The sequence below is a fragment of the Cavia porcellus genome, unplaced genomic scaffold, assembly GCF_034190915.1.
Source record: "Cavia porcellus strain 051 isolate PalLab524CR breed Dunkin Hartley unplaced genomic scaffold, mCavPor4.1 scaffold_25, whole genome shotgun sequence".
Lineage (NCBI taxonomy): Eukaryota > Metazoa > Chordata > Mammalia > Rodentia > Caviidae > Cavia > Cavia porcellus.
In genome coordinates this window covers 24,984,254-25,122,353 of record NW_026947508.1, presented here as the reverse complement: position 1 = coordinate 25,122,353, position 138,100 = coordinate 24,984,254, and the positions used below count along the sequence as shown (strand labels likewise).

The window sequence follows — 138,100 nt, the reverse complement described above, 5'->3', positions numbered from 1 at the left end:
AGATATAGATTCTCAGCAAGCTATAAACGAGAGAGAGAGAGAGAGAGAGAGAGAGAGAGAGAGAGAGAGAGAGAGAGAGAGAGATCCACAGATCAGAGGGCTGGGGATTTAGCTCAGCGGCATAAGCGCCTGCCTTGCAAGCAGGCAGTCGTGAGTTCAATCCCTGGTACCGATAAAAATGAAAAAAAAAAAAGTGAAAAAAAAAAAAAAAGAGATCCACAGATCTGTTACATAAACACAGAGAGACAGTCATAAGTAAAAACACAGATCCAGGCAATGGAATGAAAAGGGAAGTAATACTTGATGAGGGCCAATACTGCAACGGGCAACATGACAGAAGTTTATCTTTTGGATCTCTTAAAAATATTTCCAACAATCTATGGGGTCCCAGCTTTGTACAAAAATAATTATGTAAAATATGCATGCTTGGGCTGGGGTTGTAGCTCTGAAGCTGGGGTGTAGCTCAGTAATAATACACTTGCCTACCATGCACAAAGCCCTTGGTTCGATTCCCAGTACCCCCCACATGTTTATAAAAGGCTCAAATAATGCAGAAATAAACCAGATAAAATGTAAAATTTCCTTTCCACACATACCTTCCTCATGCCGCTCTGGGCAACATCAATGTTAGTGTGTAGGGTCGCCCTGCTGGCCTTTCTCTGTGAGTTTTCAGACCAGCATGTAAAGATACAGCCAGTTTGGCTGAACACAGTGGCACATACTTTTGATCGCAGCACTTGGGAGGCTGAGGTAGGAGGATCGCTGTGAATTTGAGGCCAGCCTGGGCTACAAAGTGAGTTAAACGCCAACCTGAACTGCATTGTCTCAAAAAGACTAAAAAAGGGGGCTGGGGATTTAGCTCAGTGGCATAAGTGCCTGCCTTGCAAGCAGGCAGCTGTGAGTTCAATCCTCTGTACCAGTTAGAAAAAAAAAAAGAAGAAGCCAGGTGTGGTGCCTCATACCTGTAATCCCAGCACTCGGGAGGCTGAAGTGGGAGGATCGTTTCGATTTCAAGAACAGCCTGGGCTACAAAGTGAGCTCAAGGCCAGCCTGAACTGCATAGCGAGAGCCCATCTCAAAAAAGACAAAAAAAAGACCAAAAAAAAAAATTGGTAAAAAGAGGTGGCATGGAAATGTGACCTAGTGGCTGGTCCAATGGCAGTGGGTTATCAGAACTTATTAACATTAGTGTCACTAAAGTTGGTATACCACCCCCCCCCACTGCTAAATTTGACTGGCTTTAAAAAAATTAAAAAAAAAAAAAAAGAAATGTGACCTAGTGTAAAGGCCATAAGTTGAATATCCAATAACAACAGGGGGAAAACCTGCCAGTTTGAACATTTGTCTTAAAACTGACTCGGAGGATGAGCTTTTTGAGCAAAGTCAAACAGCCCGTTTGTAGTAGAACCAGGATTTGGATTTAGCTGTGGCTCACTTCAGCGTGCTTTTTCTGCTGCCTCAGCCTGCAGACAACCACAAAGACACAAATGCACAAAGGGGAGACTGGGGCCTCTGGGCTAGAAAGGAACGGAAGCACCGCAGCCTCTCTGCCTGCCGATCCCTCTGCGCCCCAAGGTCTAACCCTAACCCTAGTCCCTTGGGTGCCTCTGCTGGCCAAAGGTGCCTCTAACCACTGTTGATAAGGGGCAGACATCTTCCTGGGACTGGACTCTTTGAATCACTGACTTGCAGGTGAACGTCAAGGAGGTGACTAAGTGATGACACATGCACAGCCACAGTCCCAACCCATCAGCCAGGGCACCAACTTCCTAGCTCTGCTAATCCTTCTCTCCGCCTCCTTTCATTTTCCACTGACCCCAAAAGGACCTTTTCTGAGGCTAAATCTGGATCTTGTTTCTCCCCTGCTTAAATCCTTTCAATTGTCTGAAGAATAAATCCCAGCCCCACCCCCATTGCTTCTTTGACACAGGGTCAAATGATGTAGTCCAGGCTGTCCTGGAATTTACCATATAATCTAGGCTGGCCTCAAACTCATGGTGATCCTCTTGCCTCAGCCTTTTAAGTGCTGGGATTATAGGCCTGTGCTACCATGCCCAGCAAAGCCCAGTCTCTTAGGTATGCACAATCCTCCCTCTCCAGCCCAACTTTCACTTCTCCATTTCTTTATTGGGATGGCATTTCTATTCCTAGTAGTCCCAGTTCACACCTTTTCATCTTGTTGAATCTTCCAATTGCAGTCAAGGTCCTATCCCAGATGTATGACATAACCATTTCCTCTATGAGACAGGGTCTCACTATGCAGTTATGGGTTGGCCTTGAGGTCACAGCAATCCTCCTGCCTCAGCCTCTCAAGTGCTAGGATTACAGGCATGCACAATTGTGTCTGAATCCTTCCCCTAATCCTACAACAACCCCAAGGTGGGGGTTACAACTATTTATTGTTCCCATTTTACAGAAGGTTAAGTGAAGACCTTTCCTCAAGGTCTACTAGATTACAGGCCCTGCAAATCAAGTACTGGGCTTCTTCAGCTCTGAGTCTATGGCATCAGCACACCATGAGTGGGGGCCTCAGTGAATGGTTGTTGAGTGGGGTACCTATTTAACAACCTAAGAGGCAGAATGAAAAAAGATGGGGGGCTGGGGTGCTCTGGGAGGGTCCATGTTAGCTGGGGCTACCCCAGCAAGTTCCGAAGCCAAGTCCCTTAGGACCTGCCGTGGCTGTCCCTGGGTTAGGGATGGCTGTGCAGACTCTGCTTAAGAAGCAGGCATTCTCTGGTCCTCCACATCTTCCTCCAGTTAGGATCCTCAGCCAATCTGTCATTAAATATTTAGTTTCCCACTCTGCTCAGCTGTGTGCTACACACTGATGGAGGGGACTGGAGAGGAGGGCACCGGGAACTGTCTATGGTTAATGATCCCCTACCGGGTACAACAGAATCCTCCCAGAGGCCCTGCAAGTTGAGTTCTCAGCTCTTTTTTTGTGGTTGGGAAAATGAAGTTCAGAGAGGAAAGATATTGTTCCTGGGTCACACAGGCAGTGAGGCAGGATCTGGAGTCAGGTATGTGTGCACCCTTCCCCCAGGTCCTACACCCCATCCCCCCCATTCCCTGATGCTGAGGGCCTGGCGTGGAGGAGGCGCAGAGAGGCCATCTTTGAGGTGGGGTTGCCGCTGGAACACAGCCCGACACTGTGGATTCTCTACAATAACAACAGCTTGCGTTTATCCAGCACTTTCCCTTCCATTAGCTCATTCAGCCCTCCGCAGCATCCCCACGGGTGCCTATTATTATCTGCATTTGACAGATGAGAGATGGAAGCTCAGTGAGGTTAACTGACCTTCCCAAGGTTGCACAGCCCATGGCTGACAGAGCAGGAGTAAACTTGCAGACCCTGAGGTTCCCCTGAAGGACTGGTCATATAACTCAGGTGTAGGGTGCTTGCCTAACATGCGTGAGCCCTAGCTTCAATTTTCAGAACAAACAAACTAAAAAAAGAAGAAAGAGCTTTCCTTTGTCTCCGCTGCCTCTAGTTCCATCCTCTCCAGCATCCATGACGCTCCCCTAGGGAGCTCTGTAAAACACAAAGCCAGGGTTCCAGTCCCTGCCTGCTTGTACCTCACACCACCACTCCATTGCCTGTGGCCTGTTCGTTGGACCTCCCTCATTTGTCCATCTTCCAAACCCCTACTCAGTCTATAGGTGCCAAGGCACCTGTGACCTTGTCCAGGACGACTCCCTGGGGTGACCCAGGCAGACGGACTTGCACTCTCTCTAAGCACACAGTGTCCTGCACACAAACCTTAAACAGAGCAATTATCTTATTATGTTTAATTATTTGTCTGTCACTCTCACCAGTTCCTTAAGGGCAAGGACAATGACCTTTCAAGTCTGTCTTCCCTTCCTGTAGCTGTGGATCCTCAGTAAGTGCTGTGAATGAATGCACATTTCTGAGGGCTGGGTCTGGCAGAAAATGATGGTGCATTAACAGAACTAGGGGCATCCAGAGAGGCTGATAAGCCAGGTGTGGAGGGACACACCTATAATCACAGCTTTTGGGAGGCTTTAGACAGGAGAACTGATGCAAGTTCGAGGCCAGCCTGGGCCAGTGTGAGGTTCAAAGCCAGCCTGCACCATATAGCAAGACCCTGTCTCAAAAAAAGAAAATTCAGTACTAAAACAAGTGGGTGGGGGTTGTCCTAGAGATGGAAGAGAGAAGAAAAACCAGCAGGGTGACAGCTGAGGACAGAAAAGAGCTCAAGGGAAGGGCCAGGTCAGAAGTGCCTACTGTCCTGAAGGTACAAGCTAGGCAGGGTGAGGGATCTGGCAGTGAGGAGGTGGCAAAGAGCAGGAGGACCAGAGCCGGTGGAGCAGGAGGGAAGAAGTCCAGGCAGGGCCTGGGAAGGCAAGGGAGGGGAGGGAGGGCAGAGGAAGCGCTGGTGAGTGCACGGCCCAGGAGGGCAGCCGGCCTGGGCTGGTCTGGAAGTATTGGGGCTGGATGTGAGCAGGTGGGAGCTGGAAGGGGTGGGCATTGGAGCCTTTTAGACTGAGTATGGTAGATGCATAAGGACCTGAATTTCCTTGGAGAGCATCCATGCTGCCTCTGTCCACCAGGCCAAGCCACAGTGTCCTTATTCTTCTTGCCTTGCCCTCCGTTACCCCAGCACGTGGCTCCTCGAGGCTGCTCAAGACCAGCCACCCACACCCCAATCTGCTGTCTCACCCTCCCTGGCCCGCCTGGTGAGACAGGCAGGGAGGAGCTGCCAGGCAGGAAGGTGCTGAGTCACTCAGGGGCACATCTGGTCTCAGATCTCGATGCCCAGCTGGAAGGGGCAGGAAGGAAGAGGGTGCCTCCCCACACCCCACTCTCCTGGCCAGGCCGGGTGCCACCAGCTGTGGGGGGGTGTGCTGGGAGGGAAGCCTCAGTTGAGCCACTGTACCCAGCCCAGCTGGGGTCCCTCTTGTGATTGCCATCCATGCTTGGATAGGCCTGGGACACAAGGCTGAAGGCCTCCACACCACAGCTCAGCTAACTCACAACACAAAGTGACTTGCACGAGGTCACCAGATTTGGTGAGCTGCCTCATTGGTGTCCTTTTCCTGGTCTGGGCACATAGGAGGAAACAGTCTTTGCAGACACTGGGCAAATGTGCTGGGGGTCTTAGGGACACTGCAGAGCTGGGTGGGCGGAGGCCCAGGCCCAGGCCCAGGCTTCTGCCCGAATGGCCCTTCCCACAGTCCCAGCAGAGAGAGGCTGTCCGGTCACCCCAGCCCTCTTTGCTGGCTCTGCTTTGAGGCCCCCGCCCTATTCCTCAGCTTCTTTCCTCCTCTCCCCACCCTTGCATGCTGAGAGGGGCCTTGGCATGCGGTGTTTTGCCCTTGTGCACCCTGCAGCACACAGTGTCCCATTGTCCCGAGTGGAGAAAGCTGTCCAGGTCCTGGGGAAGGTGCATGCCAAGGCCTCTGATTTCTCTCCGGGCTGCTCAGCTGCCTTCTCTGAGGGACAGGCTGTTTTTCACACAATGTCCTATGTGCAACTGAGTGAGTCGCCACCTTCCCTGCAGTATAGGACACCCCACTTATCTTGTACCAAAGAGCGTGCAAGCCTATGTATCTTCATTTTTTCATAGACCAGCCCTGAAATGTTAACTTTTAATTGATTTAATTGTATGTAGTATGACTACAGGCACACCTGTGCTACTTGCTACATTGGAGGAGAGGGGAGGGGAGGGGAGGGGAGGAGACGGGAGGGGAGGGGAGCGGAGGGGAGGGGAGGGGGAGAGAGAAGAAAAGAGGAAAGAAAAGATCATGCTCAAAAAGAATTTTGGGAAATGTAGAAAAGTACACGGTTGTAAATACCACATATAATTCTATCAGAATTACTTTTCTGTAACTATTTCTTATTCAGAGAGGAATTAATCCTTTGTCACCAGAGGACTGATCCATGATTGATCCATGAGGTGGAGAAAGGGCTGAGCCTCTCTGGGCCTCAGTTTCCCTGTCTGGAAAGGAAAGAATTGAGTCAGGTGTGACAGCGTGTGCCTATAATCCCAGAACTCTGGGAAGCTGAGGCAGTAGGGTCACAAGTTTGAACCAAGTCTGGGTAATTTAGCAAGACTGTCAAGATGAATATGCTGGCATATCCCCATAATCCCAGCACTTGAGAGGCTGAGGCAGGAGGGTTGCCACAAGTTTGAAGCTACCTTGGGCTTCATAGTGAGTTCGAGATCAGCCTGAAAACACAGCAAGGCCTTTTCTCAGGGAAAAAAAAAAAAAAGGACTAAAATAAGAAAATTTCAAAAAGGTTTGGGGATATATCTCAGTGTGATGGGCCTAGGTTCAATCTCCAATATCAAAAGAAAGAATAGAGAGAAGGAAGGAGGGATGGGAAGGGGAGGGGAGAGGAAGAGAGGGAAGAGAGAAAGAGAGAGCTAGGGAAGAGAAATAGATTTAATCTAATCTCACATGCTACGACTGGGCCTGTGGCTTGGTGGTAGCATGTATGATACCCTGGATTCCACTCCCAGCACCAGGAAACAACCCCCTCCCTCATTCTTAGATATAATCTCACATGCCAACTGCCATCTCCAAATAAACTGGGTCTGGGCTTGGAAGCAAAGAATGCTGAGATCAATTAGTCACGTCTGCCATGGCTGCAGAAAGGCACCAATGATGATACGTACACACTGGGATGTATAAAGCCTGAGAAACTCTGAACTTCTCCAGTTCCAACATTCCAAGAACCTTTCCTTCCTTTTATTCTACTCCCTGTTCCAGACTCTGGATTTCTCCAGGGAATGGGAAGCAAATCCTGGCTTCTTTTTCCCCCCTGGTGCTGTCCTCAGCCTTCTTCCTGGCTCTGAGAACCAAACTTGCTCCTGGGCCACATTCTACAAGGTTGAACCTTTACAACGGAGCCCACCCAAAGTGCTCAACAAGTCAGATGCCAAACAGGTGGGTGATGTTGGTAGCCAAGGAGGGAATAGAGCTTGGTTTTTTTATTTCCTCACTAAAAGGAAAATATACAAATAGCATGCTTGAAGCTGTTCCTCAGCAGCCCAGGCTTGATTTGATTATGAAATGATCCCTTGCAAATGAGCCAGTTCTTTGGGGAGCAGAACCCCAAGCCAACCAGAATGGATGGAGCCAGTGTCCAGGCCCTCCCCACAGGTGAAACAGGTGGCACCTGAACGTTGCAATTGAAGGGTACCCCAGCTTTGGTGTCCAGCTCTGCAGTGGGGGAGAACCAGTAACCGAGATGAGGTCTTAGTGATAAGGAAGGAGCTAAAAGGAGGTCCCAGGAGCAGACCCTGTGGAGAGGGGAGAAGTCACAAGGTCAAGTCTTGTATTCGTCCACTGGCTCTCACCCTGTCCCAGGTATTGGAGGTACAGGACCCACCCTTTTCCTCCAGCCAGGCTGAAGGCTGAGCTGAGGGTGAGTGGGGCCATCACAAGGTCCTGGAGAGGGACCCCTTGGTTTCCAGAGTTCTAAATACTTTCCTGGAGGTTGTTTCTAGCCCATAGCTCCCCAGAGATAAGAAAAGCCTCTTGGGAAATGAGAAAACCTGGGCAGACTGGGATGTGGCTCCGTGATAGAGCGCTTGCCTAGCATGTGTGAGGCCCTCGGTGCAACTCCCATACCAAGAAAATAACAACAACAACAACTGTGGAAAGGCCCAGGCCAGACCCCACCCCACCCCACCCCAGGTTCCAGGCCCTAGGACCACACAGTTCTTTTGTTTTGTATTTTTTTTGGCCCTGAGAATCAAACTCAGGACCTTGCGCTTGCCAGGCAGGCACTGTGCCGCTGAGCTACATCCCAAACCCGACCACACGGTTTGATCCTGTAGACTGGCTGGCTGGCCTGTCAGTCACAGATCTGCTACTCCTCAGCTGTGTGCCTGGCCAAGCACCTCGGAGTCAAGCTGAAGGGAGACAGTGACAAAGGCTCTGGCCCTGAGCCGGGGTAGGGAGGGATCACCTTGCTCCACAGCCGTCTTTGTTCATTTGTCTTACTTCCAGCCCTCACTGAACCCCATCCTCTAACCAAATTGTATCTTCTCCACTGAGCTCCAGGCCTTCACAGAGTCCCATCCTCCTCCGTTTCCTTATCTCTCTAATCAACTGTAACCCCAGCACTCGGGAGGCTGAGACAGGAGGATAGACAACCTGATGTTAGTGACCTCCGTTTCCCACATAGCATTCAGCAGTCAGTCCTGCGGCAGCTACACTGGCCACATCCTCCCCTTCCCTCCCCTCCATCATGGGCTGGGGCATAGGCCCTGAGATAGAGGAGCTCGAGGGAAAGGGACCAATGAGGGCCTGGGAGTCCCTAGCTGAAGGCTGGTGCCTTGGTGGCTCCTGAGATGATGCTGATGCCAGAGACAGCTCCCTCCACCTGCCAGGACTGGAGCCAGGGGCCGGAGTCCAGCAGAGGCCTGGCCCCACCCGGTCCCTTTAACAAGAGCTGCACTGTGTACACCCTCCACCCCCACCCCATCCTCAGGCCAGGCCAGGGCCAGGCAAGGCCACCCATGGAGCCGGAAACAGGACACCCAGGCAATGAGGGCACAGAAGAGAGAGGCTGTGAGACCCAGGGTTGGGAACATTGCAGTGGGCTGCAGACAGAGAAGCTGTGTGCTTGTGTTCCTGCATCTGGGGTGGCCAGAGAGCTCCATGTGCCCCTAGACACACAGATGCACACCCATGTGACAGACCCAAGCCAGGCGGGGACAGGGACATTCAGGCTGACACTGAACCTGGCCCCTCAAATCAAGATTCAGAAATCATAGGCCCTCCTGCACAGCTGTAGCCTTCAGCAGAGTCCCCGGGGCTCCTTGGCTGACTGCATTCATGTGTCCATCAACAGCCTCTGCAAGTTTAGAGAGCCCTGCGTCAGGTACCAGGGTAAAGAGAAGAAATGGTATTGATCCCTTCAGTAGGCAGCTGAAATCAAGGGCCCTAGTGGTTTATGGTCTGGGTGTCTGCCTTGGCCTCATCCTTTCTGAGGGTTACTTAGGTCACCATATCCTGAACCCAGTAATCCAGTTACCCTACTTCTAACTGCACTCACTGTAGGTGGTCTTCCCCCAGCCTGACCCTCTCTCAGCTGGATCCGCTCTGGGAATCAGGTTCCCTGAGCCCAGAGGATCCTCTCCTGGCAAGAGAGCAGGGGCCTTGTGATCATAAGGCAGTGAGCATCTGGGCAGAAGCCCCTAGGCAGGCAGGACCTGGAGGAAGGAAGAATAGAGGCAAAGAAAGACTTAGAACAGTGCTAGGGATTTTTTTTTTTTTTTTTGGTCTTTTTCATTTTTATCGGTCCGGGGATCGAACTCACGATTACCTGCTTGCAAGGCAGGTGCAGGGATTTAGCTCAGCCGCATAAATGCCTGCCTTGCAAGCAGGCAGTTGTGAGTTTGATCCCTGGTTCGGATAAAAAGGAAAAAGACCCAAAAAAAAAAAAACTTAAAAAAAAAAAAGACTTAGAACCACAGGGTTCTAGACTTGAAGTCAAAGATGAGATCCAAGCCTAAGTTTTATAGCTGGGTATAATGCATCTAATTCAGGAGATTAAGGCAGGAGGATTACATTTTATTTATTTATTTATTTATTTAGTACCGGAGATCAAACTCATGACCTTGTACTTGCTAGGCAGGTGCTTATGTCACTGAGCTAAATCCCTGGCAAGGGTCTTGCTATGGAGTTCAGACTGGGCTTGAGCTCCCTATGTAGCCCAGGCTAGCCTTAAACTCATGGTGATCCTCCTGTCTCAGCCTCCCAAGAGCTGAGATTATAGGTGTGCTCCATCATACCTGGCTTTATTATTTTTTAATTATTTATTTATTTTTACGTTTTTGAGAGGGTTTCACTATGTAATTCAGGCTGGCCTCAAACTCACTTTGTAGCCCAGGCAGCCTTAAACTCACAGCGATTCTCCTGTGAGAGAGACAATCTTCTCTCAGCCTTCTAAGTGATGATATTATAAGTGTGCACCACCATGCCCATTTTGGCTTTAATTTTTTGCATACATACTTATTGTAGATGATGATCATATTCCTCCTAGGGTGATGGTACATGTACATAACACATCTCAATTCTGTTTTCATCCCAGTCACCTCTCCCCTCCCTCTATCTCTTGGTCCTATTTTCTTTTGCAAAAGATCTATCTCTGGGACTGGGGATTTAGCTCAGCGGCATAAGCACCTGCCTTGCAAGCAGGTGGTTTTGAGTTCGATCCCCAGTACTGATAAAAAGTTAAAAAAAAAAAAAACAGAAAAGATCTATCTTCTTGTTTCCTGTTATCTATACTTTACTTTGCCCTTCAATTTATTTATACTTTATGTTTCTCATGCAAGAGAAACCAGGAGACACAACTCAGGGCATGCCAATAATCCTAGCCAAATATTTAACCCAGCTCCATAAGGCTGAGCCCAACAGGCCTATCCCTTACTTTCTACTGTAAGTTTGTACTCTAGCATAATAGTGATTGGCTGTGCATCACAGTTCCTTTCCCTGAATAATATGGAAAACAAATCTATGTATTTATCTACTGGTATGATGAAAGGCAAGGTGTGTGCATATGTGCAAAAGTGGGGAGATGGGATTTTTGCCTATCTTATGTTCCATGTAACAGTGTTTTGTGTTTATTTAACCAAGCATCACAGAGGATACAATAGACCCACACCACTCCAGGAATTTTTTTTTTTTAAGATTTGATTTCTTTAGTAGAAGTAGCCCAATTCAGTACCATAGCACGTGAAAAATGAGATTTGCAAGTTTTGGAGGAAGTCAAAAGTGAATCATCAGATTACTCATGCGTGGATGATGAAGATGATCCATTGTGGTAAAATACATGTTTTCATAACAGAAGAGTGGTGTGGGTGGATGATGATGAGGATGGTGATGATGATGATCATGATGATAGTGACTTTGACCCTGGCTGTGTGAGCCAAAGTTTCTGTGACAATGACATAGAACAAGAATTGACTGATACAGCACAGGGAATACAGACCTCCTTGATTCAAATGATGAAGAAAACAGCAATGTGAGTACGTATTTGACTAGTCAAAATGTTGCAAAATGGCCACTCAACCAAGTGAAACAATTCAATATTAGAACTAGGTCCATGGGGCTGGGGGTTTAGCTCAGTGGCATAAGCACCTGCCTTGCAAGTGTGTGGTTGTGAGTTCAATCCCTGGTACAGATAAAAAGGAAAAAAAAAAAAAAGAACTAGGTCCAAAAATACAGGGACGGTCTTGGTAGGAGTGAAATGTATTAGACAGAATGCATTCAGTGTTGGCAATTATAGGAGATGAAATATTGTAAGATGCTATGAAATACACAAAGACTGAAATGCTAGTAAAATGTTCTGTATACACCAATAGCCATATTGAAAATGCATTTATTGGGGCTGGAGATTTAGCTCAGTGGCATAAGCGCCTGCCTTGCAAGCAGGCAGTCATGAGTTTGATCCCTGGTACCGATAAAAAGGAAAAAGACAAAAAAAAAAAAAAAAAAGCATTTATTATGTTTTTAGTTTTGGGGATTTTTTGAGATGGGGTCTCCCTATATAACACAGGGTCTTGTTATATAGCACAGGCTGGACTTGAACTCACTTATGTAGGCCAGGCTAGCCTCAAACTCACAGCAATCCTCTTGCCTCAGCTTCCTGAGTGCAAAATATATTTATTATGATACCTCACTAGCTGAACTGAAAGTATTCATAGGTCTGCTATACTTGATAGGGATTTCTCATGATGACTTCAAGAATGCAAAAGACTTATGGAAAGCCGTGGGTCAAAATAAAGCATAAAAATATATGCCCCCTAGCCAGGTATGGTGGCTCATGCCTGTAATCCCAGCACTCGGGAGGCTGAGGCAGGAGGATCCTTTTTTTTTTTTTTTTTTTTTTTGGTCTTTTTTGTTTTTATCGGTACCAGGGATCAAACTCACAACTGCCTGCTTGCAAGGCAGGCGCTTATGCCGCTGAGCTAAATTCCCAGCCCTCAGGAGGATCCTTTTGAGTTCGAGACCAGCCTCGGCTACAAAGTGAGCTCAAGGCCAGCCTGAACTGCATAGTGAGACTGTCTCAAAAAGACAAAAAAAAAAAAAAATTTCATTGTTCATGGGGCTGGGGATTTAGGTCAGCGGCAAAAGCACCTGCCTTGCAAGCATGCCGTTGTGAGTTCAATCCCAGATACTGATAGAAAAAAAAAAAAAAAAAAGAATTCATTGTTCACTGCACATGGTGGCTCACGCCTGTAATCCCAGCATTCAGAAGGCTGAGTCAGGAGGACTGTTGCAAGTTCAAGACCAGTCTGAGCTACAAAGTGAGTTCAAGGCCAACCTGAACTGCATAGTGAGACTCTCAAAAAGGACCAAAAAGGGGAGGGGGGAGAGAAAGGAAAGAAATAGGGGGAGCTGTGGGAAGAATGAGGTAAGAAGAGGAGGCTCCAGCCTGCCCTTGTGGCTCTGCTGACTCTCTCCCTGGTCATTTCTTCAATCCCTGCTCCACAGGGCAGCAGACGTTCCGCTCTGAAAGAGGAGCCTGCAGGGGACAGAGGTCAGTGGAATTTCAGACTCTTGTGACCAGCGGTGGGGTGGTTGCTCAAGCCCACTTAGTCATGTTTTTCCCCAACCCGGCCCTCCTGTGCAGGGACCTGAGGGCAAGGGCAGGGAGTGGACTCTGGTTAGAACAGGAAGCACTGCCGGAGTATCTCTGGGACTCACGTGCGACTGTGTCGCCTGGGAGACACACAGACACATTCACACACTTGGGTATTCTTAGGGCATTCACAGCCAGGCACAGACACACAGATTCGCTGAGAAAGCACTCACCGGCCATCTCCACACCTTTCACTCAGCTGTGTCCACGCAAAAGCACACACTGTGGTGCTCTTAGTCACAACACTCCAGTACACGATATCCACGTGGACAAGAGGGGAAACAAAGACTCACACACTTGAACACTCAAGGCTATTCAGACAGATATGTTCTCTTACACGCTCAGGGACACCTGTAAGACATAAAGAAGTCTCAGAGACAGTCACACATTCTTGCACAAGTCAAACTTGTACAGTTAAGACATGTGCCTATTTTGTACACACTCCTGTCCACTCTGAAACACTCTCAGGCTCCTTTCCAGACACACAGGGCTAGTTGAATCAGACACGCACACACACACCCCTCACCAGCCTACTAGATGGGCTCTTTCTCCCCACCCTCTTCCCACAGTCCTCTGGGGCTTTTTCTGCTTGCTTCCAGCACCAGGGGAGGGAATGGGGCGGGGCTCACCCTGCTGATGTGGCAACTGGCTCACCTGCAGCATGGGCCACACCCTCTCCTGGGAAAGGCTTAAAGGAGCAGGATTTCCAGTGCTGATGTCACCTGGTCTGTCTGTGCTCTTGTTTCTCAGATACGGAATGCAAGGCCTAGACAGGGGTCAGATAGAGAATGAACCTAGGACTCCAGTGCCCGAGGTAGGTGTGGTGGTGCTCATGCAGGACTCCTGGAAGCTGAGGCCCATGCACATCTCCTCCTGCCCTAGCTGGCTGCCCCATACCTACTCCTCTGCTAGCTGCCTAGTGTCCCACACAGGTGTCCCCACTGTCTGCAGTCCTAGCTCCAGAACCAGCACCATCCTGGCTCCACACCAGAAACCTGGGCATCCCCTGCCCCACCTCTCTCCCTGTTGAATTTGTCTTCTAATTTTTCTCAAAGCAGGATGGGAGGTGGCCCATGCAGTGGGCAGCCCTGCTAGGCTCCTCCTTGGCCATACGACTTAGGAAAGTTCCTCCTCTCCAACCCTAATTGCCTCATCTATAAAAGGGATGAGGAACACACCTACCTCACAGGATTGGTGAATTAAGTGACATGCTAGAGGCAGGTGAAGGAATCTAATTGTTGCTGGAGCAGACTGAGATGGGCCAAGTCATCTTGCTGGACCCCCCTCCCATCCTGCTGCCTCCTTAGGGTCCTGCAGGAGCAGCCTCTTGCAGTGAGTGTAGTTTCAGGCCTTGGCAGCTCGGCCCAGTCATGATCCTGCATCATGGTGGAAGCAGGCTCTGGGTAACGGGCAAGTGGGAGGGATGGAGACAGTCAAGGAGACACAACCATCGCCATGGAAGCTGCCAGTCTCCTGTGGAGATTCACCTCAGCTCTGCTCTTGGAGAACCTGACTTGATTAACTTAATTATGGTATATGGCAATTCTAGAAATCAAACCTGGGCCCTTGCCCATGTGAGGCAAGCAAGTACCCTATCCATGAGCTGCAGCCTAGCTTGAGAACTGGCTCATTCAGGGGCCAGTTTAATTCATGGGCACCAGGGCTAGAGAGATACAGCTGCCCTTCTGATACAGGAGACAGCCCCATCCAAAGGCTCCTGAGATCTTAGGAAGATGGGCCCAGGCCCAGGCCCAGGCCCAAAAACTAGTATGTAATAATCAGTACAACCCTTCTCCTGGGTTTCCCATCCGACGGGCAATTTGCCTTCTCCCAGGGCTACCAGGCTGGATAAAGAGACACATAGCTTATTCTCCAGGATCCTGAGTCACAGAGTGAACACACACAGGCCCAGGACCCAGAGGCACCCAGACACACAGAGAAAGGAGCACAGATGAGGTCAGCTTTGTGCCTGTTGTTGTGACCATCTGTGACTTTGCTGTATGTGTGTCAGTGTGCCTGACTGCAGTGACTGTGTGGGGCTCCATCTGTGTGACTGTGTGTGGCTCTGAGCTGAAGCTGATGGAAGTCGTAGGGAGTGGTCCAGATGAGTAGTATCTTCATCTTACTTTCAGTTGCTGCAACAAGACCATGGGCTGGGTAATTTATAAAAAGAATAGAAGCTCTGGCCAGGCGTGGTGGTACATGCCTGTGATCTCAGCACTCAAGAGGGTGAAGTGGGAGAATTGTTGGGAGTGCAAGGTCTGCCTGGGCCACATAGTGAGTTCAAAGACACGGCAAGACCCTGTCTCAGAAAGAGGAGGAGAGGGTTCTGGAGGCTGGGAAGCTAAAGTGCATAGTGTCTGGCGAGGGCCTTCTTGCTGCATGCATATTAGGATGGTGGAAGGCATCGTGTCAGGAGACAGAGCTAGCCTGCCATCCTTGCAGCGTACGGGCTTTTGATGAATTTTTTCTCAAACCGAGGATTGAACCCAGGGTGCTATACCAATGAACTACAATCCTTTCTTCTTTTTATTATTTATTTATTTAGGATTTTTGAGGCAGATTCTCTTATACACTTGAGGTTGGCCTTGAATGCACATGTAGCCCCAGGTGGACCTCAAACTCATGGTGATCCTCCTGCCTCAGCTTCCCAAGTGCTGGGATTATAAGCATGTGCCACCATTCCTGGCTTATTTTTATTTTGAGACAAGGTAGTGCTAAATTGCCCTAGTGAGACTCAAATTTGCAATCCGCTTGCCTGTGCCTCCCTCACTGCTGAGATTGCAGGCATGTGGCACAACATGTAGATTTTTGTTTTGTGTTGAGACAAGGCCTGGTTAAGTTTCTGAGGCTGGCCTTAAACTTGTGATCGTGGCTCAGCTTCCTGAGTAGCTGGGATTACAGGTGTATCCTACCATGTCCAGTTCCCACATGTGAGCTTTTGGGGAACACACTCAAATCCTAGCAGGTATAATCACTTGGACATGAGATACGCCATTAGTGTGAGTATGTGTATGGTACTTGGGGTTGAACCAGGGCCTTCACTCTGAGCTACATCCTCAGCCTACTTATTTATTTATTATTTAGAGATAGGGCTTCACTATATAGTGCAGGATAGCCTCAAACTTGAAGGGATGCTCCTGCCTCTGCCTCCCCAGTGGTAGAATTATAGGCCCTCATCACCATGCCCACCGGATATGCATTTTTTTTTTATCGGTACTGGGGATTGAACTCACGACCGCCTGCTTGCAAGGCAGGTGCTTATGCCGCTGAGCTAAATCCCCAGCCCACGGATACGCATTTTTTGAAGGTTTACTCTGCTCAAGTCATTGCATACCATAGAGCACTCAATAGATGAGCCACCTGTTCTGCAGATCATCACCATATTGGGGAAGGTCTACACTAAACACATCCTCTATGCTGCTATCTGTTTACAGGAAGCACGGAGACTTCAGGAACAAAGAGGAGGGGCTTCCTGGGAGAATCAATGTTTAAGCTGTATCTTCAGTGACAGCTTTCAGGGCTGGGGGGAAGCTGATCCAGGCAGAGAGAAGGGCCTGTGCAAAGCCTGTGGACCTGGGGAGAGAGCACCCAAGATAGGACTTCTGGTGAAGGTTTAGAGCTCCAGTCTAGGAGGGTGATGGCCAGGGACATTTTGAGACCTCAACCTGCCCCTGAATGGGGGATTAGAGGCTGAGCTCCTGGACTGGCCTGTGATTGGAGAGAGCACTTCTCGAGCTAGAAGGCCTCCAGCAAACCTCTGTCTGAGGAAGGAATTAATCAGTGCTCTCTCGCTGGGTAGGGGCAAACCTCCCAATGAATGAATGCACCTATTCCAACTTGTTCTCCCAGAACCCCTTTAGTCCTCTCAAGACCTGCATTATAGCCTGGAACAGTGGTGCATGATATGTGTAATACCAGCACTATGGGAGGCTGAGACAGGAGGACTGCAAGCTGAAACCCAGCCAGGGCAATTTAACAATTTAGTGAGACCGTGCCTCAAAATTTAAAAAGTCTAGGGATGTACCTCAGTGCTAAGACCCTGGTTTCAAGCCCCAGAACTGCCAAATGGAGTAATGCATCATTACTGCATTTCTCATTTTATTTGTTTGTTTATTTTTGAGATGGTCTTGCTGGGTAGCCCAGGCTGGCCTCGAACACACAGCAAGCCTCCTGCTTCAGCCTCCTGAGTGCTGGGATTACAGGTGTGAGCCACCATACCTAGTGGCATTTCCCATTTTAAAAGTCAGAGACGCCCCAGTTTAGAGCAGAACAGGAGAGTGTGGGGTCTGCAGTCTAACCCCGAGTGTGGCCCAGGTAGGTTAAAACAAGCCAAAGCAAAACCAAGCAACAACAACCATCACCGAGCCCGTGGGTCTGGAGCTGATACTATTATTGTGATTATTAATTATCACTGTGACGCCAAAGAATAGGTTTCATTCAGCTCTGATTTAGCTCAGTGGTAGACATTCTGCTCCGGCTCGGCCTTTGGCGGCTCGCGCACCCTGCACTGTGGTTCTGAAAACTGAGAGCCCAGGCAGTCCAGGAGGCCTGCAAGTGAAGGACGGTCCCAGGAGCGCGGGGTCAGTGCGGCGGCGCCCCCTGGAGGCTGCGCTCGGCACTACCGAGAGCCCGACCAGTGTAGGGGCAGTCTCGGGATGGAGGGGACAAAGGAGAAAACAGTATGTTTACGGATGCTTCAGGCACACTGGGCCAGGCACTAGGTGCGCCCCACCGCTTTTCTTATTTAGCGCCCACCTCGTTTCTAAAGGCAGAGCCTGAGGTTCAGGAGGCGCGGTAATTTACCCAGAGAGACAAAACAAGTTGTAGAGAGCCTGGGCCCCTGAGGAGGGGAAGCCTACTGAATCCCCTCTAGATGGGCAGAACCTGTGGAGGTCAGGAATAATGATAATGATGCCTCCCTCGTGGAGGTTATGCATTGAATTTTGGGCACCATCGTTTTCTGCCTGCGTTATTTTTGGTCTACAAAATAGCTTGCCATGTTGGGCATGGTCGTGCACACTTGTGATCCCAGCACTTGAGAGGCTGAGGCAGGAGGACTGCTGTGAGTTTGAGGCTACTGGGCTACATAGCGAGACTCTCTCTCAAAACAAAACAACATAATAAAGATTCAAGAAAATAACGTTTGTTTATTTATTTATTTATTTAGTCTTTTTCCTTTTTATCGGTACCGGGGATGGAACTCACGATCGCCTGCTTGCACGGCAGGCACTTATGCCACTGAGCTAAATCCCCACCCCAATAACGTTTATTTATTTACTCTTTTTTAAAAAAAATCTTCCCACGCCGGACGTGGTGGCTCATACCTGTAATCCCAGCACTCAAGAGGCTGAGGCAGAAGGATCCTTGGGAGTTTGAGATCAGCCTGGGCTACAAAGTGAGCTCAAGGCCAGCCTGAACTGCATAGCGAGACCCTGTCTCAAAAAGACAAAAAAAAAAAAAAATCTTCCCATACTGGGATTTGAACTCAGGATTTTTGCTTCAAGCTACATCCCCCACACTTTCTTTAATTTTTAAGATGGAGTCTTGGTAAATTGTCCAGGGTGGCCTCAAGCTTGTGATCCTCCTGCCTCAGCCTCCCACAGTATTAGGATTATGAGTGTGTGCCACCATGCCTTAGCTATTTATTTATTTATTTATTTATTTATTTATTTATAATCTAGAGATTAAACAACAAGCCCCAAGCATGCTTGACAAGCGCTCTACCATCTGAGATATACCCCTGGCTGCTACCACTATGTATTGAAAAGCTATGCAGGGCTGGGGATATAGCTCAGTGCCTGCCTGGCAAGTGAGAGGTCCTGAGTTCGATTCTCAGTACAAAAAAAAAAAAGCTATGCATTAGGGTTACAACTATGAAATAATAAAGATACTGTTTTTACTTCAGTTAGTCTTTGTGTTCTTAGGATTCACCAAATTGGCTTAAATGGTAAAATGGATAAATGAAGAGTCCTTATTTGCAGCTTCTAAGAGAGAAGAAGGGAGAAAGAGATCTTATTTATATTCTTTTTTTTTTTTTTTTTTTTTTTTTTTGTCTTTTTCCTTTTTATCGGAACTGGGGATCGAACTCACAACTGCCTGCTTGCAAGGCAGGCGCTTATGCTGCTGAGCAAATCTCTGGGTTCTGCTACGTCCCCCAGGGTGGTCTCTAACTTCTGGGCTCATGAAGTCTTCCCACCACATTCTTCCAGTAGCTGGAAAGCCTGGCATATACCAGCCCACATGGTTAGAAAGGAGAATTTTAAAAATAAGATGGAGGCCAGGTGTGTTGGTCCATGCTTGTGCTCCCAGCACTGGGGAAGCAGAGGCAGGAGGATCACTATGAGGCCAGCCTGAATTCCATAGTGAGAGCCCCCTCTCTTGTTTTCAAATATCATCTTTGCTGTGGGAGTAGCCCAGCGGAAGAGTACAGGCTTAGCATGTGACATGCCCTTGGGTTCAATCCCTAGGGTTTGCAGGAGAATATTTCTAGGGCACTTGATTAAATGCTTTTTGTCTTCTAGTTGAATTTCATCTTTAAGAAAAGAAGACAGTGTCTGCAAGGTGGATGACTTTTCTAAGGAGACACAGCGAGTAAATGCTGCCTCTAAAGCTTGGCTCCATCCCCTGGCTGTAGAAGCAGGGGGTTTGAGAGCGTTGCTGGGCATCTCTGTGCACCTCTGAATGGTTTGTAGAGCTCCTGGAACCAAAACCCTGAGTAGAGCGGCTCCTAGTGCTGGAGCATCGGGGAACATGAGATCGCCTCAGCTTCCCAAGTACTTCAGTGCACCGGCTCCTGTGTGGAGCCTCACGGTTGATTGCTTTTCACAAAAGCCCTGTGAAGAGGATCTGAACCGTCCATTCCACCGACAGGGAACTGAGGTTCGGGGAGTTCGGCTTCTGGATCCTGCAGCACAGGCTTGGGGAGTGGGGGAGATTTTTGCTGGCTCCACTTCTCCTGCTGCACTCTGGCTGTCTCTGTCTTCCCAGCTCAGTCCTCTGCCAATCATTCCCTTCTTCTTTCTGCTCCCATGTCCACTGGCTCAGGCCTCCGCTATGGCCCATCCTCCCAGGAGGGCTAACTGCAGGCCTGACTAAGTCTTTGTGAGGAGGAGGTCATACTTCGCTCCGGCTGGGATCTGTACACAACTTTTTTTTTTCTTTTTTTGGTGCCAGGGATTAAATTCATGACCTCATACTTGCTATGCAAATGCTTGTGCTACTGAGCTAAACCCCTGGCTTTTTTTTTTTTTGGTACTGGGGACTGAACCAAGGGCTTTCACACTGAGCACCAGTCCCATCCATATCCCCTACTTTTAAAATTTTGAGACAGTCTTGGGAAGTCACTACACTGTTCAGGCTGAGCTTGGATTTTTGCTCCTTTTACCTCCCAGAGTGCTAGGATTATAGGCATGAGCCACTATACTAAGTCTCTTTTCTCTTCTTCCCTTTCCCTCTTTTTCTTCTCATCTTTGTCCTCTTTTCATCCTTCTTCCTCCTCTTCTTTCTCCTTCATGATGCTGGGGATCAAACTCAGGGCCTTACACATGTTTGGCAAGTGCTATACAGCTGAACTACATCCCTAGCCCTGTTTACAACTTTTCTGATTCTGGGTTTAGATAGTGATTGGTTTGTTTGAAGCACAGTCTCACTATGTAGTCCAGGGTGGCTTTGAACTCGTTTTGTAGCCAGGCTGGCTATCCTCCTGCCTCAGCCTCCCAAGTTCTGGGATTGCAGATGTGTGCTGCTATGCCTGACTTCTCTGTCCTGGGCATTGTAGGGTTTCAGCAGAAACAAGGCACACCAAGGTCTTTGCAAAGGAAGCCTCAGGAAAGGACTGCTCAGGCATGGTGGGGCACCCTGCCATGTGCAGCAGTGGGATGGAGTTAGTTCCTTGGGCCTGTAAGGACAAGGGAGGACAGCTTTGTTAGTGAACCATGCAAAAACTGCACCTATGGGTGTGGTGGACCCAGTAGGAGCTGTGGCTTTCTGTCAAGAACAATGGTAACTGCCAAAATCACGGAAGGAGGGAGGGAAGGCATGATAAACATCCTGGTCTCACTCTCTCCCTCCCTGTGATCTCCTGCCATGTCTCCTGTTACACAAACTCCACCTGAAGCCAGAAGCCTACGGGCCACACACTGTCAGAGGGATCAGCCCCAGGACTCAGCAGCGCAGCAAGAAGACAAGAATGGAGGCAAAGCAGAAAATAGCTTTGGTACTGGGAATTGAACTCAGGACCTTGTGTTTGCCAGACAGGCACTGTGCCACTGATCTAAATCCTTGGCCCAGAACTTGTCTTTTGAAGCACAATCTGTGACTGGCTCTGAAACCCTCTCCCTCAGCCTTTCAGACCGAGCTTACTCTGTGCAGCAGGAAAGCTGCCCTGCTCCTGAAGCTGACCTCTCTCCCCGGGCCCGGCCTCCCTGAGTCTCCTGGCCTAGCAGCACATCACTCAGCCAAGTGGTATGGCACATCCCCCACGCAAACTCAGCCCCCATGAGATGGTTCTGGCCTCCTCTGCATGGTGAGCTGCCTGCAGGCCTGGGCCAAATAAGGCCATTTGCCCTCACACAGACCCAGAACCAGGGTGTGCCAAGTGAAGAAAGTCTTTTGACCCACTCACCTCACTCTGCCTGGGTGGAAACAAACTGTACCTGTGTTTCTGTCTCTTGGAGTAAACGGGGACTCTTTGTCCATGGGTGACCCAGGCCTGGCACACAGCAGGTGTCAGCTGTTGCCCAAATTGGCCTAGGTAGGACCATCTTTCATTCCTTACTTCATCCAACAAAATTTCCTACTACTGTATATACCAGGCCCTGTGCTGGTCCCTGGGGATGCAGCAGAGACGATATACCACGTTCCTGCCCTTACGTGGGGCTTTCATTCTAGCGGGGAAGCAAAGAAGGAAAGAATCAAAACCCAACCCTGTCATGGCATGACATTATTGTCACAGTGATCAGGGCTCACCTAGAAGAAAGAGGGTAACAGGATGAACAGTCAACCAGAGGACATTATAGAGGCAGCCCTGGGGGGAGCCCGTGTTCTAGCCTAAAGAAGGGCTTGGGAGAAGGTGGGAGTTAGGAAATTCAGTCTGGGGGACTGCCCGGAGCCGGCTCCTGGCAGGACTTGGAGGGAAAGAGATGGCTCCTCTGAATACTACCCCTGCCACCTGTTGCCTAGCACCAGCAGCAAACAGCACCTCTGGCAGGCCCTGCCCTCACTCCCCTGACTGGCAGCAGCTGTCAAGCAACCAAGCAGCTGCGGCATTGCCAACTTCCTCCCCTAGAATATTTTAGGGATACGTCAGAATATGACCAGCAGCCTTTAAAACCTGAGTTTTTCCCATGCAGACCTTACAAGGGTATACTACACTGTCCCGGGTGTTAATTTTCCACCCCCTTGCATTACAGAGAAAGTTATAAATATAACTTTCATGCTCTGTAGAGCATGAAAAGTAGAGCATGAATGAACCACCCACATCCCCAGTCACAGGCAGAGGACACTCCACACATCTGCTGGGAGCAGCCCTCCTGCCTCAGCCACTGCGGTCATACACAGCAGCCCTTGGTCAAGCACACAATCACAACCACACAGAGGACCGTACACAAGCCTCACAAGCAGTCACTGAAGCCAGTCCCTCACCTCAAAGGACAGTGGGCAATGGGCAGGATGGCCACACGCATTCATCCTACGCTCGGCCACACGCATTCATCCTACGCTCAACCACACACACGTTCCCTACAATCATCACAGTCGCACAACCCTACCTACTCCGCACACCACACTTGAGAAAACGTGACCATCTGTTCCTGCCTCTGTGGGATCACAGGACAGAAGCACACGCACCATAGAATCGCATCATCTCCCCGCCCCCACCCCGCCCCACGTTCAAGGCCTCTGATTACAAGGCATAGCGTTCTTTTTGGATTGAGTCAAAGCCCTCTCCAGACACAGGGACAGTGGAAAAAAGGAATCAGAAAGAAAACTTCTGGGGGCTGAGTCTGGGAAGGGGCCCAAGAGCCGTTTACTTGGGGATAAAGACCAGGGTTGAGTCTGGCCCTGACACTTGTGGGAGGCGGACTTGGGGAGGGGTTGGTTGGTTATGCCTTAAAGTTGGCAGAAGGCCGGCTGAGCGGGGGTGACAGGTGGCGCAGGACGCACAAGGACTCCATCACGCAGTCTTAAGCCCTCGGGCGGGCGACCTCCTCCTGTTCTTCCCTAACCCCGTCCCAGGTCCCCAGGCCCCCAGACACCCGGCTCCTCCAGCCCCTGGTCTGCGCGGGGTGTGGCCGTTACCTCCTCCAACCCGGCGCCCAGCCCTGCTGACAGCTGCGGGACAGCAGGCGGCTCCCAGTCCCTGCGCATCGGGGTGGACACGCGCGAGGGAGGGAGGGGGCCCTGGGTGCCTCCGCGGCCCCTCCCCAACCTCGCTCCCCCACAGTGGGAGCGGGGAAACTGCTCCCCGGGCCGCCGGATCTCCCTCCTCCCGTCTCCTGCCCCACATCAGGGACCTGGGGAAGGCGAGGTGGAAGGTTCGGGAAGACTGGGGGCGACGGGTTGGGAACGCGCCCCCGTCCCCTTTTCCCCTAAGCCCGCCTCTCCCCACCCCCAGCCAGATCTCTCCTCCAGCAGCGGCCTGAGCCCGGGCCAAGTGGGTGCGCCCGCCCGCCGGGCCGGGATCCGGTGTCGGCTGCAGCTGGCAGTGCGCGGGCGCGAGCGCGGCGGCCGGCAGGCCCGGCTATTAATAACGCGCCGGCCGAGCCCGGGTCGCGCAGCCATGGCCACCCCGGAGGCCCGGAGCGGCGGGGACGGCGGCGCCCAGGCCGGGAGGTAGGAGCCACCGGGCCGCGTCGCAGCCCCTTTGGGGAGGGGGTGCTGGACAGTTCCCTCCCCCCACCCGCGGCCCAGTCGCCTGGCTGGGGGTAATGGTCCAGTCCGGGTGGGACTGGGGACGGAGCCACTCAGGGAAGGAGGTGGGGAGCTGTGACCCGGGTCAAGGCACCTGGTGGGGGGGTGACTTTTTCTAATACGCTATGCGCTATGCCTCCTATGGACCGTGTGAGAATTAACTCTTTCAGGCCACCAGCTATTCAAAAATCCACTTAGTCCATCTGACCAAATAACCTGCTCGTTTTCTTTTATTCCTCACTTCAAGTGTCTACCAGGATGAGGTGACCAGTGGTGAATTTGCTGCATGGGAATCAGTTGGTGCAAAGTTGGTCGTCTGCCAGCTTGAAGTTAAGAGTCTGTTCAGGCATCTTATTCTTTCCTGTCAGGCCTAGGATGGGGACATCGAGGGTCTACTGCCTCCAACCATTAAGGGGTCCCTGCCTGGGGTGGGGCCAGGAGGACAGGCCCACTCCATCTCTCTGTACTGGGTAGTGCAGAAGGTGCTAAGAGTGAGCTGGGAGTATTTCTGCCCTGTGTCAGGCGTGGTCCTAGTCTTCGCACTATATTAAGAGGTAGAGGTGCAAACACCTGCTACATTTGGGGACACAGTCTTACACAGGCTGTTAAGTGTACTGCTGTCCACAAACACAGGTATGCAAGGAGTCAGGCACACAGACTGCTCTGTGCCACACACGCACATTCCTAGCCACATCCCTAGGACAGTGCTAGGGAGCCGCTGGAGTTCTCTGGGATGGCAGTGACAGAGGCAGGCTGCCTAGGGCAGAAGGAAGCCTGAGGTCAGGGGCCTGGGAGGAGCTCCCCAGCCTCCCTCCCTTTTGGCCTATTATTGGATCTGCTTTCCCAGTACAGAGAGGTAGCAGTGTGAAGGCAGTGTCTGACACTCTGGGTGGGTGGCAGATTGGGAAATCATAAGACCTAAATTGTCCCTCCAGTTTGGTCTCTTGACCTTGGGCAAGTTTCCTCCCTGGAGCTCAGATGGTCTCTGCCTGCCTGCCTTCCAAAAGCCCCACCCTTAGGATATGGAGCAGAATTGTATTTGTCCTTAGCATTCACTGTCAGTGAGATGGGTGCATGCACTTCTCTAGTGCAGAACCAGAAGCATAAACAGTGACAAAGTGAAGATACAGGTGGCCCTTGTCTGGGAAATATTTTGCAGAGGAGATAGTTTGAGCAAGGCTTGAAGGATTTAAAAAAATTGTTAGGGCTGGGGAATTAGCTCAGCAGCATAAGCGCCTGCCTGGCAAGCGCAAGGTCTTGAGTTTGATCCCCAGTACCCACCTCAAAAAAAGTTAAATAGGTTTTTGTATGTATTTATTGCAGGGTTGGGGATCAAATCTAATGTCTCATGCATGCTAGTCAAGTATTCCTCCCCTGATCTAAATCCCCAACCCTAAACCATGTAATCCCGGCACTTGGTAGGCTGAGGCAGGACTGCCAGGAGTTCTGGGCCAGACTAGACTGCATAGTGATGCCCCGTCTCTTAAAACAAAAATAAAGTTTCAGCCCTAGGATGTTTGCTTATTTGCTTTTTTTGAGACAGGGTCTCGCTATGCAGTTCAGGCTGGCCTTGAGCTGACTTTGTAGCCCAGGCTGGTCTTGAACAAGTAAAAAAGGGTCTGGGGATTTAGCTCAGTGGGAAGGCTCTGGGTTGCATCCACAGCACCAAAAAATAAATTGCTTAGAACTCCCAGGTGGGAAAGGCAGCTCTGCTAAGTAGTAGGATGGGCCAGCGGCTGAGAAGGTGTGCTTTCTTGGTGTTAGGAGCTCCAACTTCCTAGGTAGCACAAGGCTGTTTTCTAGGCAGGTGGTGCTGGGGAAGCTGCATTGCTCAGCAGGATCTTTCTGACATTGCAGGCTCAAGAGTGGGAGGTGTAAAAAACGTCCTGGGTTGTCAAGCATTGAGTGGGTTGCAGGAGTAACGTGAGCTGAGGCTAAAACAAGTGCCACATCTTTAAGACTTTGAAACTGTGAAATGGAGCAACATTCTGTTGTAGCCTACTAACTGGTACTATACAGAATAACTGGGGTGAGGACGATGAGGCCCATTAGAAGGCTGGGCAAAGTACAGAAGAGTTGCACAAGGCTGGAGAAGTAGGGATGGAGTCAGGAGACTTCCCAAGGTAGATCGGCCAGTTCTCCATGATTTGGCCACAGTGGGAAAGAAAGAGGTGTTTAAGATTTCTTGCTAGTTAACCTGAAATGTGGTGATGTGTTTCTCTGAGCCCGAGAGTACATATGTAGCAAGCCCCAGGAAAATTATTATTTGGGGCAGCTGAGTTCTTTACAGGTAACAAATACCACTTTCTCTCTAGCAAAGCAGTGTGAATGGATTAGGTGATTGTTGAGTTTAACTTCAGGTATTAAAGTCTTGGAGTGAATGCTGGATGGAGTAAGGCCAGTGATGTCAAGAGGCCTGGTGAAGCAGACTTTCATGGTTTCCAGAGGGCCGCTCTTACATACAGAAAAGGAAGTCGGAGACTCATGACTTGTTAGGTGGGAAGAGCGTACTTGATGATTTAGTGATCTTTACTGGAGCCAGGTATGGTGGCACACCTGTATAATCCCAATATTCCAGAAGCTGAGGCAGCAGGATTGTAGTGAGTTTGATGCCAATGTGGGCTACTCAGCTCAAAGCCAGCCTGGACTACATGGAGACCTTGTCTCAAAAACACAAAATAACCGAATCCTGGTCAAAAAGAGAGACCTAAATGAGACAGGCACTTGAACTTTGTTATATATGGAATAACTGAAAGGTAACTTACCTACTTTTGTGTATGATACTGAGGACTGAACCTAGGGTCTTGAGCTAAGCATGTACTCTTATACCCTAGTAGCCCCTAAATAGGTTATCTTTAAGTGTTTATAAAGAACATACATGAAAAACCATTCAAATTGTCTGCTTCTAAGAATATGAAGTCCAGCAGGTAAGAAGCACAAGGAAGAAGTTCCTACCTTAAACATTAGAATTTTACTAGTAGTGACTTAGGTGTGAGTTTTCTGTCTTTGAAGTTAGGTAAGTAGAAACCAATTATGTGGGAGTGTAGTCAGGGGAGCAAAACAAAGGCTTATGAGATCTGAAAACCTCCTCCCCACCTCTTTCCCCTTTATCTTCTTTTTCTGGTACTAGAGATTGAACCAATGGGCCTCCACATACTAGGCAAGTGGTCTACCACTGAATTACATCCCCAGCCTAGATTTTTTAAAATCATTATTCTTTGGTTTTTCTTTTTTTGTACTAGGGATTGAACTCAGAACCTCGTGCATGCCAGACAGGCGCTTTAAGCCACTGAGCTAAATCCCTGGTGCATTTTTAAATCTTTCTTTCCTGCAGGGAAGTAACAGCAGAAGCTGTTTCTCAAGAAAATTCTGAATCTCTGAGTGTGACTGAGACCTTGAACCCAGAAGCTACGCTATCTTTGGAGGGGACTGTCAACCTAGAAGACATTCTCTACCTTGGGGACACAGATGACTTTGAAGAGATACTTTATATGGGAGACACTCAGGAGCCAGAGGAGATACTGTATATTGAAGAGACTGGGCATCCAGAGGAGACACTATTCATGGGAGAGCCTGTGAAACCAGGGGAGACACAGTATGAGGAGACTGTGAAGCCACACGTGGATCAAGCAGAGAGCCTGAGCCCAGAGCAGATTGTGTGTGAGACAGAGACGGTTGCAAGGGAGGAAAAATCCAACCCCGAGGAAAGCCTTAAAGCTGAGCCGAGCCCCAGTACAGAGGAGAACCTGAGCATCGAGGACCTGGAACTGCTAGAGGACCGTTTCCAGCAGTGTGTGCAAGCAGTAGCCCAGCTGGAAGAGGAGCGGGATCAGCTCATTCATGAGCTGGTGCTGCTCCGTGAACCAGCCCTGCAGGAGGTGCAGCAAGTCCATCAGGATATATTGGCTGCTTACAAGCTGCATGCACAGACAGAGCTAGAGAGAGATGGGCTGAGGGAGGAGATCAGGCTGGTTAAGCAGAAGCTGTTCAAGGTGACCAAGGAATGTGTGGCGTACCAGTACCAGTTGGAGTGCCGCCAGCAGGAAGTGGCTCAGTTCGCTGATTTCCGGGAAGTACTAACCACAAAGGCAGCCCAGCTGTCTGGGGAACTGGCCCAACTCCAGGATGCTTATCAGAAGCAGAAGGAGCAGTTGAGGCAACAACTAGAAGCGCCCCCAAGCCAGCGGGATGGGCATTTTCTCCAGGAGAGCAGGCAGTTGTCTGCCCAGTTTGAACATCTCATGGCAGAGAGCCGACAGGGGCTGGAGGAGGAATATGAGCCTCAGCTACTGCGGCTCCTGGAGAGGAAAGAAGCGGGGACCAAAGCTCTGCAGAAAACTCAGGCCGAGATCCAGGAGATGAAGGAAGCACTGAGGCCCCTACAAGCAGAGGCCCGGCAGCTCCAGCTGCAAAAGAGGAACCTGGAGGACCAGATCACACTCGTGAGGCAAAAACGAGATGAAGAGGTGCAGCAGTACAGGGTAGGCCTATTCGTATGAAAAGTCTTAAACCCAATAAAGGAAAGTGTGAGAATTTAATGTCTGGGGTTGAAGGATAGTGCCCTGTGTGGGAATAACTCATTCTTTGGGGCCATTCACTCACTCCTTTCCTCCATTCTTCATTTCGTTCAGTTGGGCCTGTTTTAGAAGCTAAGTTATTTGCATCATTTTTTTTTACTGGTACCAGGGACTGAACTCACGACCATGTGCTTGCAAAGCAGGCGCTCATGCCGCTGAACTAAATCCCCAGCCCCACCCTTACAGTTTTTAAATTTTTTTGTCTTTTTCATTTTTATCCGTACCAGGGATAAAACTCACGACTGCCTGCTTGCAAGGAGGTGCTTATGCTGCTGAGCTAATTCCCCAGCCCCAGTTTTTATATAGTATTTTTAACTTTTACTGCACTCAGCTTTTTTTGGAGTGCGGACAAGTCATGGTAAGTCACAGAATTGCCCAGGTTGGGTTAGAATTTGCAGTTCTCCTGCCTCAGCCCGAGTGCAGAATTACACATTTGTGCTACTATGCCCAACCATTTCATAGGTGAGGAAATTGACTCAGTAAACTGCAGTTTACTCAACCTCAAATACTTCAGTGCTCCTTTCACAGCCTTTTTTTTTTTTTTTTTTTTTTGAGACAGGGTCTTGCTATGTAGTTTAGGTTGGCCTTGAACTAATAGCACTCCTCTTGCTTTAGCCTCTCAAGTGCTGGGATCACAGACCTGCACCACCACACCTGGTATGTTTTAACTGAACAGTGAGTCATATTTGGTGTATAGAAAATAGTAGAGTAAGGGGCCAGATAAGAGCTGGGTGTGGTCGTACCTGCCTGTAATCAACCCCTTAGGAAGCTGAGGCAGGAGGGTGAATTTAAAGCCAGACTCATCTCAACAAAACACAAAAAGCCAAGTAGAATGAATTCATTCGCTTTCCTCCACCTCATATTCACCTTGCAATCTCACTCATTCAATTGCCATACTAAAGCTGAGCAGCCTTTAGGCTGAGATGCAATCTATAAATTTTCCTTCATGTAAATCATCTGCCTTGTATTCGTTATTCCAAATAAATGTGAGCCAGTGCTAATCCTTTTTTAAACCACAGTGAGATATATATATTAAGTGAATAAACAGTTACATCTGCTTGTCATACACTAGGCTTTCAGAAGGTAGAAGCTGTTTCACTTATCTCTGTTAATTCTCTGACACTCATAGTTCAGAAGGGCTGTATTAGGAGTTGTTGGGCACTGGAGGAAATGTTTGCGTGGGAACTTTCTTTCTCTTGAAACATGCATTTCTTTGGATATTTAGAAATCTTATGCCCTCCCCCATGTCTGGCTGGGTCACCATTTTTATAAGCAATGACACGTTTCATCTTTAGTTTTCCTAACCTGTCCTATACCAGTCTCTCTAAATATGATAAACTATATATAACAAAGCACTTTATGAACTACTGCTGACAATGTTAGGGTTTTAACAAATTGCTTGGTTCATCAGATTATGTTCTTGGCCTTCTCATTCAGGAACAGCAGGAGGAAATGGAAGAACGAAAGAGGCAGTTAAGAAATGGGGTGCAACTCCAGCAACAGAAGAACAAAGACATGGAGCAGCTAAGGATCAGTCTTGCAGAAGAGCTCTCAACATACAAGTTAGTTTTTGCTGCCATCCAACTCCTACCTAATACTGGCTGAGTGGTGGGAAGGGCCCAGGAAAAATCTCATTTAACAATGGGTTAATTGTGCTCATCCAAGAACAGATGGAAAACAACTTTCTTTTTTTAAAAGGGCAATGCTTCCCAAAAGCCTGGAACAGGCTGATGCTCTCACTTCTCAGGCAGGTGGAATGGAGAAGCAGTCTCAAGGTGATCTTTGTGTGCAGAGGAATGGTGCTTGCATTATTACTGCTTTCTTAACAATACTAATACCTTTCTTTGGTTTGGCAGTATCAGTGATTGAACCCAGGGCCTCATGTGTGTTAGGCAAACACTAAATTGCTAAATTGCATTCCCAGTTTTATTAATGCCTTAAGTAAGAGTGTAATGATAACCTATTTAGTGATAACCTGTGCCTATAGATTGCCTAGGACAAATATTTGGGCGCACTTGAAACAAGAAATCAAAATATAACCTAGTTATCACTAGGAATTTTGCATTAGAGAAGGCATCTGACCTTTGGGCATTCTTAGATCCTCACCCTACCCACCTATCCCTACCTGCTGTTCAGTTTCCTTAGTATATCAGAGAAGACAGTTGCGTTACCTAATTCAGACCATGATGGGCAGCCAACAAAAAGGACAAATTAAGCCTAGTATGGTGGCACATACTTTTAATTCTAGCACTTTAGGAGTCCAAGGCAGAAGGACAGAGTTCAAGGACAGCCTAAACTACATAGCCAAAACACTAAAACATTACCAAGTCATGAAAAAAAGCTGAGAATGGTTTAGACAGAACTACTGCTTGATATGTGAAATAACCAAGATAGCTATTTTTTTTTTTTGGTACCAGGGATTGAACTCACAACTTCACCTTAACAGGCAGGTGCTTATGCTGCTGAGCTAAATCCCTGGCAAGACAGCTATTCTTAATTTATTTGAATTATTTAGGATCTTTCCTGGTTTTTTTTGGTACTAGGAACCCAATTCGTGATCTTGCGAGGCAGGCCCTGGTTCTTTGAGGTAACAGTCTTACTATGTAGTTCAGGCTGGCCTTGAACTCACAATAGTCCTGCTGCCTCAGGCTCTAGAATACTGGGATTACAGGTGTGTGCCACCATGCCCAGCTTCTCCAATTCTTTATAAAATAATAGATTCTCTTAGATAAACTAAAGATAAATCTGGGGTTGAAGCATAGTGGTAGGGTGCTTAAGGTTTGATCCCTACTATTGCAAAAAACCCTATGAAAAAACAAAAACTGAGGATGTCTGTTTTGTTCTATGCGCTAGACACATTTCCTAGATATAAATTCCTATTTTAACTTGTGTCTGTAACTTCCTAGAATTTTCACTTAGTCTTTTATCCAGATATAAATGATTATGGTTACTATATGAACTATATGGGAGACTTACAACTTTGTAACTGGGGGCAAGGTCCTGCTGAACTGGTATGTACAGTAAAAAGGTATGACTAAAGAAATGAAACTTTTTTAAAAAAATTTTTGTCTTTTTCCTTTTTATTGGTACTGGGGATCAAACTCACGACTGCCTGCTTGTAAGGCAGGCGCTTATGCCGCTGAGCTAAATCCCCAGCCCCAGAAATGAAACTTTTTAATAACTGTAAGTTAACCTAAGTAGAGAAAATTTTTAACTATCCTTTCTAATCACCATCAGATAGGCAATAATTTCTTGTGTTCTGCAAATAGAAAGCACCCAGTGTTTGCTAGGGGCAGGTCATCCCTGATCATATGTAGCACTATTTAAACCTTGGAAGTTCATTATTACATATATTTGCTTCTGAATTTCAAGTAAGAGAAAGCATAAACTTTTTTTTTTTTTTTCCCTCTCAACATTACAGGGGCTGCTTAGAAATGTATGGCCGCATCTGTAACACAGAAACAACCAAAAAAACTTCATAGCAAAAAATTACGAAGTACTCTTTGGACTTTTCTCAAACAGACAGAGTGCTAGAACTTAGCAAGCAATTCACTCTGTGAAAATTGCAAATACTGGCTAAAATGATTCTGTTATTGGCTGGGAAAACATCAGCCAATTCTTAGTTGGATTTTACTTCATAAGTCACTGGTACTGACCTGAATGTGCTGAGGAATGGAAAAAAGGCCTATCTTCCAGAAGCAACCTTCACATATGCAGGCTAAGTAAAGGATGAATGTATGGACACTTCTTGCAGTATTGTGGAAGAATGTATCTTGCTTTGTGTTGACCCAAATCAAAAACATTTTGGGGGACAAAAAGCCAACTTTCCTTATGGGTCTGCAATGTGAATTCTTTTGTGCCATGAATGTTAAGATTTTAAAGAATCCTCTTACAAAGTTTACTTTTTAAGGGCTATGCAGACTCAGTTTACTCTTAAAATTTTTGTCAAGATAATTTTCATTGTATTTTAAGACAATCAGACTTTAAGAAAACCAATTTAGACTGGAAAATAAGTTTAAAACCACTGTACTCAGATTTTTCCCAAATGATCTGAAATGATTTTTGGGTATTAATGAAACTACTCAATCAAAAACAAAAACCGAGTGACTAAAATAAACCAATCATTTATATGATTATGGTACAGGATGATATAGGCTCTCAGAGCTGGCTGTTTTGATTCTCTTAAGTACAGGCCCCAGTGGAAAACATACTGGGGAAAGTCAACCTCTCTGTGATAAAATGTTCAAGAACCTTTTCTACATTTAAATTTTGCCTTAAACTCTACCATACTGCCTTTGGCATTTGAAAGCCCATGTAATTCTCTAGGGACTGTTTATGCCATTTTTATCATAGGCTAGTCTGTGCACCTCTGGCTGTGTTTTATGTCTCGAATTTTTCCTGGAAAGGAGTAAAGCTCTTTTCTATAGCTCTGGGTCTGTTTAATTTTATTCTTGATAGTTAGAGACCACAGAAAATAACTCATCTGGGGCCAGGGATATAGCTCAGTGGCACAGCGCCTTCCTGGCAAATGTGAGCAATTCCTTGTACAAAAAACCAAAATCAAACAACACCCCCCGCCAAACTCATCTGAATAACTGCTCTAAAAGTGACAGATTTGTATTTGATGGTGTTAACATTTAAATAAAACCCATCAGCATGGGGTTATGTAGAAAAGCAATTTATTCCATTATAAGCACTTACACAGTTAGTCATGGAGAGTAACAGGCCTGCTGGTGAAACAGGTCACCTGAAATAGAGATGGTATCAAACTAGTGGTCAAGGACTAATTTACTCCTTAAAAAAAAAAAAAAAAAAAAAAAAAGCAACTCTTATCAAGGATTAATTTAATTTTAAAAACAAATACAAGCTATCATATCACCCTTCTCAACTTGACAGTCCACCTGAGGCATAACTGTCAGGTAAAAACATACATCTTTACAACTTGGTGGTCCCAAGTTAAAACAACATAAAACCAACAAAAACCATTTCACAGAAAGGAAAGGAATAATATGAAAACAGCTCAAGAAATACACTAACAAGCAAAAATATATGGGAAAAAAGGAACATGTAGCTTTGACTTAACTGAAGAAACCAAGAGGAGACTGGTCTACATAAGAAAATATGCATCCTGGAAAGTCAGGTATGACTTAGAATATGAATCTATGACTTGATTCTCCCCTAATTCCTGAATAAAAATGACGTCCTGCAGTACTTATACTTCATGGCTCAGACACCTACCCTCACTTGGCTCTATTCCTTATTCACTCTAACCTTTACTGAAACAAGTCTGAAAAACTTGGGGATATAGCTTTAAAAGAAAAATAACCACACATTATATTCCCCTTTTCAAAGCTACTTTAGACCTGGGTTTGTTGCTAGAAAATTCCTAAAGAAAATTTAAATAAGTTTGTGGCTTTGCTGAATCAAGTACCCCAGTTAATATTTAGAAAATACCCACTTTTGGGGCTAATAGTATTATTGGTGGTATCTATTATGGAGGGATAGCTGAATAAAGTCTGTATGTCTCAAAACCAGTGTTAAATCAATCTCAGGGTTGAGAGGAAAAAAGGGGAGTCTAAAATCATGAGTGCAGAAATATCTAGGATCCTTGTCCTTCTGGATCCACACTTCCTTCAGGGTCTTCATCATTATAAATGTTCTCTGCCTGCTCAAAACAAGAAAAAGAATATTTAGTAATCATGAAGGTGACTTCTCGATTTAACTCAAGATTCCATTAACAGATTAGGCCAGGGAACAGATAAATATTTTAGGCTTGTGGATAATATAAACGCTGTTCCAACTTTTCTGCCACTGTCACAGAAAATCTGTAATAGGCATGACTTACAAAGCATGTATGGCTACATTCCACTTTTTATAACTGGCCACAGGCCTTACATTATGACATTCCCACAAAATCTGGTTACTATTCATGTTAATAGCTAGCTAGCATTTTTAAGTTACTTAATGAGATTGACTGTGAGATTACTGCACAATGCCTGAGTATGATAAAAACTTAATTATAAGCTTGAACTGAAAACCTGGCCAGGTGTGGTGATGCATGCCTATAACCTCAGAACTCTCTGGGAGGCTGAGGCAGGAGGATCCCAAATTAAAGCTCAGCTTGGACAATTTAGCAAGACCCCGTCTCAAAATGAAAAAGAGCTGGGGTTAGGATTTAGCACGAAGGCTCTGGTTCAATTCTCTGTACTGCAAAAACAAACAAATCCCAAACTACAAACCTGCCCAAACCATGTATTTTAAATCTCAAAAAGGTTTAATTCTAGAGCAAGGACTCTACCACTGTTCTATAGCCTCAACTGCTTTTTACTTACTATTCCTATGGGGTCTTTGTTTTCTTTGTTTTTTTGGTACTGGGAATGGAACTTGAGACCTTGCGCTTGCCAGGCAGGCACTTAAGCCGCTAAGCTAAATCCCCAGCCCGATTCCTATGGGTTTTAAGTTCCTTAAGTTCCTTTTTTTTTTTTTTTTTTTTTTAAAAAAAGGAACCAAATGGAAGGCATGGCAAGGTGAAGAGGGGTCTCAGGACTTTCATGAAACCTCTGGGCATGCTATACTCCCAGGGTTTTAGTATATTCCTCTAGGCTGAAGTTCAACAAACTAGGTTCTTCCCTTCCCCTAGGGCAAGATCTTACTATGTTGCCTCAGGGTGGTCTCACATTACCATCAGGTATATGCCATTGATCCTGAATATTTTGATGCAGGTGTGGGGGTACGTGGCAGTATTGCAATTAAATCAAGGGAATCAAACACAATCTCCTGCTTGCCAGGCAGGTGCTGTGACACTGAGCTATATCCCCAGTCCTAGCTGTACTATTTCGTACTTTTTTCAAGACATGGTATTGCTATGCAGTTCAGGCTAGCAACAATCCTTATGCTTCAGTCCCCCACATGCTGGGATTATAGGCATGTACCACCATGCCTGGCTTGCTGTGTAGTTCAAACTGGCTATGAATTCACTATGTACCCCAACCTGGCCTTGAACTTGTGGCAATCCTGCCTTACCCTCCCAAGTGCTGAGATTATAGGTGTATGTCACCATGCCAGGATTTTTTTTTTTGGTACTGGGAATCAAACTCAAGACCTTGTGCTTGCCATGCAAAGTACTGTGCCACTGAGATATATCCCTGGCCCTGGTTTTATTTCTTATATTAACAGCAATCCTTGTGTTTCACAAATTCTGGGATTGTAGGTATGTACCTTATGTCCAACTTAAGACATTAGTGTTTTGTTTTTATGTTGAGGATTGAATCCAAAGTCTTATGCATGTAAGTATGCCCTGTACCATTGATCCATACCTAGAGTTTAGTTCTCCTGGTGCTAGGAAATGAACCCAGAGTTTTGTACATATTAGTTCTTCCAGTACTACAGATTAAACCAGGGGTGTTTTACCACTGAGTGCCAACCTCAGCCTGAGTGAATGGATGATGTCCTTGGAATTGAACTCAGGGAACACAGCTATATTCTCTACACTTTTTATTATTATTATTATTTTTAAATGCTTCAGTAAGTTGCCCAGGCTGGCTTCAAACTTATCTCAGTTGGGATTTCAGGGGCATATCACCTAGTCTGGCTTCATATTATTCTTTAATTTTTTTTTTTTTTTTTTTTTTTGTCTTTTTCCTTTTTATCGGTACCGGGGATCGAACTCACGACTGCCTGCTTGCAAGGCAGGCGCTTATGCCGCTGAGCTAAATCCCCAGCCCCCTATTCTTTAATTTTTTTATATTGGGAATCAAACTCATGATCTCATGTCTATCATGCAGATATTATTAAATTCTAAGTGTTCTGAAAATTCAAAAGAGCAATTACTTAAAATTCAGCTTTAGAGTTAAGAAATACATCTTAATTCTAGACAGGTTTCAGAAAAATGGCAATATATCTCATATTGTAACATAGTATCTTCTTTGGATATATATATTTGCATTTGTAAGGTAAATACATATGGGAGAAATATTACTGATAGGTAACATGAAAATTTTTAAGGGTACTAGAACTAGAGGTGAACAGATACACAGAACTCTTACAGTTTTCAAGTCTGGTTAGCTGGGAGACACTAGTGCTTAGAAAACGGAATGAGTAGTAGGCAAGGGGAATGAGAAGGAACAGAAGATAATCAGTGGGACAACAGATAAATGTAAAAGGATGGCTGAAAATGGCAATGTGCATAAGCACTAAATTTGTATGTAAGAAAAAATTGAACCGACAGGCATTGTATTTATGAAGTTATGTAAATATAAAATGCTGATGTTGCTGGGAGTGGTGGCACCTAATCTGAATCCCAGCATTCAAGAGGCTGAGGCAGGAGGACTGATTGTCAAGAGTTCAAGGCCATCCTAGACTACAGAGCAAGACTCTGTCTCAAGACAAAACAAAACAATACAAATGATGGTATGTCTCATTTATCTTAACTTCTCCAAATAAATGACAGAAACACTTACCATCTGCCACACTTGCATGATATTGTCTTCTGATACAGAACAAATCACCCAAGGTTCATTGGGATTCCAAGAAAAATCAGATATCTTAGCAGTGTGACCACCATGAATAAACTGAAAGAGATAAAAAAAACCAAAGATACAAAATGCAGATAGAAAGCAGGGTGTGGTCGTGCCCAAACTTGGAAGTCTGAGGTAGGAGGACTGTGGCAAATTCAAGAACCACCTTGGGCTACAGAGTGAGCTTAAGGTCAGCCTGAACTGCTTAGTGCTGACCTTGTCTCAAAAAGACTACAAATAAGCACAGATAATATTAAAATACAGCCTACTTCAATATGGTTCAAAGTTTGTAACATACCAACAATTCAGGTGGTCCATCTTCTGCATCTTCTGGAGACTGCTCTTCTCCAATTTTACTAGCACAAAAAAATAGGTCAAAACAGATTTACCCGAACTTTGGAAAGTGTAAAGAAAGAAAATAACTTCATCAAGAGTGAGATGTAAGACTTACCTTAAATCCCAGACATTCAGTCTGCGATCAGTACCACTGGAAGCCAGGATAGTCTCATTGTGAGGTGACCACTGAACCTACAGATGTGTAAGAAGAAAACAGAAAATATATGAACTAGAAAATTAACAGAAAAATATCTAAAGTTATACTCAATTTAACATTCCACACTGAGAAGGCTGAGGTAGGGAAATCAGTTGAGTTCTAGGCCAGCCTAGTCTACACAGCCAGACCTCATCTCCAAAAGCAAAACAAAACCACCACCCCCACCCAAAGTCAATAAAAGGGAAACAAACCAGGTGCAGGGGGACAAGCCTGTAACTCTAGCATTCTGGGAAGGCTCACTTCAAGAGGACTGATTGCAAATTGGAGCCCAATCTGGGAAACTAAGTAAGACTGTTTCAAGATTAACAATAAAGAGGCTTGCAGGCACTTGGGACCCCTCCTGCCTCTTAGGAGTTCCTACAATTTCCCATTCCTTTTCTCAATAAATTTTCCAATGACATTTAAAAAAAAAAAAGCCATTACTAAATAATGTCAAAACAGATGGAAGAAACAAGAGGAATCAGCTTCCATTTTTTTCTTTTTTCTTCTTTTTTATTGGTACTGGGGATTGAACTCATGACCCAGACCTTGCAAGGCAGGGGCTTATGCTGCTGAGCTAAATCCCCAGCCCCTCACCTTACATTTTTTCAAGATAATATCTTATTTATTCTTATTGTGTTATTCCCCTGCACTCATACTGGAGATTGAACTCAAGGCCTTTACACTGAGCTTTTGCTTTTGAGATGAGGTCTCACTAAATGTCCTCTTGTCCTACCCTCCCAGACTGCTGAGATTACAAGTGTATGCTACTTCATGTCTTAATTCTGGTCCCTGACCTAAGTATAATCTAATTTTGTTTTGTTTTGTTTTTTGAGACACGGTCTTGCTACAGAAAGCTCAGACTGGTGCTGAATTCACTAGTCTAGGCTGGCCTTGAATTCATGGCAATCCTCCTGCTTCAACTTCCTGAGTGCTGGGATTATAAACAGTGCCAACAAAACAAAACAAAACCAGTGCTACTATGCCTGGCTTATTTTTATTTTTATTTTTTTAATTTTATTTAAGGAGAAAAGAAAAAAAAAGCAGGGAAAGGGTACAAGTTATACAGATTTACAGAAAAAAAATGAACAGTAGGAAATCACTAGTTAATGGATTACATATTGTCATCTTAGAAATAATTGTTCAAGTCACAAAATTAAAGCTTGTAAAGTGGACATTCCATCAATGATACTGCAAACAGTTCTGTTCATTGATCCAATAAAACTCTGTGATATCATTTTCTATCTTATACACTTAAATATACATGCAGTTATATAGTTTGGAGCACTTTCTTTTCCTCTCTTCTGTACCATGACTATTACACATTTTGGGTTTCATTGCTCCCACGGTTCTTATTACTTTTTTGGAAGAGAGTAAAACCAAATGTGACATAACAGAACAGAATCGGTCAAGTCAAAGGGGTGGACATAATAGATAATGTAAAGACATAATACAAGGTGATCAACAATGGTTACCATAATGCCTCCCGCTATCTCTAATAGAATTGCCTATATTGTTAGTTATAATACAATTGAACAAAACAGTAAAGAATAAAACCGACAAAACCAAAACATTGGAGACATTGTAGGTCTTCAAAAGTAGATAAAAGTCAACAAGAATGGTATGCCTGGTTTATAATCCAATTCTGACCTAAGAGTATGGATGATCTAAAATATAGATGATAAACACACTTATTTTTTTATATTATTAGGAACTACACATTACATATAAAAAAAGACTAATTAAAAACGACTTTTTGTGGGGCTAAGAGGTGGAATTTAATAGTAGAGTGCTTGCCCAGCATGTACAAGGCCTTGGGTCAGCATCTATTCCCTCAAAATTTCCTACAAAACGCCCTTATTAAAAGAGGCAAAAGGTAACTATATACAACTAACAATTACATATTCTGTTGGTTTATGATAAGAGGAGGGCATTACTGACCAGTAATTAGGAAAGAATTTGGATAAATTTTTTTTTTGTCTTTTTCATTTTTATTGGTACCAGGGATCGAACTCACGACCGCACACTTGCAAGGCAGGTGCTTATGCCACTGAGCTAAATTCCCAGCCCCAGAATTTGGATAATCTTTAGGCAAGAACACCATCATAAACAAAGAAGAAAGAAACAGGTAAAGACATAATGTTCTTTGAAGTAGACTTGAGTAAAAACTAAGACAGGCATACAGGAGTATGGCTCACATAAAGCACAATTCAGATGCCATATTCATTCACAACACTTAATTTTTTTTTTGTCTTTTTCTTTTTTTTAATCTTGATCGCTTTTAAGGTCTGTAGCACTTGACAATTTCTTTCTTTCTTTTTTTTTTTTTTTGTCTTTTTAATTTTTATCGGTACCGGGGATTGAACTCATGACTGCCTGCTTGCAAGGCAGGTGCTTATGCCGCTGAGCTAAATCCCCAGCCCCTGCACTTGACAATTTCTAAATAGGCCTTTTATTCACTGATATTTTAAGCTGAGGGCAAAGACTATATTCCTCAGTGCCTACTTGACAAACCTTGAATAATTATTTCTTTTTTGGGGGGTCAGGGGGACCAGGGATCGAACTCATGACTTTTTGCCAGGCAGACGCTTAGGCCACTGAACTAAAGCCCCAGCCTGAATAATTGTTTCTTGAATTCATTTTTTTTTTTTTTTTGGTACTAGGAATCAAACTCATAATCCTGTGCTTGCCAGGCAGCTGCTTATGCTGCTGAGCTAAATCTCCAACTGTTTCTTGAATTCAATCAGAAGCCTTTGTAGTATAAGAAAGCTTAACTGGATAAGGCAGAAAACATGTAGCCAGTATTCTTGATTCTATTTTTAATTTAAATTCTTTTTTTTTGAGATAGGGTCTGGCTAGGTAGTTCAGCATGGTCTTAAACTTATGGTGATCCTCCTGCCTCAGCCCAAGTGCTAGGATTATATATTTGTCACATTATGCCTGGCAACAGTTTTAGGCTTGTATCAAGGAACCAAATATGTGGCCAGCTATAAAGGATGAAGAAATGGAAACAGAAGAAACAAGCGACAGTCAGATGCAAGGTGGGTACATTAAATTAGGCATTAGTATTCTAAACATTCCAAGAACGTTAAGTGGTCAATGACCAGTTTGAGAAAATAAAGAAATAACAGAAGAAAAAAAAAAAAAGTCAATTCCCTGAGATTACATAGATATATAGAAGATTCCTATTATTTTTAGCAATGCTTAAAACAAATGGGCCCATTCACACTCCAGGTTTAAACAACAAAAAACCCAAACCAAAACACAAAAACAAGCAGAATTTTCTCTTACCTGAAATATTTCATCCTTATGTGATTCAAAGGAATGCAACTTAAGTTTCAGATTTCTTAGATCCCACAAAGCAACAGTCTATGTACAATAAGGAAAGAGGGATCAGTACATTTTTCAGAAAAAAAAGTCCACTAACTAAAAAATCTCTGTATATTTAAAAGATACTACATCATAAACTGTCTCTTAAAATTAATCCAACTGACCTTGTCAGCTGACCCTGTAGCAAGAATGAATTCACTGTAAGGATTGAAAGACAGGCAGTTCACTTCTGCAGTGTGAGCATCAACTGAATGGCTTGGTTTGGAAGTGTTGTTTGATCGAGTATCCCAACTTTAAAAAAAAAAAAAAAAAAAAAGGCTTGGAATGGTGACTAAACATAAAACCAGTATGTGAGTAAAAAGTAAACAATAATAAGATATACTCACATCATAAGTTTCTGGTCATCAGCAACTGACCCAAACAGAGACTCATGGAGCAGATGCCAGGAAACATCTTCTACTACTGCTGTATGCCCTGTAAAGATGGTCTTCGCATCCACCACTTTTCCTTCCTTTGGAACAGCACTGATGTCCCATAGGCAGATGGTCTTAAATGTAAAATTAACCATTATATAAAAGATTCTCACCTTCCCACACGTCCAAAAAAAGAAACAAAGTGGTAACTAGCACAGATTTGCTTCAAAATTAGGATACGCACATGGTCATCTGAAGCACTCAGTAAGTGCCCACTAAGATTTGGGTTCCAAGAAAGCCCGTAGCCTTCTTTCTGATGTCCACGGAGACGCAAGTCTGGGTTGCACTCTCCAGAGGGGTCTGCAAAGTTAACAAATACATCAAAACTCCCCAGTTTCCTGTCTTTCTGGGTGCACGAGGAACAAACTGTACAGTTTATTATATCTAAAGTTCTTAATATATACAAAGATGTCCCTTTTACGACCAAATGTATATTTACTCAGATCTACACAAAAAGTGTTTTCGCTCAAGTGAAAAAGCATCAAAACACCCACACATAAAACACAAAGCAGTTAAATTTAAACTTGGAATTAGAACTTGTACTTATCTAGAAAAGGGAAAGTACCTGGTTTAGAAGGATGCTTTGTATAGTCAAAAACAAGAACATCACTGGATGGAGTCTTTGTGGCAATAATGCAAGGGTTCTGGGGCATATAACGGGCCCTGTTTACTTCTCCTTCGTGGTTGATCTTGATTTCTATTTCAATCTTTCCACTAACAGAGCCAAAACCTCCAAATTCTGCAAATAAGATAAATTGCAAGTGAGGGTGAAACAAGTAGTATCTGTCTATGAGTTACTCAGTATATATGGACACATCATGGCCTTTTATCAGCAAGTGGTGTAATCGATATACTTGTTAGCCTGATGTGCTTGCATTTTCCTTTAATCCCACGTATAGTTAAATATCTAACTAATATACTAGTGAACATTAAGGAAGATGACAAACTCACTTAAAAGAAGCTTCTAAGTTTTCAAAAATCTCATTTAAAGTAAGTTTGCTGAAAAGTAAAACTCAAGTCACTATTTTAATGATTAGTACTGCCATTGTATCTTCTTCCTGCAGCATTCCTTTCAGTTCACTAACAAAAAAGAGCCACAATAGCTAGTACCATTTTCTTAACCCATACTTACACTTGCCCATCAAAGCCCTTGGTTGAAATAAACCAGGTAGGCAAGGATTAGACAAAAACACTCTTCATTCACATTTGAATACTGTATGCATTGTGACAATGTTTAACAAAACTGGTCATAGTGTTGCATGCTTGTAATTTCAGTACTCTGGGAGGTTAAGACAGGAGGACTGTAAAGTTCCATCACTGTCTGGACAAAGTAGCTCAACCCTATCTTAAACAACAACAACAACAACAGGAGATAAACTGGAGATATATCAATGTAAAGGCCCTATGTTCTATCTTTAGTACTGTGCTTAAAATCCTTGAAGAATATATAAATGCAGGTATTAAATGATCAGTTGAAGAATTACAGAAGGCAGCCTAAGGTAAAAAAGTACTTAAGAGTCAGACGCAGGCCTAAGTAGCTCTACTATCATTTCTTAGTTTGGTGACTTATGTGAACTTTTCTGAGCCTCAAATAACTTATTCACAATGCAAAAAAGTTACAAAAGCAAATTGTAGATAAACCTGCTCTAGTCAGCAGTATGGCTGCATAAATGTTACTCTTTGAAAGACAAAAGTCTTTTCAATTATTATTATTTTTTTTTGGTACCAGAAACTGAACTCAGGACCTTGCTACAGGCAGGCACTGTGCCACTGAGTTATATTCCCGGCCCCCAAAACTCTTTTTAGAAAGCAAACATATCAACGGGTAAAATCGCTGGCAATTGGGCAATCTTCCACATCAAAATAACTTTGTAAGTTTAAAGCTACTATCTTTTTTTTTTTTTTTTACTGGTACCAAGGATCGAACTTACGGCTGCCTGCTTGCAAGGCAGGCAGTTAGGCCACTGAGCAAACCCCCAGTCCTTAATTAAAGCTAATATCTTAAATAGCTTAAAAGTCTAAAAATAAAAGTTAAAAGTTCTAAAAGAGAGAAAAAAATACATTAAATCTATTTCCCCCAGAACTCTACAACATTCAAAATGGAAAAGCATACTATATGATCTTAAGGATCTTTCAGTCCAAACACATTGTTCTGTACAGTGTACAATTATACATGACTATGACTCCTCAATCCAGCCATGATTAACTGTCCTGAAAGAGGTACACTACTGTGCTCAAGGGAAAAGCAACAGAGAGCAGCACAGTGCTCATGCTATTTATTATACAACATAGGTTATTTTAGTGTTGGTCATATATTAAACATGGTCTTCCTGAACTACACAGTAGTTTAGAACATTTTTTATTTTGGGATTTGGAAACTGAACTCAGGGATACTCTACTACTGAGCTACATTCCCAGAGCTTTGTTTTAATTTTGAAACAGGATTTAAATTGCTTACATGAAACTTCAATTTATGATTCTTCTGCCTCAGCCTCTCTGTTCTCAGATTTCAGGCATGTATTACTCCTCTCAGCATAAAATTGTTTTTAAAAAGGCTTTATCTCTTCTCCACCAGCCTCCTGTCTTCCTCCATGCTGCTAACTGAAACCAGGGCCTTGCTCATATTAGGCAAGCATTCTAGCAATGAGCTATAATCCCCAATCCTATCTATTCACAATATAATTATGGGTTCCTAGGTTGAAGCTGGTATGTGGAAGGCCAACTGCACATTGGTTAAGTATGTACAATAAACTGAATGAAAGTCAAAGCCCAAGTATCTTCCTAATTTGTTTGCTTCTCCTCACATAAAAGATACTACTAAGCTAAGCATGGTGGCACACACCTCTGATCCCAGTACTTGGGAATCTGTAGCAGGAGGATGGCTGAGAGTTGATGTCAGCTTGGACTACAAAGTAAATTTAAGGCCAGCCCGAACCATACAGGGAAACCCTGTCTCAAAAGAAAAAAAAAAAAAAGACACTACTAAAACAAAATTTGAGGTGCAATGTGGAAAATTTTCATAGCTTAATAAATTTTTATTTATGTATACATATGGGGAATCCATTCAGATTAAAAGATTTTCAGGACCCCAGAGTCACTTCTGAATAGTATAAGAGCAAACTATCCAAACATCCTGATTATCTACCACAGAACCACTTTTTGAATACATAAACCTTTAGAAATAGGTAACTTTTAACATCCTGAGTCAATGATTTCAATTATTTCACGTGGAAAGGAGGTGGTCACCAGTTCAGTACAAGACCCTGGAACATACATATGCACAGAACAGTTCCCAAAGTACCATGCGTGGACTTCTCAAAAGGAATGGAAGATTTTAGGGGCTGGGGATTTTAGCTCAGTGGCATAAGCGCTTGCCTTGCAAGTGTGTGGTCGTGAGTTCGATCCCCGGGACCGATGATTTAAAAAAAAAAAAAAAAGGTGGTTTTCAATAGGATGGCCTAGACTTGATGTCAGTTTAAGGTGTGAGAGCCTCCCATCACCTCCCAGGATCCTTATGTGCACTTCTTGAGATTTTTAAATTTTTCACTTATGTTTTCTTTTTTTCCTTTTGAGACAGGGTCTCACTACGCACTCCAGGCTGGCCTTCAACTCACAACAATCCCCCTCCTGCCTCAGTCTTCCAAGTGTTGAGACTATAGGCATGCAGCACCATGCCCAGCTTTCCTTGAGATTTAGACAGTACAATAAGACACAGATGCCAAGAAAAGTTTGCTCTTCTGGCTTTTCTCAGAAGAGCCCACCCTGCTTCCTGCAGGGCTTTTTTGTGTTTTTCTTTTCCTTAGCCCAGGCTCACTCTGCAGAGCCACTTTCTTCCTCAAATCAATTGTGTCACTGGTTTGTATCTTTTAATTCTGAGGTAAGAGTGCAGGCGCGCGTGCGTGTGCATACACACACACACACACAGAGAGAGAGAGAGAGAGAGAGAGAGAGAGAGAGAGAGAGAGAGAGAGAGAGAGAAGAAAGAAAGAAAGAAAGAAAGAAAGAAAGAAAGAAAGAAAGGGGCTCCAGGGTGGAAGTGAGCAACCTGAATAAAGCCTGTTAACATTTATTTGGCAAGCCAATTTTAGAAGGAGCTACCCTGGACTGGGAATTTAGCTCAGCGGCATAAGTGCCTGCCTTGCAAGCAGGCAGTCATGAGTTTGATCCCTGGTACCGATTTAAAAACAAGGAACTACCCGATAACAAAACCATATAGAGATAGCACTTTGTTCCTTCAAGTACCCCACGTATACACTGACCTGAAAAAGATTTTTATATGTTTTAGGGGATCACACAGGATCTCAATATGTAGCTTAGGCTGGCCTCGAACTCACTGAAATCCTCCTGCTTCGGCCTCCCAAGAGCTGAGATAGCTGATGTGCACTGCCATACCAGGGTGAAATAATTTTTTGGCAGGAAAGGATAAAAGAGAACAAGTTATTTAATCCAAATATGCTTTTCTGTGAGAATGAAGTAAGGTGATTCACTCAAGAGGCTGAGGCAGGATGACCTCTGAGAGTCCAAGATCAGTATAAATTACCCTTTGACATCTTGTCTCAAAAAGAACTCCAAGTTTACTCTCCACTACCACAAAAACCAAAATAGGCAAAACCCCTTGATTACAGAAAGATTTGGATATATAATAATTAAAAGATGCCATTTTCAACTGGCTATAGTGACATATGCCTGTAAACTCAGCACTCAGGAAGCTAAGGCAGGAAGATTACTGTGTTCAACGTCAGCTTAAACTATATAGTGAGTCTCTCTCTGTTTTTTCCTCCCTCTTTTTTGATATAAGGTCTCACTATGCAGTTCAGCCTAGCCTTGAGCTTACTTTGTAGACCAGGCTGGTCTCCAACTTACAAAATCCTCCTGTCTCAGCCTCCCAAGTGCTGGGATTACAGGTGTGTAACCATCATGCCCAGGTGTGAGACTCAATCTCAATAAAATAAACAAAAGATGCCATTTCAAACATGAAAAATGAATTAATAGATGGCATTTTAAAGAGAATTGTGGGCTAGGATGTACTTCATGGTACAGTGCTTGCTTAGCATTGTGAGGGCCTGGGTTCCATTCCCAGCACCGCCCTACCCCCCAACTGGCCTGGATTTCTATTCCATGCTTAAAAATCAATACTAAGTACCAGAAAATAACAGATGAATATTTTGAAATCTTGGACTTGGAAAGCCCAATTTCAAAAATGACATGAGATTCTGAAATTATTAGAGGAAAGTTAATTTTTAAAAAAATTATACCTTTTTTAAAAAATCGGTACCGGGGATCGAACTCACGACTGCCTGCTTGCAAGGCAGGTATTTATGCTGCTGAGCTAAATCCCCAGCCCCAAAAATCATAGCTTTTAAAGAGTGCTAATCAATCCAATGTTGAGCCTGCTTGTGATTTCAGGCCTTTGGAGGATGAGGAAGGAGGATCTTTTTTTTTTTGGTACTGGGGATTGAACTCATGACCTTGCACTTGCAGGGCAGGTGCTTATGCTGCTGAGCTAAACCCCTGGCCCAGAAGGAAGGTCTTGAGTCTAAGGCCTGTCTAGACTACACAAAGAGAATCTTAAAATAAAAACAAAAAATTCTAACAACAACGACTCCACAAAACAAACCCTTGGCATGGTGGCACATGTCCATAATTCCAGAATTTGGGAGGCTGAGGTAGGAGGATCACTGTGAGTTTGAGGTCAGCCTGATAGCAAAACTGTTTCAAACAAACTGTAAGGGCCTATAATCCCAGCATTTGGGAGGCTATGCTTGGAGAGGTGCCACAAAAACAAAACCATCCCCAAAACGAATACTATAAGTTAGTTCAGTGTTAGCTAGGGTGCAGGGAAGTGTGACTGTGAACCATTTTCAAAGGGCAATTTCAAAATACTGACTTTATTTAAAATGGTCCTGGCTGGGTATGATGCTATACATCTGTAATCCCAGCACTCAGGAGGCTGAGGTAGGAGGATCACCCTGAGCTTGCGGCCAGCCTTACAAAACAGGAACATGTCTTTAAAAAAAAAAAAAAGGCATAAAACATAAACAAAAGCCCAGCTCTTTGACCCAGAATTTCACTTACAGTTGAGAACCACTTAAATATAAATTGGTAACAGATTAGTTATGATATACTATATAGTGATCAAATCAAGGCAGGGTTTCATATACTTAGATATATATTCAAGAGACATTAGGTCAGAAAAAGTAAATTATGAACCCATGTTGCATATTCTGAGTGCCAAGAACAAAATGCTTGCATACAGTAAGTACTCAACACATTTGTTGACTGAGTGATCCAATTCACAGAGCAAATCCATTACAGAAAAAAAATGTGTCCAAAAAAAATAATGTGTCAATGTCACAGTGACAATGAGATAGGTTTACAGAGGGAAGGATCTTTGGCATATTTATTATGCTACCACTAGAATATATTTCATGCCAACACACACACACACACACACACACACACACAAATCCTACTTAGGGACAACTTTTTCATCTAACACAACAGAAACTGGGCTCAGAGGCTAAATGAATTACCCAAAACATACTTATACTACATTCAGTGTCACATTAGATCAAGTGTAGAAAGATCAACTGGCAAACAATGGAAGATTTTCTACCTTTTGATAATTTAAGTTTGAAGGCAATAATAAGAGTTTAAGATATTTCCTAAAAGTAGAGTGTAACAACTCAATGAAATCTAATTTTTATGTACATACTAAGTGCCATGCTCAAGTCGTTTTTACCACTTTGATTCTGGAAAGGGCAATTCAAGCCAGTATTTGTGAACTCTTAAAAACTGTTGCACTTCTAGCCAGCCGTGGTGGCACATGCCTGTAATCCTAGCACGCACGAGGCTGAGGCAAGAGGATCACAGTGATTCTGAGCCTAACCTGAGCTACAGAGTAAGACTCTGATTCAAAACCAAAAAAGATTACTCCTCTAAAACCTTCAAAACCTTTTCTTCTATCCCTCTTCCAAAGAAATTGTAATATCCTGTTAATGTGCCCTGTGTACACCTGTATTTTATGTAATTAATAAGCAAGATTTATATCCATGAACCAGTTTCAACTTTTATATAGACAGTATTTCCTGATGAGAATGCACAGCAACAAAGTATGGTAAATTTCAGCTTCAACTGCAGAAACCCCTTTATCATCAGTTTAATAGTATACATCAGAAGTATAGAACCATATTAAGAATTTCTTCTATAATGCAAACTCAAGCTTTCCCAAGCTTTTATCTTGATAAGACTGTCTTTATCAAAAATGGTTCTTTTACAGTAATGAAAAGATATGAAAGGTATCACCTGTACATCAAAAATTCTTTCACTTTAAAAATGCCTACCTCCTTTCTCACTGTCGTAGTGTGATGCATCAAACTGGGCATCATCATTAGGGAGCTGTACGCTGGCTATCACAAGGTGGTTTTGTTCATCTGATGTGTGTGTCCCCAGGACAAGTCGATGAATACTGAAATCCTTCCCTTCTGGTCTGCAAAAGCAACAAATGGTCACTATTCAAATTAGCAAAAAACAAAGAGACCACACAGCACCATAACCACCAGATTTTGAGAGGATGAAGTCATTAAGAGACCTACTTTCTACTTCTAAGGGCCACCTACTTTACAGAAAGAAATATACAGTACCTATTATTTAATTTGGTCAAGAATGCAGAACTATAAGCCCAGAGTAGTCACACATGCCTGTCATCTCATCTCAGCTAGATGGGAACCCAAGGCATAAGGACCACAATTGTGTGGAAAGTCTGGCCAACTAAAAGACACTATTTTTTTTTGTCTTTTTCCTTTTTATCGGTACCGGGGATCGAATCCATGACTACCTGCTTGCAAGGCAGGCGCTTATGCCGCTGAGCTAAATCCCCAGCCCCTAAAAGACACTATTTAGAAAAATAAAAAGCTGTGTATCCTGGCACATACTTGTAATCTTAGCATGCCAGGAGGCTGAGACAGGAGTGAATGCATGTTGAATTCCTGCCTGTAAGACTTAGTAAGTAACTTAGTAAGACTGTCTCAAAATTTAAAAAAGGAAAAAAAAAAAAAAATTTAAAAAAGGCTTGGGATATAGCTCAGTATAAAGGCCTTGGATTCAATTCCAGTGAAGAAAGATGGTAGTGGCAGGGTCTGACTGGGTGATGTCTTAGTGGTAGAATGCTTGCCTAGCATGTATGACATGCTAAGTACAATCTCTAATAGCACTACCACCACAAAAACAAAACAAAACAAATTACTCTGGAGAATAAGTTTAATGGAATAAAAGGTGGATTAGCTATGTATTCTTTTAAAAGGGTTAGGAGGAAGACTACTCTAGATATAGTAATATTTGTATCTATTAGAACCTTTGTTAAAAGAAGGGGCTGGAGATGTAGTGGGGCTGGCACAGCATGTGGTAGGCCCTGAGTTTAATCCCTAGTACCTGGCTTTGCCAAGGGAAAGAAAATTTAGGTATGCTAAATGTTTAGACATATCACTCAGTACCTCATCAATGGACAAACTGCTTCAAATGCAGTCAAAGTACGAAGATGATCAAAACATAATTCCTGACCTCAGCAACTCACAAGTCATTCATTAGCCATGCCCATAAATACTAGGCAATATACAATGTATGAAAGATAAAAATTTTAGATTAAAAAAAAATTACTTCTGGAATTAAGAAAGCATTCATGACGGGAAGACCTAAATAGGTCTCAAAAGACCCTGTCTCAATCTATAAAACACAAAAATACGCTAAAGGCAGCACCACAACACCATGGTCAAGCAAAGTGGTACATACCTGTAATTTCAGCACTATGAGGCTGAGGTAGTAGGAGCCTGCCTGGACTATAAAGCAAAACCCTATCTCAAAAAAATAAACAACCCCCCCCCCCCCGCGCTATGAAGCATTACACATTGAAAATGAAGATATTTGAAGCTTAGGGAAAATAAGCAATCTGCCTATGACCATATGACTACTAAGTAACAGAACTGGAATTAAAGTTTTAAAATAACTAGATATGGGAAAGCACGGAAGAGAGAACAATAGAAAACATTAAAACTAGACTGTTCGGTATCTTATTTTCTTCTGAGACAAGGTCTTGCTACATAGTTCGGGCTGCCTTGAACTCACTATGTAGCTCAGGCTAGTCTCAAACTCACTGCAATCTTCCTGCCTCAGGCTCCCAACTGTCGGGACTACAGGTATGTGTCACACCTGATGGATATTATTTTGAAAACCTGGAATTAGATGTGAAGAAAGATTCAAAAATAGGATTCATTAGGGATTATAAACTGACCACTTGTAAAGGGGATAAAGAGCAAAACCTAAGAAATGTCAAAAAGCCAGTATGACAAAGGCAAATACGAACAAGAAAGTTGGAGTGGCACCTCCATGGGAGGAATGTCAACTTAGAGAAGGCAATAACATACTCCAGAGAAGATACCAGTGGAAAGCCAAAACCCTAGGAAGACTTCAGGCAGTGGGTCTAGAGATTCCTCTGCACAGATATGACACACAAAGATGTGACAGCATCTATCCTACACAGAAAAAGGACAGGAAAGAACAGAGGGCTATGAACAAAAAATTAGAAACGTCACTGTTCAGAAGGGTAGAGAAGAACCACAAAAGAGAGTTACAGATCTATAGTTACACATACAATCTAGAACAAAAATACACCATTCAACTATTTTGTCAAGTACTAACAAATTCTTAAATGCTTTGAACTGAGGTAAATGACAAATTAGCAGAATATGGTGCTGTACACCTGTGATCCCTACACTGAGAAGATGAATTAGGATTATAGGTTCCAACCAAGTCCAGGCAATTTATCAAGATCCTGTCTCAAAATAAAAACAAAATTTTAAAAATGAGAGAGAGAAAAAAAAATAGGTTAAAAAAAAAAGACACAAAACTGCAATTTTAAAAATGAAAACTGCGGCTTTAGGACACAAGTCCAGTTTTAAAAACGTTTTTCCTTTCTCTTCCTCTGGAACACAGTAAGGCGAGGCAATACCCTTTCACCTGTACAATGGGCTTTTTTTTTTGGAGACAGGTTACTATATAGTTCAGGCTTGCCTCAAACTCCCAGCGACCTTCCTCCCTCAGCCATTGAGTACTGGCATTACAGGTGTCATCAGGCCCAGCAAAACGAGTTTTCTCTTATAAAGACTACTATCTGCCTATGGATCGGCCACTCTCTCCCATTCCTCAAACCATATGGTCAAAATGCAGATTTCCACTACCAAAAACATTCATAGTGCAAACTGTTGTATACCTCTTTCTTGGACCTCCATTAAGTGTGGACTTCTTACATATTTGCCTAGTAAATCCCTCTTGTGCCTCTTAAAAATAAAGAATTGGTGATTGGGTATGTAGCTCAACCCAAAGGCTCTGGATTCAGTCCCAGGTACTCAGAGGTGGGGGCAGAAGATGACTCCTTTTATCTTGAACTCTCTAAGACAATTTTTTTTTGGGGGGTACAGGAATGGAACTCATGACCTCAGCTTATGCAGCTGGGCTAAATCCCCAGCCCCTCACTAAGAATTTCTGATTGGTGATCAGCTGAATGTGAAAGTTCTTGATCATGGTGAAGAAACTAATTCTAAGCTTGTGGGTATCTGTTACAGTTTTGTGTAACATCCTTAGGATTTATGCCACTATGAAGTCAGAAGACCCATTTCAAATTTCTATTGTTGAACTGAATCACAGTCTAATAAGTACATTCCGTAAATATCTTAACTCTGGGTTCTGAAGGTATTTAGCTATTTAGTACACAACATTCTTTTTTTTTTTTTAAACTTAAAATGTAGATTTTGAATGTTATTCTGATTTTGTTTTGAGACAGGGTCTCACTTTGTACCCCAGGCTGGCCTAGAACTCAGCAATGATCCTCCTGCCTCAGCCTCTGGGATAACAGGGATGCGTCACCCCACCCAGCTTGCTTTAATTATTTTTTGTGCACACCAGTGGCAATTTGTATACGCTGATATATGAAACCTAATTGTGTCTCAAGGAATTTATGCTCAATAAGATGATATGCTATCACTTCCATTACAGTTAAGTTATGTGTCAGGAATATATGTGCTCACTATACCCAACTTCCCTATAAGAAAACAGTTAACACCTTTAGGTCTCAACTCAGTATTGGGGACAGAACCTTGGGGTTTGCTAGACAAACACTCTACCACTGAGCCACATTCTCTACCCTTTAGATCCTGAAACAAGGTCTAAGTTTTCCAAGTTGGCCAACTTGGTAGCCTCGGCCTTCCAAGTAGCTAGGATTACAGGCATGTGCTAGGTACTCAGGCAGCTTTTTGTTTGGAGCCATTGGTACCCAAGGCCTCATCACTATATCTCCAGCCCCTTTCAGGTGTTTTATAAGTACCCTAATTATCTGTATAATTACACTCATCACACATAATTAGAATTACTAGTGCATTTCTGTCTCTTCAAATAGACAATGTGCTCCAAAGTATGTCCCACATTTATCTTTGTATTCGCGCCAACATTGACCAACCAGCTGCTGCAAAGGGCTGTGAGAATTCAAACATGTTTTGTGGAATAAACTGAATTCAGAGTATTTTGAGAAGACAGACATATTTTATATTATTTGGGTAACTATAGTTACAATGTGGCTGTTCAACACCAATGTTAAGAGGGGAAAAAAAAAAAACCAACATCAACACCAACATAATCTCTCTTGCCAGGCAAATTACAAAAAAATTTTTACATTCTGCATTTCTTCTTTGGCCTAAGGAACAATATGTCACTAAAAGGCTTTGATTCGTGCCCTCACCGATGACCATGAAAGATGTACAGTGAAGAGATACAAAGTAACATTCAAGAAATTTGTGTCACCTGGTTACATCTGGAAGCCACTGTGCTGTTAGGCTGGGCCACTCCAGAGCATGGGTCATCACCAAATCATAAAGAAAAGGCGTGTTCTTTTTCCATATCTTGTACTCCTCGTTGATCACACGTTCTTCCACTGCGTCGTCAAAGGCTGCTAAAATGTTTTTAAATAAACCAAGTTAGCGCACAGAAATGCAACCGAGCACATCTCTCCAAAACCACTCGCATGGCTCCTTCGTTCTAATTGTGAGGGGAGACAGTTTATCTCATTCCCCCGAGGCGCAGCACCAACGCTGCTGTTCATCTTCGAGGGCCACAAGTCCGCTACCCACGGAGACGTCGGGGCCGGGCATTCGACGCGCGCTCCCGCACGCAAAGTCCACAGCACCGACGAGGGCCGCGCTCCGGGCCTGGGGACAGGGCGGCCCGGGCCGACCAGGGGGAGGCGAGGGGACGCACACCCGCCGGGGCCCAGCGCCGGCTCCGCTCAAAGGTGTCGCGCATCCGCTCCTGAGGAACTGGCGCGCCGTTGGCCTGCCTCGCCGGAGCTCCCTCCTTACGCTTGAGGAGTTGGGGCTGCGCTCAACTGCGCCGGGCCTGTCTCTGTACTAGGCCGTGTGCAGGCCGCGACGCAGTCCCAGCACCTCCCGCCCTCCTGGGACGCCCCCGGCACTCTCACCTTCCTTGTCAGCCATGGCGGCAGGAAAGCCGGGAGGACCCCGAGGCCGAACGACGCGGGAGGGGCAGGGAGGCTGCGGGCTCTCGCTCCGCGCGCGCGGCCTCTATTGTTTCCTACGGTCCCTGCGTGAGGGCGGGCTCGCGCACCTTCGCGCCAACATTGACCAACCAGAGATCACCGAGCGGCGGAATGGGCGGGACAATTGCATTCTCGGCCAATCCTAGTGCGTAGAGTTGCTTCCAGCGGGGGCCAGACGCGCGCTCCGTAACACATTTCCAGATTGCGCGCGCGCCCGGGCCGATGGGACTGTGTCCATAGCGGTCATGTGAGAGGTTTGGGCCGCACACTCCCGGGGGCAGCCATTTTCTTAAGGGCTATCAAGTGTTTGATAACGACCTTCTTCGAGTACAGTACTGAGATGAAAAAAATCTGAAATGTTTCTGAGTCTAGTTATTAACTTTGGGGACGAGGCGAAAAGAAAAAGCCTCGCGATTTAGACCCAGAAGGTGTCCTTCAAATTGTTTTCTTAATCCTTAGGAAAGAACAATTACAGACAAGCACTCTGTAGGGGATGAGCCCTTAACCTTTTAAACATAGACCTAAACAGCACAGTTTAGATGTAATTGATAGGGACAGACAAGCACTCAGAATCGAGTCCTAGTTCTTTAAGGACTTGATGAAAGGGCGGGGCTTATGGCGGTTGTAACGCTGGGCGGAAGTTCGCCAGAAGAAGGGCGGAAGTAGTGTGTTCGGTTCCGCAATCATGGCGCAGGAAGCAGAGGATGTTAGAGATTACAATTTAACTGAGGACCAAAAAGCAATCAAGGCCAAGTATCCTCCAGTCATTCGGAAGTACGAATGTGAGTACATGGATCACTTTTTTCTTCAGATATGGACATGCCCGGCTGCTTACCTGCTACTTTCAATCTGGCCATCTACTTTGCCCCACAGGTGTTTCAGGCATAATCTGGTTGTGCCCTGTGTGCGCCAAGTGTTGTGGAACTTTGTTCTTGTGCCAGGATGTGCTAAGGAAAAAAGCATCTAGCTTGAGAGTTAGGAGGCGTGGCCCTCTACTTTTGCAGTCTCTTCAACTTTTTCCTAGTTTGCCTAATCATATTTTTTCTTTGTGAATTTAATTAGCGCACTAATTGTAAAGATCCCTGTATTTTATTTTTCTTCTTTTTTTCCCGGCACTAGGGATCGCACCCAGAGTCTTCACGTTGAACTACATCCCTCAACCACTGTTTCAGTTTTTTATTTTAATTTTAATTTAATTTAATCTTTTTGAGGCAGGGTCTCACTATGCAGTTCAGGCTGGCCTTGAGCTCACTTTGTAGCCTAGGCTGGTCTCGAACTCACAATGGTCCTCCTGCCTCAGCCTTCCCAGTGCTGGGATTACAGGAGTGAGCCACCACGCCCGGTTTCAGTTTTTTATTTTAAGATAGTTTCCCAAAGGCCCTAAATTACCCAGGCTGAGTGATGTGGTTGCCTCAGCTTTCCATAGGATTACAGGTGTTTGTCACCATGATCTGCTGAGAGTTTTATTTGAAGAATTCTCGAGGTTGTCAGGTGTATCTCTCAACAGTGGGATAGATTGTGACCAGGTTAGGGGAATGGGAAAACTGAGAAAGGGAATTTTGTTGTTCTTATTCATTTTTCCGTCTCCCTCTTGCTCCGCTTTCCTTCCCTTTTTTGGTGTTGGTGATTGAACCCAGGGTTACTCTTCTATTGAGCTACAGAGCTACACTGCCTTGCTGGCCTTGAATTTGCCATTCTCCTCTCATTTTAACCCTCCTGAGTATTTCGAATTACAAGTGTGTGTAGCTTCACGACAGTAATAAAGGGATTTTTAACTTTATGTAATACCTCTATTTTTCATTATTAAAAAACAGTTGGTTTTGCCATTTTTTAGCATAGTGATTAGGCCAGCTACGTTCATTACCTGTCCTCCTATCTCAGTTCCATTATCAGAGGATAAGTAATAATGACTGTAGACTGGAGGTATCCCTCAGAAGGAAAGCACTTGTCACGGGGCTAGGTTCAATCCTCAGCACTGAAGAATTAACAAAGAAAAGATAGAGAACTGTATTTTCTTTTGTGTGTGTATGTGTGTTACTGAAGATTGAGCCCAGGGCCTTTGCACTGAGCTACATTAGCAGCTGTTTTTTACTTTTTGAGGCAGGGTTTTGCTGAGTTGCCCAGGCTGGGCCTGAATTTTTGGTCATTGTGGTTCAGCTTCCCAGAGTGGTGGAATTACAGTTGTATGCCATCAAGTCTGGCTCACAAAGGGCTGGCACTGCAGCTCAATGGTAGTGACACACAAAGGGAGAGGAAAGAATGGGGGAAAAAAGCCAAACATTGCCACTTTTCTAAATTTTGGGCAATGTAAGTCTTTTTCAGGAATTATAGTTGATGTTAGCTAGGAACAGTGGCACACATCTGTAATTCTGAGATGCTGAGGCACAAGTTTTGCCTGGGCAATTAGCAAGATATTCTGTCAAAAATATAATAAAGGCTGGGTGTTGGAGGTGCGTGCCTATAATCCCAGCACTCTGGAGGCTGAAGCAGGAGGATTGTTGCGAGTTGAGACCACCCTGGATTACAACGTGAGCTCAAGACCAGCTTGAACTGCATAGCAAGACCCTGTCTCAAAAGGCAAAAAATAAAATGAAATATAAAAAGAACTGGGTGTGGTGGTGCATGCTTGTAATCCTAGGATTTGGGAGGCCAAGGCAGGAGGATTGCCATGAGTTCAAGGCCAGCCTGTACTATATAATCATACGTTGTCTCAAAACACAAAAAATTTGAAAAAAAAACAAAAGAGACAGGCTGGGGATTTAGCTCAGCGGCATAAGTGCCTGCCTTGCAAGTGGTAGTCATGAGTTGATCTCTGGCACCAAACAAACAAATAAACAAACTAGATACTCTCCAGTCAGTCTATAGAACACTTCTTTCTTTTTTCTTCTTTCCTCCCCGTCCTCCTCCACCTCCTCGTCCATACCATCATAGAACTTGCCAGGCAGGTGTGTATACCTCTGAGCTAAATCCCTGGCTATAGGGCACTTCTGTTTCCTCTTGCCCCTTTCCAGTTAACTCCTGGAAAGGAGCAGGAGGAAACTATAGTTTAAAAACTATAGCAGGAAATGGAAACATACAAATGCAGTCACACATGTAGGTTCCTTTATTTCTGGCTTCATCTGTGTTACAGGTAATACAGCTGGACACTGGTTAAATCAGGTCAGATTTTTTTTTTTTTTTCAATAACTACTGTCAGTAAGAGTTGAGCTCTATTCCAGTTTATATAGTGATAATTGGGTATTTTACAAGGAGAATGAGGCAGGGGCAAGGATGAGGGCTCGGAGGAGTCAGAGAAGTGACAAAGTCTGAAAAGTTGTCAGTGTAAATGCAACTAGGCCAGTTAGGTCTGCCAGCTCCAGTTATGGAAGATAACATTCTGTCTTCTCACAAAAACTGGGAGCTGGAGCTGTTGCTTCCAGATGATTACATTTCAAGGGAATGTCCCTCAGGTCCTTGAGAAAGATACTTCTGAGTTGTAAGAGATATACATTGTATTCAGAATTGTTAGCCCTTTTAAGAACTTGCTTATCTAAGTAAGGGAGGTCAGATATTGAACATCTAGAGCAATGAATTCTGCTTCTGTTGAGGTCTCATGAATTCTGCTTCTGTTGAGGCCTCACTATCTGCATGCCTGGGCCATCCTAGGGATGCAGCCTTACGCTGTCAGAACCATATTAGTTTGGTGAAGTGCTGGAGTTTAGATGAAATTTCATACTAAGAGTTCTGCACTTCTTACTCAGCATGATGATTTGAGGTTCCTGTTAATGCATGTAGAGTAGTTCATGGTTTTTTTTTTTTTATTGCTGAGGAATCTCCCACTGTATACTTATACTGGTTTATCTCTTGTTGATGTGATAGATACTGGGTTTGGTTTGCTTTTTTGTTGTTGTTGTCTTCAAGGTAGAGTTTCACTATGAAGTTCAGGCTGGTCTGAACTACATGGCGAGACCCTGTCTCAAAGAAAAACACCTGTCATTTTCTTAAGTTTATCATCTTTGCTGATCATTGAGGCTCTTAGTGCCTGAAAGTCCTCAATAATATTTCTGAGTGATAAGTTTTCATTTTGAGTGCCACCAGACAATGTGCTGTGGTGCCAAATGTACTAACACAGGAGTCAAGAAAACCTTTATTTCAGTTTCCAGCTTTACCTATAAACAACAATGTAGTCTGGGAAAAAACCACACTCTCTATATCTCAAGTTCCTTTTTGTAATTAAGAACTACATTAAATCTCTAAGAATCACTTCTGACTCTAATATTCCTGTGACGCTAAATGGAAAGAACTGATGGGAGTCACCATAAAAGTGAAAAATAGGCTCTGAAAGTGTTGAAGTAACAGATCCAGTGGAGCATAGTATAGTAGATATTGTGAGAATAAGAAAATGCTAAATATTTATTGTGGAGTTTATTTTCTAAAACTATTTTGTGTTCCTGTAGTCTCAGCACTGTAGGAGGCTGAGGCAGGAGAATTGAGTTTGAGTGCAGCCTGGGTAACTAACTCTGTGACTTAGCAAGATCTTAGCTCAGAATAAAAAATTAAAACAAGAGCTAGGGATGTATCTTTGTGTTAAGCCCCTGGACTTAATCACTAGTACGTTAAAAAATAAATAAAAAATAATAGCGTCCTCTGTGTTCTCCAGACTGGCTTGAGTTCCTGGACTCAAGTGATCTTCTCAGAGCAGCCTAATCATAGTTAGGACTATAGGTATGTGTAGCAGTGCTCAGTTTAGATACTTTTTACAACACCTAAAAAGCCCAGGCCTGGCTACCTTCCAGAAATTGTCATTCATTTAAGTCTAAATCTTTGCAGTAAGAAAAAACAGTGATCATCCGAGTGTGGTGGCTCATGCCGGAAGTCCCCGCAAGCACAGGCTGAGGCAGCTAAACCATAAGTCCTAGGTCATCTAGGCTCCATAGCAAGTTTGAGGCTAGCATGAACTACATAGTGAGACCCTGTCTCAAAAAATTAAAAACCAGAATACCCCAAAACAACAAAAGAAGCCAAGCCCTAACAGCAGTTAACTTTGTGCAGTAAGTAGACAGCAAAAGGTCTGGGCTGCTTCATATTTTCTTGTTCTTTAAGGATGATGTTCTAAATAATGAACTTGAGTTACTTTCCTGTGCTTTTGAGAATCAAGTTTAATAATTTATGTTTTTCCCCTCTCTCCTTCAGATTTGGATCACACAGCAGATGTCCAGTGAGTATAGCTGGACTTTATTCTTTTGAGGCTGTTGTTAAATAGGAAGGCTGAACATTTTAATCTGAGTGTCCCTAGTTTTAATTTTTGATTTTTCTACTTTCATTGCGATTCTTCTATTTTGAACGTGAAAATGATGATTTAAAACTTTTTAGTTACCAGCCAAGCCTGGTGGTACATGCCGGAATTTCCAGTACTCTGGGAGACTGAGGCAGGAGGATCAAAAGTTGGAGGCTAGCCCGGGTAGTCTAGCAAGACTCTCTGTCTAATAAAATAATTGGAAGAGGGGTGGGAATGTAGCTCATTATGAAGGCCCTGAATTCAATCCTCACTACTACAAAAAGAAAAAAAAAGTCTTTAGTTTTGTGTTTATCAAGGTGATTTTATTTGGACTTTCTTGTTGTGTTTTCTCTGTTGCTGTGGATTATGCTACACAAAACAGGTGTATGTTTCTACAGGTTACACGCATGGGGGGAGACTCTGGAGGAGGCGTTTGAGCAGTGTGCCATGGCCATGTTTGCTTACATGACAGACACTGAGACTGTGGAGCCTCTCCAGACGGTAGAGGTAGAAGCCCAAGGTAACCAATTCATTCACAAGGAAAAAGTCATTATATAGATGTTCAGTGTTTTGCATCTTGAGTGTATTTCTACAGTAAGAACAAAATTGATTATGAACTTATTTTTCCTTTTTTCAACTAGCCTAAGAAATTAATTGCATTTTAAAATTGAAACATAGTTTTAGAAACCAGGGTTATTAAGCATTGTACTGTTGTGGCCCTTTTTAATCCTGTGTAGGAGATGACTTGCAGTCTCTTCTGTTTCACTTTTTGGATGAATGGCTTTATAAGTTCAGTGCTGATGAATTCTTCATACCCCGGGTAAGCAACAGTTTTTCTTTTTCACTGAGCAAATGGGTTCTTCATTCTTTTTTTTTTTTTTTTTTGTCTTTTTCCTTTTTATCGGTACTGGGGATCGAATTCACAACTGCCTGCTTGCAAGGCAGGCGCTTATGCCACTGAGCTAAATCCCCAGCCCCCTTCATTCATATTTTAAAGTTGAGGGCAACCCATTTGGCATTCCTCCTGTCTTCAGGAGTTATTCCTATTCGCCAATAAATTTTTCTACTCCTAACCTTTATTGAAAAAAAAGTTGAACAAATGACTTAAAATAGAACATATAATGGCAAATCATTCCATTCAGATTTGTAATATGATAATGATTTGCATAAATTGTAGGCACTTCTTGGTTAACCTGCGATTGCCTGTGTGTATGCATTTTGTACTTAGATCACTCACCTTATCACTGATTAGGATTATATGATAAGGATGTGAGGTGGGTGTGGTGGCACATGCCCCATATTGAAGTACTTGGGAGGCTGAACCAGGAGGATAACAGTCTTGAGTCCAGCCTGGGCTACATAGTGAAGTCCTGTCTCAAAAGAATTGGGGGTATCTGGAAATGCATCAATAGTCTTCATCCACTTTGTTTGTTTGTTTGTTTGTTTTTGTGTGTGTGGTATTGGGTGTCAAATCCTCAGGTGCTGTGCTACTGAGTTACATTTGAGCTCTTTATATTTTTCATTTTGAGACAGGGTACTGCAGAGTTGCTTAGGCAGAACTTCAACTTGTAATCCTCTTGTTCCAGCCTCTCCTGGGATTACAAACATCCATTTTACCATCCCCTGCTTCATCCACACTTTATGTCTTCCCATGTTAGAGCAATGTTTATTTCATCCTTCAGTTTCATTTGATGTTTGGTGAGTCTGTCATTTTGGCCTAAGTTCAACAATTCTACTTTCAGTTTTTCTTAATGCAAGAAAAGGAAAAGCCAGATAGAGATTGCTTGCTGCTGTCAATGTCCAGAGAGAACACCATACCTTCCCAACATTATTGCCTAACACATCTGGCCTTCCCTGCTTCCTTTATTCCTCTGGTCTTTTACCGGCTGTACTATGGAGACTGCTGAGTCACTAATCCAACAGAGCTCATGTGCTTGAAGTATCATATAAAAATAGGCTGAAGGAAAACAAATAATCTAAAGGCAGCTGGGCATGGTGCCGTACACTCGTAATCCCAGCACTCGGGAGGTGAGGCAGGAGGAGCACTGTGAGTATGAGGCCAGCCTGGACTCCATAGAGAATTCAAGATGCGGCTAGAATATACAGCAGGGTCCTGCCTCAAAAACAAATACCAAGGTGATGAGAGTAGTAAACAGCCTCTCTGAGTGTTGCTGTCCAGACAGTGGAAAATAGCAACATGAGGACGACAAGAAGGAGGGAAGTGGGGCCCCTGGATCTAAGAAGTACCTGAAGCATGAATCAAAGCCCACAGAGAGAGTGAAGAGAGAAATTTCAGTGAAAAAGAAGGACAGAACTCACTGCATGAGAGTAGCATTTCAGACCTGCAAACACATGGTGACTGCCTGTGTCCCCAGAAGCCTCCACAGAAAGATGCAGCACCGGAGTGGAGCAGTGGATGTGAAGGACTAGGCTAGCTGGTGACGAGTGCTAAGGGCTCAGTCCTCCCATACAGGAGAGAGCGCTTGCTGGGAGCCATCTTCAAGAGGGGCTGACTGAGCTCAGAATTCAGAGTGGCTGCTAGCTCCATCTAGTGGCTCCCAGATAGACCCGGCCCACATAAGTTGCACTGAGGGTTGCAGGCCGGATGAGTCTAGTCTCTGCTAGAAGGTGCAGGCTCCCTGAGATTATCCACTATCCTGCCAAAAAGCTACTTATTGCTGGCTTCTTGGGATAAATTAACACAGATGGAGATCCTGTCTCTGCATGTTGACTACCAGTGACAGCAGAGACAAACCTGGAAGCAGACTTTTTTCTCTCCTGCTTGTTGTTGTAGGTTTTTTCCCTATCATTGATCTTTTTATGTGGCTGAATGTGGTTTATAGCCTCTTTGGGTTGGTTCTTTTTTTTTTTTCTTCTATCTCTTTCCCTCCAGTTTTCTACACCAGTTTCCAAAGCTAGCGTGATTCCCTTGGTCCTCCAACCTTACTTCTAATGTCTTACTCTCCTTTTACCTTTATATTTTTTCCCTAGCTCCTTTTAAATTTTAACCCCTGAAGAGAAAATTGACATATTAAGGACTTATATATTGCATATAATTTTCTAGTCAGCTTTAAATTTTGTTATATAACCACAGATCTAGATCATATAGTTAAAGTTAGCAAATTAATGATTACCTCAACTTGTCGTTTTCTACACTGTGATTGATGTTACTGTTTTGTGTTGTTGTTTTGATACTAAAGATTGAACTCACGACATTGCACTTACCAGACAGGCGCTTACACCACTGAGCTAAATATCCAGCCCCTCTACTGTTATTGTTGATGGTATGACTTTAGCCAAAAGTGGCATAATTGTTCTAAAGAGCTATTTTTCCTAGTATTCCATGACTAAGATTGATTAAGGGTAATGGGAAATACTGTGGCACAGGGCCAAAGAAGCAAGGGCTGGGCCACCAGGCAGCAATTTCTCATCCCACGAAGTGAAGACATAGGATCTTACAGATGCAGAACCCAAAAAACAGTTACAATTGGAAGATACCTTCAAGTAGTCATTTCCTAAGGGTTCTAAATACTAGAAATAAAGCAATCCACCATAGTCAACTTACATGCATAACTCCAGAAATTAAACTAAAAAAAGAAAAGAAAATGAGAAGACACTTAAACAAGATGCAACCCCAGACATAACAGTTCACCAAAGGCAAACTGAGGGGGCAGTGAGGTAAGAATCTGAAAGCTACCCACCTGGCCTCTCTGAAGTTATAACAATGAAGTAATTGAATGAAGCTCTAGAAAAAATCAAGTAGAAAATAATTACTCATAACTGCAGAGATGGTAATCCACAATAAAAACCATGTTTAGTGACTCTAGAGCAGATGCACACACAAATAGAGGATCCTAAGAAAATTATGGAAGTCATAAACATTCAGTTTAGGAAAGAAATGGAATCCATCAGGCAGACTCAAGCTGACACCCAGGAGAATAGAAATCCATTGAAAGTATCCACAGCAGGTTAAACCAGTGCAAGGACAGGACCTCTGATACAGATGATAGGCTTGCAGTTAGCAATTATAAAAAGAAAGATTTTTTTTAAATAGCAAGGGACCATGGGAAATCAATCCAGCACCTGGTAGACAGTGTAGAGAAAAATAAGGTTGTTTGGTTTTTTTGTTTTTTTTTTTTATCGGTACCAGGGATCAAACTCACGACCGCACACTTTCTTTTTTTCTTTTTTTTTTGTCTTTTTCCTTTTTCATCGGTACAGGGGATCGAACTCACGACTGCCTGCTTGCAAGGCAGGTGCTTATGCCGCTGAGCTAAATCCCAAGCCCCGAATTTTTGTGTCAATTTCACCCATTGGCAATCTTTTTTTTTTTTTTTCTTTTTCCTTTTTATCGGTACCAGGGATTGAACTCATGACTGCCTGCTTTACAAGGCAGGCTCTTATGCTGCTGAGCTAAATCCCCAGCCCAACCGCACACTTTCAAGGCAGGCACTTATGCCGCTGAGCTAAATCCCCAGCCCCCGAGAAAAATAAGTTGATTGGGGTCAATGAAAAAGGAGATAGCACAAATTATACATACACGGGGGCTTGGGATTTAGCTCAGCGGCATAAGCGCCTGCCTTGCAAGCAGGCAGTTGTGAGTTCGATCCCCAGTACCGATAAAAAACGAAAAAGACAAAAAAAAAAAAAAATTATACACACACAAATAACTTCACAGACATCATTAGGAAAAAAATTTGACATACAGATAAGTGAAACATATAAACTCCAATTAGCCATGATAAAATAAAAATCTACACTCAGTCATATAATCAAGATTCCAAAAATTCAACCCAAAAATAAAATCTTAAAAGCTTTTAGAGAGAACAAACAATTCACCTATAAAGGAAAGCCCATCAGAATCACAGCTGATTTCTCAGCAGAAACCCTAAAGTCAAGGAAAGCTTGCAGAGAAGTATTTCATATTCTAAAGGAAAACAAACTTCAACCCAGATTTGTGTAACCTACAAAACTCTCAAAACTGATGGAGAAATAAGATATCTCCAAAAGAAAATTGTAATACAAGAGATTTTAGAAAATTAAACATATTTGCTTAAAAATTCCATCACATAAACCTTAACAAAAGGGGGTAGTTAGGATACTATATGTCCAGTAGTACCTGTGGCTGGCCACATCCTGCCTACCTGCCCCCTCCTTAATCAGCATCCATGTTGGAAATATTCTCTCCTCCACAAGGTGAGGTCATACCAGTGAGGCACAACTGTATAAGTGTCCTGGATGCCAGGCGTAAGAAGCCAAGCCCATTGCAGAGGCTAAGGCTTTGTTTCTAGGATGATAAGGGCCCTGCCTCTGGGCTCCATTCATGAGTGTTCAGCAACTTCTGGTGACAAACATGCCATTCACTGTCATGTATGTTGTCCTCTGTCCTCTGTCCTAAAGTGGGTATCTGTGTCTTCATTGATGGTAAAGGGACCCAAAAGAGATGGTTTGGACAGGAAGCCATTGGCCCCCAGGCAGGACAGGGAAGCATGCAGTAAGAAAAGGGATCTGGCATAGTCCACAGGGCAGCTCAGCCCTCTTGAAGGAAACCTGAACCCTTTTCATTTTTTCTTTTCTTTTGGAATAAGCTATAATAATTTTGTTAAAATCTGGTTGAAATAAACCTCATTACAGTGACAAAAGAAAGTGTTGACATTTTATACATTTTTTAAAAAGATATTTCCTTGACAAAGAACATTTGAGAAAATTTACAGTCATCAAAGGAGCATTCTAAAATGTTTCAAAGGATATTTTAGAAAGAGATAAAGACTACAACTGCATGAACCCCAACAGAAGGAGTCCACCAGGCTACACAAACAATTAAAATGGAAGAGAAAAAAAGTGGGGAGCAGGAAACAGGACAGTAGCAGGAAACAGAACAACAGGAAAATAACATGACAAGGATAAATTAGTATGTATCAGTTATAACCATTAATGTTAAGGGTCTCAATTTACCAATCAAAAGACACAGACTGGCAGAATGGATCAAGAAGCAATATCCAACAATATGCTCCATACAAGAAACATTAATTCAAAAAGGAATTCACAGACTAAAAGTCAAAGAATGAAAAACAATACTGCATGGGTCAGAAATTGAGAAAAAAGTAATGGTGGCTATTTTATTTGCAAAGTGAATTTTAAGAGAGGTTACTATAGTCTTGTAAAGAGACCAACTTCATTGCTCTAGAGATAACAGCCATAAATACATATGCAACAAATACCAATGAACCCAGCTGTATAAAACAAGTATTAAAGGACACGAAAAAAATCAAATAAGCCTTAATACAATTGTATTGGGTGACCTCAGTATTCCACTAACACAACTAGACAAAAGACAATGAAATATTAGAACTGAACCAAACTTTGAACAAATGGACTTAGTAGATGTCTACAGAGTATTCCACCAAACAACGTCAGACTACAAATTCTCAGCTGCACAGAGGACATACTCCAAAATAGAGCACATAATAGCTCATAGAACATGATTAAATAAATGCAAAAGAATTGATATACCTTTGCATTTACTTAAGCATGTTCTAGGCATTGTACTGTGCATAACATCAGATCAGAGTGCAATGAAATTGGAAATCTATGACAAACCACAAGAACTTCATAAACAGATGGAAATTAAATAGCACCCTCCTGAATGGCCAGTGGGTCACAGATGAAATTAAACAAGAAATTATTTTCTACCATTAAATGATAATGATCATACAACATAGTAGAATTCATGGGAAACAGTGAAAGCAGTCCTAAGAGGGAAATTTATAGCAGTGAATAACTGTATCAGGAAAACCGAACAAGCACACAAACAATTTAATGGTGAACCTCAAACTTCTAGAAAAAGAAGAGTAGGCTAAGCCAAAAGCTCATATGAGGGAGGAAATTGTAAAGAGCAGAGCAGAAATTAACATGTTGGAGACTTAAGAAAAAAATAAAAAGAGCCAAAGAATCGAGTTGATTCTTTGAAAGATTAAATAAAATCCTCATCCAGCCTTATCAAAAAAGGAAAGAAAAGACTCACATCCATGCAGTAAGTATTGAAAAGGGTGAAATCACCATGGACCCTGTAGAAATCCAGGTCATCTGTACCTACTTTGAAAACATTCTAATAAGATGGAAATTGCAGAAGATATGCACAGATTACCAAAGCTGAATCAAGAACATATAAAAATCCTAAATCAATATCAATGAAATTGAAGATTTAATTAAAAACCTACCAACAAAGAAAATCCCAGACCCTAATGAATTCACTGCTGAATTCAAAAAAAGTTTAGAGAGATGCTCGCTTTGGCAGCACATATACTAACATTGAAATGATACAGAGAAAATTAGTGTGGTCCCTGCACAAGGATAACACACAAATTCATGAAGTGTTCCATATTTTTAACAGTATGTATAGTGTATAAGATAGATGATCATATTACTAAATTTCTGTTAGATTGTTGAACAGAAGGGTTTATATTGTCATTGTTTGAGGGTCTAGCCACTTTTTGCTTTGATTTTGTAACAACTATTTTTAAGATGACATGTAATGTATCAGCTAGTGATTTTATGATGTTAATTTTTTGAATTCTGTATTCTACCTTTTTTTCTATTTTGTTTTCTTTAAATAAAATTTCAAGAAGAAAATTTAGGATCTAACACCACTACTTCTCAAACTCTTATAAAATTGAAAGGAAAATAATACTCCCAACTTCATTGCTAGAAGCAAGCATTACCCTGATACCAAAGCCTGAGAAGGACCCAGCTAAGAAAGAATTACAGGCCAATTTTCTTAATGAACATAGATGTAAAAATCCTCAATAAAATAGTGGCAAACAATGCGGCAAATCATCAAGAAGATTATATACCATTGCCAACTGGGATTTATCTCATGGATACAAGGATGGTTTAATGTATGCAAAGCCATAAATGTAATATACCCTATTAACAGAGCCCAGGACAAAAGTTATAGGATCATTTCAGTAGATGCAAAAAAAAGCTTTTGACAAAGTCCAGCACACATTCATGGTAAAAGCTCTGCAGGAAAATTGGAATAGATGGTCTGTATGACAATCTCATAAAAGCCGTCTATGACAGACGAACAGCCAACATCATATTAAATGGACAAAATTGAAAGCTCTTTCTCTAAAATCAGAAACAAGCCAGGGATTTAGCTCAGTGGCATAAGTTCTTGCCTGGCAAGCTCTAGGTCATGAGTTTGAGCCCCATTACAAAAAAAAAAAAAAAAAAAAAAAAAATCAGGAACAAGATGAGGATGTTCTCCTCGTTAGTATAGTGGTGAGAAAAAAAAAAAAAATGAGGATGTCCACTGTCTCCATTCTTATTCAACATAGTCCTAGAAAATTTGGTCAGAAAAATTAGTCAAGAAAAAAACAAACAAAAGGGAGCTGGGCGTGGTAGCTCATGCCTGTAATCCCAGCATTTGGGAGGCTGAGGTGGGAGAATTGTGATTTCCAGACCAGCCTGGGCTACAAAGTGAGCTCAAGGCCAGCCTGAACTGCATAGCGAGCCCCCATCTCCAAAAAAAAAAAAAAAAGAAAGAAAGAAAGAAATAAAAGGAATAACAATAGGAAAGGAAGAAGTAAATTACCATTTGTGGACAACATGGTACTCTACATAGAAAACCTCAAAAACTTCACCAAAAGACTGCTAGACTTAATAAGCAAATTTAGTAGTGTAGCTGGACAAAGTCAACACTCAATAGCCTTCCTATACATAAATTTAAAATATTCACTGAGAGAGAAATTAGGGAAACGCCTTTCACCATAACATCCAAAAAAAAAAGTAGGAATCTAATGAAGGATGCAAAAGACCTCTATACTAGAAACTATAAAACTCTGAAAAAGGAGATTGAAGAGAATATCAGAAAATCAAGATACCCTTTTCTTTTGGGTAGGAAGCCTCCATATAGTGAAAATGTCTTGGAAATGTCATTTCCAAAACTGTTATACAGATTTAATGAAATTCCAATAAAATTTCTAATAGCATATCTCACAGAATAAAATGAATTTGGAACCAGAAGCAAAGGCAGTTCTGTGCCACAAAGACAAGGCAGGGGTATCACAATCCCTGACTTGAAATTATATGACGAAGCTACTGTGATAAAAACAGCATGGTACTGGGAAAAAGAAAACTAGACCTAAAGCTCAATGGAACAGATTAGAAAATGCAGAAACAACTCCAGTCATATTAAGCCACCTTATCTTTGACAAAGGTGCCAATCACATTCACTAGAACAAAGACAGCCTCTAATAATTGGTGCTGGAAAAACTGACTCTGCATATGCCAGAGATTAAAATTGGTCCCATATCTTTCATCATGCACTGAACTAAATTTGGGTGCATTAAAGATCTGAATATTAAACATTCAATCTGCTGGAAGATAGAATAGGTAAAACTCTTGAAGACATTGGTATAGGCAAAATCTTTATGAATAAAACTCCAGTTGCACAAGTACTATCACAAAGAATCAACAACTGTGATATCATCTTATTAAAAAGTTTTTGTACAGCAAGAGAAACCAGCAACAAAATGAACAGATAACCCACAATGTGGGAATAAATGTTTGCCAGCTGTTCCTCAGACAAAGGATTACTATCAAAAACATACAAAGAATTCAAAAAAGTCAGACCTTCCAAAATAAAGACCCAATAAAAAATGGGTGTCTGAGATGAATACTTTTTTTTTTTTGTCTTTTTCCTTTTTATCGGTACCGGGGATCGAATCATGACTGCCTGCTTCCAAGGCAGGCGCTTATGCCGCTGAGCTAAACCTCCAGCCCCGATGAATACATTTTTCAGATGAAGAAATACAAATAGCAAATAATTATATGAAGAAATGTTCAACATCACTGGTCTTTTGAGAGCTGCAAAGTAAAACATTCTATCTCACTATAGAAACAATAGCTCTCATCAAGAAATCAAGCAATAACATGCCTACGTGACTATGGGGAAAAGAACACTTCTCCATTGTTGGTGGGAATATAGACTTGTGCAACCACCTTGGAAATCAGTGCGGCGATGTCAGTGACCACCAATTTACAATTGCTAATTTTGCATACTTCCCTATGGGATGAAATGAAAGTTTGGGATTATCAATATATCCTATTTGAGATTTCCCATCCACTTTTTACCATATGATCATCTATGACCTCTTGTGTCATCTCAGGATTATACTCCAGGACAAGATCCTTAACATAAGATCATTGAGGCCCGCTTAAATATAAGTCTTCTGCCAGTTGTAATCCCTTGTTAGCCCCACCCATTACTGTATACACCTAATAAATAGTGGCTGGCTGGGGAGTGGAAGGGGACCCATCTGGAGACATTGACTTCCGAGCCATTGATGTAATACTATACTTGTCTCTTATTTTTCTCACTGTACTCTTTAAGACAGACAATTGGGAAAGAAAGAAAGAAAGAAAAAAAAAACCAGACAATAGGGATTCTTGGCCAGGCTCCCAATATGGAGATTACTCAGAAAACTTGGTTTAGAGGTCCCATTTGACTCACCTATTCCCCTTATCTTCCAGAAGAGTATCTTCCTGAAGAATTAGTAACATCACACCACAGTGATATATGTGCAACCACGTTAATAGCCACACAATTTGTAATCGCTACATTTAGGAAACAACCTAAATGCCCATCAACTGAGAAATGGGTAAAAAAGATGTGACTTTTTATACAATAAAATATTATTAAGCTATAAAGAATAAATTGAAGACTTTTATAAATAAATGGATCTAACTCAAGACCATACTCATAAGTAAATAACCAGATGTAGATGTGCAAACATAATTGTCTCCCTAGTATGAGAAGCTGAAAGAGTAAATAAGATCCAAAATGTAAAATAGATATTGTGAAATGGGGAGAAACTGTTCAAAGGGAGAGAAAAACTGGGATGAGGAAGAAGGGAGAAGGAAAAGAAAAAAAATATATAAATGTTGATAGTTAAGATAGTTTTTATTTTCATAAATTAACCCATTTATGACACGCTTGGAATGTCTCAAATAGAGGTTCTACTGGTCTTTCAATACTTTTAGTGTTAGACTGATGGCTGACTTGACTGTTGCCATGTAAGTAGTATTGTAGGTTCAGACACCACCAGCCCACTGTTCTCATGCAGGAACCACAGTGCCAGATCCCTACAGCTGGTCTTTTCATCTTCATCTTGCCCTAGAAGGAGAGGTGCTGGCTGTTTCAATTTTCTTCACCATTTTCTGGAGTGAGGCACCACAGTGTGTACAATATTTACCAACAGTGCTGACCATGTTGGTGCGTTGTCATGCTGATGCAGGAGTCCAGCAGAGCAAGTCCAGAGAGCAGTTAAGACAGTTACATTACTAATTTCTCTTAGTTCATTGAAAAGAAAGGTTTATTGTCTGGACAGTGAAGTGCCCATATCTTATACTCTGAGTAACTAACTTGAAAATAACAGTACACAATGTATTAAGCATTGTTATCCTCCCGTTACCTTGTTTTGAAGGGTTTTTTTTTTTTTTTTTTCTCTCTTTTTAAAATAAAATCCACAGGGTATAAAGACAAACAAAAAAACCTGAGTCTGGCTATGTAGTACAAGGTGGCCTTGAACTTGATATATAACCTTACAATTTAAGATCATCTTGCCTTAGCCTCCCTAATATTGGGATTACAGGTATGTGCCATCACATCCAGCTATACTGTATATTTTTCATGAATATGTAAGAAAAACACTATTGGCGCTGGGGATTTAGCTCAGCGGCATAAGCCCCTGCCTTGCAAGCAGGCAGTCGTGAGTTCGATCCCTGGTACCGATAAAAATGAAAAAGACAAAAAAAAAAAGAAAATCTCTATTTCCTTAGCTTTTTGTTCTGCTTTAATCAACACGTAAATTTTGTTAGTTTCAGACAAATTGCATGTTATTTCCTAGGAGAAGTGACAACCTAGCCATGTTTTAGTAAATGGTTTAATGTGAATTTTTTTAAATAAAACTTTTTTTTCTCTTTAGGAAGTGAAAGTACTTAGTATTGATCAAAGAAATTTCAAATTACGTTCAATTGGGTAAGTTAAAACTCTTCAAATAGCAAAACAGATTTTAAAGTTGTATTCCTCGCTGAACTCCATGTAGAAAGACAGTTAACATTTCTGAAGTCAGAGGATTGTTTGCATTTGGCTGGGCCTTACAGATTGAGCTTTATGAGATGCCAAGGTATGAGGATCACTTGAGCTTTGGAGGACCCAACGCTAGTCAGAATAAGATTGACTCTGGTTGTTAAACCCAATTCTTGCAGGTCGTGGTGGTGCAGGTCTGTTAACCTAGCACTCTGGGAGGCTGAGGCCATAGGATCGAAAGTTCCAGTGCTGGGCCATTTAATGACTTAGCAAGATACAGTCTCAAATAGGAATAAAAATATGCCTGGGGCTATAGCTCAGTAAGAGTTCTTGGTTCCATCTCCAGCACTAATCCACACACAGACACACACAACCTGCTTCCCAATTTGTTGATTTTAAGAAGGAAGACAAAGAAATACAGCTATGTAACTGCTAAATGGCATAGCATAGAGCCAAGTTTTATAGGAAAAACCGATCGAACTCACGACTGCCTGTTTGCAAGGCAGGTGCTTATGCCGCTGAGCTAAATCCCCAGCCCCAAAGGTAATTCTTTTTTTTTTTTTTGTCTTTTTTTTTTTTTTCATTTTTATCGGTACCAGGAATCGAACTCACGACCGCCTGCTTGCAAGGCAGGTGCTTATGCCGCTGAGCTAAATCCCCAGCCCCGTAATTCTTTCTGTATAAATTATGCCTTTCTTTTCCTTCCAGAGTTAAAAATACCGATTAGGTCACTTTGACTAAACTTGTTTCTTTAACCACTTAATTAAATATTTTAGGTTTTATTTATTTACTTATTTATTAGTTGTTTTGTTTTTGTTTGTGGTCTGGGAATCCAACTCAGGACTTTGCCTTTGCCAGGCATGCACTGTGCCACGAAGCTATATCCCTGGCCCTATTTATTAGGGTTTTTTTAGACAAGGTTCTCATTATGCAGTTGCTTTGAACTATGTAGCCCCGGCTGGCTTTCCTACTTGCAGTGGCCTTCCTGCGTCAGCCTCCTGAATTCTAGGCTTATAGGCATTGGGTCACCATACCAGGCTTTTTTTTTTTTCCCTTGAAAACTTAATTAGGTAAAGAAAATAGACTTTTGTAGAGGTGCTTAGCTAAGAGTGATTGAACAAAATTGGAATTTTTTTTTCTGCTGTACTGGGGACTGAACCTAGGGCCTTTGTGCTTTTGTGCTGAGCTACTGCTAAGAACTTTTTTTGTTTTTGTTTTTTTAAAGATAGCATCTCACTAGGTTACTAAATTGCCCAGGCTGAGCTAGAACTTGTGGCCCCTCTGCTCTTTCTACTATTACATGCTTTGATGGTTATTTGGCACATTAGTTTCAAAGAGAGAGAAAAAAACATTCTCCCTAGAAAAAGACAGGTTCCAGGGCTTTCTTTATATAGGTTGTGGACATTTGGGAAAAACGTACAGACCAAGCTCAAACCATGTTGGCAGAATATAGTATTTTATGTTTGTGCTACACAACCTGCTTTCTTCTTGGGAGATCTTACTAAATTGGTTCTGTAACTTTGAGCACAGTAAATAGTTTAAACCTGGTCCTCTATTATGAAATCGTACTGATTCAGCAGTGTTTACTGAGCAGCTCATTGTGTGGGCACTTGTTCTTGAAGGAGCAACTGTCCACATGCCTGGGGATTTAGCTCAGCGGCATAAGCACCTGCCTGGCAAGCTCATGGAGTTCGATCCCTGGTGCCAAAAAAAACCTGTCCACCTTGGGAGAAACTGATGTCCACTGAACCTAAGTACCTTCCATACCAGTATCTGCTAAACAACAGAAGTGCGATTTCATTGTCCTGTGCTTCCCATCTCTCCAGCTTTTTAATATCTGAAACACATTTCTAAGGCTGTTTTAAGATATATCCCCAGTACCACACACAAAGTATAATATTAAGTATATCAGACAGACAACCTTAGATATCATATCCAGGCTGGGCATGGTGGCAGACACCTGTAACCCCAGCCCTCTGGGGGCTGAAGTAGAAGGGTCGTTGGAAGTTCAGTACCAGCGTGGACTCCAAAGTGAGTGCAAGGCCAGCCTGAACTGCATAGGGAGACCCTGTCTCAAAAAGACAGTAAGTCAATAAGAGCAACTATAACATTATAGACATATTAATCTTTTTTTTTTTTCTTATCAAGGTGGGGAGAAGAATTTTCACTTTCTAAGCATCCTCAGGTATGTTTTAAAGTCTAACCCTTGAAAACACTTTATGCTTCCTCATGGTAGAGTGTGTGTATTTGACAGTACACTTCAATTAGTTCTGATAATTAGTGTGAAGTGATGTTTTTCTTAAATTTCTCTGACTTACCTGGATGCAATAAAGTGCTGTGATTTCAAGTTTAATTTGGTGAGTAGGAATCAGCATTGGACTCTAGAGCCAGGGATGTTACAGATTATTGTGCATTGAAAAATATCCTTTTGCCTTGGCTGGGCATGGTGGTGCCCTCTTGTAATCCTAGCACTCAGGAGGCCAAGACAGGAGAATCATTTGCAAGTTCAAGACTACCCTGGGCTACAATGTGAGACCTTGGCCAGCCTGAACTGCATAGAGAGACCATCTGAAAAAGAGAGAAACAAAACAAAAAAATACCTTTGCCTTTTTGAGTCTTGGTTTCTTCTACAGTGAAGATGTAGGACTAGACATTTCTCTGAAATACTCTCTGCCTCCAGTACTTTTCTGGATCCTGTATGTGCCAACCTGTATGGCCTTCTGTAATAACTAAATCTGTAGGAACAAGGGTTGGCAAAGTTTTTCTGTAAAAAACCAAATAGTTGTAAGATTGTGTCCAAGAGCATTGGAAGACCAATTACTTCATCAGCCATAGGTAATACATAGATTAGTGGTTGTGTTTTCCTAGAGCACTATTCATGGACGCTGAAGTTTGAATTTTATAACATTTTCAACTGTCACAATTCATTTTGTTTTTTCTGAGACAGAGTTTTGCTATGTAGGTGACACTGGAGATCCTCCTGAGTGCTGGAATTACAGGCATGCAGTGTCTTGCCTGTCTCCCAATACAAATAATCTTATTTTTCCAGTACTAGGGATTGAACTCAGGGTTATTGCATTGAGCTACATTCCCAATCCTTTTATATTTTGAGATATAGTCTTGCTAAATTGTTGTCTAGGCTGGGTGCCTAGACACCCATGAGCCTCCTTGCACAGCTTCCCAGAGTGCTGGGATTACAGGTGTGCAACACTATTCCCTGCTACTCCTTTTATCCAGGCTGGTCTCAAATTGACAGCAATTCCCCTGCTTCAGAATCCCAACTGCTGGAATTACAGGTATGCACCAACATGCCTGGCTGCTTCTTAGTTTTTGAATAAATGATCAAGTAAAACAAAAATCTGGTACTTGTAATATTTCCTGGTTTAAAAATATCTTTCTGGCTTTGATGTTGTCCTTATCTTCTCTCCACTAATCTGTATCCCATTCATTCATTACTTCATACATACATTCAGTAAATACTTTGCTAGACATTATTGTAGGTATGTTAGGTAAAGGTAACAGGACAAATTAAGATCATTGCCCTCATTGAACTTAAAAGTTTAGTGAGAAGAGAGCCAAACATGTAAACAAGTAAAGGTTATAATTTTAGTTCATAAATAATATAGTAGTGCCATTAGGGCAAGATAAGAATTGTTGGATCTGGGTACACCTGTCATTCCAGAGCTATGGGACAGGCTAATGTAGGAGGACTGCAAGTTCAAACCCAGCCTGGGCAAATTACTGAGACTCTGTATCAAAAAGCAGAGTGTGTGTATGTGGAGAAGGGGCAAGTTGTTGCTGGGGATCTAGCTCACTGGGAATGTGCTGGGTTCAGTCCCCAGTACTGCAAAAATGAATGAATGAAATAAAAATTGGGATTGGGAAAGGGTGGTTAGAAAAGACATGCCTGTGAACTGGGTGTGGTAGCACACATCTGTCTGTAATCCCAGCATTTGAGTGGCTGAGGCAGGAGGATTGCCACAAGTTTGAGGCCAGCCTGGTACATAGTTGAGTTTAGGGCCAGTTTCTACATAGCAAGACCCTGTCTAAAAAAAAAAAAGTCAAAGACAAACAAAAAAAGACATATTTGCAGAAGTGACTATTGAGTGCATCAAGGACAGTGCGGCTAGAGCTGAGGTTGCAGGGGAGAATAGTGGAACCAGCTGTGCAGATGGAGCTGCAGCCTGCTATGGCAGAGCATAGTTTTCTTAGCTTGTGAGGGGAGGCCAGAGCAGCATTTTAATCATAGGAGCTATTTATCATCCACTTTTTTTTTGGGGGGGAAGGGGGATTGAACTCAAAACCTTGTGCTTGCCAGGCAGGTGCTGTGTTGCTGAGCTATATCTCTGGTCCCTTGTAGGAGCTATTTGAGGTGATTGTTTTGTTTTCTTTCTTTTTTTTTAAAAAAGAGGATAAAACCCACCAAAATAAACCAGTATAAGTGATACAGGACTTCAAATCCTTACAAAATCAAAATAGTTACCATAATGCCTTTGGTTGGCTTCAAAATGGCTGCAGATACCGTCAGACATAATAAAAATTGAACAGAAACAATAAAAACAAAACAGTGAGTGCCATAAAAGACTTCAAAACAAGGCAATAGTAAACCCAAAATGGCTACCATAATATGTCTTGCTGTCTTTTAAATAGCTGCTGATGCCATCAGATTTAACATGATCAGACAAAACAAGATAATAAAACCCATTGCAACAAAACAATGACAATGATATAGCTTCCAAGTGGGAATCACTGCTTGGTGAGGTCTGGTTCTCTCCCTCTGCAGTCTGCAATGGCGCTGACTTACAGAGTAAGGCTTGGGTCTGGCTGTCCCCACTGGCAGTGCCCCATGCTTGGCACTGGTTTCTCAGGGATCACCGCCTTGTGAGGCCTAGTCCCTTCTCCCCACCACAGTCTGTGAATGGCTCTGTCTCATAGAGAGGCTTGGATCTCTTGTTTTCTTTTTTTGGTAGAGGGTTTTGCTACATAGCCCAAGCTATCCTGGGACTACTGATCCTCCTGGCTCAGCCTCCCAAGTGCTGGAATTATGGTAGGCTTGATTTAAGTTCTTAAATGACAACGAATAAGTCATAAAGTGGTGAGAATGGAAGCAATAAAACCATTTTAGGCAGTTTTTACCACAAAGCAGTTGGCCAGGCATGTTTGTAATCACATCTCACCTATAATCCTTGTACTTGAGAGGGTGAGCAGGAACATCATTGCTGAGAGCTTTCCTGCTGGGGTGAAATCAAAGCCTGGTTAAGAGTTTTGTCTCCTAACTAGTTCAGCATTCTTTCTTCTTTATAGAAGCTGGTTCCATTTTTATGAGATCTGCATATAGTACTGGATTAATTTGATAATTGATTCATGTGGGTTTCTAGTTTTTCCAGTAATTGTAATTTCTTATTTCTGCTAGTTTTTGCTAAAGTTAATGATTCTTATTCTAATGTCTTCCTATGTGTTTTTTCTCTAACCCTAACTTTAGGGAACAGAAGTCAAAGCAATAACATATTCAGCAATGCAAGTCTATAATGAAGAAAAACCAGAAGTTTTTGTGATCATTGACATTTAAAGGCCGAGAATATAAAGCTCAGTGGCACAGCACCTGCTTGGCAAGTGTGAGGTCATAAGTTCGATTTTGGTACCCAAAAGAAAGAAGAGACTTTGATGAAGACCTGTTTTTATTTTTCCTCTTGAAAAGGTATAATTTCATTTCTCTAATATCTTTTGACAAGTGGAAATTTACAGAACAGAAATTTTTAACTTAAAGCGTGACTTTCACAAGTAGAAAATCAGCTAGGCATGGTGGCAAATGCCTGTAATCCCAGCTACTCTGAGGACTGAGGAGAGAGTATCAAAAGTTTGAGGCAACCTTGGCAACTTAGCAAGACCTTGTCTCAAAATAAAAAATCAAAAGATCGCCGGCTGGACATGGTGGAGCACCCCTGTAATCCCAGCATTTGGAGACTGAATTACAGGCTGACCGGAACTACATAGCAAGACTGTCTCAACATAAATAAAGTAAAATAAAATAGCCTCTGTGATACAGTATCCCTGGGTTCTAACCACAATAGTGGGGAAGAAAAAAAATAAATGGAAAATCAGAGGATTAGCCTTCGTCTGTGTTCCTTAGGTATTCACGTTGTGGCCCCTCCTTAGCTCCGTGCTTTGGCAAGCAGGTGCCTCAAGTCCTTCCAGTGCAATGCAGACCCTCCCTCTAGCTGGTCCCAGGAGAGAGCACTGGTATAGGCAGCAGTTGGGAAGTTTCCGGAATCCAGTTTGAAAACCAAAGAATAAATTGAGAAAATACATTTCTATAGTTAGAATTTTACTTTTCTTCCAAAGTGACTAAGACATATTTTCTGTATGTAAAGTGAAATTCTGCTTTAGATTGCTGTGTGGCACAGCTATCTTATATTCCAATTGCTTTTCTTTTCTTTTGGTACCAGGGATCATACCCACAGCCTCGCACTTGCAAGGCAGGTACTTATGATGCTGAGCTAAACCCCCAGCCCCCAATTGTTTTTCTTCCTTGTGCTACTGGCTAGTTGGTTTTCTTAGGACTTATTAGAAGACTTCTCTAGGAAAGATCTTTGTTTTCTCGGGTGTGTGTGCGTGCGTGTGTGTGTGTGTGTGGCTAGTTGGTTTTCTTAGGACTTATTAGAAGACTTCTCTAGGAAAGATCTTTGTTTTCTCGTGTGTGTGTGTGTGTGTGTGTGTGTGTGTGTGTGTGTGTCCATGCAGTTCAGGCTGGCTTTGGGCTCACTTTGTAAACTACGTTGGTCTTGACTCACAATGAGCCTTCTGCCTCAGCCTCCCAAGTGCTGGGATTACAGAGTACACCATCACACTTGGCTTTCTCTTACTTTTTTGATTAATGATGATGACACATTCCTGTTGATACAACACCTTAGAAGTGGAGCCTTCTAGTCTTTTTTTTTTCCCCCTTTTTCTTTCTTTTTTCAGTGCGAGAGCTCAAAACCAGGGCCTCACATCCTAGGCAAGTACTCTAGTATCGAACTCCAGCCCCTAAATATTTCAAAACTTTTTTTTTTTTTCTGGTACTGGGGATCCAACTCAGGACCTGTGCTTGCAAGGCAGGCTCTTATGCTGCTGAGGCAAATTCCCAGCCCACTATCCAAACTTTTTAAAGTAAGTGACAGTGAAACTGCTTTAGGTTTGATTTGCAGCTTTAGTTTTTTTTTTTTTGTCTTTTGTCTTTTTTGAAACAGGATCTCGCTGTGCAGTTCAGGCTGGCCTTGAGCTCACTTTGTAGCCCAGGGTGGTCTCAAACTCGCAATGATCCTCCCATCTCAGCCTCCTGAGTACTGGGATTACAGGCGTGAGCCACCACGCCTGGCTGCAGTTTGAGTCTTGATCGAGGTATTCTTTCCTGTGATCAAAAAGTTTACAAAATTGGGATTTATTCTTTTTTTTTTTTTTTTTTTTTGGTGTTGGAGATTGAACTCTCAACCTCATGCGTGCCAGGCAGGCACTTAAGCCACTGAACTAAATCCCCACCCCTATTCACAGGGCTCTTAAGACAGCCACTGAGTGGTGCCACATATTGTAGTTTGCTGAATTTGAACTAGGTAAAAGGAAGGGATTAACTATGTGCTTTCTAAGTGTTGTCTGAACATGGTATTTTTCTTAGGATCTCACCATGCAGTTCAGATTGCACTTGAACTCACCTTGTAGACCAGGCTGACCTTGAACTCAAGAGATTCTTATGCCTCAGCCTCCTGAGTGCTGGAATTATAGGAATATGCCACCATGCCTGGCCAACAATTACAATTTTAAAGTTCTATTTTGCCATGCAGGTTACATTTCCTTTCCCGGAAGCTGAGAAGAGTAGGTTACCTGAAGTTCATAGTGATTTTTGAAAGTGTAGTTCATAAAAATGACTAGGACTTTCCCATTGTCTCTGATAATTACTCTTAACAGGACAAATGCTAATTTATTTAGTAAAATGTGGAGGGCCATCTGGACAACTCTCCTTGAATAAAGAGCAGTCATTTCCATTTTGGTTAAACTTAGCCTTATCTCCTTTGTAGTCTTCTGTTGGTTTTAAGCAATATAAATAGGGCTAACTGAGGTGCGGAGGCATAATCTTAGAAGCTAAGCAACAGGCACTGTTTCCCAACCTGTGACTCCCAAAAAACATGGGTGAGCCAGGCAAGATGAAGAGCCATTGCTCCAGGGCTGTCAGCTGGGATGAGCCTCAAGGTAAGAGGCTGTGACTTCCCAGGGCAGAAAAGTCTGCACATCAGAGCCGAATCACCAGCCCCCAGAACGTTAAATGCTACCTCAATTGTATTATGCAGATTGGTCTTTCTGTACATCTTTCTCTACATGTTACAGAAAAAATATCTATATATCTCTGAGTATGTAAGACAAAATTTGTAATTTTGTAATTATACTTGGAGTTCTACCACTTACTGCTCTTTGAACATGTTGCTTAACCTCTCTGTGCTTTGAGGCATCCTGCGTAGCCCAGCTCACAGTACTCATGTATTTTCCTCCGTTTTCAGTCACTCATCCTCAAACCACTCTCTTCACAAATTAATAAAATCTGGGTTGGACCCGGGCTTGAGGCCTTTGTCCCAACGAGCCTTTATCCTGGCTGGAGTTGGGATCCCTTGACTCCCCATAACTATAAATATGTCTTGGTGTCTTTATTCTCGCCGTGGGTTGTATTGGAAGTGGTAGATTGAAATTAACTTATTGAAGTTCTGATAAGTTTTCCATGGGACTACACATGTAAGCTTTCAGAACAGTGGTGAGATCTAGGAAGGCTTTTCTATAGCAAGATAGTTTGGTTGTGAAGTTATCCAGACTCCTAGAACAAGAAAGTAGAACAGTGAATTTCTGCTATTGCTCTCCACTACCAAAAAATTTAAAAATCATGTTTATTTTTAAAATTCGCCTAAGTAAAAATATTAAGGACATGGTAATCATGGTTTCAAATTTTGATGCAGTTGCTAAATAGTTGTATGATTGGGAAAAGTATATGTCTTTTAAAATCCAGGGCTTCTCAAGTGCTGGGCAAGTACTCTACCATTGTTACATCCCCAGCCCATAACTGACATGTTAACGTGTCTGAGCCTATTTCTTCATCTCTAAAATGGGAACAATTCACAGACCAAGTATCCCCAGCACTGCCAGAGCAGTGAGAATATTATTTTGGCTGGGTGTGGTAGCTCATGCCTATAATCTCAGCACTCTAGAACCCAAAGCAGAAAAAAAATCACAAATTTGAGTCCAGCCTACATAACTTAGTGATTTTATCAGTCACTTTCTCTTGACAATGCTTGACAATGACAGTTTAAAGGAGGAAAATTTTATATTGGCTCACAGTTTCAATAAGTTCAAGGTTAAAAAAAAAAAAAAGGCATGGCAGAAGAAAACTCACTGTGTGTTAGCAGGAAGCAGAGCTAGGGGAGGAGCTGAGAAGCCAGGCTCAAGAACACCCTTTAGGTCACAGCCCCAGTGACTCATCTTTTGTGACCAAGTTGCATCTCCAGACAGCACACTATGAATTCATTAATGGACAGATCCATAGTTGAGTATGATGCTCCTATGATCCAGTCAACCTCTATAAGCTTCTGACAAGAATTTGGATAGCTGAGGTCTGAAATGTAAAGCAATTTAATGACACTCTTACCTCAAAGAGTGAAAAAAGGAGCTGATGATACAGTTCAGTGTGAAGACTTGGCTAATTCTCCAGAACTGCAAGTAAATAAGTAGAATATAAAAATTATCTGGGCAGGGGGCTGGGGATTTAGCTCAGCGGCATAAAGCGCCTGCCTTGCAAGCAGGCAGTCGTGAGTTCGATCCCTGGTACCGATAAAAAACGAAAAAAACAAAACAAAAATTATGTGGGCATGGTGGCACATGTCTGTAATCCTAGCACTTGGAGAGGCTGAGGCAGGGGAACCCCTATAACCTGGGCTATATAATGACTTCAAGGCCAGCCTGAACTACATGGCAAATCCTTATCTCAAAAATAAAGCCACATGTTGTATGTTGTAATCTCAGCGTTTGAGAGGCTGAGGCCCAGGAGGATCACTATGAGTTTGAACCGAGCTTGGACTGCATAAGAAGACCCTGTCTCAAAAAAAAAAAAAAAATGTATAAGACAAAATTTATAATTTTGTAACTATACTTGGAGTCAGGAAATTTAAACACTTGATTGAAGCAGGGGATTAGAGCATGGCAAAATGGCTGAACAAATGGGCATGACCTGTCTCTCAGGAGATTTTGGATGTACAGTACAGCTTCTAAGTCCTGTACCTCAACGTATTCAGAGAATACTATCTTTAGTTTTTCTGGCACAAGATCAAGCAGGTTTGGGAAGGGACCAACTATATCTGATGTCAGAAGGAGGTGTATAAGATGGTAGCCATTGGCATTGGGGTGCTGCCTGTTTTTTTTCTCAGTGACCCACTCTGCCTGCAGACAGTATAAGTAAAGAGAAAGCAGTACTTTAATTGGCTCACATTGCAGAGCATTTCTTATCTTTATACCTTTAATACATGTTAAACCTTGCTACCTTATTTCCTGTCCATTTCTTTGTTCAGGACAAGAGTCTGGAAAGGGGCCCCTGGCGAGAGTCCACAGCATCCCAGTACCCCATTAATACTATGGTGCTGTGCTGGGGGTGTAACTTAGAGCCTAGCTGCATGAGGCCTTAGTTGAATCCCCAGAACTACAAACAACAACACATTCCATCAAGAAAGAAACAACGTTATTTTGAGGATCTGGGGCACAGTAGTAGTTAATAACACAAACTATAGCCGGTTTACTGGGGTTTGAATGTTGGTTCTGCCACTTACTGCTCTTTGAACATGTTATTTAACCTCTCTGTTCCTTCATTTCCTTGTCTTAAGTGGCCGTGGTGATAGCTCTTGTGGGCTTGTTAGTTAAGCAGTGTATAAACAAAACCTATATAAGTGTCTGGCACATGGTGAATGCTATTCAGTAAGAGGTAGGTATCAGGACAAGTGTACATAAACCACCTCCCTATGCCTCTCCTTGATTCTAAAAAAAGATCCACAGTGTTTAGTAAAGAGGCCGTGACCAGTGCAGACACAACCCTGGAAGCCTGAGCGTCTCTACAAGACTAACATGACAGGTGGGTTCTGTAAGCCAGGGCACTCCTTTCTGCCCTGTCTTGTCTTCCTCAGATTGTCCTATTTCTCCACTGAATCTTTTTTTCTATGTTAATCTTGGCTGTCTCCCTTACTTATTTATGTTCAAAAACTGTAGGCTTGAACTCAAAAGTTCAAAGTCAGCCTGGGCAATTTTAGCAATTTAGTGAGACCCCATCTCAAAAATAAAACTAGCAAATAAAAGGGCCTGGAGATGTAGGTCAGTTCAGTGGCCCTGAGTTTAGTCCTCACTACTGTGTAGAAAGAAAGCTGTGGGATTCCCTTTATGCCAACTCCAGTGCCATTCCCGGAGGCTCTGTGCCCCACAGTCCCATGCCCAATTCTCTTGCAGCTCACAATGTTAAACATTTAAAGGATGCATCATAAAAAGATGGACAAATTATTGAGAAACTTTGCACCTTTATGGTCATACTTAGGTCTCTCATTCCAGGTACAGCCTGGCTCCTGTCACCCACAGTGGATGGAGTACACAACAGGGAATCACATGTCCTGCCTTTGAACTTTGCTCAGATGGGTTTATGTTTTGAAATAGGGTCTTTTGTTGTTGTTTTTTTGTCTTTATTGGTACCAGGGATCGAACTCACAACCGCACACTTGCAAGGCAGGCGCTTATGCCGCTGAGCTAAATCCCCAGCCCCTGAGATAGGGTCTTGTTACATAGTCTAGGCTGTTCTTGGTCTATCCCAGGCTGGTATTGGTCTCCAAGTGCTAGAATTACAGGGGTGTGACAGTGTGCAGCTGTACAGATTTTATTTGGTTGTTTATTGTGATACTTTTCAGGACCTTCCATTGAGCTACATGCCCAACAACCCTCCCTGTTTTTTGGGTTTTTAAATTTTTTTCTTTTGGTACCGGGGATTGAAGTCATGAACTCAAGCTTGCCAGGCAGACACTTCAGCCACTGAGCTAAATCTCTAGACCCCACTCCCCGTTTTTTTTAAGACAGAGGGTGACTACATAGCTCAGGCCGGCATGGAACTCACTAGGTAGTCCAGACTGAGTTTGCACCTTAATGTATGTACCTACATACATAGCAGGGATTGAAGGGCACTTGTGCTAGGCTTGCACCTTTAGATCTTCCTGCTTCTGAGTGCAGAGATCATAATGGACAATGAACTACCACTTCCGGCTTCCAGTTCCCTCTAGCAACTTCCTAATTCTTTGTTTTTCCCCCTAATTCCCAGATATTGGTCGGTCTTTTTTTTTTTTTTTTTGATATTGGTCTTTCTTACACCTGTTTCTTCGCCTGTAGGAATACCCACTTTACAGAGCTGTCGTATTAGAACATTTGTTGCTTAGTGTTCTTTTAAAGTTAGGATCTTCGAAAGTACAGAAGAAAGGCAAAGAAGGAAAGAATAAAAAAGAGGAAAAAAAAAGAGGAAAGTCAGTCAGTACCCAGTGGGAATTGCTCCGGAGTCTGGCCCCACCCTGGTGGACAGGCCCCACCCCAGCACCTTCCCTTGGCTTCTGTTGGCTTGGCTGCTGGGTGCTGTGACTCTGGCTGCCAGGCGCAGCAGGTGGGGTCGGGTAGGGTGCAGGCTACCTCCGGACAGTGCCAGGTGGCCCAGGACAGGCATGTACAACGTGGCAGCAGAAACTTCTTGGCGCCTGGCTAAACTAGTCTAACCTCGGTCACATAGAGCTTTAGGCACCCGCCGAGACATCTGACTGCGTGCTCTTCAGTCCCCCTTGGTCTAGGCCCTATCATTGTTTCTCCAGCCCCCCCCCCCTCACTTTTTAAAGTGGGTGGCGCTGGAACCTCGTGGGTGCCTGGCAGACCCACAGGCTCCACTGTTCAGTGTAGATGGTCTTGAACCGAGTCTGGGACCTTCGCACTAAGTCACATCGCATCTCTTTATTGAGATTGTCTCACTAAGTAGCTAACTTGGCCAGGCCGGTATCAAATGTGATCCTTGCCTTCGCCTAGCCAATGCAGTTCCCATCTCACTCCATCCTGTGCGGTTCTGCGGGCTGGTGAGTCCTGGCCTGTGTCAACAGCTGTTGGACCCTGAAAGGTTTTCTGTACTCAGGAGGCTGACGCATCCAGGACAACAGACAAGACTGCAAAGCAAAAGGGAGGTTCCCACTGCTTGGTCGTGCTCACTGGAGGAACCTTCCAAGAAATAAAATATAAAGCTGTGCACGCTGATCCCGCGCCCAGAGACTGCTGCGTGTTGGGGAGGGCGGAAAACCTTTAGCTTTTTAAACATGGACCCAAAATACTGGATCATCTGGGAGGGATGTGTACATGCGTGTGGCTTCCACGGTTTGCACTCTTTCTGGATTTTTTCTCCCTGGGTAAAAAAAAGATGTTTTTGTTTTTGTCTTTTTTGAGACTTTTGTAGCTCAGGCTGACCTTGAACTCTGCGGTCCTCCTGCTTCCGCTCCTCCTGGAGGAGGGATAATAGGCATGTTCTTCCACGCCCAACTGGAAGAAGTTTGAAGTGGATGTAATACACACAAAATTTTAAATGGCACAGTATGTTTTATTTCAGCACTTGTTTGGTTTATGAAGAAAGTCCCAGTCAGTTCATTACTGGAAGAAGGTTACTTGTTTTTGAGACAGGGTTTTGTTTGGTAGTTCAGGCTGGCCCCGAATTCATTACGTAAACCAGCTGACCTCAAATTCATAGTGATCTTCCTGCCTCAGCCTTCTGCTCGCTGGGATTATAGGTGATGATTGAAAGAAAATTGCTTTTCTTGTCAAATTTGTATAAACGTGTTCTTTATGTCCCACTTTTCTAGTATCACATTTCAACTAGAACAAAAAATGATTTAATTCAGAAATGATTATTTACAGAATTGAAGAGTGTTGTGGTTTCTTTCTTTTTTGCCTGAGACAGGGTCTTGCTTTGTCAGGCTGACCTGAAATTATGTAGCTTAGGCTGATGTCGGAACTCCTTGTGACCCTCCTGCCTCAGCCTCCTGAATGCTAGAATTACAAGTGTGCATCACTACACCTGGATGGCTCTTCTCTTTTAAAATATAAAAGCAGGTAGGAAATATCAGCATAATTTGTCATGTATTCATAGTATAGTTCTTTTATCAGCTTGAGATAGAGTATTATGTGAATTCCTGTGGGTAGTATGTGCAGTACCCATAACCAAATAAGATGCATATCATCCCAAAGTAATTTTAAAAAACCATTGTGTGTGGTACTGGAGGTGAGCCCAGGGTCTTACCCTTGACGGGCAAGCACTCTACACTGAGCTACATTCCCAGGGCTGTTTTAAGACTTCTCACTATTTTACAGTGTGGATAGCGAATGTCCCTAAAAAAGACCTTAGATAAGAGAACATACACAATGGCTGGAAACTTCACAGAACTAATATGTTCTCTGGTTTGACCATGTGATCTCTGACTTTTTTCACTACAGTGAAAAGGTTCTTTCTTAATGTGGGGCTCCAATATGCTCTTTTGATTAAAAATCTCCAGGATGTACAAATGTGGCAATAAAATCTCCCTGTTAGCACTGTTACTATAATTGTCATTTTCTATTATGAAAATTGAAAAAAAAAAACCCTAAAAATTTCCTTGGATTAGGCATCTGTATTTTGTTGCTTTTATCTTTTTTGGCAGTGCTGGGGATGGAACCCAGAGCCTCATGCATGCTAGGCAAGCACTCTACTACTGATTTACATTCCCAGCCCATACATCGGGGTTTTAAGAAATTTCCCTTAATGAATCAGGGGTAGTGGGCCATGCCTGTAATTCCAGCATTCCAGATGCTGAGGCAGGAGGATCATTATGAGTTTGAGGCCACCCTGGGCTACTTGGTGAGTTCAAGTTCAGCCTGACCCTGTCTGGAAAAAAAAATTTTTTTTGTCTTTAATGATACATTTCAGACCCAGTGGACTAAAAGTCAAATGGTCCTACTGCTCTTCCCCAGCCTTTGTATGATGAAGACAGAAAGAAACTTACACTACACGTAAGAAACACTGAGAAGCTCTGAAAAATTCAGATGCCTAGACTATACCTGGCAGAGATTCTAATTTTGCGGAAGCATCTTGTTTTCTTCATTGCTGGAGATTGAACTCAAGGCCTTGGAATGCAAGGCAAGCATACTACCACCACAGTTTACTAAAATGTCCTTGAATCCATGATTTTCCATTGTTAGCCTCCCACTAGCTGAGATTAGAGGCATGTGACACTACACCTTGATAAGGCATCTGGTTTTTTGGTTTTGTTTTGAGACAGGGTCTCACTATATAGTTCACACTGGCCTCCAATTTGTAGATTCTCCTGCCTTAGCACCCTCACACTCGTTTTTGCATCTGTATTATTTTTAAGTAAACTTTTTTTATTGGTATAATTTAGATAGACATAACATTCATCATAGGGAATTTGTACTTGTACATAATGTATTGATCTAATGTATCTTGCTTTTTTCTCCCATTCCTCTTCCTTCAATCCCTCATCTCATTTACAAAGCTTTGTTTCCATTTTTTCCTTGTATTCTTTTCTTATCTAATTTTTCCCCTCCCCTTTCTTGTTCCCCTTCTCATTAGAAGGTTTTCTTCCCATTTCCCAGTATCTACTATACATTTTGTTCCTTATTTGCTTTTAGTTTCTCATGCCAGAGAAACAATGCAGTATTTATTTATTTATTTATTTTTGCCTTTTTCCTTTTTATCGGTACCGGGGATCGAACTCACGACTGCCTGCTTGCAAGGCAGGCGCTTATGCTGCTGAGCTAAATCCCCAGCACCTAACAATGCAGTATTTAAATGTGTCTCCAATCTATTTCACTTAGAAGTATAGCATCTGTATTTTTCAAAGTTACATGAATGATTTTAGTGTGCAGCCAAGCTTGGGAATCTCTGCTAAAGGCCTAAATGTTCTGTTTCTTTCCTTTCTAGGCTGAGTAAAAATAAGATACTGTTTTGGTTTTGGCTGTGCTGGAGATTGAGCTCAGGGTCTTCACACTGAGCTAGCAGTATCTCTAGTTCTTTTTTTTCCCCCCCCCCCCTTAATTTACTTTGAGATAGAGTTTTACAAGTCACTAAGTTTTCCAGGCTGGGCTTGAATTTGTGACCCTGCCTCAGCCTCCCAGAGTTCTGGGATTCAGGTATGTGCCATCACCCCTGCCTAAATTACTCTTTAGCAGGGAGGTAAATAACATCAGTGAGGAATTAGATTTTCTTTTGATACTCACCACTGAAAAAATATTTTCCCAGTGGTATAAAGAAACTATAGAAGGAGCCGGGTATGGTGGCACACTCCTGTAATCTCAGCACGCAGGAGGCTGAGGCAGGAGGATCACTGCGAGTTCAAAACCAGCCTGGGCTAAAAGTGAGCTCAAGGCCAGCCTGAAGTGTATATCAAGACCCTGTCTCAAAAACACAACAAAGAAACTATATAGTAGAATGTACATTCAGAAATCTTTAAGTGTGAGGCAAAGTATAAGAAAGCTCTTACGTGTACGTTTCTAAGATGTACTCAATGTAGTTGAGTTTGTAAGTGATCTGATCAAGCTGAAAGGTAAAAAGGCAACTGGCATTTCCCTGGTCTTTGTTTGCTATTATTTAATGGAGTCTCTATCCAGAACAGCTACCATTTTAGAGTTTAGCTCTCAAATGTTGTACTTCTCAATGGAATAATTTGTTTGAAGAATTGAAAAAAAAAAAATCTTGAGCAAAAGAAAAATCTATTTTTTTAACTCCTGTTGGTTTCTTTCTCCCAGTGAGAGTGTACGCAATGGGTTTTGCTGCCAAAACAGAAAAAGAATGGGTTGAAGGGTTCAGCATGCTATTTAAGTAGTTTTAAAATACTCTGCCTTAGGAATCCATTTGCTTTTCTTGCTGAATATGTTCTATTATTATCATTACACTTAAAAAAATTTTGACTTGGTGGTATTAATACAAGACTATAAGGAGGCTGACATTTGAATGTGAAGTTCATGTCTTACCTGTAGATTTCTTTTTTCTGGTCTATGAATAGTAAAGAAGCTCCTGTATTACCAACTAATAAGTATACCTCCCAACATAAAAAACAGCTGGCCCAATGCTGCCACTTCTGTGATAACCTGAATTCTATCATCAAAACTCTGTAACTAAGTCACATCCTTTACATGACATTTATTCTGTATAAGATTTGTCCACATACAGTGACTAAACAATTAAGTTTAAAACAATTGACTGTTATTTGTATAAAACCATTTTATAAAATAAAGAGTGAAATACTACAGCTCAGTGAATTAAGCTGATAATCTAGGATTCAGAAAGTCAGGTCTTTCAACTTTTGTTTGCCATTGTTTCCCAGGCTATTTTATATAAGTTGTTTAACTGTTTTGTCTCTATTTCTCTACCTTGGAAGTGTGATAAATGTCCTACTTAAAGATAAATGAGGAAAAACATGATTATTACTCTGTAAATATTAAATGCCATACAAATGATAAATAGTAATATAGTGATACACTGTATGCCCAGATTTTTTCTTTTTGTACCAGGAATCGAACTCAGAACCTCATACTTGCCACGCAGACACTGTGCCACTGAGCTATATCCCCGACTTCCTGATACATTCTTAATTTAACATAGGACTTTCCATGAAAATCTATAGTTTGGTCTTCCTGTACTTGTTATTTTCACCCTTTCCACTTAAAATCTTATGCTTACGTCTTATGCTGTACTGTTTTGAGTGATTTTCCATACTGTTAATTCTGGACTCAAATAATTGAAACAATAAGCTTTTTTCAGCAGTAATATGGTCACATAATAAGCAGTAATTATGTTTATTTGATTATATTACTCAAAATTATAATACCAAAAATATTAACACTTTCGTTCTTATGAAGTCTTGATGATTATGGAAGGAAGATAATCTGCCGGGTGTGATTCACTTCATCAAGAGCCCTGTATTTGCCTGCTTATAAACACAGTGAGTACCATCAGTAATGAAGTGAAACCGTGACGCTTGGAGGAATTCAAGAAGCCATCTGGTCTTCACAGTTGTGCTCCTGAGTGCCACAGAGTCACTAAACAGCTCCAGGTGTAGAGCTTAGCACCCAAGTGCTGAGCTTCTTGGTGAAACAATTTATTTGAAGAGTTGAAAAAAAAAATCTTGAGGGAAAAACCTCTGTTTTTTGAACTGCTGCTGTTTTTCTTCTTCCAGACATTAGGTCGAAATGCAGTGGTGCTTTATTTTTCCAAAACTCCAGCCATCAATTAGACACCCTTGAGGATAAAGTTAGAAGTGCATTCAGAAGCTAGCAGAACCTGCCCTAGATAAAACCCATTCTTTTCTTTTTTTGAGACAGGGTCTCACCATGCAGTTCAGGCTGGCCTTTAGCTCACTTTGTAGCCCAGGCTGAAGATAATTATTTTCTTGATGTTAAAAGAAATTCCTTGTATAAATAAAGCTTAAACAGATTATATTACTACACATTTCCCACATTTAAAAGTTAAAGAATAACTTTCTAAGAAATCAGCAATAGAAAGTTTCACTCTAGAGAATAACTGGGCTCAAAAGTCTTAGGTGTGGATGTTATGATAAATGAACTCATTATTTACAAATTACAAACATGCCTTACATGTTCATTTAGGATGCTGAAATGATACAGCACATGCTGTGTCCAGTGCACTTGGTAGCTGTTCGGTGGGGATCATCTGTGCTTGTTAGCAACAGTTATGAGACAGTCTCATTCCTACAAAGACAATTACAAGTGCCTGTGGCATTGTGCTCAGAGAACTTTGCTGATGTTCATGCTGAGGTGTGTAAAGTCTGCATACAGAAGATAATAGCATTAAATAACATTTAGGTGGTAAAATAAAGTGCATTAGGGTGTACACATGCAAGTACTAACTCATTTCTGTGAATAAAGCTCAAAATCTGCCATCTTTCCTCCTGATCCCAACAACTAAAATTCAGGTTATAATTGTGGAAGCTGTTAGTATCACTCTGGTAAGACTACAGAATGGCAGGTGATGCCTCCCTCATTAGGATGCAACTTAATTGTTAGAAATCCTGATTTCACGTTGGGAGAACATGAACTCAGTGCATACTAGACAGTTTTGAAATAACTAGAAATTTGAAACAACTAGAACTCTGGAAAAGAATGAAGGATCAAAACAAAGTCTCTATTCATCCACCGGTAACACTTTTGTAAAGAAATTAAGAATAGTAAGCCACACACTGTTATCAAGGACAATCATTCATTAAAAAATGAGAGAAGGGGCCAGAGATTTAGCTCGGCTGCAAAGCACCTGCCTGGCAAGTGCAAGGCTGTGAGTTCAATCCCGGTACCAAAAAAAGGAAAGTTGGAGGCCAGCCTGGGCACCTAAATAAGGCTCTCTCTGGGCATGGTCGAGTGTGACTATAATGCCAGCACCCTGGAAAGCTGAGGCTGGAGGGTCACAAGTTCAAGCCCAGTCTGGGCAACTTAAGTGATTTAAGGAGACCCTGTCTCAAAATAAAAAAAGCTGGGTATGTAATTCAGTGTGAAGGCCAGTGTGAACCCCCCCATACTGCAAAATAAATCAAAAAAAGGCTGGGGATATAGCTTGGTGGTAGAGTGTCCCTGGCTTGGATCCTCAGTACTACAATAGAATAGAAGAAAACTTAAGACGGGATTAAACAATAAAAAAAAATCAAGGTGTATATCATGGTTTTAAAAAAATACAGTATTAAAAATATATATACTACATGGAGCCTTTCTATAGCACAATGAAATTATACCAGACTTCACTGTGATAACTGGTAGAAGATCTTCAGTTCTGATATTTAGATGTTACCTTTAGAACTAAAATAATTCTCTAATTTAACTATAATTTTGGAATGTTTCATAATTCCTAAAGAGGATTTTTTTTTTTTTTTTTTTTTTTTTTTTTTTTTGAGACAGGGTCTTGCTTTGTAGTGCAGACTGGGCTTGAATTCACCATGCAGCCCAGGCTGGCCTTGAACTTGTATGATCCTCCTTGCCTCGGCCTCCTAAAGCTGAGATGGCGTGTGCCATCACGCCCAGTCATGGGAAGAATTTTAACTTTATATATTAAAGGAGAAGAGTTTGTATCAGAAATATAAACAAGGAAAAATGCTCAAAGCATTTAAGAGTAATTTGTTCAAAGCTTTATATTTTAAAATTTACATGTAAATAACTTGAAATAAAATATAGTACACGGTACCAAGTGCACAATTTGAGTAACTAGATAAAGATAAAGGTTGAAGATACTTCTCCTTTCATACTTTGTAATTCTGACTGGATTATTTTTATAACTGCTACAGAATGGTGAGGACAGACTTCAATCCTCTGCCATTTCAGGAGACATACAAGTAGAGACACCTGAGAGAGTATTCAAAATCACAATCTGTCCAGAGGTCAGTTCTACTACTTACACTTTCTTGGCCTTAATTTCACTGATTAGTTGAGAAAGTATGTGAGAGAACATATTTATAAGTAATATAGCACTATATTCTTATGAATCTTCTAGGTTTTTTTTCTTTTGAGAGAGAACTACATTGGCAGGTTTTTATACACTGCCTTGACTTTTAGGTAGTACGTTATATCTTTCCTGTTTGAAAAAGATGTCTGAGCCAGGCATGGTGTCACATACCTACAATCCCAACACTCCAGGAGGCTGAGGCAGATGGATCACAGCCTGGAAATGTAACAATTTAACAAGACTGTCTCAAAAAATAAAAATGGGCTAGGGACAGAGCTCAGGGACGGAGTATTCCTGGACCTGGACTTGATATCAAATACCAACTGTAAGTCTACACATACTCTGCGGTCAACCTTTTAACACACACACACACACGCACGCACACGCACACACACACATTTTGAAACAATACTGAGAATGGGGGCTGGGGATTTAGCTCAGCGGCATAAGCACCTGCCTTGCAAGCAGGCGGTCGTGAGTTCAATCCCCCGTACCAATAAAAAGGAAAAAAGACAAAAAAAAAAAAAAAGGAAAAAAAATACTGAGAATGATTTTGCTAGGCATGGTGGCAAATGCCTGTAATTGTAGCATTTGGGAGGCTGAGGCAGAAGGATCCCTGTGAATTCAAAGCCAGCCTGGGGTACAATAATAATGGTTAAGGCTAACTATAACTCCACAGTGAAACCCTGTCTCAAAAAAAAAAAATTAAAAATTAAAAAAATATATATATATATATAATGACAATTTCAAATAGGAACAATTTCAAATAGTTTAGTCTTTAGCCATAATCCTAAACCATTTAGTACATGAGAATAATGATAGGTGGTTTCAGCTCCAAAATTAAAGTTATCTTACAAAATGTTTGGTTGTGATAAATTTATTTAAAACATTTTCTTTGAAAAAAGTCTGCTAAGCTCTTCCACATTAAAAGAAAAAGGGTGTCTCTGTAATAAAGGTAGATAATTGTTTATCCATTGTGCCAACTCAAGCTATGTCTTTCCAGTGCAGCAACATATATTAGGGCAACAAAGTTCAGAATAGATACAATGGCCTGTGCAGAAAGCATGCAAGTTACATCAGTCATGTTTTAAGTCAGTAGGATAAACTTGTTAACCACTCTCTGGCCATGGAATGAAAGATACAGGAAGTCAATATAAATTGTAGAAACGCCAGCATTGTCCGGCCACATTCCAGCTACCTAATGTTGGGCTTTATTTCCTTTTCTTCTTCTTCACTATCGTCAACCTGTTGTATGACCAGATCAGTAGACCCATCCTCTACAATCTCCACGTAGGATCTATTCTCATCTTCACTCAAGCGCCACCGAGAATCCTTATCTCCATCTGCTGGGGACATGAGATGTTGCTCAGCTTCCAGATCAATGGGGAGGCTGTCTATGCCAACTTCAGCAAGGCACTCATTACACAGTCTGTAGCGCCTGGTTCCTTCCTGTACCACTTGCCCTGTTAAGTCAGTCACATGGCGTTTGCATTTTCTGCAGATTAGTTTATATGCCTGATGAATCTGTGTAGAGATTTAAAGAGTGGTAAAACATGATTTTTCAAAAGGAGGACAGTTTGATATCTTAGGTATCAGTTCATAAGCTTAAGATGTTCAAAGCCATGCAGTACAGTCAAATTATTATCTCATTATTAGAGAAAAGATCACAGGTTTTGGTGATAAGTTGTTGTCACAGAAATAGTAAATGTTACCTTTTTGTAAATATAATGGCTATAATTTTATATATCCCTTAATCCAACAATATTTTAACATCTGAGATAACAAAGGGATACTTTCTAAGAATAATAATAATTAGAAACACTGACTAGATGCCATGTACTATTCTAAGGACTTTGCATAATTTCATTCAGGGAGAAAAACCTTCTGTTTTATATAAGCATTAATTTTTTTTTTATTAATAAAAGATATGCTAGAAAGACCACACTGGAAAAGCTTGAGTTTTATCCTGGCTTCACCATTTACTACCATGTATCTTGGAGCAAGTAATTTAAAAAACCATAACCCTTGGGGGCTGGGGGAAAAAAAAAAAAAAAAAAACCATAACCCTGCTTTCAAGGTGATGGTAAAATATTTAACTGTATGACAGGCGCACCTCCAGACAGGTGGCAAGCTGACCATCTAAATGGACACTGGTAAGAACAAGTAGTACAGTGGTCCTTTCACATCTTACCCTATTATTCTCCCTGCCTGCTCCCGTATTACCTGTGGGGGTAATACTTTACAGGGTTGATAGAAAGACCAAATGAATTAACAGATGTGAGTTCTTTGGTTAAAAAGTTGTAATGGATGAATGATTAAATATGTATCAGCGCAGTTAGTAATAAACAGCTTTCTTCAATAGCTATTAAGAGTGACATTGGGGTCAGGGGTTTAGCTCAGCGGCGTAAGGGCCTGCTGGCAAACGTGAGGTCTTGAGCTCAATCCTCAGTATCAAAAAGAGAAAAGAACAAAGAATGATAGATTTTGGGCTCTAATATAAAAATTATGATAATTACATACTGCTGGATTAATGTTTATGGAATATTCATTTAGATAAAGTCAGGACAGTGTAGAAGTAGGGCACCAAACAGAAAAAATATCTCAGAAAATTATAGTCTGGTACAATATCTAAGAAAATGTATGGAACACTTTTCAGAACAGTTATTATCTTCTGCTTAACTGTTGACCTATTAATCAGTCAAATCATTAAATCATTAAATACAGTTTGACTGAATTCTTCGTTCTCTTGAAACATTTTTTCTTTTTCTGTCTTTTAAGACAGAGTCTCACTATGTAGCTCAGGCTGGCCTTGAACTCTCTTTGTAGCTCAGACAGGCCTCAACTCAAAGTGATCCTCTGGCCTTACCCTCTGAGCACTGGGATTATAGGTGTGCGCCACCACACCCAACTTTTGAGACATTCTGAATGTCACATATAGTGTATGTGTTTTGTTTTTTTTTGAGACTGGGTCTCACTATGCAGTTCAGGCTGGCCTTGAGCTCATTTTGTAGCCCAGGCTGGTCTGGAACTTGCAATGATCCTCCCACCTCAGCCTCCCTGGTGCTGGGATTATAGGCGTGAGCCACCACACCCGGCTTAGTATACATTTTTGTTAAAAAGTTTTGACAGAGATTTGTGTCCACCCCTCCAATTCTAATGTAATTATAAAGTCAAAGAAATTAAATGAAACATTAGGTTAAAGTTGAAAAATATCAACATGAACTCATTAAAAACATAAATATATACATATCTTCTAGTTCTGTCCACTGAAATAGTATAGAAGAAATAATAGCTCCATAATGATGAATGTACAATTAGAAGGAATCAAGGCTCTTTGAGAATTGGCTCATTCTAGTGTTGTGGTTGAGAAACCACAATATTAGCCTAGGCCTCTTTTGGGACCAGAGGACAAAGACAGTTTTAAAATGAGCTGGTTGTTAGCTGAACATGGCGGCACACACTTGTAATGTCAGTTACTCAGGAGGCTGCTGCAGGAAGATCACAAGTTCAAGGCCAGTCTGGGCAATTTAGCAAGACCTTGTACCAAAATAAAGAAAGCTAGAGATGTGGCTCATACAACAGTGTGTGCTAGTACACGAAAGGCACAGGATCAATCACCCAGACCATTAGAAACGAAAAAGAAGAACAAAAAAAGAAAGAACAGATGAGTGTGACGGCACACATCTTTAATGTTGGCCATTGGGAGGCTGAGACTGAGGCAGCATCAAAAATCTGAACCCAGCACAGGCAACTTGGTGACCTAGTGAGATCCTGTCTCAAAATAAACAAAAGAAACTGGGGTGGGGAAATAGCTCAGGATGAAGGTCCTGAGTTCAAGCCCCAAGTAATGGGGGGAAAATTTATGGCTCCAAACATAATAAATCAATGAAAATTTCTGGCATTTCATATCTTAAAACAACAAAACTTAGTTGAGCCTATTAAATCAACTCTTATTTTGAAAACTGGTATTTAAACAGCAAGAAATACATTTTATTTTGCTTCTCATTTAGGACCTATATTTTATATCATACAGCGCAGGAAAAGAAAAGTTTTAGGGCTGGGCATGGCGGTGCATGCCTATACAATCCCAGTCCTGGGAGGCTCAGGCAGGAGGATCACTGTGAGTTCTGAGTTCTGAGTTCGTGAGTTTGAAGCCAGCTTGGGCTCCGTACTGAATACAAGGCCAGCCTGAACTGCACAGTGAGACCCTGTCTCCAAAAAAAAAAAAAAAAAAAAAAAGAGGGAGAGGAAGAGGAAGAGGAGGAAAGTTTTGCTTTATTTAATTCTACCCAATAATAGAATAGGAATGAAAAAATCCTAATTCCAAAACTCTAAATAATATTAATTCTCACAGAGATGATCAGTTGGTGCTAAAAACATTAAACGAATAGTTGGTGGGGAAATGGATAGTTGTACAATGATTCATCTCTAATTACGAAGCAGCACCTTTAAGTGTGTACAGGTGAAATCACAGTGCCATCTCTAAGACAGGTCATGAACATCACAATTGATGGTTAAACCTCACACAGGCAGAGGCCCTAATGTGACACAATGTGCAGTGTGTAAGTTTGCTCTAGATGTGTTCTTGTCAAAAGTGTTTAACCTGGGGCTGGGGATTTAGCTCAGCGGCATAAGCACCTGCCTTGCAAGCAGGCAGTTGTGAGTTCGATCCCCGGTACTGATAAAAACAAAAAAGATAAAAAAAAAAAAAAGTGTTTAATCTGAATACATGAATGCTTTTGAAACTTGTTTATAGAAAACGCAGGGAAAGGGCTGGAGATTTAGCTCAGCTGCGTAAGTGCCTGCCTTGCAAGCAGGCAGTCGTGAGTTCGATCCCTGGTACCGATAAAAAAACGAAAAGGACAAAAAAAAAAAAAAAAAAAAAAAAAAAAAATGCAGGGAAAATAACAGGACAAGCTAGATGACATCAAGTGGACCCCAGCAGACAAAACCTGGGGTAGAATATGTTATAAAGTAATTGCTCAGGATCTTCAGTAAGTCAGTGTTTCGGGGAGGGAAAAGTATGTGTAGAAACCATACTAGATTAAAAATATTCTTAACAGGAGACTGTTCCAGTGCTTGGCAGACTGAGGTAGGAAGATACTGAGTGTGGGGCCAACCTGGGCTACACTGCAAGATCCTGTGTCAAAAACAACAACAAAGTAAAGCATAGGAGGAACTTGGTGGTAAAGCACACGCTCAAAATGCACAAAGCCCTAGGGCTGATCCCCAGCAGTATAAAAACAAATAAATACATACACTTAAGGGACAGAGCTGTAAAACGACACATGGTCTTGGACTGCACTCTGACTTAGACAAGCCAGCCGTAAGAGGTATTTGGAGGGGATTAGAGGGAAATTTGAAATCGGACTGGGTGTTCAACAATATTTTATTGAGATGGAAAGATAGAGATTATTTATAAAAGAAAGCAGTATACAAAATAGCAATGTACAGTACGATTATCTCATTTTGTTAAAAAATATACACATAGGTATGAAGAAATTTTAAAGCATATATAATAGAATTATTAGGAATGGTAACATCTGAGTGGTAAGAATGTAGTTATTTTTTATCTTCTTATTTTTACTGCTTTTTTATTATTATTACTAGAGACAGGTTCTCACTATGTGGCCCAGGATGGCCTTGAACTCACTATGAAAGTAGCCCAGGCTGGTTTTGAACTCACAGCTATCGTCCTGTCTTAGTCTCCTGAGTGCTAGGATTAGAGGGTTGTGTCACCATGCCCAGCTTTATTTCATTTTGTTTGTTTGCTCTGAGATAGGGTCTTGCTACATATTTGGTTTAGGTTGGAGGTGAACTCATTATGTAGCCCAGACCTGTCTTTTTATCGGTACCAGGGATCGAACTCACGACTGCCTGATTGCAAGGCAGGCACTTAATGCCACTGAGCTAAATCCCCAGCCCCTGATCTCTCTTTTTTAAAAAAGTATTTCTCTTTTAGATACTTTTTATTTTTCATAAAAGTGTCATTAATATATAAATATCTCATTCTCTCAAAATATTTCATAACCATACAGCAGTTTGCTCCTTACTTATATAGAAAATGACCACAATAGAAAAATAAGAAAAAAGAAGCAAAACAGCAACCGATTTATGTTTTTTATGTAGGTATGTTTCCACATCTAAACATTTTAAGCCTCTTAGAAAATTATTAGCACTTCTTGCCTCATACTCTTGAGTGCCAGGATTACAGACACGTACACCATCCCAGCTATTTTCTATTTTTAATCATACATATTTATTGCCTTTGAAATGATAAAGGGTCTGATTTTTATCCTTTTTGAGAAAATACAGTATTTATTAGAGACATATAAAAGGTTTTTAATTCTTAAAAATAATAGCTTTATTAAATAAATGGAGGCAGAGATGTCTCTGATTTTTCTCATTGTACCTCACATGCAGAGAAGGATCTGCCACATGATAGGTTCTCAATATGCATTTGTTGAAAAAATAGGTAGAAAGCAATGAAGGAAGGTATAACCATAAGTGACACATTGTCTGGTAAATTAAAAAGAACTCCTCCTACAAGTGGTAGAGCACTTTCTTATACAAGTCGCAGAACACAAATTTAGAAAAAAATTTTGCTGCAAGATGAATAGAACAATTCCTTTTTGTTGTTTTTTTGTTTCTTTTTTTTCAGACAAAACAAAAAAACATTTTTCTTTAAAGCCAGAGTTGGTGGCACACACTTATAACCAAGAGGCTGAGACAGGAGGATTGCCAGTTTAAGCCAGCCTGGGCAACATAGTGAAATCCTAAAATAAAAATGTTTGAAAAGGCTGGGATATAGTTCAGTGGTAATACGCTTGCCTACCATACATGAACCCTGACGTTCAATCCCTAGCAACACACACATACACAAAAATTAGATTTGATGTGAATTAAATGGAAATATATAAAATTAGCACTGAAAGAACATCTCTTACTTTGAGATATCAAAGTGAAACCAAATCTCTATATATGTATATATTCAGTTATGCATATGCACAAAGTAAAAACATTAAATACGAAGACTAATTGGTAGGCTTACATGAAAACACTTCCCTCTGTAAATCTATTTATCCTAAAACAGAAAAATATACATACTTCTTAAGAAGTAAAGTGATGGAAAATCACATACGTACTGTTCGGAAATGGCTACTTAGATGGTCCAGCCTGCTGAACCTCTTCCCACAAGCTTGACATGGATAGGGCCTTTCTCCCGTGTGACAGCGCAGGTGGCGCTTGAGGTCAGCCTTCCGCTTCACCACGTGTGTGCAGTATGGGCACTTGAACTGCATCCTGGGATGATCATCTGTTGTAAAACAGGGTGATTAAATCACTGGAGACATCATAGTAACAATTCTATTAGCAGGAAGAAGCCAAAAGAAGCTGGTGAGTCTAATCTTAAAAAGGCAGAGAAAAGGAGAAAGGAATTTTTAGGGCTACATGTTAATGTAACCCTAGGTATGCACTGGTACCTTCAGTATTTGATATATTTACAATGTCTGAGGAAATTTAGAGACACACACACCATGGAGATGAACCTAGGGCCTTTGCACTGAAGTATGATTCCTAGCACGTTTTTATTTTTGGTGGAGTACTGGGGATTAAACACACTATCACTGAACTACAATCCCAGCCCTTTTTAAAATTTTGAAACAAGGTCTTTCCTAAGTTGATAAATTGCCCAGGCTGGGCTCTGCCTCATCCTCTTAAAGAACGCTAGAATTATAGGCATGTGCCCAATGCCTATCCTACATTTATCTTTTCATTTAACATACTAGAGTTGTCTTCAAGTCACAAGGTTGAGCACTATAGACACAATCCAAAAGCAAAAGCACTTAATATCCAACCTTTTAAATGACTTGTTTTATTTCCATGTTTTTATCTCCTTGTCTTTATTTTTCAGATCATACACCTTTTTGGGGAGCCTTTTTTGAGGGGTTCTTTTTGAAGACAGGGTTTTACTGTGCAATTCAGGCTGGCTTGGAATTTACTTTGTAGCTCAGGCTGGCCTCAAACTCACAGCAATCCTCCTGCTTCTGCCTCCCGATTACTGGAATTACAGGCATGTGCCACTGTGCTCAGCTCATATTTTTCAGTCTTTTAATACTTTTTGTAAAGGTTAAAAAATTTCAGGGATATTTAATATTTATTTTAAAATGCAAATTATTGTTATATAGAAAAGTTAACTTGATTAGAGGCAAACTTCGTTGATTTAGCAGCTATAAAATTCAATCATTAAAAAAACTCAATCATTAATTGTTGTGCTGTTTTGAGGCAGGGTCTCACTCTATGGTTCAGGCTGGCCTTGAACTCACCAGGTTGGCCTCAACCTCATAGCAACCCTCCTGAGTGCTGGGATTATAGGTGTGTGCCATCAACTGTTCACTGTCGAGTTTATATTTTGCCATCAACTGTTCATTACTGAGGTTGTATTTAAATAACTTAGAATTATAAGACCAAAGAACTGTAATAGAAATAACTTTCTTGTTGTTTTAAAATACAAAAAATTTTTGCCTTTTTGCTGTTATTTTTGTATAGTCTGGTCAATGCTTAGAGCCCAGGATGACTTTAGTAAACTGTGCAATGTCACACAACTTTATATATTTTCAAATCAGTATCCTGCAGAAAAACATGGTTAGTAAAAATCGAATCAGGTTGTCTTATTTTAAATTTTATTTTGGGACTGGGAGTATAGCTCAATAGTAGAGCACATGCTTAGCAAGAGTGGACCTGGGTGAGATCCTCAGTACTGTATAAAACAATTAAAAAAAAGTAAATTGGGCATGGCGACACGTCTCTAATCCAAACTACATGGGCAACTGAGCAAAGATGACCTCAAGTTCAAGGAAAACTTGGGCAACTTATCAAAATCCTATCTCAAACAAAAAGTTGGAAAGGTAGGTTGGTGGTAGAGTCCTTACCTAGTACATCTGAGGCCCTGGGTTTAATCGTCAGTAATAACACCCCCCCCCCCACCCCAACCCCACAAACACACAATTTGTATGACACTCAGGGAAATGTGAATCCCTATTAGCTACTTAGGATATTAAAGAATTACTCTTCCATTTGTGTAAGTATCATAGTATTTTTTAAGCCTTTATTTTAGGGATACAGTTTATGCCTGCCTCTAATCCCAGCACTTGGGAGGCTGAGGCAAAATCCCCTTGAGTTTGAGGCCAGCCTAAGCTACAAAGTTGAGTTCAAGACTACCCTGTGTTATATAGTGAAACCCTGTCTCAAAAAAAAAACAAAAATGAGACTAGCAATTAATGAAGGGAGGAGTGATCAGTGAAAATGAAACAAGACTAGTTATGAGTTGAAAGTTGCTACAAGTGGATAATACCCGAATGCAGGTTAAACAGTCATCTCTCAGTATGAGCTAGAGACTAGTTCCAAGGCAAAGCTCCTTCTCCAAACCAGCTAACGAAATCCCAGATGCTCAAGGCTCTAAATGGTATAGTAACTGCATAACTTCATATATGCTTTATTTTTTTATTTTATTTATTATATTGGGGGGGGGGGTACTAGTGACTGAACTCATGACCTCACGCTTACCAGGCAGGTGCTTGTGCCACTGAGCTAAACCTCTAGCCCTTCACAGATACTTTAAATCAACCTCTAGATTATTTATAATACCTACAATATAAATGCTATATCACTATATTTTATTGTTGAGGAAATACAATAACATAAGAGCACATATTCAGTCCACACACTTTTGTATGTTTAAAATTTCCTTTGGCTGGCCTCAAACTCATCACTAGCCTCCCAAGTGCTGAGATTATAGTTGTGTCCCATCTGGGCAACTTAGCAAGACCCAGTCTCAAAATTTAAAAAAAAAAAAATTTAAAAGGCTAGGAATATAGCTCACTGGTATAGCACACTTGGGTTTAATCTCCCAGTATCACAATAAAATTGAATTTTAAAAAATTAACATGGCAAACAGCCCTAGGTTTATCCTCAGCATCTTAGGGAGAAATGTATTTATGTTAATAAATACTCCTCTTGTGTGAAATACAGAAAAAAATGATTTAAAGTGAAAATATGTATCTTAGAGATTGAACCACGAAGAAAAGACTTTAAACATTTAACAGAGTTGCAAAAGGTGTTGTATGCCTAATCCAAGCACTCTGGGAGGCTGAGATGGATGGATGACAAATTCAAGCTCATCCTGGGCAATTTAGGGACTTATGAGATGTTTCAAAATAAAAAAGGGCTGGAAATGTAGCTCATTGCGAAGATTCTGGGATCAATTTTCTGTACCACAAAAACAAAACAAAACAAACCACATTTAATAGTAATGCAAGTACCCACAGATATAGATCTGTGAAAATCATGAGTTTTGATCCTCAGTACTGTATTATTTTGACTATCAAATGTATCCAACATTTTCACTTAAATTCATAATTTATGAAATCCCATTATAAAAGTTTTTGTTTATGAGACAGAATCATGCTATGTAGTTCAGCCTGGCCTTGGACTCACAGCAATCCTCCTGCCTCAGTTTTTTTGTACCGGGTGATCGAACTCACAACCGCATGCTTGCAAAGCAGGTGCTTATGCTGCCGAGCTAAATCCCCAGCCCTGCTTCAACTTCTTGAGTGCTAGGAAAAGTATAGCTTTTCTTTCCTTCTTTTTTTTTTGGTCTTTTTGAGACGGGTCTCGCTATGCAGGTCAGGCTGGGCTTAAGCTCACTTTGTGGCCCAGGCTGGTCTTGAACTCACAATGATCCTCCTGTCTCAGCCTCCCATATGCTGAAAAATAGCCTTCAAAAAGTCACTTACTTTAACTTCTGATTAATTCCTAAATTAAGGGCATATTAAGATAAGATTGATTTTTATAGGAGTTTGGAACTGGGCTGAAGATACTTATGCTATTTTTAGGTACCTGGGAAACTCCTGGATGTGACATCAGATCCTTGACCATACTGATAGCCTACAGGACCAGAGTCCATTTCAGCATCCATTTGTGCTTGTTCTTCTGATTGGGAGATGTGGCTGGAAGACTCGTATGTTCGTACTTCTCGTTTACTTGACTTAAAATGAGCAACTTCAGGAGGCTGTGATAATCTCAAATGTTTGGTCTTTTTAATGGAATCTTTCCTTTGGTCATGCTTGGCCAAAGGTTGCTGAGTACTCCTCTGGGAGGCTGGGTGATAATTATACTTACTCCATGACTTCCCACTTACGCCACCTGTTCCTTGATCTGGACTGAGGTGAGGATGTGGAGAACTGCTTTCTTCTTGCCAGCTGCTGCTGTAAAAAGAGGAATGTTCTGTACCATTGGAATTTACATCTTTATCCGAGAGGCTGAAATAGCGATCTTTCTCCTTCTCACTAATGTCCAGGGAAGATTTAATGAAAGTCTTACACACATCAATGACATCAGTCATCTGAAGGAAGCTGGCAGCAGACATCACTTCGATGACGTTCTGCCCAGTAAGCGACAGTTTGCCGGAATAGACAAAGTCCAGGATAACCGTGAAAGTGTCAGGGGAGAACGCCTGAAACGTGGCTGTGGTAGGCTGACTTGTCTCCTTTGAATTCTGAGAAAGAAGCATTTTGAAGTAGCCACTACTAGCAAATAACACATTTCGATGCGCTTTGAAGACCTTTCCTTCAACCAAAATACTGCAGTCACAAAATACATCTTGCCTGCGCTGCTCATTCAGCTGTTCCAGCAGGTGAGACTGATGCGAGGAGATCTCCATTCTGCAGGGAAAGACACACATGGATGGATACCAAAAACTAAATACCAATCCCTTTCCAGGACACCTGAAGCATTCTCCTTGGAGAATACAGTTTGTAAAATACAGAAGATAATAGGTTTCATTCATTATTCAATACTATATTATTAGTTATTAGGTTTTTAGAAAACTCTTCTAGTAGCCAACTTTATTGAGCCTTGTTTTATGTGCTAACCTAAGCGGTCATGGTCTCTAACCCAAGACAGGCAGTGAGTAAGTCGTGAGTTGGTAAAGTCAAAATCACTCCCTTGGGTGAGGGATATAGCTCAGAGGCATGGACCCTGCCTGGTAAGCATGGCAGTGTGAGTTCAATTCCCAGGATAAAAAAAAAAAAATCACCCCCTTTTATATAAGTGGATCATTTCCAATACTGTACGAACATAATACCTAACATCTCCTATCTTAAAAACAAACAAGCATCTCTGAGTTTGCTGAAGAGTAAGATTTTTACTGGTATTGTTCAGACAATTGTGGGCAGATGTATTTTGCTGAGTGAATTTGGGGATTTGGGGATGACAATGTGCCATGTATGTACCACTGTTACCCCGATTGACGTGCTTTGAAATTTTATTGTAGTTTTTTTCTTCTTTTTCTTTCATGTTTAAATAAAATGCATTTGAAAAAATGAAAAACAAAAGTAAAAAAGCCCAAGCAAACAAAAACCTCAATCTCATATTACTTCTGACCACTACTTGTATATGTGCTGCCAAAGCAAGCACGGTACTACTTGTATTTCAATCTCATATGCAAAATCCATTCAAAGAGCTTTGCTTTTGATATTTATATCTGCTTGCTGTCTTCACTTCTCCCATTCTTTTTTTTTTTTAGAAAGGGTTTGCCTAAGTAGTTCAACTCAGCGCTGAACTCACTATGGAGCCCAGGTTGGCCTAAAACTCACAACGATCCTTCTGCCTCAGCCTCCCGAGTGCTGGGATTACAAGCCTGTACTACCATACCTGCCTTCCTCCTGTTCACTTAAAGTCATTCCCATCAGATTTCGAACCTCATTCATCAAAATCATCTCGTGAGGTCATTCTCATGAGGTTATTAGGAACTTATATGTTGTCAAATCCGATGGTTATTTCTTTGCCCTCATTTTACCAACACAGGCCAATTGCTCTTTTCATCCTAATACATTTTCCTCCCTGGCAGGACACCACTCTTCCACAATTCTCAGCTACTCCTTTTCACTCTTTTGCTGGTTCTTGTTTTCCTAATCTCTAAGTGCCGGAACGGCCCAGGCCTCAATAGGGTCTCTTTTTTTGTTTTTGCTTTTTTGAGATGGTCTCACTAGGTTGACCTTGGAACTCACTATGTAACCCAGGCTAGCCTTAAACTTGTGCTGAACCTCCCATCTCAGCCTGCCAAGGTGCCAAAATTACAGGCATGTGCCCCCACATTTGGCTAGTAAATCTAAGGAATAATACAGGTAGAGAAGATACCTAGAGATCCCATCCAGTCCCACAGGTTTAAACACCATCTTACAGTTTATGGCTCCTTTACACAGAGCTACATCCCTAGCCCTTTTATTTCTTTTTTTGAGACAGGTTCTTAGTAAGTCATTAAGTTTCTCAGGTTGGGCTTAACGTTGAAATTCCCTGGCCTTAGACTTCCCAAATACTGGGATCATAGATGTGTGTCATCATCATGCTTGGTTATGTCCATTTTTGTATCTCATTTCTTATGTTTGTTCTATGATATGGGCTGGCTGCATTCATACATATAGCCTAGAACAATGACAACAGGCATTATTGACATGCTAGTATACATCTTTAATTCCAGCACTTGGAAGGCTGAGGCACGAGGATCACTGCAAGTTCGAGGTCAGCCTGGGCTACACAGTAAGATCCTGTGTCAAATCCTGTCCTCCCAAACAAAAAAGGTGTTTGTGCCATGCCCAGTGGCACATGCCCACAATTCAGCACTCTGGAGGCTAAAGCTACAAAATGAGTTCAAGGCCAGCCTAGAGTACGTAAGTGAGATCTGGTTTAAAACAAGATGGGCATGTGGTGTGTGCCAGTAATCCCAGCACTCACGGAGGCTGAGGCAAGAGGACTGAAGTTTGAGCTCAGGGTAGGCAACTTGGTGAGACCTAGCCTCAAAATGAAGTGCTGGGGATGCAACTCAGTGTGAAGACCCTGGCTTCAATTCCCAGGACAAGAAAAGAAATGAAAGCAGATAAGAGAAGAAAAAGAAGTTTAATATAGGATTTGGCACTCTTTTGTTTCAGTTTGTTAATTTTTCTTATCCTAAATAAATGTTAAATTCTATTAAATGCTTATTCTGTGTTCAGTGGTTTGGATGTGTGGTCTGAATGTATCTGACAAGGGTTCATATGACGGAAAGTTGGTCTCCAAGGTGGCAATGTTAAGAGGTAAGAGGTTATATTAGGGGCCCTGGCCATAGAAAGAATTGACATACGGTAGTTCTTTTGGGAATCTGGTTAGTTCCCACAGGAGTGTTATAAAAGAACAGGCCTAACCTCTAAATTGTTCTCTGGCTTCCTGTCTCACCATGGATCCTACCCTCTCCTACAGTCCCACCATGATGTGATGGAGGGAGGCTCACAAGAGCTGGCGCCATGACCTCCAACTTGCACAGTTAAAAAGATATATTACACATTCATGGATTTTTATTGGTAGGATGCATTCTCTATGTTTGGTTGGTTATTTTGGCACTGAAAACTGAACTAAGATCTCATGTTTGCCAGGAAGGCGCTGTGCTGCTGAGCTATATCCCCAGCCCAGAATGATCATTTTTGGGATAATCTACTAGTCTTTATTTTTCCAGTTGTTCATAATTTTTGCTTTTCTGGTTTTCCAATAACACTGGGTTGAACTGTGTAATGGATTAAATGTTGATTCCCCAAAGTGCATGTCTATTTGAAATTGAGGAGGGCTCTGTGGATATAACTAATTATAATGAGGCACTTCTGGACTCAGGTGGCCACTAAGGCCAATGACTAGTACCTTTATAAGCAGAGAAAAAATGTACAAATGCACACAGGAGAGAAAGCTATGTGAAGAGGAGGCGGCGCCTGGGATGAGGAAGCTTTTAGTCAAGAAAGGGAAGTAGGAGCTCAAGGTTTAGCTCAGTGGTATAAGCGCCTGCCTTGCAAGCAGGCGGTCATGAGTTCCATCCCCGGTACCGATAAAAAGGAAAAAGAAAAAAAAAAAAAAAAAAAAAAGAGAAGTAACCAGAAACTAGAACAGGATCTGCCCTAGAACCTTAACGGAACGTGGCCCTACAGGTACTCTGATTGCTGACATTTGGCCTCTAGAACTTTGAGAGGATAATTTCCAGGGTTGTATTCTGCTTTGTTTAAGTTACCAGGGGTTGAACCTTATTAAGACCCTGTCTCAAAAATGCTGGGGTTGGAGGACTGGAGAACATGGCGGACAGACAACAGCAACTGCTGAAGGCTCTCTGAAAGCCTCAGCTCAGAGGCCAGGAATGATGCGGACTAAGGAGATACGAACCAGTAGAGATATGCTCTGCTGACTCAGGAACGAACTGGGCTGAGAGAATCCAACTTAGAATACAGTCCTGGCGCTAAAATAGGAACAGAAAAGTCTCGGTGTGGAGGCTCGACCGCGCGCCATTGGAAACCGCGATTTGGGTTTCCCGTCGCGATTTGGGTTTCCCGCCGCCTGGCGGCTGGCTGCCTCCACAGCGGCTCGGCAAGGAGAGACGCGCCGAGCTCTGGGAACGGGAGTCTGCGAACGGAGTCGGAAACAGGACAGACAAGGAGGTGTACACGAAAACTGACTGGTGGCGAGGTGAGTGAGAAACTGACCCCCTACCACAGTTTGACTCCAGCGGAGGTTTTTCTAGGCTCAGGCAGTCCTGTAAGAGCAGGGCGCGGTGGCAACTCCAGCCACACATTCCCCTCTTGGACGGGATTGGCGAAAAGTGCCTGGCCTGAGTGACGCTGCTGGCAGACTCCCTAGGCTGGCCTAACCCAGATCCCAGAGCCTGACGGTGGCCCGGAGGAGCGACCGACTCCCGCGTAGGCTGCCTCCTCCGCAACTCCCTGGGGCGCAGCGGTGGGCGGGAACAACTAGCCAGCGCAATTTGATCAGGCTGTGGCTGACAGGCAGGGAAGCCGGGCCTCCTATGTAAGATTGCATTTTATAAGGAACAGAAAATATGGGGAAGGGAAGCAACAAAAAAGGCTCCTCGGCCCCCAATCCTGAGAATCAGGCAATAGTGGACACCGCACCAATATACATTAAGCGCCATATAGAGAGCCTCATAGACCAATTCAGGAATGAAGTTATCAATGACCTGAAGCTAGAAGTATGCAGAATAGTTAGAGAAATGCTAAGCACCACCCAGGAAAAAACAGATGGTGGAATGGAAGAACGGAAAAAGAGGGGAGAATTGCTTGATGGAGAAAACAGAGAAAGCATTGAGTATGTGAAGCAGGTTCAAAGGGACTATCAAGAAATTAAGAAGTCTATCCAAGACTGGCATAACAGCTTGAAAGAAACTAAGGACAGACTATCTGAATTGGAGGGCAGACTTGAAACATGGGAGAATGAAATGAAAAACTTCTTAAAAATAACAAAGAAACACACAGTAATAATACAAAGACAAGAAGATGATAAGAGGAGCCATAACTTAAGGATTAAGAACATAAAAGAAGAAGTAGGGACACAAACAAGTGAACTACAAAAGCTACTCACAGAAATAATCCAGGAGAATTTTCCTAATTTAGCAAAAGGTAAAGATACTCAGATGTATGAGGCATACAGGACCCCAGCTACCTACAACCCTAACAGAGAAACACCCAGGCATATAATAATAAAAATTCCAGAAATTCAATACAAGAACAGAATATTAAAAGCTGTAAGAGACAAGAAACAGATCACTTACAAGGGAATACCCATCAGAATTACAGCAGATTTCTCTTCACAAACCATCAAATCACGAAGAGCATGGGGAGAAATAATTCAAGCTTTGAAAGATAATAATCTCCAGCCAAGATTGAGATATCCTGCACAACTGTCCCTGGAAATTGATGGAAAAACGAGGTGTTTCCAGGATAAAGAGGAACTGGGGGAATTTGCAACCACCAATTCAACCCTACAGAAAGTATTGCAGGATATTCTAAAAAAAGAAAAATACAAAGAACCCAGAAATAGTGGCGGGGAGGCCACAACGAATGGAGCAGAGAACAAAATGAAGAAGACAAACTGACAGCTACTGACAGAAAAAGAGCTCAACAGAAATGAGACAGAGAAGATTGGATGATAGGAACAGCTTTTTTTTGGAGAAAATGACATCTTAATAGGTAATGCTGATTTAGTACCATCTTGTTTTGAAGTCTCATCTAGCTTTTGTTCTTCTGTCTCCAATGGTCTAAACAGGTTGTATCTTATTGGATTTTGTTATGTACGATAGTATAAGCAAAAACCTTTTAAAGACAAGGAGATTATACAGAGACCATTGTTCATTTTCTGTTAGTCGATTCTAAATACTCTATAATGCTGTCATTCTCTTAAATGGTTTTACATTGTTTTGATATACTTAATGCTACAGTATATGAAGTTGTACTCAAGGACTTCAGGGAGGGAGTCAATATGGTAACTATTTTTGGGTCAGGATTATCTGGTGGTGAAACACTATTCTGCTTAAATGGTTATGTTTTGATCTGCCCTGTTTCGCTGTTATGCCCTCTTTTTTCTCAATCTCCACTCCATTATTTACTTTTTTATTTTTATCCATTTAATTAAAGGGAAAAATATAGCAGGATATAATATAGTAACCCACTTTGACTTTCTATTATCTTGATTTGAAGCCCTGTATTACTCTCACCATCTTGTTTTTGACTGAGGTTCCTCTATTCTGTTTTGCTGGATAGTATCAGGTTCGAAAGTTTAGGCATCAGCTGAGAAGATAATGAGATTCATTATAACGCCCATTCTCGTTGACTTTTATCTACTTTTGAAGACCTACAATATCTCCAATGTTTTGGTTTTGTCGGTTTTATTCTTAACGGTTTTGTTCAATTGTATTACAACTAATGATATAGGCAATTCTATTAGAAATAGCGGGAGGCATTATGGTAACCATTGTTGATCACCTTGTATTATGTTTTTATATTATCTATTATGTCCACCCTTTTGACTTGACCGATTCTGTTCTGTTATGTCACATTTGGTTTTACTCTCTTCCAAAAAAGCAATAAGAACCGTGGGAGCAATGAAACCCAAAATGTGTAATAGTCACTGTACAAAAGAGAGGAAAAGAAAGTGCTCTGAACTATATAACTGCATGTATATTTAAATGTATAAGATAGAAAATGATATCACAGAGTTTTATTGGATCATTGAACAGAACTGTTTGCAGTATCATTGTTGGAATGTCCACTCTACAAGCTTTAATTTTGTGACTTGAACAATTATTTCTAAGATGGCAATATGTAATCCATTAACTAGTGATTTCCTACTGTGCATTTTTTTCTTCTGTAAATCTGTATAACTTGTACCCCTTCACTGTTTTTCTTTCTTTCTTTTCTTTTCTCCTTAAATTAAAAAAAAATGAATAAAAAAAAAGAAAAATGCTGGGGTTGGGCTGGGGATTTTGCTTAGCAGCATAAGCACCTGCCTTGCAGGCGCATGGTTGTGAGTTCGATCTCCAGTACCAAAAAAGAAAAAAAAGCGCGAGGGTTACTGGCATGCACCACTATACCCAGCATAAAGAGTGCTTTTATTTTTTATTTATTTATTTTTGGTACCGGGGTCGAATTCACAATTCACAACTCACCAGGCAGGCAATTGTGCCAATGAGCTAAATCCCCAGCCCTAAAAGGTACTTTTAGACAAAAGTTCTTTTTAAATGACTATATATCTAGAAAATAAAAAAGAATAAATTACAAAATTTCCACACCAAGAACTTCACAAAGATGGGCTGGGTTGCAGCTCAGTGGTGGAACATGTGTTTAGTATGTGTGAAGCCCTACTCAATCCCTAGCACCAACTAAAATGAAATAAAGATATATATCAATATATTTGCATCTTTCTACCTATCTGCACACACATAAACCCCTAGGAATACGTTTAACAAGTACAGAACCCATATGAAGAAAACTATGGAACACAAAAGAAGACCATGGAAAGACAAACCTTCTGAATAAGAAGACAACACATAAAATAACCTATTAAGATGTCAATTTTCCCTAGTTTATTAATATGACATCTTCATAATAGACACCGGACTAAACCAAGGTGCACTGAGGCAGCCAAAATTGAAGCAATGTGCAAGGACTTCATTGCCAACCAGGTGTGGTTGAGCCAAGGTCAAAAAGACCACTGGCACTAGCAAGGGGTGAGGTCATGATTTTATAGAGGAGTTTAGGTAGGAGAGGGAGGTACTGCTGAAGGGGATGCAAAATTTTGCGTCTCTGAATTTGGGGTCTGAGGCTAGACAGGGCAGTGTTGGGTACAGGGGATGCTGGCAGGCACAGTATGTCTCTTGTGGTTTTTCGTGGAACCAGCTCTTTGCAGGTTGAGCTGTGTAGGGACAGCTACTGGCTTCCTGTTGAACGTCATGCCACACTAGGTGCGAATAACAGATCTGTTTGGGGGAGTTTTTTCTCTCCCAGTTGGGTGGCGGTCTCATTCAGAGACCCAATAAAATACCAGCAAGATTTTTTTGTGTGTAGTATTAAGGACTGAACCCAGGGACTCACACATGCTAGATGAACACTCTACTACTAAACTACTTCCCCAGCCTTCCTAATATATTTATTTATTTCTTATTCTGATACAGGGTCTTGCTAAATTGCCCAGACTAGCCTGAAATTTGAGATCCTCCTGCCTCAGCTTCCTGAGCAGCAGAGATTGTAAGTATGAACAACTGTACCAGGACTAGCAGGTTACTTTCTCTTTCTCTCTCTCTCTCTTTCCTTTTTTTCTTTTCATCTTTTTTTTTTTTCTCCTTTTTTGACACAGGGTCTCACGATACAGTTCAGGCTGGTCTTTGAGCTCACTTTGTAGCCTAGGCTGGCCTCAAACTTGCAACGATTTTCCTCCTTCAGCCTCCTGAGTGCTGGGATTAAGGCCTGCACCATCATGCCCAGCTAGCAGGTTACTTTAAAATCAACATGAATTGAACCTAAAATTTTATGGGAGAATAAACAAGAATGGCCAATTAAACTGAGTATGATAAACCAAAAAGAAAAAAAGACAGACTAAAACATTCAATTATACATACTATGTTTCTTAGTAATTACACCTATGTAGCCAGGTACAGGCAGGAGGATTGCTTGAGCCTAAGAGTTTGAAATCAGCATGAACAACATAGTAAGACTGTCTAAAAAGAAAAACAAAATTTTTAAAAGTAAAACTAAAATTTTACACACTGGAAAATTATGCTAGATTTTCACATTCAACCTCATACTAGGATAAGTTCCATATGGCTCAAAAAGTTAAGTATAAAAATAAACACAAAGCCATAAAAGTTCTAAAAGAAATTAGGGAAGACTTTATGAACTCAGAGTGGGAAAGCCCTTTATTTTTAAAATTTTTTTCCAGTACTGGGGATTGAACTCTCAACTTCATGCTTGATAGGCAGGTGCTTATGGCACAGGGCTAAACTCCTGGCCCATAATCTTCACTCAAACTATAGAAGGCATAAAAGAAAATATTGGTACATTTGATTACAAAAAAGATGGAACTCTCATGGGTAAAAGACTACTACATGCAAAAGTGACAAAACATAAAAGTGTATCAGAGAAGAAATCTTTTTTTTCGCGTGGGCAATACCATGAACTGAACCCAGGGCTTTGACACAAAGCAACATTTTCAGCCCTTTTTTATTTTGAAACTGTATGTGAATCCTACTTAAGCCCTTTCTAAATCAGTAAGTTGAGTGTCCAGATTGGGCTTAAATTTTCAATCTTCCTGCTTCAGCCTTAGAAAGTGCTGGAATTATAGGCATATACAAGCAGCACTATGCCCAGATGAGAAGATAATCTTATAATATACTCTAAGCTTTTAGGGAATTGTAAGAAAAAGAATAACTTAAAGAAAACAGACAAAAACAGCTTACCAAGTCAAACCAAGCCAAATAAAAAAAAAATCGCCTCTAAACCTTTTAAAAGAGTGCTCAATTTTACTCATAAAAATAAACAAAAAACTATATTTTGGGGTGAGGTTCTGGGTTTAATGAGTGTCAGGCTAGCATATGTGAGGCCCTGAGTTCAAACCTCAGTACTACAGAGAAAACAAAACAATAACATTGCTATGGGAAAACAAGAACAATGCTATGGGAAAACAGTCAATTGCTGTTCTTTCAATTACAGGCATTTAGCCATTATTGGCCAGAAAATAAACAGATACAAACCTTGTCTCAAAATAAAAATAAGTAAGCCAGGATAATGCCTGTAATTCTAGCACTCTAGCAAGGCAGGAAGATTAAGTTCAAGCCCAGCCTGGGCAACTTAGTGAGACTATGTCTGAAAAGAAAAAAATAAAAGGGCTGAGATACAGTTCAATGTGAAGGCCCTGAATTCAATTCCCAGTACAAAAAACAAAACAAAACAAACAAAAAAAAAACCACAGCTATACAGATATGCATTAAAAAATACAAATACTTAGAAACTGGAAGGATAAGCTACTTCTAAGTGAAAAGCTTTTCTATTTTCTGTTGCAATTGCTTACTGGTTAATGGCTCGAATACAGTGATGATGGCAGGAATGGAAAGGAATAGATGTAAATAGCAAGACTGGGAAATAAACCTGTGGGATCTGACAGCTGACTGGCTGTGAAAAGCTGGTGAAAGAGAAACATGTAAAGTGTAGGGACGCAGTGGTATCACTGACAGGAATGGGGAATCTGGAGGAAGAACTGGTTTAGAGAAAAAGCAATGGGTTCAGTTGTAAGTGCATCTGAGGTGAGTGGGAAAGTGGGTTAGGATGGCAAGAAGGCTGCTGGAAATGCTGGTCAGAAGGGGAGTTCGACTTGAAGACAGAGTGCAGGGGACACTTGCAAATGGCAAGGAGGGTACTGAAAGGGCTGAAGGGTCTTGGTGGGCACACTGGCTGAGATGAGAACCTAGAGGACTGCCCATGACTGTGAGCAGAATGGGGAAGAGAAACCAGTGTCACAGGGAATGCTGGGGAGATTAGAAGAGCATGTAACACATCAGCCAGTAGTGGGCAGTCTCAAGAAGATGCAGCGAAGGGCCAAGGGGTGAGAGCCACAGTAGCAATGTGTGTTATCTCTAATTGTCACACACAGCAAGCAGTCATGTAAATAGTATTACTGTACCATTTTACAAAAAAGAGCATTAACTGAGCTATGTGACTCCAACGCCTACAACATAACTTTGGGAGATCAGAATTCTAACACTAATTTTACCACTACATTAGCTCTATGTCCATGGGCAAGCAACGGTGCCTTTCTAAGCTTACCTCACTTGTCAGCAAATTGAAAGAATTCACATAATCATCTTCAGTTCTTAGTGTCTGATTAAAGTAGAATGAAAGAAATAAAAGTAGAAAGAAATATATACACAAGAGGAAATGAATTAAAAATTTAACCCATATTCAGAAGGATAAACTATACCTTTTTTTTTTTTTTATGAGTAGAAATATTTATTGAGAGAAAGAAAGCTTCTGTCTGAGAGACAGAGACAGAAGGGGTCCCAAGTAGGTTGCCCTTTTTTTTTTTTTTAAACTATACCTCTTTAAGTGATTAAGACATCATTAAAAGAATTAATGAGCTGGACATGGTAATCCCAGCACTCTGGGAAGCTGAGGTAGGAAGTTCCAAAATTCAAGCTCAACTTGGACAACTCAGCAATTTAGTGAGACCCTATCTCAAAAAAAAAAAAAAAAAAAAAGATAAATAAATAAAATTTAACGAGATGTGAACAGGAAGAATTGGCCAAGAAGATGACAATGCTGAATGTTCTAAATTCTGTCTGTCTGTTGCTGAGACAGAGTCTCACTATGTTGCCCAGTCTGGTCTTGAACTTGTGGGCTCAAGTGGTCCTCTTCCCTCAGCCTCCACAGTAACTGACTACAGGTATGTGCCACACTAAATGCTTTATGCAGTGAATTTTCAAGCAATAAATCTATTCTATGATATATGAAATCAACAGCTGTGAAATCCTACTTATATATTTCTTCAAGTGACATACAATAAGAATTAAAAATGTTCACACCTGGGCTGGAGATACAGCTCTATGTTAGAATATGTGTTTAGAACCAGGTTAGAACCAGGTCCTGGTTTCAATGCCAGAATTTTTAAAAAAAAATAAAGTTTTTCCTACCTGGAAATGTATAAATGCTGCTCTTATTAAATCAGTTGAATGACATAAAAAGGGGGAAGATTCCAAGGCAAACAAAGTTCACGTACTGAGGATTGTCCTGCAGAAAGAGAAAATAGCTATTTATAATGCACTTTTGTAATAAGCAAACATCTGGAAAGGTACATAAAATAATTATTTAAATTACATGGAAGGCTGTATCCTGTAGGATATCTATAGGTACTTTTTTCTAGCACTTAGTTGGGAAAAAAAATAGGTAATCTGAGCTGGTACCACAGCACAGGCTAGAATTTCAGCACTACTGGAAGCTGAGGCAAGAAAATTCAAATATGAACCCCACCTGGGAAATGCAGTGACCTAGCAGCTGGTTCTGTAGGTCAGTTCGGAGGTCCTGGGTTCAACCCTACTAGTACCATTGGAAACACAGGAGCTGAGTAAATTACTCTCTTCCCTCCATTGTAAACACCACCCTAATTGTTACCCATTGTCCTAAAAGAGGTACAAAATAAAATAGCAAAAGCCTAGGTCACCATGCCCTAAGTAGCAGAACACTGACACCCAAGAGAGGAAGTGGGAGGCACCTCATGAGAGGTGGGTGACCCTTTAAAAAATACAAGGAAACTTGAATTATAAAAGCTCTTTTCCCTTTCCCCTTTTGTCTGTTCCTGCCGCTACAGTCCCATGACTTCAATAAACATAGCTGCTCACTACATATGTGGGGAGCACACCTGGCATTTGTTTCCTAGTGGTACACAAGAACACAGACTATTTTTGGCCTATTCAACTGTAACTGGTGAGCCAGTCAGGTGTACCTTACCAACCTTCGGAGACCTTCCTGGACACTGAGCCAAGGGACGTTAATACACAGCAACCCAGAGACCTTGCCAGATATTACAGGCAGCTGCAGCCCAGAGACCTTTGGAGACCTCAACAGAAGTGGACAACCAGACAACCCAGCCAGCAAGGAAAGTAATTCCCCACTCAGTCAGGAGACTGTCTTTTCCCCTTTCTGGGAAAAGAACGGATTCCCTGAGGAGAAGCAGAGCAATCACCTCGAGGAAAAGATTAGATTGTGGGACAAAAGACTTCTGTCCTTATGGGGGACATATGGGACCCTGCTGATCAGTTGGGCTTACGTTATGCTGTTGACACATACAGTGGAAAGTCTGTCTTGGAGGGTGTGGCACCTCAGCAGGGGTGGGCATAAGCCGAGCAGAGCAGGGAGAAGGCAGGGATTGACAAATGCTTTGGTCTGGCCCAGCCACCCAAGTAGGGGACCAGGAGACACGGACCTGGCCTACCTGGACTGTCACTTTTCTCTGTGGAGTACTTGTTATCCTGCCCTGGACTTGGACAACTCTTTGCTTAGCACCAAGTGTGTTTGTGCTTCCCTGGGGATCAGAGACTCATGTGGAATGCTTCTTTTCCATAGGTTTTAGTAGTCTTCCTTTTTTTCCCCCTCTCCTTTAGGGTTTTAGCCGTCTGAGTGTTCCCTTTGTTTTAGATAATTCAAAAAACAGGGTTAAATCAGGAGAATCACCAAGAGTTTGAGGCCAGTTCAGTTCAAGGCCAGTCTAAACTACATAGTGAGACCATCTTAAAAAAACCCAAAAAAACAAAAAAAAAACCCCCCAGAGTTAAAGGTACAGTGTCGTCCTACATGAGAAGAGGAAACTTTGTCCCTTTTAAGCCTCCCACCACCATTTCTGTAAGCAGCGGCAGTGGCAGAAGACAGCAGCCAAACAGGCTGACTTATCTCTGGGTCTCAAAGAGCTATTGCTTCCTGGGGTGGTTTGCTGATACTGGTTTGCGCTCCCTTTTATTCAGTTTCCTTTCACTATGATAACTGTGGCTTTGTTTATGCTGCTGTATGAAAGGTTTAGGAATTCAGCCTCACCAGGCTTAGACTAACCAGAACAGCCCTATCAAGTTCCCACTGATGGGGACTACTGACCCAGGGACAAGCCTGCTAGAATCCTAGATCCTAATCTTTACTCGTATTTACAGATGGGGATGATCTCATGTATTCCTTCTGAGACCCTGACCAATGACTTCTTAATCACTGGAACAAGTTCCATAGTAAGACTGTCAAAGAGATCATCTTATATTCCTGTGAAATAACAAATGGCCTGGATATCCACTTGGGAAAATGAAACATAGCCACCCTTTGGCATTGAAATATAAAGTCACGTTTCAGTTATACCTTTCCTGTAAGGAACAAAACAAATGTTCAAAACTGCCTTGTATGCAAGCCTTTATAGCCCTCAACCAGCAGCCCGATCTGTGCCTCAGCAGTCACCATTTCTCAGGAGCTGATGCTGCAGGACTGTTCCTTGCCAGGACGTCCTCCTTTCCACAGCAACCTGCTCAGTCAGTGCCCTCAGGACTTAAAGGCATCTCCTGAGCACACTCCATTCTTGGTCTGGGTCTACATACTGTAGAGCCTTAGACCCAGGGAATTCAACATCTAAACTCACTGCTGCTCTGTGCCTTCAAGAAGTGACAAGCTCTGAGGTACTTATGGACATCCATCCATGCACGGGAAAACAGGGGAGATTTCCTGAGGATGCTGGTAAGTTTGATGGTACTTTCTATACTCTAACAATGGCTTTTCATCTGACCTGGCAAAATGTCCAATTCATCTTCATTTCTTGCTGGATTATAAAGGCTGCAAAGCAGGCCAATGATGAAGCCTTCGCAGCTTCACTCTGATCATCAGTCAGCTGCTACATTTTTTGGGTCTCAAGAGGAGCCTAAGTGGGATTATAACACAGGGGACAGAGAAGCTACATGAAAGTTATACATCAAGGCTATTTTAGCTGGTATGCAACAAAGGAAGCCCAATACCATGAATTACAATAAGCTTAGGTCTATTAGGACCCCAATGAGAACCCAGTTGCTTTTTAGCTTCAGCTTCAAGAAGCCCTCCATAAATATACTAACTTAGACACTGATTCCAGAGAAGGTCAGAATATCCTAAGGCAGTATTTTATTAGTCAGCTGCAGATATTAGGAAAAGGCTCCAAAAACCCCAACAAGAGCCCATAGTCCAAAATAAGCCAATTGGTTGATGAAGCTTATTCAGTGTTCAGTATCCATGATGAAGTAGAGGACAACAAGAACTGGAGAAGGAAAGGAGGTGGTTAAGGCCATGTCTGCCCTGTTTTGATAAGGCTTATGACAAAGCTCACAACTAGCGGAAAAATCAGAGGTAACCCGAAGAGCAACAGGAGCAAGTCAGAGTGCTTCAAGTGCACGCAAACAGGGCCCTGGGCACAGGAACAGCCCTCGTCGGACCTGTCCGAACAGGAAGGCCCTTGGCATAGAAAGAGACTGCCCAGTTCCCTGAGAGGGATGAGGTCACCCCTCACCAGGGTGCCAGGGAAGAAAGTCTAGACAATGAGTGGTGATGTGCCTGAGGCATCCTGCAAGGCTCCCAATCAAGAGCATCATAATTACTCCAGAGGAGCCTGGGTCTCTGGCGTGAGGGAGTGAGCAAATAAGTGACATTCCCCTGTAATACTGGCTCAACCATCCACTTCTAGCTTCTTACTGAGGTGAGATTTCATCCCATTCTAAAGCTGTTGTGGGCCTTGAGAGAGTTTACCAGACAGCTTTCTTTACCCCTACTCTGAACTGCTGTCTGGGAGATTTCTTTTTCCACTGCCTTTACAGGGATACTGGAGTGTCCCATACCAATAGCTGGGAGAGATACGCTACTCTTGCTACTCAAGGTCACCCTGATACTCAAACCTGTGTCTCAGTTTCTAGGGACTCAGCCTGACCTCTTGGAGCCCACCTTCTCTGCCAAGAGTAGATCCTCAACCACAGTATGATGGCACCCCAGGGAGGAGGGCTCTCAAGGCTACAACAATGCTCATTCAGCTAAAAGACATTATATCCTCACAGGAAACAGCATTTCCCTATTTAAGAAGCTAGATTGGGGTTAAAGCCCATTACTGATAAGTTTTTGGCCATGCCAGTCCCTGTGCAATACACCCATTTTACCAGTAGTCAAGCCATCAGGAGAATTCACCTAGGAGATCAGATCTCAGAAGATGCCATGAGTGCTATGGCACACAGGCTCATTGGGCCTAAAATCCATGTTACAACTCAGGTCTGTAAGGCGTCTCCTGTCTGTGCCCTTCAGAATTACAGACTCATCGTTCCCCTCTGCCTGAACAGGTTCAGAGGCAAGGGTCCTCCCTGGGAGAAAACTGACAAGGAGACTTCGCCCATATGCCTACATGTAAAGGATATGCACACCTCCTGGTATACACTGTTTCTGGGGAAACAGAGGCAACAGGGTCTAGAGTTGGCTGAAGTGCCCCTTAAAGAAGTAATCCCTGCGTTTGAATTGCCTAGATTTATTCAGAGTGATAACGGACAATTTCGTATCTCAAATCACACAGGGATTTATCAAGGCACTGGGAATTAATTATCATCTCCATACTGCATGGAGATCCTGATCATCAGGAAAGGTTGAGAGAGCCAACCAAACTCTCAAACCTTAACCAAGTTCTGTCAAGAAACTCACCATAAAGTGGCCAGATTGCCTTCCAACTGCCTTAATAAGGTTCGGGCAGCCTTCAAATCCAACTCATTTGACATGCTTTATGGAAGGCTTTTTTGGACATCTACTCATTGACACTGAAACCTTCCAACTCCCTCAACACATAACCCATCTAGGAATCTCCCTGGAATATGGAAATAAGAGTCTTCTATTCCCAGGGTCTTGCAATAATTGTTAACTGTCTAAAGTCCAGGTCCTAATCAAGACCTAGGAAGAGGCTGAACCCCAGAACCAACTTTTACCCAAATGGAAAGGCCCTTTCACAACCCCATTCGCCACTCCTTCTGCCATGAAATACAGGGAACAGATAGATAATTGGGTTCACCTCTCCAGGATAAAACTCAAACCATCTGTGACATCAGAAGACAAAGAAGGACCATAAACTTCATAAACCTGTAAACCAATAGATGACCTCATGTTCCTTTTCAGAAAAGAAAACACCAACCACTCTGGTGAACCAGATGAGTAAAACACTTTGCTCCCTTCTAAGTAAATAGTGCAAATATATTCACCACTGTCTTGTTTATTATACTTAAAGTCTCTGTTTCAAGTTATAACATGATATCTTTTTTTAATTTATTTTTTATTTTTTGGTTTTTTTTCCATTTTTATCGGTACCAGGGATCGAACTCACAACTGCCTGCTTGCAAGGCAGGCGCTGATGCCGCTGAGCTAAATCCCCAGCCCCTATAACATGATTTTCTTTTGCGATCATCCTGGATTCTTAAAAAATTGCCCTTAACAAGAGATAGTAAACAGTGACTACCTATATTAGATTTTAAAGCCAATCACATCTTTCCCCTATCATCAGCACTATTTGACAGCCTAGATGAACTTGCCCAGAGTATTTCCTTCCTTTGAGACAAGCTAGACTCACAAGCAGCTACTGCAGTACAAGGTCAGAGGGACGAGGTCTCCTAACAGTGAACTGAAGGGATTATGTCTGTCCCTAAATGAAAAATTTACTTCCCTTGTTAATAGGTCTGAAATGGTAAGAGACACGGCACAAAAAGTGGCTGGCCATGATTCTAAGATCCATAAAAAAACCTTTTGAGTCATGGATGTCCTAACCAAGTATCTGAACTTGGGGGTCTTGGTTACTGTTCTGGACACGGCCTTTATTAATGCTCCTCACAGCCTTACTATTTAGATATTACACAGTCTCTCTCACATTGTTTCTTCTTGTTTGAAAGCAGTCAAATTATCAGGTGAGGCAAAACTTAAAAGCAAAACAAGTCTCCCCAATTTTAAGCAGTTTTCTCCTTGGACTTCCCCCTTGTCTATGGTTGCTGCTCCTTGTTCTTTGTTTGTTTGTTTGTTTTGCCTTTTTCTTTTATCGGTACCAGGGATCCAACTCACGACCACAAACTTGCAAGGCAGGCGCATATGCCACTGAGCTAAATCCCCAGCTCCGCTGTTCCTTGTTCTATTACAAATAAAGTTAGAGACTTTGTTCCTGTAAGTAAGGTTTTATGACCCCTCGCTTCTGTAAGATCCTGTTTTCCACCAAGATAAATTACAAAACTGTCAATATTTAATTAACTGCCTTTATCCTGCTTCTGGAAACCTGCTGGCCAGCCCACCAGTTTCACACCACTAGGTAGATCAACCCTTTCAACCCTATGTATAAACTCAGTCCTTTTCTTTCCCAGGGGCTCAGTCTCTGGATAAGAATCTGCTGAGCAGATGCACATCTAAATAAATCCTCGTTTCACTCATTTATCTCTCGGGTCTCTTAAATTCTGCAACAGTGGTGATGACCATAATTTGAGATCAGAATCTGCTTCTACATTCACAGATCAAGAAATCTTTGGAGGAAGAGCTCAACTCTCTTGAACTCAAGATCAGTCAGGGCGAGAATTCCTTAGCCTCCCTTAGGTACAGCCACGGTCCCTACTCTGTCCTTGGTAGCTACAGAAGTTGGAACTTCCTTCTTTAACTCCCTTCAAAGGTTTTTCGGGACCAGGTCTGGAGGTGAAGGGGAGTACAGTTAGAAACAAAGGAAATGAGTAAGTCACTCATGTTCTTCTGTGCAACTGTAAATACCACCCTAAATGGTTATCCATGCTTCCACTGTCCAAACAGGTACAAAATAAAATACCAAGAGCCTAGTGGCAGAACACTGACACCAGTGAGAGAGGCAGTGGGAGCACCTCGAGTCAGAGGTGTCTGACCCTTTAAATACTGGAAGGCTACGTTCCTACGGGCCTTTTCCCCTTCACCTGTTCCTGTTGTTCCTGTTCCTCTGATTGTCAGTAAACGTAGCTATTTACTGCATACTATGGAGTGCACACCTTTCCTTGTCAGACACAAGAATCTGGACTATTTTTGGCCTATTCAAGTATAAAGTAGCACTGCAAAAGAAAGCCGGGCTAAGGAAAACAAAGCAAAACAAAAACATGTGGCTTCAAATTGTCCTGTTGCAGTTCTTTTTAGCAGGGCATGATGGTACATGCCTGTAATCCCAGCATTCGGGAGAGTGAGGCAGGAGGATAGATAGCAGCAAGACAAGGCCAGTCTGGGCTACGAGTAGGGAGTTCAAGGACAGCCTGTGCCACACAGCGAGACGCAGTCTCAAACACAAAGAAATGATTCTTTAAAAGTATGTATGTATATATAAATTATATGTATATATAACCTTAATCTTTTTGGGGGTATGTCCTGAACCCAGGGCAATTTCCTCAGCCCTTTATCATTTGTTTTTTTGAAGACAGGATCTCACTTTATAGTACAGAGCTCACAGAGATGCTTCTGCCTCAGTGTCCCAAGTGCTGGGATTATAGGCATGAACTACCATGCCCAGCCTTTTATTTTTTATTTTGAAATAGGTTCTTGCTAAATTGCACAGGCTGGGTTTTTAACTCGTGATCTTCCTGCTTCAGCCTTTTAAGAGTGGTGGGATTGCAGGCATGTACTGCCACACCTGACCTTAACCTCAACATTAAAGTATGAAAGACATTTTCCTCATATGCTCCAAGCCCAGGGTTTGATCTCCAGCACTATTAAAAAAAGGTATTTTAAGTCTACAAGATTTTCAATATTAAAATACTTAATGGCAAATTAAAACAACATACATTTCTAATTTTGACAATAAACTTTTTTTTTTTTTTGGTCTTTTTTGTTTTTATCGGTACCAGGGATCGAACTCATGACTGCCTGCTTGCAAGACAGGCGCTTATGCCGCTGAGCTAAATCCCCAGCCCCGACAATAAACTTTTTAAGATAACAGACTGTTCAGAGGCAGGCCTGCAGCTGATACCTCAACAGCAACAAAGGTCTCACCGCCTTATTTTATCAATAAGGTTTGCAAGACAATCACACAGAATAGTTGAAATACGCAATTTAAAAAATTCAATGTCTTTTAAAAGACATTAATGAAATGGGAAAAAATTATACCTAAATATGGCTCAGAAACAATTATAGTCACCGAGATCTTTCTTCAGTTTAGTAGATTGTACTAATGTAGTCCAATTTACATCTGCACTTGTAACAACTATTGTCATTTTAAAAACCAATTTCAGTTTCCATTGTATCCCAAACCTTTCCATTACGAAGAAAAACTTTGTTCAACTATCTTTTTCACTGACTGTCATTTTTTTTTAAATATACAGAATGTTGGGCTGGGGATTTAGCTCAGGCAGTCGTGAGTTCGATCCCCGGTACCGATAAAAAGGAAAAAGACAAAAAAAAAAAAAAAAAAAAAATTATATATATATATACACACACACACACAGAATGTTAGGGCTTTATTTCCATAAGCAGTGGGAAAATAAATTTTATACTTGTTTTTAAATGGTGGCAAAATTTTGCATAAATTAAAGGTAGGAAAAAACCAGAAGGGTAAGGGAAAAATGGGCTCTGCAGTGCGAGTTTGGGCTGAGTAAAAAGTGTTGAACATATAAAAATAAAAAATACAACTAAGGGCCAAGGATGTAGCTCAGTGGCACAGTGACTACCTGACAAGCACAAGACCCTGAGTTAAACTCCTGGTACAAAAAAAAAAAAAAAAAAAAAAAAAAAAGAAGAAATCTAGAGCGTAGGCATAATAACCAAATTTAATTTGTTAAGCCAAATAATGAAGCTGAAAATTCCCACCAACTAGGCATGGTGACTTGCCTGTCATCCCAGCACTTTGGGAGGCTGAGGCAAAAGGATTGCAACTTTGTGCCTAGCTTGGGCAACTCAGCAAAAACCTGTCTCAAAGTAAATAAAAACAGGTTGAGGAGTTACTCTATGCAAAGGCCCTAAGTTGAATCCCCGATATGGAAGGGGAAAAAAAGCAAGAAAGAAACTGCAATGTGTTTCAGAACTTTACCACCACACATTTTTGTGGCTTTCAGAATGCTAACTTATACAAAGGCAAACACAAAAATTTTGACCCATATTTGGGTGCTCAGAGAGAGTGTAATCATTTTAAACCTACATGTGTACCTAAGAACAGCAATGCTGTTTTTTTTTTTTTTTGGTGCTGGGGATGGAACTCATGACCTCATGTTCGCAAAGCAGGCACTTATGCTGCTGAGCTAAACCCCCGGCCCCAAGCCTTTTTTAGACATGATCCTTGTGTTTTCCAACTTCAAATGCATGTCCTTTATTATCTTCTAGGAACTAGGGTGGCTGTTATTCAGATGAAAAATACTTTATCAAAGAAGAGATTTCAGGGCTGGGATTTAGCTCAGTGGCATAAGCACCTGCCCTGCAAGCAGGCAGTCTTGAGTTCGATCCCCGGTACGGATAAAAATGAAAAAGACAAAAAAATTAAAAAAAAAAAAGAAGAAGAAGAAGAAGAGATTCCAGGGAAAGATCTGTATTTTATAATTTGCAATCTAAACTTCTTAAGTTTTAGTATTTGAAATTAGAATATTATTCTAACATATATATTAAGAAGGCCTTAGATAAAATTATCATCTGGATTGGCTTGCCAAAGTGTGTTCTGATGTTGAATCATAAATTATAGACTTTGGGCCAGATGCAGCTGAAAGCCACAGGACTGACTCAAAGCTGTAGAGATTTTTCTGGAGAGTTAGAAATATAATTCCAGGGCTGGGGGTTTAGCTCAGTGGCACAAGTGCCTGCCTGGCAAGTGTGAGGTCATGAGTTTAATCCCCAGTACCAAAAAAAAGTACATGAGGAGAAATATAATTCCAAGAAAGCAATTTCATCTTTTGCTTGTATTTTTGTTTGTCTGTTTTTTGAGGCGGGGTCTCACTATGTAACCCAAACTGTCATGGAATTTGTGATCCTTTTATCTCAGTCTTCCAAATGCTGGGATTACAGGTATGTATCAACCATGCTTAACTATAATTTCATCTCTCTCGTGTTTCTTTCTTTCTTTCTTTTTTTTTTTTTTAGCATTTTTGAGATAGGGTTTTGATATGTAGTTCAGGCTGGCCTTGAATTCACTATATAGCTCAGGCTAACCTCAAACTCAAGAGGATTCTTTTGCCTCAGCCTCCCAATATAATTTCATCTTTTGATTTAATAATTTTATAGTATAGCCAAGTGTGGTGGCGCATGCCTATAATCCCAGCACTCAGGAGGCTGAGAAAAGAGGATCATTGCAAGTTTGAGATCAGCCTGGGCTACAAAGTGAGCTCAAGACCAGCCTGAACTGCACAAGACCCTGTCTCAAAAAGAAAAAAAAAAAATTTTATACTGTTACGAATTCCGTACAGCTATGCATAATTTCTTTTCCTACTTTTATAAGAAGGGCAGCTACTGAAACTGATAGGTGAAATGCATCTATTCAACAGGTAGATACTGAGCACCTACTCCATACCAAGGAATACCTGGCTCTGGGACTACAGTGAATGAGTCAAAGGTCAGTGCTCTGAGGCTGGGTGTAAGAGCTCAGGGAGAGAACTTGCCTAGCCTAGCCTGAGTGAAGCTCAATCCCCAGCACAACAAAAATCACTGTTATTTAGCAGAAGAGTGCCTATCAGGAGAGAGAAAGGAAGAAAGGAGTTTGCTTTGTTTTGTGTTTTGAGACAGGATCTCACTAGGTAGTTGTGTGGCCTTGAACATGAGCAACTCTCCTGCCTGTCTCCAAATACTGAGATAACAGGTGTGCACCACCAGGCCTAACTAGCATGGGGTTTCTTTATGTAGTGATGAACATGTTCTTGACTTAGATAGTGGTAATGATCGCACAACTTTGCCAACATAACAAACTCTAAACTGTTCACTTACAAGAGTAAATCTTATGCTATTATGAGTTATATCTCAATTTATTTTTCTATTTTTTTGGCACCAGAAATTTAACTCAGGACCTTGCACTTGCCAGGCAGGCAATTATGCTGCTGAGCTATATTCCCAGCTTTCTCAATTTAAATAAATAGCCAATATTGGGTAATTACATACTAGGCACTATGCGAAGTACTTTATACTTACTATCTTACTTCTGTCCTCACAATAACCTTACAGGTAACACTACTGAGATTCTCACTGCATAGGTTAAAAAAAAAAAAAAAAGTGAGGCACAGATATTAAAAGAAAACTTCCAAGACTGCACTATGAGTAAATGAACAGATCAGAATTTAGGCTGACTGACCCCAAAGCCAGCAAACCTAAGTCTTGGACTCCTCTCCCCATTATAACATATGCAAACTGTCTAGCCCAATGCCTACTATGGAGATAAGGCTCAATAAATATTAGAAATTGTTAATATATGATCTAATTTGCATACCCAAAAGAAACCCAAAACAATAGAGAAACAAGGACCAGGAAGACGGATTAATGGTCTAATGCAATTGTTAAAACAAGAAATGGTGAAAGTGGCAGCCACGTGGACCACTAGGAGAAGTAAGAAGCCAACCCCTTCGTGTGAGCCAGCTGCTGTGCAGGTTAGGAGACAAGAGTGGGACCCTCCACCATCACCACCAGCAACCAGCTGATCCAGAGAAACACCGGCTGGGAAGACAGCTACTGTCTTGTAGTGTTTAGTATTTGATTGACTTTGCAGGCCTAATAGTGGTGGTCTGAGCATCTATTTGGATAACAATATGCAGTGTAGCAACTATGGGGAATCTCCTTCTGAAGGTGATAGCCATTGTCAATTCCCCATTATCTTGCTTTGAAGTCCTGTATTGTTTCCACTGTTTTGTTTTACTGTTTTGTTTCATTTGATTTTATTATGTCTGATGACACGAGCAGCTATTTCAAAGATAACAAAATATATTATGGTAGCCACTGCTAGTTTCCTTTTTTTTTTTGTCTTTTTGAGACAGTTCAGGCTATGCAGTTCAGGCTGGCCTTGAGCTCACTGTGTAGCCCCAGCTGGTCTGGAACTCGCAACAATCCTCCCACCTCAGCAGGCATGAGCCACCATGCCCGGCTGGTTTCCTATTACCTTGTTCCGAAGACTTATATTGCTTTCATTGCTTTGTTTTGATTGGTTTAATTCTGTTGTTTTGTTCAATTTTATTATATCTGATGATATGGGCAGCTATTTTGAAGATAACAAGAGGCATTATGGTAGCCACTATTTCCTATTATCTTGTTTTGAAGTCCTTTATCACTTTCACTATTTTGTTTTGATTGGCTTTTTTGTTTTTTTTTTAATTAAAAAATATGATGAAGAATTTATTAAGAAACTGGCAGTTCACGTAAAGCAAAACTCAGGAACTTTTTCAAGAACATAGCAATTGCCCACTACATTGGAATATATTACAACTTGGTAACATCTACAGTGTTTTAACATAAACTACAATCATAATAGTTTTTTGTTTTGTTTTGTTTTTGAGACATGTGTGGCACAAGCTGATCTTGAGTTTACTATGTATCTCAGGCTGGTCTCCAACTCCTAGTGATCCTCCTGCCTCAGCCTCCTGAGTGCTGAGATTATAGGTATGTGCCACCCAGTCCTACCATAATAATATTCTTGATGCATCAAGAAAAGTTTATTTTCAGAATATGTGATTACTGGCCTTGTAAATTGAAACAGCAAGTTAGACTAACTCATAGGAGACATCTAAAAGTCAAATGGAAACATTTAAAATGTCTTTAAGAGTTTCATACCTATAATAGTCCTAAGAATATTATAAAATTCAAGATTCCCATTAAGCTCAATGATCTTTCAAAAGGTGGTTGGAAAAGACAATTACTTATTTTAGGAACCATTAGGTTTAAAAGTCGTTGGAATACAAGGGAAAGACAGGTATTTTTATGATTAGACTGAAGATGTAGGTAAAAAAAAAATACATTTTAAAGCTGTGGTCCTGAAGATTAGCTCCTTAAAGATATATAACATTAATATTAATCTAGACGTTAGTGTGTCCCATCAGGGTCACCAAAACAAATCTTATTATCCTCCTTAGCAAAAATTTCTGGATCACATACTAGCTCACTGGAGTAGTAATTGATAGAACTGTGGGGGACCGGCGGCGGCTGAAAAGATAAGAAGTATGAAATATAAATGACTTTTATTTTGAAATTCAGGAGAGACAGCCCCACCACCCGGGGCGGGGCGTGTCATCTCCACCCGGGTCAGGAGATCTCTCTGTGGAACACATGGAGTGAGGCACATAAGTAGCCTGGGTTTGGGGTGGAACCTAAGGGGGCATTAGGGATGTACAGGTAGCCCATTGGTCTTTGGTCCCATAGGTAAATTCCTAAGGGTGGGGGACAGAGGAGCTCTTTGGCTTTACCTGCTTACAGTGTCCGGCCTGGGCCAAAACCCTTTCAGTAATTGTATCCTTGGGTGGACAAACATCCTTAAATTCTGTGAAGATTTAGGATTAAGCACAAAGACATTTAAGAGCTATGGTTTGAATGTTTGTGTCCCTTTCAAAACTCATATTGAAAATTAATTCTCTCTCTGCCTCTTGAGAGGCAGAGCCCAAATTTAGGCTATCAAGCAATAAGGCTCTCATGGAAGGGCTCTCAAGACCTTATAAAAGGACTTGAGGGGGCTGGGGATTTAGCTCAGCGGTATAAGCGCCTGCCTTGCAAGCAGGCAGTCGTGAGTTCCATCCCTGGTACCAATTAAAAAGGAAAAAAACAAAAAATAAAAAAGGACTTGAGCCCCTTTCGCCCCTTCCCTCCCTTCAGCTATGTTCATCCCCTGTGGAGAATTTAGCAACAAGGTGCCACCTTGAGAACAAAGAAAGGCTTTCACTTGACACTGGCACTGCAGGTGTCTTTATCTTTGACTTCCCAGCATTTATAATGGTGAGAAATACATTTCTGTTCTTTATAAATTACCCATTCTCCAGTACTTTGGTATAGCTCCACAAATGGATTAAGATAAGAAAAATTTGGAATTAAGTAAAACAAAAAATTTTTTTCTGACAGCTGGGTGTAGTGACCCAGGTCTGCAAGCTACTTGAGAGCTCGAGGTGGGAAAATTGCTGGAGCATATGAGTTGGAGCACAGCCTTCTGTCTCAGAGGAAAAAAAAAGCTGGGCATGGTGGCCCACTCCCGTATCCCAAGCACTGGGGAGGCCGAGGTAGGACAATCACTGTGAGTTCCAGGGTAACCCGGGCTCCATAGTGAGTTCAAGACACAAAACCCTGTCTCAAAAAATAAACAAACAAAATGAAGAGAATCAAAACCATAGTTGGAGGCCACCCACTTGGGACCCTTTCTGTCTGCTTTCTCCCAATAAGTATTTCTGCAAAAAAAAAAAAACCATAGCTGGAGCTGAATGTGGTATTATATGCCTGTAATCCCAGCACTTGGGAGGCTTAAGGGAGGTAGGATTGCCACAAGTTGAAGGCCAGCCACAGCTACATAGTGAGCAGTCTCAAACACACACACACACACACACACACACACACACACACGCGATGGTGAGTAAAGTACACCTGAGGTAAGAGTTGTCTGTCTGAGGGAAGAGAATTTATGACAAATGAACAGCAAGCACAAAGGCCCTGAGGTGGATCAGGCACGCAGATGTTGGAGTAACTTCAAAGTGGGATAAGAGGAAGGGCAAAGGGAGGGTAGATTGTGAGGTGGGAGAACACATAGGAACAGTCCACACAGGGCTTTGCAGACTATTATGGGGCCTTTCTTTGGCTTATAAGATGCCACTTGAAGACGGGAAGCCACTCTCAACTTACAGCAGAGAAGTAACAAAAACTTGCTTGGGGCACAGGCTCAAAAACCACATCAGAGCCAGAAGCAGTGGTGCACACCTGTAATCCCAGCTGTAAGGGATGCTGAAGCAGGAAGCTAGAGCGTTAAAGACCAGCGTAGCCAACTCAGTGAGACTCTGCCTGGAAAGTAAATACAAAGGCTAGAGGTGTACTTCAGAGGTAGAGCACTCACCTGGCAAGTGTGAGACTGTGGGTTCAATCACCAGACACCCCCCCCATCAAGCTTTTAAATATTAACATGTCGCAGAATTAAATCTATGAGCAATTGTTTTATCTAAAAATGCAATTTAAATGCTGAAGATCGGTTAAGGTTTTTATAGCTTCAGCAAGAGGGTCTCACCAGTTGCCACACTGCGCTTAGCAGGTATTTCCTCTGTCAGGTGGAGATCAATAACCTGACTAGGTAGCTTTTATGTGAAATTAGGTAAAGGTTCCGCACAAGTGAAAACATTCCGTTTACTCAATAAAGTTCTTTTTTTAAGGACAGAAGTGAGATTGTCTTGTGTGGTTAGGTCTCCACTAGATGTGAATCTAATTTCAGATACGTCGTGGAAAGATGTGGAAAAGCACATTTGAACTGCAAGAAGCCCAACCGCTAATTTACAAGAGAGTCAGGCTAAAGAGTAGCAGACCCGAACCTATGGTTCCGACGTCAGGAAACAGTTGGGCTGCGTGCTCCTTAGGAGCAGACAGGTCCCTTCCGTTCTGAGCTCAGAAAGGTCGCATCTTGATATAATCAGAGAATGGAATCGGGCTGAGCAGCTCGGACTGCCGCCCCGGGATGCCCTCGCCTGGCAGCGCCCGCCCCGCGCGCCCCACCGGGGCCGCTCAACCCGAGTCTTCAGCCCGCGTCCGCCGCCCGACCCTCCCTCGGCGCCGGCGCCCGACGGCTCCGTCCTAGCCGCCGCCAGGAGGCTCCGCGCGCCTTCCCGCCTTTCTTGGGGCCCGGCCGGACCGAGCCGGGCGGCGGGGCGGGCGCGGGCGGCGACGGCGCGGCCATTGTCCCACAGCCCCTCCCAGGCGCGCAGGAGGGGCGCCGGCGGGCGCAGGGCGCGGCCGCGCGCGGGGAGGAACGGCCCGGAACCAGTGCCCGCCGGCGCCCCGAGGCTGGTGCCGCGGCGCCTTCACTGTGACGGTCCCCAGCCCTCGGACTTGGCGCCCCGCTGCCGCCGCGCAGCGCCCGGGGCTGCAAATGGCGCCCGCTCGCTCTGCGCCTCCCGCCGCGCCCGGGCCGGACGTCTGCGGGCTGCGCGCCCGAGCCGCATCTGCACTCCCACGCGGCCGCCGCCCGCCTCGCCTCGCCTCGCCTCGCCTCCAGCGGTCCCAGCCTGCCGCGCCGCCGCCCTCCGCCTCCGCCCGGGCTCGGGCCGGCCGGCAGCCCCGACGCCCCGCCCGCCCTCCGTCCACCCGCGCCCAGCGCAGCCACTTACCGCGGGCCCTGGCGCACCGGCCGGCCGCGCGAGGGCCGGGGACGATTCCTGGTGCTTTCCAGGAGCCAGACCCACTCCCGAAGCCGCTCCTTTGCGCCCTAAAACGGGTAGCCCCAACGTGAGAGAAACAAAAGGTATTTGCTGACGTGGGCGTTGGACAGAAACGCCCGAGGGCTGGGGAACACAATTAAAGGGGCAACGCACAGATTTCAGGCACCAACCAGCAGCGTCGCCCACTCCCCCTGCCCTCGCCCACACCCCGCTGCACCCTCCTGAGGCGCGAGGCGCCCGGATTCCCTTGCGGAGGGCTGCGGAGCATTATTTTAGTCAAGAGCTGAAATTTTAAAAGGTACTTTACTCGGGAAAGGCGCCTCCGGAGGGCAGAAGGGCTGGATTTCTAGGATGTGGGGAATTTGGTTTAGGAAAGAGGAGGGACTTAGGCGTGCCCACAATTACTGTTTAAGTACATGTGACGTTATTGTACTTAAGTTGAGCGATGTCAAATAGAAGATGCTTCCACAGAATTTTCCCCTTGATTGAAGCAGTTATTTTAGTCGGAGATAACCCTGAATAAGCCTCTGCGGGTCACAGGCGTTTCATTCGAAGAAGAAAATCCACATAGACTGAGATAAGAGGACGTAACTTTTAGTTAGTATGAAATTAGTAGAAGTAGATTTTGTGTTTCCAAATACAAAAATTCGCTGCACATCAAGCTTCTCATCTGAGATACTGTGTCTCTGATAGAATACAAAGATCAGATTATACGTTTTCTAAAATAGTAAATCAGAGTAAATAGAGTTCTCTTTATACACAGATTTCATAAACTAGTTTCCTGCACTTTATGCTGGAATCAGATACTGAAAAGTACAGTATTTTAATAAAACTGGGGGCACTTTCAAAACGTATTTTAATTTTTTAAATGATTCTTCTCCTGTGTCTCCCCCCCCAACTCAAACACCCTTGGTTAACGGAATCCTGTATCTTAATCAAAGTTAGACAACCTTTGACACTGGTTTTATCAATAATTAGCGCGGTATTTTGAGGATCATATTTTGTGAGGATAAAAACTAGGCACAAGTCTCTCTTGTTTTGTTTTGGGAGATCGAACTCAGGACCTCATGCTTGCTAGGCAGGCGCCTTTAACTGATGAGCTAAATCCCCAGCCCTGAGTCTCTCTTAAGATCTCTTCTTTACTATTCCAGAGGTGGTTTGGGCACATTGTGAATAGGTAAATAGAAAGTATTTGAAACCCATTAGGTGTTTGATTCCTAGTACCAGAAAAAAAAAAAATTAGACATCAGCTGTTATGCAAGCCCACACATTGAAGATAACCCTGGAAAGACCTGGACAGTCCAGGAGTGGTGGCATGTGTTTCTAATGGTAGTTCTCTGAGAGGCTGAGGCAGGAAGATGGCAAATTGAAGCCGAGCAGGGGCAATTTATCAAGACGCTGTTTTAAAACTAAAAAAAAAAAAAAAAGGGTAAAAGTCTGGGTTTAAAAATTTAGAGCTGGTCATGGTGATGCACTCCTGTAATCCCAGCACTAGGGAGGCTGAGGCAACAGAATGGTTGCAAATTCAAGACCAGCCTGTACTACAGAGTGAGCTCAAGCCCAACCTGAACTGCATAGTGAGACTCTGTCTCAAAAAAGACCAAAATATATACGTATATTATATATATATTTATATATTAATACATTAATATTTATATATTTTATATATATTTTTTGAAATGCAAAGGGGGGCCGGGGATTTAGCTCAGTGGCATAAGCTTCTGCCTGGCAAGCAGGAGGTTGTGTGTTGTCTTCCCCCACGCCCTGAACCAAAAAATAAAGTGCAAACGTCTTTGGTTCAATACCCAATTTTAAACAAACAAAAAGCTGCCAACATCATTATAGCAAAAGTTTTGTTTTTGAAGAAAGGGGCTTGCTGTGTTGTGTAGGTTGGCTTCCAGTTTCTGAGCTCAAGTGATCCTTGTGTCAGTCGCTCGAGAAGCTGGACTGGGAAAAAACATTTGATTTTAGGGTTAGTGGACTAACACATGCAAGAGAAATCTACAAATGTGTTCCTCACTAGAGCTCATCAAGTTGGTGATAAACTATTTGTTGCAACAAAGAAGCATGGTGAGTTTTCCCTGTCACTTTCGTCTTTCTGCCTTCAAAAATTTATGCTTCTCAAAGCTGGTTCTCCATAATAATTATTATTCTCTTAAACTTTGTCTTTTCAGTTCAAATTCTTTTTTTTTAATTTCAAATTCTTTTTGTTGTTGTTGTTTTTGTTTTTGTGTGTGTGTGTGTGTGTGTTTTGGTAGCAGGGAATGTGAGTTTTGGCCCAGACAGGACACTGTAGCCTGTAAAGCCTCAGGTGGAGCCGAGGAGCTCCATCTCCCCCACCCCTAGGAATTTACTTATGGCGCCAAAAGAATACCAATAGGCTACCTGTGCATCACTAATGCCCCTCAGGCTCCACCCCAAACCTAAACTACTTGTATGCCCCCACTCCAAGTGTTCCACGGAGAGATCAACGCCCGTGCCCCAGGGGATTGGGGGTGTCTCTCCCCACATTCTCAAAATAAAGGTCATTTATATTTCATACTTCTTATCTTTTCAGCCGCCGCGGTCCCCCACAGTTCTATCAGAATGAACTCACAACCTTGTGCTTGCCTGGCAGGCACTTATGCCACTGAACTAAATGTCTGGTCCTGTCTGTTTTTTTTTTTTTTTTTTTTGAGACATGGGACTCAGCGTATAGTTCAGGCTGTCCTTGACCTCACTGTGTAGCATAGACTGGCCTTCAACTCATGGTAACCCTCCTGCCTCAACCTCCCAAGTGCTGGGATTCTGGCTATGTGCCATCACAGCTGGCCTTAGTTCAAGTTCTTAAAGGAGAGAATCCATTCCATTTTTAAAAACTTACTCAGACCTACTGTGGATAGAATGTTTGCTGCAGGTGCTTGGTGTGTGGTGGTAAATAAAGTATTTACCTGGCCTCTGTGTTCACAAGACTGTAGTGGAGGTAAATGTGTAATTCAAAACTGGGATAAACCTGAAGGATAGGTACAGAGTACTATGCGAAGGGCAGAGTACTATTTAAAGGGCAAAATTGCCTTATGAGAGAGGAAGGCTATTTAGGGAAGCTTCTTTACAGCCTGTTTTTTGTTTTGTTTTGTTTTTTAAGTGATACAGCCATACAGTTCAGGCTGGACTTGAACATACTATGTAGTCCAGGTTGGCCTGGAACTCACGGCACATGTCCTGCCTCAGCCTCCTGAATATTGAAATGATAAACGTGCCACCACGCCTGATTTAATCAGCACACTTGATTGGAAATTTGGAGTGGGAATTAATAGGCAAAGGTGTGAAAGTTTGGGCGTATTCTAGCTAGCAGGAGCAAAAGGTACTAAGGTGCTTGGTTGGAAACAGCATAGCAGAAAAGGATGATAAGGCTATAATGCAAAGTGAGAGGGAACATCAGCAGGGATCAGACCATCATGGTTTTGTGGGCCATGTTGAGAAGCACTAATGTATTTTAAACTAGGTGGGATGTGAGTGACATGAGAGGCAAACACTTTGAGAAGATGGTATGGAGGATAAATTAGAGGGAAGGAAGGGTAGATTACAGTGGTCCAACTACAAGATGCTAGAATCTTAAAAATCTGGATATGGTGGCAAACATCTGTAATTCCAGCCCTCTGGAGACTAAATCAGGGGGATTGGGAGCTCCTGGCCAGGCTGTTGCCATACATAGTGAGACTTTTGAACCAGAGCAGAAGCAGCAGAAATGGGCGAAAGTGAGGAGATTAAGAAAAGTGGAAAGAGAAATATTAGAGACAACAACATAACTAAGGAGAATGATGGAGATGGGAGAGGCAAAGATGATTACGTTGACATGTGGAACTGGATGGATCATGGTTCTTTTCATTGAGGAAAAAAAAGATTGGAAGAGCATCCGCTATTTTTTCTTTACTTCTTTTGTCTTTATTTCCTGTCAGCCCCATGGCATGGAGTAGGAGGGCAGCAAAGATTATAAATCCAACTTGAACGTGTTAAAAATGAGATACTCTTGGGATGCAGACTGGGTGTCTTCACTGTTTTTGTTTGCATGTCATCTGAAAGTCATTTGTGTTGGAAGGTTCCTTACCTTATGAATAATTTGAGTGAAATAGACTTTTTCTGCAAGGGATGATAAAAATGCTAATGACTTATTTTCCCAGAATCCCTTGCAGCTAGGATAGTGGCTAAGGTCTACACTCTGACAATCAGATAAGTTAAGTTTGGGTTTTTTTTTTTTTTTCTTTTTCAATTGAGACAGGGTCTCCCTATAAAGTTCAGGCTGACCTCAAACTAACAGCAGTCCTCCTGCCTCAGCCTTCCAGGTGCTGGGATTACAGCCGTGTGTCACCACACCTGGCAACATGAACTGACTTTAAAGAGGAAGCTATGATATCAAGAGCCAGGAACTTCAGAGAATCTTTTCTGGTGGCAGTGGCAGTTGCATCAACATAATATCTCCAGGTGCCACAGTGCCAGTGCTTCTCAGGACAGCATCCCCTGTCTAGCTCTGGTGCTTCTCACTAGTTCCCATGTCACTTTGGTGAGAACAGTGTTGGCATCCTCACCAGCCATGGTTTGGCTTTCGTCGTTGTTTCAGACTGCTTAGAATAGCTTCAACCCTGGGCTCTACCTTTCCTGTGATTTTGTGAATTTTTAATATATTCATTTCTGCTCAAATCAGCCAAGGGCAGTCTGAGCAACTAAGAATCCTCCCAAGTATAAATGGTAAGAAAGTGGCTGGATATACAGTTTGAGGCTTAACAGAATTGTTTGAGATAAATATTTGTCATCAATGTTATGTCAACTGGAATTGAAGCCAAAGACGTGGCTAGAGAGAGGTTGTAACATGAGATGAGAAGGCTTGAGGCCAAGCTTTGAGCAACTCCATCCTTTAGTGCCTGATGAGAGGAAGGTGAAGTTGCAAGAGACTAAAGTGTGACTAGAGAGAAAGGAAGAGACCTGGGATAATGTACTGTAAAAGCTGGGCCAGGGAGTAACTCAAGAAGGAAGAACTGTAATGTTAAATACTGCTCGAATGACAAGTCTAAGGGATGTCTACTTGATCTAACAACTTTAACATCATTGACTTTAGAGAACATTGTTAAGTTTGAAAGATGTAAGGGTGGTCTGAGGATATAGAGGGAAAAAAACCTCAGTTTCTCCTATACTTTCACTTAATCATCAGTACAGAGGATTCCTATGACCCAGGGTTTGGGTGGGGGAGTTCCCACACACTAAGAAACCAATCAAGCTGAGTGTCCTCCAGCTCAGTTCTTTGGGTTGATGGCTCAGTCCCAAGACTACCCTCATCCTTGGGTGCAACCACACATCTCATAGGTTTTACTTATGCTTTGGACCTTCTAGGCGTATGTCAGGCCACCCACAACCCTCTCCTTATGTTTGATCGGTTGTCTAGCAAGGCTCACAGAACTCAGGGAGCCATTACCTTAAACTCGTTCATTATAAGGGTTGTTAGGAAGGATGCCAATGAGCACCACATGAAGAGGTGGTCAGGGATGGGCGGGACAGTGGCACATCCTCTGTACCACTGTCCCTGTTAAGCTGGCTGTCTGGAACTCTTGTCTACTGGATCCTTTTATTTTTTAATTTATTTTGAGGGTACTAAGGATTGGACCTAGGGCCTCTCCACTGAGCTAACTCCCCCATTCACTTTTATTCATTTATTTTTATAAAGAAGGAGTCTTTCTAGGTCACTGTGTTGCCCAGGTTGGGCTCCAATTTGTGCTCTTCCTGTCTCAGCTTCTTGGGTACTGAGATTATGGCTGAAGCTCATCACACCCAACCCTGTGGGGCTTTTATGGAGGTTTTGTTAAATCTGCATGATTGATTAAGTCATAGGGCAATAGAACCTTCAATCCTGCTCCCGTTCCTGAAGGTTAGCATGTGGGGCTAAAAGTCCCAGTCTTTTCCGCCTACCATCCTCTTTCTCTGACCAGTGTCTTCCTGAAGCTACCTAGAGGCTGCTAGCCATTAGTGACCTCGTGGTGGTACAGAAATACCACTCTGAAGATCCTAAGGGCAAATGTCGATTAGAGGAAAAAGCGGGGGATAAAAAATAGAGATGATGCACCAAACTGTAGCACAGATCTGTGATCCCAGGGCTCTGTTGTCAGGAGGATCACACGTCTGAGGCCAGCCTTGGCTACTTAGTGAGAGCCTGTCTCAAAAAGCAGATAAAAAGGGAGATGGGATAATGATGAGAATAGACAACTCTGGTGAGAGGTTTGGTTGTAAAGGGGGTATTCCAATTATTCTTACTGTATAATAAATCAATTTAGAAGTGTAGAATAAGGCCTCCTTTTACTAGGCCAGTGGCACATGCTTGTAATCCCAGTACTCTGGGAGGCTGAGGCACGAGGATCACAAGTTTGAGGCCAGACTGGACAATTTAGCAACTGAGCAAGACCCTGTCTCAATCTTTTTTTTTTTTTAATAAAAAGTGCCCAGGGCGTATATTTGGTGATAGAACACTTGCCTGCCACTGAGAGGCCCTGAGTTCAAGTCTCAACACCACCAAAATAAAATAAAAGTAAATGTAGGCTGGGAATGTAGTTCAGTGTGAAAGCCCTGGGTTCAATCCTCAGTACCATATACACAGACACAAACACACAATCAAATCAAATCAAACAAAAACAACCAGAATTAAAAATGGTACTTCAAAGTACCATTCAGTTAGACAACAGGTTTTTCTATTTTAAGGCTATGATTTATGGATACTCTTAACCAAACAATAGGTTTTCTGAGAAGCGTTAGGGCTCTGTCCCTCTGTAAGAGACCCAAGTAGAGAAAGGCTTATCTTCAAGGATTTTGTGAGCAACCCCCCACCCCATACTGAGGGTTGAACCCAAGGCATAACTCTATTTTTTATTCTAGACAGAATCTCTTTAAATCATTAAGATGCTCAGGCTGGGCTCAAACATGCCATCCTCCTCCTGCCTCAGCCTCTGGGGTAGGGGGTGGGTAGCTTTCTGTAATACAGTGAACTCCAAGAAAATTCACAAGAGGAGATACACAGTGTAGTTAAGAGTGTTCACAGGAATACTGCCAGGTTGCACTGAATGGGTCAGAACCAGTACTGAATATCTTCTGACTCCCAGAGTTCTACTGGCTAGATATAATCTGTAAAAATTACACAACTGCAAAAGTAAGATCCCTTTCATGTAAAAGAAGATTGACTCAGAGGGCAGAACTAATAGCACCAAGGGCAAACTCAAACCACACATGGTAGTGAATGCCTGTAATCCCAGGACTCAGGATGCTGAGGCAAGAGGATTGACAGGAATTCAAGGCCAACCTGGGCAATATAGCCTGAACTACACAGCAAAACCCTGTCTCTAAATGAATAAATAAATAAGTAGTGAATAATTACCCCTAGGGTTTGTGTCCTAATCAAGGAATTGCATTTTCCAGCTGAATTTTAGAATTTGTATGAACCAA

General features: G+C 42.2%; 4 protein-coding genes and 1 non-coding gene across 12 annotated transcripts; 3 read left to right on the top strand and 2 right to left on the bottom strand.

Annotated features, from left to right (window-relative positions):
- The first annotated feature begins 22,995 nt into the window (after window positions 1-22,995).
- Sync (syncoilin, intermediate filament protein) lies at window positions 22,996-32,536 on the top strand. 3 transcript variants are annotated; one of them, XM_013154019.3, is made up of 5 exons: window positions 23,007-23,455; window positions 26,868-28,014; window positions 29,548-29,672; window positions 29,809-29,885; window positions 31,532-32,536. In XM_013154019.3, exons 1-5 carry the CDS (start codon window positions 23,403-23,405, stop codon window positions 31,540-31,542), a joined length of 1,413 nt encoding a protein of 470 aa, XP_013009473.2. In that variant the 5' UTR covers window positions 23,007-23,402; the 3' UTR covers window positions 31,543-32,536. The 3 variants fall into 3 exon arrangements, with proteins under 3 accessions (XP_063092062.1, XP_003471125.3, XP_013009473.2); XM_003471077.5 differs by lacking the exon at window positions 29,809-29,885 and having other exon boundaries at window positions 23,005-23,455; XM_063235992.1 differs by lacking the exons at window positions 29,548-29,672; window positions 29,809-29,885; window positions 31,532-32,536 and adding an exon at window positions 28,726-29,519 and having other exon boundaries at window positions 22,996-23,455.
- Window positions 32,537-32,772: 236 nt separating this feature from the next.
- Rbbp4 (RB binding protein 4, chromatin remodeling factor) lies at window positions 32,773-53,641 on the bottom strand. The gene is made up of 12 exons (XM_005004226.4): window positions 53,482-53,641; window positions 52,809-52,956; window positions 48,305-48,450; window positions 41,527-41,700; window positions 41,146-41,261; window positions 40,875-41,035; window positions 40,653-40,779; window positions 40,450-40,527; window positions 37,078-37,154; window positions 36,925-36,982; window positions 36,570-36,680; window positions 32,773-33,775 (listed from the first exon to the last, which is right to left on the bottom strand). The coding sequence occupies exons 1-12, from the start codon at window positions 53,495-53,497 to the stop codon at window positions 33,710-33,712; spliced, it is 1,278 nt and encodes a 425-aa protein (XP_005004283.1). The 5' UTR covers window positions 53,498-53,641; the 3' UTR covers window positions 32,773-33,709.
- A 169-nt stretch (window positions 53,642-53,810) lies between these two features.
- Zbtb8os (zinc finger and BTB domain containing 8 opposite strand) lies at window positions 53,811-77,013 on the top strand. 3 transcript variants are annotated; one of them, XM_063235993.1, is made up of 8 exons: window positions 53,811-54,341; window positions 58,732-58,756; window positions 59,215-59,336; window positions 59,554-59,636; window positions 70,807-70,859; window positions 73,059-73,095; window positions 75,881-75,957; window positions 76,393-77,013. In XM_063235993.1, the coding sequence occupies exons 1-8, from the start codon at window positions 54,245-54,247 to the stop codon at window positions 76,412-76,414; spliced, it is 516 nt and encodes a 171-aa protein (XP_063092063.1). In that variant the 5' UTR covers window positions 53,811-54,244; the 3' UTR covers window positions 76,415-77,013. The 3 variants fall into 3 exon arrangements, with proteins under 3 accessions (XP_063092063.1, XP_023421408.1, XP_003471126.2); XM_003471078.5 differs by lacking the exon at window positions 75,881-75,957 and having other exon boundaries at window positions 53,849-54,341; XM_023565640.2 differs by lacking the exons at window positions 70,807-70,859; window positions 73,059-73,095; window positions 75,881-75,957 and having other exon boundaries at window positions 53,823-54,341.
- On the top strand, window positions 66,098-66,204 carry LOC134473098 (U6 spliceosomal RNA). Its single transcript, XR_010043212.1, has one exon. It is a non-coding gene; the product is annotated as a U6 spliceosomal RNA (small nuclear RNA).
- Window positions 77,014-88,782: 11,769 nt separating the features above from the next.
- Window positions 88,783-130,741, bottom strand: Zbtb8a (zinc finger and BTB domain containing 8A). Of its 4 annotated transcripts, XM_013154145.3 has the most exons (5): window positions 130,592-130,730; window positions 114,497-114,593; window positions 102,355-103,178; window positions 98,604-98,773; window positions 92,320-92,982 (listed from the first exon to the last, which is right to left on the bottom strand). In XM_013154145.3, the coding sequence occupies exons 3-5, from the start codon at window positions 103,175-103,177 to the stop codon at window positions 92,653-92,655; spliced, it is 1,323 nt and encodes a 440-aa protein (XP_013009599.2). In that variant the 5' UTR covers window position 103,178; window positions 114,497-114,593; window positions 130,592-130,730; the 3' UTR covers window positions 92,320-92,652. The 4 variants fall into 4 exon arrangements, with proteins under 4 accessions (XP_013009600.2, XP_013009599.2, XP_003471192.4 ...); XM_003471144.5 differs by lacking the exon at window positions 114,497-114,593 and having other exon boundaries at window positions 130,592-130,741; XM_013154146.3 differs by lacking the exons at window positions 92,320-92,982; window positions 114,497-114,593; window positions 130,592-130,730 and adding an exon at window positions 88,783-89,253 and having other exon boundaries at window positions 102,355-103,303.
- Window positions 130,742-138,100: the final 7,359 nt, after the last annotated feature.

Bases quoted from the DNA above. Each gene is read 5' to 3' on its own strand.
- Sync (XM_013154019.3), top strand. From the start codon at position 23,403: ATGGCCACCCCGGAGGCCCGGAGCGGCGGGGACGGCGGCGCCCAGGCC. The intron at 23,456-26,867 runs GTAGGAGCCACC...TCTTTCCTGCAG, and splicing joins GGCGGCGCCCAGGCCGGGAG to GGAAGTAACAGCAGAAGCTG. The intron at 29,673-29,808 runs GTTAGTTTTTGC...TTTTTTTAAAAG, and splicing joins GAAGAGCTCTCAACATACAA to GGCAATGCTTCCCAAAAGCC.
- Rbbp4 (XM_005004226.4), bottom strand. The intron at 41,701-48,304 runs GTAGGCATTTTT...TCTTATTTGCAG, and splicing joins CTACGACAGTGAGAAAGGAG to AATTTGGAGGTTTTGGCTCT. The intron at 40,528-40,652 runs GTCAGTTGGATT...TATTGTACATAG, and splicing joins CTACAGGGTCAGCTGACAAG to ACTGTTGCTTTGTGGGATCT.
- Zbtb8os (XM_063235993.1), top strand. From the start codon at position 54,245: ATGGCGCAGGAAGCAGAGGATGTTAGAGATTACAATTTAACTGAGGAC. The intron at 59,637-70,806 runs GTAAGCAACAGT...TTTTCTCTTTAG, and splicing joins ATGAATTCTTCATACCCCGG to GAAGTGAAAGTACTTAGTAT. The intron at 75,958-76,392 runs GTAGGCTTGATT...CCCTAACTTTAG, and splicing joins TCCCAAGTGCTGGAATTATG to GGAACAGAAGTCAAAGCAAT.
- Zbtb8a (XM_063235991.1), bottom strand. From the start codon at position 103,303: ATGAATGAAACCTATTATCTTCTGTATTTTACAAACTGTATTCTCCAA. The intron at 98,774-102,354 runs GTACCTAAAAAT...GTTTTACAACAG, and splicing joins CACATCCAGGAGTTTCCCAG to ATGATCATCCCAGGATGCAG. The intron at 92,983-98,603 runs GTACGTATGTGA...ATCTCTACACAG, and splicing joins TAAGTAGCCATTTCCGAACA to ATTCATCAGGCATATAAACT.